At 39.1% G+C, this 144,179-nt stretch overlaps 2 pseudogenes; one reads left to right on the forward strand and one right to left on the reverse strand.

The window, feature by feature from the left end:
- Positions 1 to 45,304: 45,304 nt before the first annotated feature.
- On the reverse strand, positions 45,305 to 83,942 carry LOC127673760 (ATP-binding cassette sub-family F member 2-like; annotated as a pseudogene).
- A 2,949-nt stretch (positions 83,943 to 86,891) lies between these two features.
- LOC127673761 (inositol hexakisphosphate kinase 1-like) lies at positions 86,892 to 87,536 on the forward strand (annotated as a pseudogene).
- Positions 87,537 to 144,179: the final 56,643 nt, after the last annotated feature.

A 144,179-nucleotide genomic window follows, 5' to 3' on the forward strand; every position in this document is an offset into this window, starting at 1 on the left:
TGTTGGTCCTCCTACAGGGTCACCCTCCTCCTCAGCTTGTTCAAAATTTTAACCATCTTTATAGAATTCTTTTCCTGAAGTTGTGCTCTAAAATATTCATAGATTTTTTTAAACACACACACATATATGCACATATGCATATATGTATATATGTAAATATATAGGACTGTTCAGCAGTATTTGTAATTGCCTCAAGCTACAGTCAATTCTAATATGTAATTATAATTGAATATATAACTAAATGGCATATATATATATACATGGATAAATTAATTTAAATAGCAATGACAATCAATATGCTATTGATACTCTCATATATTCATTATTATTGGACATGGAAAACTACCTGATATAAAATACACTATATTCCATATATATAATTTTTAAGTAAGCAAAAACAATTTATAATTTCAAATTCAAGACATATTTCTATGAAAATTATAACTAGAAAGAATCTAAAGTTTTCTGTTGAGTAGCAAGGTTCTGTTTATATATACATATGTATATGTGTATATGTGTATATCATGACAATCACAAGCTAGGTTAGGTTTCAGCAGTTGCAGTCCCTTGATCACAGCTGTATGAACATGTTAATTCAAGGAAAACAAGGAGGCTAGAAACATGACCAAAGGCGGCATCAAGCAGCCTATGCCATCACAGTGTAATTGTGAAGTTCTATGACCGTTTGGTAAAGCTGGTTTAGTTCTGTTCTGTATGCCAGAGATCTCACATGTGTGAACTTGGCTCATCAAGTAGTGGGTTCCAGTTCCTAGTTTGGATTCTCAGTGGCTTTACTCCCACCCTGGAAGGAACTCCCTGTGCTGGACAGTTTTATGTCTTCTTGACACAAGCTAATGTCATCTGAGAAGAAGGAACTTTGATTTTAAAAAATGCCTCAAGCTATACGTAAGCCTGTAGGGCATTTTCTTCATTAGTGCTTGATGGGGGAGGGCCCAGGCTCTTGTGGGTGGTGCCATCCTGGGGCAGGTGATTCTGGGTTCTGTAAGAGAGCTGGCAAAGCAAGACATAGGAAGCAAGCCCGTGAGCAGCACCCACCCATGGTCTCTGTACCGGCTTTTGCCTCCGCATCCCTGGCCTTTTTGAGTTCTCGCTGACTTCCTTCACTGATGAACCGCAATATGGACGTGTAAGCCAAATAAACTCTTTCCTCCCCGGCTTGCTTCTTGATCATGGTATTTCATCACAACTATAGAAACCCAAACTAAGCTTTTCCTCATCAAATTACTTGTATCCTACTATTCCCTTCTCTTTCATCATTATCACTATGAGAAAATTTAAAGTGCTGCTAGCATAACCTAACTTCAGACGTTAGATTTGGTAACTGCTTTCCAAATGTGTGTGTGTGTGTGTGTGTGTGTGTGTGTGTGTGTGTGTTCTGCTATCTGTAGACTACCAGAGGCTTTATATAGAAGAAATTTACCAAGATGTCAATAGCATAATAAATGGAATGTTAATATTAGGTTTAAATTAAAAGCTAACATAGAAAAAATATATTGGAGTCTACTTGAGGTATTAGACTGAAAATATGTTGTACAATTCTTTGAATTTTAGAGTAGAGAGTATGATCATTTCCACCAAGCACAAAATCTATTGTAATATTTTTAGCAGAAATTACCAAAGTCAGTTACTCACTGAATGAGAGACAGGACTGGATAGGCAAGAGAAGGTTAAGTTTTTGCACTGTTTATCTCAATATGAGAGAAAGTTCAATTGTATATGGAAGCAGAGTGAATAGAGAGAGTGAAATCTATACTGGGGAAATGAAAATAGACTGTGAAGTTGAGGATAGCAAAGCGCTCATTCGCTCCATTATCTTGCTGAGACCCAGACCCAGCAAGGGCGCTCTCTGAACCCCAAATTCTGTTTTCTTTTTTTCTTTTTCTTTCTTTCTTTTTTTTTTTTTGGATTTGTTTGTTTGTTTTTGTTTTTTTTTTTTCCCCCGAGACAGGGTTTCTCTGTATAGCCCTGGCTGTCCTGGAACTCACTCTGTAGACCAGGCCAGCCTCGAACTCAGAAATCCACCTGCCTCTGCCTCCCAGAGTGCTAGGATTACAGGCGTGCGCCACCACTGCCCGGTTCAAATTCTGTTTTCTATCCCATTACTAATCCTGCCTTTCATTTCTCTGGATGTTTATTATTGTTATTTTACTTATGAATTTAGCATTATCTAATACAGCTTGCCCTTACCAAGCAAAAATACTAATAATACCGATCATGAAATGTCTCTGATTCTTGACAGCATTCAGCTAAGAGCTGGCTTACACATCACTAATACCTCACAGAGTCAAACCATACCTACTAAGGAGATGCTCCTCAATTCTCTGATGGAAACACTTTTGCCAGTTTACTCAAGTGTGTTCTTTGATACTACAAAACAAACACGGATTTCACTAGGGGTGTGTTGTTAATGACTCTTTTATTCTTTTTTTTTTGTTCGATATATTTTTTATTTACATTTCAAATGATTTCCCCTTTTCTAGCCCCCCACTCCCCTAAAGTCCCGCAAGCCCCCCTCTCTCCCCCTGTCTTCCCATCCACCCCTTCCCACTTCCCCATTCTGGTTTTGCCAAATACTGCTTCACTGAGTTTTCAGCATAAAAATTTCTGCATAAAAATTTTCTGCAACCTTCTGTTTAAACAAAAGGTTAAAAATGACTAAGGTTTAAAAAGTAAAATAGTATTGTAAATAGAAAAATAGATGCATAATTATGGACTAAGCTGAAACTTGAACTTGGACGGGAAGTGTGACATTCAAGAGAAAGTGTAACATAGGAAATATATTTAGGGACATAAGCAGTACAGTGAACATCAAGTAATTCAGGGGATGAAGACTAGTGGCTGGAGATAAATGTGATGATAGGAATCTTGAGATTAAATTTCAAGTGGAAAAGTGAAAAATTATACTTTTGAAAAGATGGGCCAATATGTCTTAGACTGTAGGAACATGTATAGAGTTTATCCTTCATATGGACTCTCAATGTTACCAACCACCTTTAACATGTATGATTCACACTTTGTCCAGGCATGAAGGCACTCAAAAATCCTTATTAAAGTATTTTCAATGATTCATCAAGCAAGTTATTTGCACTGCATCACTAAATAGATCCAGCCATTATCTAGACTGAAAACAAATTAAAACAATAATCTATCCCACTGATTGCCCACAGTCATATCTAACATATTATATCGGCACTCACTAGACAGATTCCATGTGCAACATAGGAAAAGAACAGAATCCCCATGTGTTGATCCATTCAGTGCTGGTGCCTAGGGGCATTGTCATCCTCGACTTGGCTTTAAAATCAGTGCTCATATTTTCTTGTGTCAAAAAGAGAAAAAAAGGATAATTTCTAAAATTGTATAAGGAATAACATGGAAGCCCTAAACAAGTCAGGCTTATAGAGTCTGAAGAAGCAGTATCACTCAGCACACACAGCTCAGAGGCACAGAATTGACTCAAATCCCAGCCTTCATCTAATGTCCTAGGAAACTCAGTAAAATTCTCTGCAGCTCAGTTACCTCAACATTGAACCCATTGATAGAAAACACATAATATGTAGTTGAAGATTAATAAACAGTGGCTGAAACAAAGAAACAATAAAGCTAAACTTAAACATTTTAACACACTTTTGAGATGGCTATTCCTACTAAAAATGCTGGTGAAGATGTCAAAATATTGCAACCTTTTTATACTGTCAGTATGTGTATGCAATCTTATTGTTCCTATAGAAGATAGTATGGTGGCTCCTTAAAAGTTAAAAAATATAACCAGCACATGCTTTGTCAGCCTCTCAGCTTCCCAAACTTGAAGGCCGTGTCTCAAAAAGGCATTTGCACATCTGTGTCCACAGATTCATGAAGGTAGGAGCAGTCAAAAGCTCATGTATAGATAAATAGATTAACCAAATGTGTTAAGTGCACAAGATTCACAGCATTTGTTTTTTTAAAGGAAGAAAATATTGATGCCACCGTAACCCACATGAAACCAAGGATATTATGCTAAGTGAAATAAGCAACATGGGCAAACTCCACTCGGCTTACTTATAATTCACTATCTAGAACAGTCAGATGCATAGAGCAGGAAGGTGGAGATAGGAAAGCCAAGAGATAACACGGGAAGACAGAGAGTGGGGTTGTTACTGGGTATACATTTTTCCCAGGAAAATGAAAGCTTTATACAGACTTGATGCACAACAGTGCTTTTACAAAGCAGAATTGTACACTCAATAGAACACAGTGACAAACAAACACAACAGGAGCAATATTGCATGAGAAAAAAAAGAATGAAGTGTGTCCAGCAGAGGTCGCCCTCACGCAGGGTCACGCCAGCACCCACTTCTGCAGATAGCAAGTCTCGTCAGAACAATGTTCTACAGCTATGGCTTCTGACATGCTCTTAACTATGTCTGGAGTGAGGACAGATAGAAACCAAGGAACAGAGAGTCAGTGCAGTAGCTTCAGAGATGGCTGTTGTTCTCAGAACTATTTTCTTCAAATAAGGACTGCCTACTTTAGAAGCCAAAAACTTTCCTAGAAAAACAGAATTATGAAATAGAAGGACCATACACTGTTTATTAAAGTACTTGGAGAAATGGACAGTACAGACAACATTTGTTAAAAGCATTAATTAAGAACAAGTAAGTTTCAGGGAAAAAAAAGTGTGAAGTTAGAAAGTTTCAAACAGAAAAATAGTCTGAATGACCAGGAAAGCAAGACATTTCTAACGAGTCCAAGTGAATACCGGGGACAGGGGTCTGCGAGCCTGAGGCCTTTGAGGTACTTGTTTGATGCTTGTTGTGAGAATTTGTGACTGACATTAGTTTCTTGGGCATTTCTAACACAGAGAGGCAATAAATCCACAAGTTTGAAAATTAGGAGGTCAATGCCAGGCTTGGAGACAACACTGGTGGGGTTTGAAGTTGCATTAATTAAAAGAGATTGTGAAGATTGTAAAATGAGAAACTAGGAGAATGGACAGTGGTCGCTATTGGAAGAAAACTGGTTTGGAAGGAATGAGAAATAAGATTTAGAGGACTCCAGAGATAAACATGAAAAATAGAAGTTCTGTCTTTTCTTCTAAAACAGGACAAACAAGGCCATGTCTCCCACTAAGATAATTAGCCCTTAAGTTTTAGAACATGTGAATATCTTACCCTTTATAACAAAAGAGAATGAAAACTCCAACACAAGAAGGGAAACTACAATAAAAAAACACTAAGAAATTAATCTTCTCACAACAAACTCAAAAGAAGAGAACCACACAAACATAATTCCACCTCTAACAACAAAAATAACTGAAAGCAAGAATCATTGGGTTTTAATATCTCTCGACATGAATGGACTCAATTACCCAATAAAAAGACTGGCTAACTGACAGGATATATAAACACGAGTCAGCATTTTGCTGCATATAGGGAACTCACATCCGTGACAAAGACAGAAACTACCTCAGACTAAAAGACTGGAAAAAATGTCCAAGGAAATGATCCCAAGAAAGAAGCTGAAGTTGCCATTCTAATGTCCAATAAAACACACTTTCAACCAAAGGCTATCAATTGAGATGGGGAAGGACATACTCATTAAAGGAAAAATTCTCCAAGAGGAAGTCTCAACTCTGAATAGCTATGCCCCAAATGCAAGGGTACCCTCATTTGCAAAAGAATCTTTACTAAAGTTCAAAACATTGATCCTCCCACACCACTCTCAACAATCAACAGATCATGGAAACAGAAACTAAACAGAGACACAGTGAAACTAACAGAATGAACCAAATGGACTTAACAGATATCTATAGAACATTTCACCCTAAAACAAGAGAATATACCTTCTCAGCACCTCATGGCACCTTCTCCAAAACTGACCATATAATCGGGCAAAAAAGAAGCCTCAACAGATAAAAGAAGATGAAAATAATCCCATGCATTTTATCAGCCCAGCACTGACTAAGGCTGGTCTTCAAGAACAACAAAGAGAACAGAAAGCCCACATACTCATGGAAATGGAATAACTCTCTACTCAATGATAACTCTGTAAGGGAAGAAAGAAAGAAAGAAATGAAAGACTTTCTAGAATTTAATGAAAATTACATACCCAAACTTATGTGACACAATGAAAGTAGTGCTCAGAGGAAAACTCATAGCTCTGTGTACCTTCATAAAGAAACTGGAGAGAGCGTATACTAGCAGCTTAAGAGCACATCTGAAAGTTCTAGAACAAAAATAAGCAAATACACCTAGGGGAGTAGATGGCAGGAAATAATTGAACTCAGGGCAAAAATCAACCAAGAAGAAAAAAAGAGAACTGTACAAAAAAAAATCCTCAAAACCAGGTGCAGGTTCTTTGAGAAAATCAACAAGATAGACAAACCCTTAGCCAAACTAATCAGAGGGTACAGAGACAGTATCCTAATTACCAAAATTAAAAATGAAAAAGGAGACATAACAACAGAAAGTAAAGAAATTCAAAATATTATCAGATCCTACTACAAAAGTCTATACTCAACAAAACGAGAAAATCTAGATAAAATGGATAATTTTCTAGACAGATACCAAGTACCAAAGTTAAATCAGGATCAGATAAACCATCTAAACAGTCCTATAACCCCTAAGGAAATAGAAGCAGTCATTAAAAGTTTCCCAAACAAAAAACGCCCAGGACTGGATGGTTTTAGTGCAAAATTCATTAAAAGATACCAGAAGAACTGCTTGCTAGAAGGGTGTGGCAGGAGTGGGTGGGTAGGTGTGGGAGTACCCTCTTAGCGGCAAAGGGCAGGAGAGATGGGGTAGGAAGTTTGCGAAGGGGGGGACCAGAAGGGGGGACAACATTTGAAATGTAAATAAGTAAAATAATTAATAAAAAATAAAGAAAATGCTTTTACTCTCTGACTATATCTGTGAATGACTTTGCCAATGAGGTGTGGATTTTGGAGACAATAGATTCTATTTTTTTTTTATTATTTCATCAGTTAGTCTGTATCTTTTAAATGGTGACTTGAAGGGACACATAATTATGTTTCCATTTTAAAGGAAGTGTTATCAATTAAGAGTTTTGTTCATAATGAAAGACCTATTCTCTCCTATTCTCTCTCTCCCTCTCCCTCCCTTCCTTGCCCCATCTCTCTCTCTCTCTCTCTCTCTCTCTCTCTCTCTCTCTCTCTCTCTCTCAAACACACACACACAGTATTTGGCTATGAATCCAGTTATAAGTATACAAATGAAAATTTGGCCAATATGAAAATTCCTATTAATTGAACACTACATTGGCAACTTTAACTCTAAAATCAGAGATAGTATTTTAAAAAATAGAAAAAACATCAATAATTAAGTATTATAAAATTGGTTAACCAAGAGACTAAGTAAAATGGTTTGATAAAATATAACCTTTGCTCACACACACAATACAAACAGAATATTATAGGTATATCTGTTCACTTTCTTATACTTAAATACCACAAATCATGGTGTAATGTTTTCTGTAAGTAAAGTGGTAATGCATTTGTGTTATGAAAGTTTTAGTATGAATGATGCTAACCTCAAATCCCATTGTGACTGGAACAGTGATTCCTTGAAGTCAGAGATTATGGTGAAAATGACGTGTGGACTTTATGATTTTTAAGTATATATTATAAGCATATTTCTTTTCTGCTGCAAATAAAGTAACTGCACACTTTTCTAGTTGGTAGAGGACATTACTTTTCCTATTATCCCTAAAACTTTTTTAAATAAAGGGAAAAATTGAATTTTACAGAAGAGGATTTTCCTATAGTTAGTGTATTTCTGAGAGATGTATGCATTTTACATTCTTGTGTAGATAATTACAGACTTTCCTTACCACAATTTAAACTGGTAAATACTCAGTCTCTGTTGTTATCACCCAAAATGCATTACTCAATGGAGCTAATGCTCAATTATCAACAGGATTATGAAGTTCACATCTTATCTTCATTTCAGACAGAAGAAAAGATCATTTTCATTCTTTTCAAAATTAATAGAGCAGTCTTCCATTTCTCCTTTTCTATTCTGTCTCTGATCAAAAGAGGACTGGCAATATGGTATACCAATTATTTGTGGCAAAATGCCATAATCTCTCTGTATCTCCCTCCTCTTCCTCTTTCTTTCTTCCCTCTCATTCCATTATAGACAGTCATTTAGAAACTACTTACTCATTATTTCAAGTTACAAAACGAGCATCAGTTCCTTTTGTTATGTAAGTTATAATGCAAAGCTCTTCTCTATTAAATAATTATCAGGAAAGAGAGAAAGATCAGTCAAAATGTAACTAATGGTTTTCCATTTTCAAATTTCCTGCCTCTGTCTGTGTGAATTATCAGCAGTGAGAACCTGAGAAGAGTGTGTGTCTAAGTCTCATTCCTAGAGTCCACTTTGTGATCATGTCTGGTATTTACTGGATTTGTGCTACCCAGGTGATCTCGGTACATGTGCCCTAGATGCTTTAGACTGTTACCTTTGCAGCCAAGGGACAGTCAGATCAGGTGAATGATTGTGCTAAATAAGGCATAATAATTTTGTCAGAATTCTATAACAAGAATGTGCTGATGGTATTACCTATGTCACTAGCCTTTTTTGTCATTGGATATTTTCTTTATTTATATTTCAAATGTTATCCCCTTTCCTGGTTTCCCCTCCCCAAACACCCTATCCCTCCCCCCCCCCTGTGCTTACAACCCACTCACTCCTGCTACCCTGTCCTGGTATTCCCCTATACTAGGGCATTGAGCCTTCTCAAGGCCAAAGGCCTCTCCTCCCTTTGATTTCCAACAAGTCCTTCCTCTGCTACATATGCAGCTGGAGCCATGGGCCCTTCTGTGTGTACTCTTTGGTTGGTAGTTTAGTCTCTGGGAGCTCTAGGGGTACTGGTTGGTTCAAAGTATGGGGTAGAGACTGAAGGAAAGGCCATCCAGAGACTGCCCCACTTGGGGATCCATCCTATATACTGTCACCAAACCCAGACACTATGTGGATGCCAAAAAGCACTTGTTGACAGGAGCCTGATAAAGTTGTCTTCTGAGAGGCTCTGCCAGCACCTGACAAATACAGAGGTGGGTGCTCTCAGCCAAAAGTTGGACTGAGCACAGGGACCCCAGTGGAGGAGCTAGAGAAAGGACTCAAGGAGCTGAAGGGGTTTGCAGACCCATAGGAGGAACAACATTATGAAGTAACCGTTAGCCTTTGATTCACAAATCTTTTTTATTTTGGTACTTTTTTATTACTACCCCTGTTAAAGGCAATGAGAATTAGTTTTTATTTTCATTGTTAAGCTATAGTGTTTTTCTCAGTTTCCACTAGGATTATCATTTACAGATTGGTACATGATAAGCAGTAAAAAGGTTGAGTATTTAATAATTTGTGGAGACCACACAGAAGTACCATTTCTTAAGGGAGCTTACACTTTTATTCTGGTAATGATGAATCCTCATGGTAATAAACAACAACAATAGGAAGATGAAGTCATACTCTTGGGCTCAACTCTCAGGGAGCTCAGTGTAAAATCTGGGAAAAGGAAAAAACAGCCCTCTTCGAATTTAACCCCTTCCTTCTCTTAAAGGCATTTAGTGTTCCATAATTCATGCCTGTGAGTGATGGTGTGTGTCCTCTTTCACCATCTGCTGACATAACCACTTATTCAATAAAGCCTTCATGTCCTATACCTAGACAGAGATTAAGATGAATTCAGTGGGGATGGGGAGAAGTGGCTGGATTCAAGACCTATCTAGATAGTGCAGTTGACAGGAAGTGACCAGGAGAAACAATGAAGCGTGGCATTAAAATTCAACTTTCAAGAAAATGCAACTACATGGGTGATGGCTTACATCATCAAAACTAAAACGGGACCCAGAGCACCGGAGCAGGCTTTATACTAAATTACTCCAATTGAGATTCCGCTATTAAAAAAAACGATAAAGCCTACAGTTAGTATTTGCAGAGGGAGAGGTGTCATTTTCTTCAGCGAGTGGCCACTGACAAGCAGCGCTTGCTCCAGCAAATCTCCTCCCACCCACAGTAAGTCAAGAGACTTGAATTAACTCAGTAGGCCACACACAAAAGAAGAAATGAAAGTAAGAGGGATTTATCAGAAAGGTTTCCATTGGCGGAGGAGATGACAGGGGATTTAGGGAAAATGACTAAAAGCCATCATATAAAGGCATTAAACTGCCACTCGTAATAAAACACAAAAACATACAAAATGAAACGCTAGATTAGCAAATCAGGATATAAAAAAAGAGGGGGTTGAGAGCTCATTAGTAAGCAGACAAGAACAAAAGAGGCTCTAGGTAGAAAAATATACTTTCACTTAAAACTTAAGATGCCAGATTTACGGTTTCTTCTCTAGGACCATGGCTGGGTGAGCTTTTTTCCAAGGAAGAATGGGAGGGACACACTGACTGTTTATATGGGACTTCCAGATCACTTTCTTTTCTTTTTCCTTTTTTCTTAATTGACTATCGTCTTCATTTACATTACCAATGGTAAAACCTTTCCCGATTTCCCCCCCCCCCCCGAAAGGCCCTCACCCCCTCCTCCCAACCCCTGCCTCCACGTATATGCCCCTCCACCCAACATACTCCCACCTCCCCCGCCTCAGTTTCCCTTTGTTGGGGTCTCTATTGAGCCTTTACCTGAACAAGGACCACTCCTCCCACTGATGACCAACAAGGCCTTCCTCTGCCACATTTTTGGTTGGAACCATGTGTGCCCCTTGGTTGATGGTTCAGTCTCTGGGAGTCTTGGGGCATCGGCCACCCAGATCACTTTCAATTGAAACCATTCAACTTCCCTGTCTTTGTCCAGATTATCACAAGCCAGTCAGGCTGGAGGAAGAAAGGAGACCTGTCCTATTCCTCAAACATGTGAGAAACCAGAGTCTAGCCCAGCAGGAATACAGCTTGGGTTCCCATCCCCACAGAGGGAATCTGGTCTTGTACTGTGTGGTGTGATGTGCTTGTGCTTTCAGTAACAGTTGACCGAATGCCGTGGCTTGCACTTTTCATGCCTTTTATTTCTTTGAATTGGAGACGAAGAAGAAGAAGAAGAAGAAGAAGAAGAAGAAGAAGAAGAAGAAGAAGAAGAAGAAGAAGAAGAAGAAGAAGAAGAAACATCCAAACACCTTCCTGCAGTCCTAGACAACAGAAACAGGAACAAGTTATTAACAGCTGTCAGCTACCTTATCCGAGGCCTGATCATTTTGCCATGACTACTTCAACCTGCAACATAAATTAACAGGAATATCAGTGGAAAATAAGCGAGTGGATTCCATTTTGCATGTAGGTTTAATTCTATGATCATAAAATAACCACCAAGTGTCTTTCATTTCTCCCTCATTGGGTATGGCCATCACAAAGGTAAAAGGCAAGGAGTCTGACAGATGAAACACCATTCGGTGTTCCAACCATTCGGTCCAATCAGGATAGTCTGTTTTTTCAACTGGTTAACCATTCAATTCTGTCCTGAGGGGGTGAGGGATGTTACAAGGTATTGGAATTTTTTACCAATTTACCATAGATATAACATTTTCAAAATTTCTATTAAAAATCAATTTAATGATTCTGTATCTCTGTATTGACCTTAACTTCACCAAAGCAATAAAACAAGACTTGGACATTTATTCTCATCTATAGGATGTGGCAAAGTAAAGCACAGGATTTAAAACAGCACATAGAATATAGCAAATATTTATCAGAACTTGGTAGAAAATAAATTTTCCAAAATATGTGTAAATAATAACATGTTGTCCAAAATCACTTTTTTAAAAATCCTTTTGTACTGTCTAACTCCTTTATCTTTTAGGATAGAGTTCGTGGGAGGTCAGAATACCTAAGATCTATTTATTAGATGTTCTTACAAGGTTGCTAGGGTAACACTTTTTGTCCCTAACAGATGTGAATGATATTCTCAACTATGCTTTTCATGTGAAATTATCTGACATAGCTTTTGCCTATTATTTTTGCAAAATTTATTCAGGTCAAAGTCCAATTCTTAAAACTCATGTTGGATCCTTCTCAACACACAAATCTCTTGAAAGATCCTTAAAATATGTTCTTTTATACAACACCAGTAATGACTGCTAATTGTCCTAAATGATGCTATATAAGTCTGATTTACTTCTTTTTTTTAAAGATGTATTTGTTTATTATATGTAAGTACACTGTAGCTGTTTTCAGACACACCAGAAGAGGGCATTAGATCCCATTACAGATGGTAGTGAGCCACCATGTGGTTGCTGAGATCTGAACTCAGGACCTTTGGAAGAGCAGTCAGTGCTCTTAACCACTGAGCCATTTCTCCAGCCTGACTGATTTACTTCCTTCATTGCCTTCTGACCAATGTCACGATTGAAAAAATTGCATATTGAGTATATTTTTTAAAGATCACACCCCAAGACGGCAAAGAAAAGCACTTTTGGGAATCCCTAACTATGGGATTAAACAGGGGGCAACCAAAACAATGACAGGTATCATGCATATTCTAAGTCACCCAGGGAGCTGTATTATAATCTTGTTTCATGAACATTAAGATGAATATTTATTGTTAAGTTGGCAGCTCTTGAATGAATCAGCGTATGTGTTTATTAACTCTATTTGGAGGAGATTATCCAGAAACACATGATTAATTGTAATCTCAGCCTTCCACGAGTACTGAAAATATTTTCCCACATATAATTGTTTGTGTACAGAGATAGTTTTGTGCTTTAGAAATTAATAAGAGTAGCCCTTGGGGTATCTACTACCTGCCAGTAGCCAACACAGGAAGCTTACCCACATTTCATATTTTAGTTTTATACAAATGCTCTCCTCAAAATCCTAGGGTATAATATTCAAGAAAATATTTAATAAGGCCGTGGAGATAGGTAAAGTGCTTGATTTGCAAGCATGAAAGTCTGATTGAATCCTTTAGAACTCACGTTGGAAAGCCAGGCAGACACAGGGTCTCTGCAGCTCACTGGGAAGCCCGCCTGCCCTATCTGGCAAGCTCCTGACTTAAAAAGTAAAGTGAACGGCAGCACACAAGATTACGTTCAGTCCTATACATGTACACATAAACACATACCATCACTTGTGCACCATACCCACCAGCCTACACATACAGATAGAAAATGTCTATTATATAAAATGTTTTCAATCTTAATATTAATCATACGGTAAATAACAAGTGCTTTTTATTTCCCCCTTTTTTTTTTTTTTTTTTTTTTTTTATTATTTGATATAATTTATTTACATTTCAAATGATTTCCCCTTTTCTAGCCCCCCCCCCACTCCCCGAAAGTCCCGTAAGCCCCCTTCTCTTCCCCTGTCCTCCCTCCCACCCCTTCCCAGTTCCCCGTTCTGGTTTTGCCAAATACTGTTTCACTGAGTCTTTCCAGAACCAGGGACCACTCCTGCTTTCTTCTTGTATCTCATTTGATGTGTGGATTATGTTTTGGGTATTCCAGTTTTCTAGGTTAATAACCACTTATTAGTGAGTGCATACCATGATTCACCTTTTGAGTCTGGGTTACCTCACTTAGTATGATGTTCTCTAGCTCCATCCATTTGCCTAAGAATTTCATGAATTCATTGTTTCTAATGGCTGAATAGTACTCCATTGTGTAGATATACCACATTTTTTGTATCCACTCTTCTGTTGAGGGATACCTGGGTTCTTTCCAGCATCTGGCGATTATAAATAGGGCTGCTATGAACATAGTAGAGCATGTATCCTTATTACATGGTGGGGAATCCTCTGGGTATATGCCCAGGAGTGGTATAGCAGGATCTTCTGGAAGTGAGGTGCCCAGTTTTCGGAGGAACCGCCAGACTGCTTTCCAGAGTGGTTGTACCAATTTGCAACCCCACCAGCAGTGGAGGAGTGTTCCTCTTTCTCCGCACCCTCTCCAACACCTGCTGTCTCCTGAATTTTTAATCTTAGCCATTCTGACTGGTGTAAGATGAAATCTTAGGGTTGTTTTGATTTGCATTTCCCTAATGACTAATGAAGTGGAGCATTTTTTAAGATGCTTCTCCGCCATCCGAAGTTCTTCAGGTGAGAATTCTTTGTTTAACTCTGTACCCCATTTTTTAATAGGGTTGTTCGGTTTTCTGGAGTCTAACTTCTTGAGTTCTTTATATATATTGGATATTAGCCCTCTATCTGATGTAGGATTGGTGAAGATCTTTTCCCAATTTGTTGGTTGCCGATCTGTCCTCTTGATGGTGTCCTTTGCCTTACAGAAACTCTGTAACCTTATGAGGTCCCATTTGTCAATTCTTGCTCTTAGAGCATACGCTATTGGTGTTCTGTTCAGAAACTTTCTCCCTGTACCGATGTCCTCAAGGGTCTTCCCCAGTTTCTTTTCTATTAGCTTCAGAGTGTCTGGCTTTATGTGGAGGTCCTTGATCCATTTGGAGTTGAGCTTAGTACAAGGAGACAAGGATGGATCAATTCGCATTCTTCTGCATGCTGACCTCCAGTTGAACCAGCACCATTTGTTGAAAAGGCTATCTTTTTTCCATTGGATGTTTTCAGCCTCTTTGTCGAGGATCAAGTGGCCATAGGTGTGTGGGTTCATTTCTGGATCTTCAATCCTGTTCCATTGATCCTCCTGTCTGTCACTGTACCAATACCATGCAGTTTTTAACACTATTGCTCTGTAGTATTGCTTGAGGTCAGGGATACTGATTCCCCCAGATTTTCTTTTATTGCTGAGAATAGTTTTAGCTAACCTGGGTTTTTTGTTGTTCCAGATGAATTTGATAATTGCTCTTTCTAACTCTGTGAAGAATTGAGTTGGGATTTTGATGGGTATTGCATTGAATCTGTATAGTGCTTTAGGCAAAATGGCCATTTTAACTATATTGATTCTACCGATCCATGAGCATGGGAGGTTTTCCCATTTTTTGAGGTCTTAGCTGGAATTTTACTATGTTCTTAATTGTGCTGTTTAGTGCAAATCACTATGGAATTACATTCTTGAAAAAGCTTCATATTATATTATCTAGGTTATTCATTGGCTGATTTGGAAATAGCATCTATATAAAATTATGACTAAAGCTTAGTTTTGCTAAGTCTTCAACTTTGCAGAAGAGAGAATTTATGCACACAAATGTATGGTACATGTGTAAATATGCAAAGAGGCCAGACATTGGTGAAAGGAGCAGCTTGGAACCTGACACTCTTGCTCCTTTTTAAAATTAAGTAATTACCACCCACCGTGTGTGTGTGTGTGTGTGTGTGTGTGTGTGTGTGTGTGTGTCTGTGTGTGTGTGTGTGTGCCTGTGTGTGTCTGTGTGTGTGTCTGTGTGTCTGTGTGTGTGTGTCTGTGTGTCTGTGTATGTGTGTCTGTGTGTCTGTGTGTCTATGTGTGTCTGTGTGTGTGTGTCTCTGTGTGTGTGTGTGTCTGTGTGTGTGTCTGTGTGTCTCTGTGTGTGTCTGTGTCTGTGTGTGTCTGTGTGTCTATGTGTGTCTGTGTGTGTCTCTGTGTGTGTGTGTGTCTGTGTGTCTGTGTGTGTGTCTGTGTCTGTGTGTGTCTGTGTCTGTGTGTCTATGTGTGTCTGTGTGTGTGTGTCTCTGTGTGTGTGTCTGTATGTGTGTGTGTGTGTGTGTGTGAGTTCTGGAGATCAAACTCAGATCATCAAATGCCTTAACCTGCTAAGCCATCCCAATGGCTCTAGTATTCTTGTATCTGAGTATTCATTCCTTGTCTCTCCTGATAATCACACCATTATCAATATGTTGTCTTGTTGGAATTGTGACATGTGGCACCACCCAAAAGCAAGAATAAAGTCTACAGCACATGGCAGCAAATTGGCTTATTTTCTTTAGTGTCATTTAGCTAAGCTGAACATTTCTATGGTTGAGGAAGACCATAGAGTCTTGAATTCATCTTCAAAGAAAATATTAATATATTAAAGTTTTTTTACCATATACATGGATTTCTATTAGACTATTTTATGGCAAACTAATTGAACACACGTGCACAGTTTCTGTGCTTACAGAGTGGTACCAGGCTTCATCTCCCATTAGCACTGTCCCATCCATTCATGTCAGGAACAGGAGACAGTAGAAGTGCAATTTAGCCACCTTCCTATATAACTTAGCTAATAGGGAACCAGATAAGACAGTGCTAAGAGCATGGAAAGGCATAATGCCACAATAGGGGGGAAACAGTAAAAACTAAAACAAAATGTTCTGTAGAAACTGACAAGAAGAAATGTGCTATTAGCTAAAGGTATTTCATGCAGTTTGGCTTTGGAGTTTTAGGACGGTTCACTGAACAATCATCCTGTCCGCTCTAGTTGAATTAGGAGTGAAGGAAACTACTAAGAGGCAGGCGTCATAATACAGTGTACATAATCTGACTAGAGCTGAATGTGGGATTAGAGAAAATAAATGTTTTTTTTTTTTAAATGAAACCACTCTTCACAAGTGGAAAAAGAAAAACTAATTTCAGCCAAAAAGAGACCATCCTTTCTGACAGGAAGGCAGAACTTGGAGTAAGGAATGTTTGATCAACACAAGAAATAGTTTTGAAGGTGCTTCACAATGTCTTGATTTAATCTGCACAACATTTGTGGGCAGATATACAAGCACCTGAGAAGACAGATGGAAACATGAGCCCAAGAATGATTAAATACCTAAAGTCACGCCATAAATATGTGGAGAGCCTGAGATTAGAATTTCGGAATCCTGGTGGACCTAGTGAAATTTCTTGAGAACTACGTAATGCAGACTTCATATTTTGGGAATGTCTCATTGGCAAGACAGAATTCATGAAAGAAGCTTGCTTGAGTTTTAGAAACATGATGAGAAAGGTTTTGAAAAGAGAAGGTGACACGGTAAAAGCGTGTAACAGTTTTAGCCAATCAAATGGCATGGAGAAATGCAAGTAAATTAAAAATTATGTGGGAAAAATGGAAAACACTATGAACAGAGAGCTGCTGCCGCAGTCAAGGATACTGGCTGCTCTGGCAGAAGACGCGTTCAGCTGCTGGACCTACGCGGTGGCTCACAACTGCCTGTAACTGCAGGTCCAGGGGATCCAAGGTGCGCACACACACCTCTTTAATAAATTGTCGTGTGTGTGTGTGTGTGTGTGTGTGTGTGTGTGTGTGTGTGTGTGTGTGAAAGAGACAGACAGACAGACAGACAGAGACAAAGACAGAGAGACAGAGAGAGAAAGAGAGAGAGAGAAACATGCAGAAAGACAGGAGACACACAGATAAAGAGAATATAAAATCCTTGTTCTGTAATGAATAAACATAAATAATCAGAGCAACTTAATTCCCTTCTCTTCCTTTTATAAGGAAGATGCAGTGTTGGAAAATTCAGTAGAAACTGTCTTTTTTAAGGTGATGTGCAAAACATGATTTTGTGGAACTGAGAATAGTTGTAACAATAATAACAAGAGAATAGTTGTAACAAGTCTTCAGTATATGAAGTGACCTTTACCTTTTTTTTTTTTTTCTCTCGCTTATTGTTCTGGTGGAAGCTCTCTAGATCTCTGACATGAAACATTTTTTCCTGTCTAGGAGAGTATCCTTAATAGAATGTAAGTGCTTGAGTCTGCTCATACTCAGAGATGTTGAAGAGGAGCTCGGGCCAGGAGAACGAGCCCATAACCAGCTGTTTCATAGCCTGTAATTACCCCCTTCGTAAATGAATCACTTCCTTTGGCTGGTAGTAATGAGGATAAGCACAACATTCTCTCTGTTAGGAGCTATGGACGAAGTTCTCTATGGGGGCTGTAACATGGAGGTCTGAGAGACCAGGCACGGAACAGCAGTCACCCTGCCTGTCTATAAATGCAAGTTAGCAGCCTGGTGAGCTCATATGAGAAAAGTCATCAAGTCCTTGGTAATGTAATTGGTTTGACTTATTAGGCTGTAGTTTAGAATATAAAAATCCAACTATAAAACATAATCTGGTATACAGTGTGCTAATTAACCAGCTGGGTCAGATTTTATAGACTTAATTTTACAGATTTCCTTGAGGACCTAATATAGTTTGATGGCTCAGAGCTGTATCTTCTTCCTGCTAGAACCTATTAGTCATGCCCCCTGTTTTTCTTCTCTGGGATGTCACAGCCCTCATCTTTGTTTCTTTTGTTAGTTGATTTCCTTCATACCGAAAACCCTTTTCAGATATTGATATAAGAGATACTGCCTTCATGAAGTTCTGAGTTTTCTATTGCAATCCAGACAACTCCTTCCTTGCTCTGTTTAGTGGACATATTGCAGAAGAAGAAACTGGACTTCAGAACCACCACCACTTTGTGAAATAAAAGAACTGAAATAAAGTAACAAAAAAGATTTATTGAAGATAAAAAAAAAATGGGGTTGCTGTAAAGAAAGAGAGGGAGTGGGAAGTCAAGTAGCTTTAATCTTTATCAAATAAAAAAAGCAGTGTGGGTTTTAAGGAGAGGACAAACAACAATAAAACCTGTCCCCATTTTTTGACTGAAGTTATTCAGTTATGGAAGCAAGCAGAACAGTATACCAATGCAAGGTCTTTAATTAATGTTTAATAATGTAGTATTGCTTAATGTGCTAAAATCATAAGCTGTAAAACGAAAAGTTACCTACGTATCCCAGTTGTATATCCTGACTGTGAATATGGAAATGCATTTTCTTATCCTTCTCTCTGTTCAAAATCGTCTGTACTTACGCAAAGCTACTTTGTGCACATGATTTTATACTCTCCCTTCCTAATCATCTTGATCCCATAAACATTTTAGTCCATGTAAGTCTTCTGAAAACATTTACACATTTTCACTCATTTTCAATCTACAGAATTTACAGTTAAAAATACTAGAAAGCAAAGGAAACAGAGGTGATCACTGAGTTTTGATAGCTTCAATATTCATTCTTACATCGAATGGACCATGTACATCAAATCATAATAAGTTCTTAGGTATTTGTTTTGTTACATAACAAAATATGACTCATTTTTGCATTCATATGTATGTTTATGCATATACAGATGGATTTTATTAATTTATTTTTATTTGTTATTTTATTTATTTACATTTTAATTGTTGTCCTCCTTCCTGGTCTCCCCTCCACAAGCTTCCCACCAATTCCCCCCTCCTCTCTGCCTCTAAGACAGTTCTCCCCCACCCACCCACTCCTGCCTCAACCCTCTAGTATTCCCCTATGCTGGGTCATCAAGCCTCCACAGGACCAAGGGCCTCTCCTCCCATTGATGCCAGATAAGGTAATCCTCTGCTGCATATGTAGCTGGAACCATGGACCCATCCATGTGCACTCTTTGGTTGGTAGTTTAGTCCTTGGAAGCTCTGGGGGGAGGGGGGTCTGGTTAGTTGATATTGTTGTTCTACCTTTGGGGTTGCAATCCCCTTCAGTGCCTTTAGTTCTTCCCCTATCTTTTCCATTTGGGTCCCTGGACTCAGTCCAATGGTTGGCTGTGAGTATCTGCTTCTGTATTAATCAGGTGCTGGCAGAGCCTCTCAGAGGTCAAGCTCCTGTCAGCAAGCACTTCTTGACATTAGCAAGAGTGTCAGGGTTTGGTGTCTGCAGATGGATGGATCCCAAGGTGTGGCAATCTCTGAATGGTCTTTCCTTCAGTCTCTGCTTCATAGCTTTGTCCCTGCATTTCCTTGAGACATGAGCAGTTCTGGATTAAAAATTTTGTTGTATAATTGGTCTAATAGAATTTCAAGTACTATATGGAATTGATAGGGAGAGAATAGACAGACTTGTCTTTGATTTTAGTGGGATTGCTTGAAGTTTCTCCCCAAGAGTTGGCTATTGGTTTGCTGTATATTGCTTTTATTATTTTTAGGTTTTTGCCTTGAAATCCTGATCTTTCCAAGACTTTTAACAACAGCCTCTAAAGAAATGATCATGTGTTTTTTTCTTTGAATTTATGTAGTGAATTATGTTGATGGATTTCTCTATATTGAACTATCCCTACATCCCTGGCATGAAGTCTACTTGGCAAGAATTTTTTTTTTGAGTACTGAGTTTTCTTTAAATGCAAGAAATTTAAAGCAAAGCTATGAAAGGCAATATCCAATGGGGAAAATCGTATCCTCTCCTGTTTTTGAATAAGTTCAGTTGAAATGCCTTTGTTTCCATGTGTTTCTGAGCTTGATATCAAGGGTTTGCTTTGTAGGGAATACATTCTTCCTTCTCTGCCCTCTTCTTTGGGATTGAATTCCTTAAAAATAATTAGTAGCAAAAACATGTTCCAGGCTCTGAGCTTTCCAACAAACTTAATTATTTTAGACCTCTGCAAATCAGATTCTATGCTAAACATGGCATTGAACCAGTTCCTCCCACTTTCTTTTGATCCTAAGTTTCAAATCTGTCTCTTAAAAAACAAAGAAATGGCATGATAGTCTATCCCCTAATGGAAATATAATGAGAAGGTTTAAAAAGTAAAGAGTAAAAGTGGCCTTTAGGGATTGTGGAGAATAATTGCACGGTGAAATGGTTTGAGTTGGAAATATTTGTTACCAACTAATTTTTCTGTCTGAGGGTGTAGCTAAGTTGGTAGAGTACATGCCAGACATACATCAAATTCTGAAGTCAATTTTCAGGACAGTATACACTGGATATGGACAACAGCTCTGATCCCAGGAATCACGGGGTGCAGGGGGGTTGGGGGGAAAAGATTTGAAGATGCTACCAATATGTCCACACACACTCTCTCCTGGGGAGCAAGGGCACATAAAAGCCATAGGGAAACTTATCTAGAGCCCTCTGGTTTTGAGATTTTGGAGCCCAACGCCAAGACGACTGAGGTGCTGGTATACCACATATGACCTTGAAGGGATCCCTAACCCAGCTCTTCCACACCCCTTAACTCAGTGCCTTCTATACCAACAAATCTCCTGATATGCAATAACATATTGCTTCCTCTGTTTTGACCTAGAAATTTGAACAGATTCTGACTCTCATGTATGCTTCCTTGTAGACACAGTGAGGTCTCTAACCTTTCTCCCTGGGTGATTCAAATCCTAGTCAAGGCTTGGCTCTTGCCCACTACACTTATGGGATCGGTCTCCCAAGTATTCTACAGGAGGACCAGGCTGTCCAGGGATCTGCCAGGAGTTCTTGTAAGGAAAAGAAAAGAGAATCTATTCCTATGACAGCATTTCCCTTTTGTGGGTTTTTAGTCAGATTGATAAGGTAAATTTTAGATAGACCCAGAAGGAAACTCTTGAACCACTTTATTGGAGTTTGATAGAAAAAAATAACAGAGAAGTGTCCCTTCCCCCACAGCATTGAGCTGGGCTCTTCAGCCCATCCCATCAGCCTGCAACATTCCTGGCCGCCAGCCCCCAGCCTTCCACTTGTGTTATCCCTGGCCTTTGTTCTTCTGAGAACAATACAGCTGTTTTCTCCTGGAAATCAAGGTTGCCTCAGGGCAGTCTCACCTGGAAACATCCTGGGATGGGCAGGGTTTTACTTTAAAGGCTATATATTGACTAGAATATTAGTAAAGTTCAGTCTTGATCTGCAAATGTCGTCCTGACTCATTTCTCTTTTGTCGCCTCCCCATTTATCCCCAGAATTCTCTTCTAGGTCTCCAGTTCACCTGTGGTTGTGGGCAGCCACAGATAAGTTAAACAGTAAATTTTGTTAACTGCTGGAATGAAGGGGGAAAGAGTAAAAGAGCAAGACATGTCTTTTTGAGTTAGGGGCCAAATAGTCCGAAGGTTCAGTCGCAGAGTCAGCAAGCTGAGGATCTGTAAACAGCTGCATGATGGAGGGAGCTCTGGAGAGCACAAATACACTATCTCATTAAGTGGATACCTATTCCTCTCTTAGCATATGTTCAGGTGAACTGGCTTTCTTGAAGAATAGTCTTTTGACCAGGTGATTGACAGGCCTAGTCAGATTAAGGGATTAAGGGAGAAGACAATAATGTGTAGTGTATCCAGGGTTACAGAATGTTATCCAGGGTCAGAAGTGAAACTCAGATTCTATTCTTTTGATCGGGAAACAGCCACTTTCCTTTAACAGACTCAATAAGGTCCCTATGTCTCTTCCTTTTCCTAGTATTTCAAGTCTTACTCCTTGGTAGAAAGGAGTAAGAGATGATTTTTCTCTTTCCAGTGTTACCACAGAAGTATTCAAAGCTGATTATAAGGGAGGAGGCGACCCTGGTGACCTTCAAGTTTGCTAAGATCTGTCTAGTTACTTTTAACAGAGTCAGGAAGATCTAAAGTTCAAAGTCAACCTTGTCTGCATAAGACCCCTTCTGAAAAACACAGCATATGTGCATATACATGTGTGAGTGCACACATTCTTCCCATCTTCTCATACACACATGCATGTTAACAAAGGGGGAGCACAGGAGTGGGTCCTTAAACACAGCATATGTGCACATACATGTGTGAGTGCACACGTTCTCCCCATCTTCTCATACACACATGCATGTTAACAAAGGGAGAGCACAGGAGTGGGTCCTTAAATATGGATGCCACGGGACTGTCATCCTAGTGACCTCCCATGGGACTTAGGGTAGAAGCTACAATGAGTACAGAAGTGGAGATGTGCTGACAGTGCTCTTGGATGGTTCAAAATGGGCGGGTCCAGGTGCCTCTTGGCTAAACTTGTTTCTTACAAATAATTTTAGGCAGGGGTGGTCATTTTCGGGGGAAAAAATTAACAAACCAGGCCTGCTTTCAAACCACTTTGACTTCTAGCAACGGCGAAATTATTTACAGGACTGAGGACATTTCTGGCTTCTAGCTGAGAATGAGGAATCAAAACTGCTTTCTTTCTGAGTCCCCAGCCTAAAACTTCCTACCTAGTTTCTGTTTCCTGCTCTCACCATTCAGTGAGGAAGTCAAAACCGAATATCCTGACCTGAAGTGTCTGTTGCTAGGTGTCGATGCTCAGAAAACAGTGCTCCAAGATGGATTCCCAAAAGGTAGTTTTACTTCAAACTTCTAACCTCCTGTCTCCAACTTATCTTTTTGTTACCTAAAATGAGACATAAAAATCCAAACTCTTATTTCTCAAAGCAAAATATAAATATTAAAAATGGTAATCTGTTATGATTTTCTTTTGTTAATCTGTCCTTTGATTCTTTTAGGATGGACAGTAAATAGAAGATCAAGTTTTCTACTTCTATACAGAAAAAATATGAGATAGTTTTCATCTGGACACAAATAATTGAATTAAGACCTTCTTGACCTTCTTAGTGAGCTCTTGGGTTAATCAGCATGAAAATATTAATGAAGAAAATCATTGACTCAGAAATGATGGCAAAAGTTTGTTTTCAAGCCCCAGTCTGAAGATAATGATCTTTAAGTCGGGTTGGAACTTGCAAATTAAACATTTGGCAAGGCTCCTAGGTAAACTGCTTCATACCCTAAAGTTTTTAAAGATGGCTGATGTATTTCTTACAGCCTTACAGTCTTCTCACACACACACACACATACACACACACACACACACACACACACACACACACACACACATACACTTGCCTCTCTCATCTTCTATCAGTCATGAGACAAAAATTTGGTTCAGTATCTTCAGAAGCTGATATTTGGGGTATTGTACATAGGTAGTGGGAGGTAGTGGGTGACAGGCAACAGTTACAATGGATGCCCAACAGGCTTGTACCTTGCATCAAAAGAAATGGAGACTAGAGAATTTTTGGATCAGCTTCAGAAGATATTTTTCTCAAGCAAAAGCAAGACAGTATGTATTTTTCTTGTGTAAGAGATGCACTGTGCTGGAAGACTTAATATTTTCAAAGACAACAAGTCTCCTGTTAGTCATATTCATTTATTAACTGTTTCCTTAAGGTTTTTCTTTCAAAACAAACTGTTACTGTCTAGTCACATGTTTTCTATATAAAATTTAATTAAGTCATAAAGATTTCTAATCATATAAAGAAAACGCGTGCACACACAAATAGAAAATGAGGTAGAAGAAATTTTCTAAGGTCATTTTTCTCCCTGATTAAAATTCATAATAAAATTACAACAGCTATGTTTTTCATCAAGGAAGTATTTAAGCAGATAATTTTTGTATAAATAGATTCCATGCTCGTTCAATAAATTAGGAAAAGGAGACTAATCTTGTTAAGATACAATTCAGAGGGAACAGTGGGTGAACAGCCACTAACATCCGAAAGCAATGAATGACTGTAGCAAATAATTTCTATGAATTACTCTCTATTAGCCAACAAAATTTAGATTTTTTTGTAAATTATGTAATAATTACTTATGGAGTGATTAACCTCAAAATGTTTTAAAGTTGAAATACTTTTATGCATCTCTATGGCATCTCGGTTCCATAGCAGATTGAGAATTTTGGATTAGGCCATGTGTCTATCAGAAGTGTGGCAAGGCCTCTTGTATACCAGGACCTGATGTTCTAATAGACTTCCTTAACTCTTTCAGCAATTTCATGCAAAGGACTATGGGCTTCTGTCAATCATCAAAAGGCACATATGATGGAAGGCCCCACACTCCAACCTTGATTTTCTTTTTAAATTACAGTTCTGCTCCTCAAATTCTACCCAATTCAATTTTTGTAATAAAATATTTTATGTCTTCAAATTGTGTGGGAGATAAAAATACCTGAAAGTTAGATTGCTAGGCCTTCATATTTACCTCGATGCACTTTCAGTTTGACCAAGGGAGAAGGGAGACACGTGAGCCTAAGAAGGACTTGCTTGCTTTAATCTCTCACTTGTACAGTCCAGTCCTCATTAAGTTTGGCCTAAGTTGATAAAACAGCAACTCAGGAGAGGCAGCACTCATGATAGAATGCAGCTCCACGGATGCCCCATGCTTCTCCATGCTCAGTTCTGAGACTACTCACTCCCAACAAAGAAGCATGTGTTACTCTGATTCAAAACTGATTTTTACTTAACCAACAAGGAAGAAACTACTTCCCAGCAGAACCGTTTTCCTAAGTTTTATTTAGAAATCTCTGAATACGTATTTTAATATGCAAGTGCAAAGGGACAATTATATGTAAAAGAAGAGAAATGTCCTATTTGGGCAAGATTAAATGCATATATTGGCTGCTGGTGGAGAAGTACTAGTATTACCCTATTGTCCTGATGCCATAGGCAAACTCACTTCTAAACCTGGCAAGCCGTGGCACCTCGACATTAGAAAAAGAGCAGAGGCATTGAGTTTCTGCTCATGTGCCCACCATACTCTTCCATGTAGCAGGGCATAGACCCCATCCAAGAGAATAAGGGCCTTCGCTAAAGGTATAGGTAAATAAACATTTCCCTGTGACTGTCCAGTCTTAGGGACATCATTAAACATCATTAAACAACTCACTACTTTTCTCGATCTATTTAGATTTTTATTTCTGACAGCTGACTTGTTGCTTATAAACATGCTGTTAGTCTCTGCATTGCTATAAGGTCTAGGTCACGAATCTAGCTAAGAATCAGACATATAACAGGTTCATTATCAACTTCAAAACAACTGCTACATATAAGGTATACAATATCCGCAAATTTATAAAATTTAGTAGACTACAAATTTCCTAAAAGAATATTGATCAGAAATAGAAGTCTTAAAATAAACTCCAGTAAAGGTTAACATGTTTTTATTGTTTTGGAATGCTTTATGGTAACGTTTTTAGCCAGATATTTGAATTCTGGAATGAAGGTACACACGAACTTCTGTGTATGTGGTACTAGGTGTCAGATCTAAGACTTCACATACCAGCTACAACTGCAGCCCCAAAATAGTGATTTTTAATATTTAGAAGTTAAAATATCCATGTCTAGGTTGTCTTATTATCCTAGATATTACTAAAGTATTTTCCTTGGTTAATATTTCTTACAGGAAAACACCATATTTATACGACCACTAAAATGAGAAATATTTATGTGGCAATAAGAACCGCCTGTATCTGATTGCTGCCTTCCATGTCAATGTCCCTGTCTGAAGATAGATCAGAAAAGACAGTGGTATTATTGATACTCACGGTCACATATGGTGACCTTGAAGAAGGATGTCCATTTATTATTTCAGTTTCACTGAGTCAGAAGCTGAGCTTAGTGAGCCTAAAGTTTAAGGTATCATCCACAGTGATCTAAAAATCTTGACTTTTCTAATGCCTATTCTGTGCCAAGTTGGCTAGACATTAAAGTTAACAATGTAAGAAAATGGACATCAATTGCATAAACATGTTAGAATACTGCTGCCAGATGAAGCAACATCTGCCAGGGTTCCTCATGCACTCTTCAAAGTAGAAGAAAAGGATGTCAGACAACTTTCGATTTTGGATGGCTCCTTGCACATTTGCTCTGGTGAAGGTGGTTGTTCCTTAGTACAGGTATTATTAGCACTGGGCTTCCCCTATATCTCAGGAAAACATACTTGTCTTAGTCAGGGTCTCTATTCCTGCACAAACATCATGACCAAGAAGCAAGTTGGAAAGGAAAGGGTTTATTGAGCTTACACTTCCATGCTGCTGTTCATCACTAAAGGAAGTCAGGACTGGAACTCAAGCAGGTCAGGAAGCAGGAGCTGATGCAGAGGCCATGGAGGGATGTTTCTTACTGGCTTGCTTCCCCTGGCTTGCTCAGCTTGCTTTCTTATAGAATCCAAGAGCACCAGCCCAGGGATGGCACCACCCACCAGGGGCCCTCCCCCTTGATCACTGATTGAGAAAATGCTCCACAGTTGGATCTCATGGAGGCACTTCCTCAACTGAAGCTCCTTTCTCTGTGATAACTCCAGCCTGTGTCCAGTTGACACACAGAACCGGCCAGTGAAATGCGGATAGTTACTCACATTGTCTACCACAAACCCGTACACCATTGTTGGTGACTGACAAATGAAAAGATGAGAACTGGTAGCATGTGGGCCTTCAGCTCACACCCAGAGCTTATTCTTCTGCACCTGTTCTTCCTGAGTAAAAATGCGCTACTCCGTGAGGTGTTCAGAAGCAGACATGGTAAGGATCCCATTTAAGATTCATCTAGTATAGCTAATGGTAAACAAGATAACTGCAGCTCCCAGGAGACGCTACTGAAGTAATGGATGGTAATTGCCCTTCCTAACAGCCTATGTCCATATGTTTAGCTAAAATCAGATGTCTCTCCATACAGCAAACTAATCCAGATTTTAATAAAAACAAACAAACAAACAAAAAAAACCACTTTCATATGGGTGACCTAGAAGGACGCTGTCCATGTATTATTTCATAGTTTCCCTATGTCAGAAGCTGGGTCTAGTGAGTCTAAAGCTGACTTTCTGTGTAGAGTTCTACAAAATTTCAAGGTATCAGTTAGCCTGCATTTACACCGTCAGATGCAATTTTAAGACAGATATCTAAATCTTCTTTCTGGATATCAGTTGGAAACTATAGTAGCAAATTTTCTACACCCCTTTTGCTCCCTGCAGGTTGCATGCACACACCCACACAGGAGCTATCTGGATTTTCGAGTTTAATACACACACATGCCAGTTAATTTTTGATATGCCCATGACTAGCTCAAAGGATGGGCACTCCTAAACCTTCTCCTACTAGCAAACGCTCCCCTTCTGAGACTCTTAAACCTTCCCCTGCTACCCTGGGCCCAATCATGGCCGGTTGGCTTTCTTGTTGAGTGGTGGTGATTCCCCTCCTTTCTTCCAGTTCCCAGCCCACAAAGGCCCCACCTCGATCTACCTGCCCAGCCATTAGCCGGTGGCTCTTTACTGAGAGACTGAAAACCAATTGGGGACAGGGGACTTCAGCGTTTGGATACACGGATTCGCAATTTTGGGGGCCAGATTAATTCAAAGCATTAGAACCAGTCCCCAACAGGAGCTGGTTCCCAGCTTTGTTGTATTTTCCCTAATATGAGATTATCTTTAGTGAACAAGTGTGTGCCCTTTAGATATTATTTTTCACCTCAAAGAGGGGTATCTGATATCTTCTATCCTGAAACCCCAACTAGCACCTGACATGATTATAAGTATACAATTACCTTTATAAAACAAAGAAAACAGTTTTGGAAATATATGTATATGTATATGTGTATGCATATGTATATGTTTGAAATATGAAATATATGTAAAAATACTATATATACATATATTTATATACATTCATGTTATATGTGCTTAGTTTTTATTTCTGTTATTCCCATATGATCCAGAACAAAGCACTTATGCCCTATGAATTCCATGTTTCTTTTCTGTTTTATTCTTTTATTTTTGAGGTTATAATATAATTACACAACTTTTCTCTTACCTTTTCCCTCTTCAAACGCTCCCATATACTTTTCATTATTTTCTTTCCAATTAAGTGCCTCTTCTTTCATTAATTGTTTTACAAGAATGTGTGTGTGTTCCTAAATACAACCTAAGCAGTATGTATATGTTACTTTTTATAAATATTGTTTATAAAATGTATTTCAATGATATTTCATATATGTAGGTATTTGTCCAGAAGAATAGTCCTGCTATTTTGCTCTTTACTCCTGAATTTTTTTCTCATAACAATAACCAAAATATTCTATGGACAGTTTCATAGAAATATGAGATAGATATGAGGGGAGTATTTTTTTCAATAAGTTAGGTAAAACATTTAGAACACAGTTAGTTTGTGACTAGAAGTGGGGCCTAAAATAATTAGTAACTCATTGTCTAACTAGCATTTTGGCATTTATAAAATTAATAATTATCACAAAAGTTATATATTTGCATATTAACTATTGTTCAAATTAGGATAAATCTTAATTTGAAGTATACTAATAAAATTAAAGGTGTTTAAGCATTAAGGTTATTCTGAATTTTTTTTGTATGGTTTTTCCATTGAACCAATTGAGAAGTCCTTAGTGTTTTCTCATGACTCTGTTTCATTAGATGTTTCATCATGTTGACAGATTTATTTTTATAAAATGAATGTAGTGTTTCAAGGTTATGAATTAATCTCAAATTTTCTAGTAGAAAAGCATTATATATTTTATATCATACATTATTTATTGTTAAAAAAATACTTTCGACCTACCCTTAGGATATTTTCAATGTATCCTTCCCCCCCCAGTTAAAATAAAAGATCTAAATTTGCATTCTGATATTAGCATGACAAATTACAAGGTGATAGTGATCCTCCTTTGTCTTCTTTTCTCGCACTTCCTTGTGTAGTTGTTTGTGTACAGATACAAATACCCAGATATCCCTGGAATTTGAAAGTGGGCAGTCTGGCTTATTTAGTAAAGTCAAAGTCAATAGGATATACAGAGAAGCAACTAGAGCTTGCATTTCATATTGCTATCAGCTGAAAAATCTAGATTTTCAGTCTTGGATTTTGCTGGTTTCAATTTGTTCAAAAAATGAAAAAGTACCATGCATTTAAAAAAATGAGATATATTCAGGGAAGAATCCTTTCAGGATAGTTTGTACAAAAGTTTATTAAGGACAATCATAAAACTTGTGACCCAAGTATATTTGCTGTTGTTACTCCTAGACTTTTAGTGAGCTTTTGATTAAATGACCCATTCCTATTTCTCTCCTCCTACAGGATAATAGATGGCTTCCCACCATCTTCTAGTTCTTCTAACTCAGATGTGACGTAACCCAGACCCAGAAAGATAACCATGCTATGTATTCCCTTGTAAGTGGGCATTAGCGGTAAAGTCAAGGATAATCATATGCCAATACACAGACCCAAAAGAGACTAAGTAAAAAGGAGGGCTAAATAGGACAGATGACTCTTCCTGGGAAAGGGAAATGAACCAGGTATCACAGGTAGACGCAGGCAGGGTTGGGACTGAAACAGGAGGGATCAGTTTGAGGAGAATGGAGAGTAAGTATACTGAGAAAGGTGACTGGAAGTGTGGGGCGGCATTGGGGAGCAAGGTAGAAACCTAGAGCAATGGAAATCTCAATCGAATCTACAAGTGTGACCATATAAAAGACTCATAGTAATAGTCGACGAGGAGCCTGACACAGTCATCTGTAAACAGGCAAGACTTCCTTCCAATAGAGGGTTTGGGACACCAATCCTGCCACAGATACTTCAACCTACAATTTGTCATGACTGCAAGATGTGCTGGGGTAAAGGCGATACTTGTGGGAGTGGCCCACCAATAACTCATGCACCCTGAGACCCATGCCGTGAGAAGGAACCCAGCCCAGACGCTTCCTAGAGGGCCAGGAACCAGAGGCTGGATAGCCCAGAGACCTAGGATAGAACCAAACGACAGGGGAAAAAGTCAATGAGATGATTCCAAATGATAGTCTGCTGTACTTATAGGCTGAAGCCTAACATAATTGTTATCAGAGAAGCTTCATCCAGAAATGGATGGGAGAAGATTCAGAAACCCAGAGCCAAACATTCGATGGAGCTCAGGAAATCCTGCAGAAGACGTGGGAGAAAGGATTGTAGAATCCAGAGGGGTCAGCAGCAGCTTTACTTACGTATGACATTTAGGATAGGTAAGGGAGGCAGGGAAAGCCACATCAGGAGGGCTGAATGAATGGACTATAATGCTTAATCACTACACGTAGTCTGCGTACATCAGCTTTTTCCTGCTTTAATTATTTCAATTGCATCCTTTCTTAATGATTTATTTTATGTGAGTACTGTGGCTGTCTTCAGACACACCAGAAGAGGACATCAGATCCCATTACAGATGGTTGTGAGCCACCATGTGGGTGCTGAACTCAGTATCTCTGGAAGAGCAGTCCATGCTCTTAACCAACTAGCCTTCTCTCCTCTTTGAGCCCTCAATGGTACCTCCTAAGAAGAGTTTTAAATATTACAAAAACATGAAATATTATAGTTTATATCAAAACTAACAGAAAATACATCCGAGAAACAGCACAGACAAGTACCAGCAAAGGCAGGAAGAGTCTGTAAAAACCGACAGACACTCTTGCAAAAGCGTTCAACTTTGGCTGTGCCTAAAAGAACATAGATAAAAAAGCCAGCACGCTTGAGGTATGTCACTGATTTCTTCTAGTCCCTGAGATTTAACTAAACTAAATTCGTGCTGTGAGTAATCAGCCCTTATCTTCGATGAAATTTCTGATTTTGCATTAAAAGAACATCAGGCATTCACCATCTTTTGTCTACCCAGGAAAACAAAATTTCCTAATCAATCCAGCTACATCAAGTCTCTCCCCGAGACTGTCAAGTCCACCTTATTAACCTAAATGTGTGTTACTTTTTACTTGCTCGCCTACTTAAAAATTTTAGTGACTTCCTATTGTCAGAACAGTAGGTCCAAGACTGCTGGGATGCAGTGCTAAACCCTTTAAAAGTTGCCATCATTTAACTTAAGCCAGGTAGCTTCATATCCTTCTTCTCTTTGGTCTCATTTAACACTGCGTAATTTCTACATTCACTGCAAGAGGGTTCCGTGTATATCGTAATCTACCTTGCCTCCAAAGCATTGCTGAATGTATCCGGGTGGAACTTACTCTACTTCTTCCTTCTTATAAATGATTCGAACCCCACACCTATTTCCTTGGTAGGTTTGATTTTTCAAAGACCTACTTTTTTTTTTCCTTTTTTTTTTATTCGATATAATTTATTTACATTTCAAATGATTTCCCCTTTTCTAGCCCCCCCCACTCCCCGAAAGTCCCGTAAGCCCCCTTCTCTTCCCCTGTCCTCCCTCCCACCCCTTCCCAGTTCCCCGTTCTGGTTTTGCCAAATACTGTTTCACTGAGTCTTTCCAGAACCAGGGACCACTCCTGCTTTCTTCTTGTATCTCATTTGATGTGTGGATTATGTTTTGGGTATTCCAGTTTTCTAGGTTAATAACCACTTATTAGTGAGTGCATACCATGATTCACCTTTTGAGTCTGGGTTACCTCACTTAGTATGATGTTCTCCAGCTCCATCCATTTGCCTAAGAATTTCATGAATTCATTGTTTCTAATGGCTGAATAGTACTCCATTGTGTAGATATACCACATTTTTTGTATCCACTCTTCTGTTGAGGGATACCTGGGTTCTTTCCAGCATCTGGCAATTATAAATAGGGCTGCTATGAACATAGTAGAGCATGTATCCTTATTACATGGTGGGGAATCCTCTGGGTATATGCCCAGGAGTGGTATAGCAGGATCTTCTGGAAGTGAGGTGCCCAGTTTTCGGAGGAACCGCCAGACTGCTTCAAGACTCAAAGACCTACTTTTAATGGTGGTTCTTAAACACCCAACTACCCTTCAAGCCCACTACCCACCAGAGGTAGTGGAAAAGAAAAGTTAATAGGATAGGGGGGAAGCAGACCTGTTTAAAGATGCTTCTTTGCAGCAAATCCCTTCTGTGTTGTCAGGAAGTCAGAAGTTCGGTTCACAGGTCAGCAGCAGCAGCTCCATCAGCTTGCAAACACTTCACGGATAGAGTAGCAGTCTAGTTCAATCGTGTCGGGATACCAGCAGCAGCACCTCATGTCTTACCCCAGCACGTGAATCTGCCTTAGTAAAACTCCAGGTGAGTCGGTGGCAGCTGACATCACTCTGCCAATTATGCTCAGTCCGCTGAAGTGACAAGAAGCCACCAGCATTCCACCAGAAGTTTTTTGGTGCATTTCTCTCAATTGAGTCCTGACAAGTGGAGCTCAACTACCCAATACATGTGTGTCATTAGCAGAGAATCCTTTATCACACCTACCTTTGTGTGCTTGCTTTAGCAAAACATCCTTTCACCTCTGTCCACTTCAGCAAAAATGTTCCTTCCCGTGTTTATCCCAGCAAAACACTGACACAACTGACTTTCCAAAGAACCCATATGTTTCCCCTTTATTCATCATTTCTCCAAGGCTCTTTAACAAATCCTAAAAGATTTAAGCATCATTTCTCCATCAGACAGAAACTAGAAGCAATGAACACTACAGCTTTTATAATCCATAGAAATGCCTACATGCTGAAACCATAAGCCACATTTAACAATCACACATTTATAAAGTGTCCACCATTAGTTGGTTGCATACAAAGAAAAGAAGAATGAAATTCTTTTCTGAATTCTGATCTACTTTTCTCATCCTTGTTCCAGAAACCACTTGCGCATGTAAGCTACCTCCAAAAGCTGTTTTATACACGTTTATACAGAGTATTTAAGTACTCTGTCTGGGTGTTTGTTGTGATTGTGTGTGTGCATGTGTGTGTGTATATATAGGAGGTTGAGTGTCTACCACAATCTCTCTAGCTCTGTCCTGTTTTGGAAGAAAAGGTCTCTCACTCAACCTGGAGCTACTTGATATCAGCTAGACAGGCTTGACAGAAAACCCCAAGGACCCTCCTGTCTGTCTTCCCAGCACTAGGATTACAGGTGTGCATCATCAGCTCAGCCTTTACACAGGTGCTGGGGATGAACTTGAGATCTGCAGATTCTCAAGGCAAGCAACCTACTGATGGAGGCATCTCCTCATCCCCAAACTGCTTTCCCAAACCATTCCTATCTTTAGCTCAGTGTGTTATCTCAACCTTAAATCTTATTGTTAAATGAGTGCAGTAGGATTGGAAGTCTTTTAGTATCTGTAAGAATAGATAAATATTTGCTCAGGACACTTTATTTTTGATGATGAAGGAATCCTCTTTCCAGGGTTTTGTAAACTGCACGGTCATGATTTAATTTTTTAATAAGAAACACATTGTATAGGTGCAGATATCCACAGCTAGACATTTATGTGGAGAGTGTCTCAGGAAGATCCCCTCAAAGGCAGGAAGGAAAGATTGTAGGAGTCAGAGGGGATGGAGGACACCAGGAGAATATGGCCCACTGAATCAACTAAGTAGGGAATACATGGGCTCACAGAGACTGCCGCACAGGACCTGAAAGACTGCACCAGATCCTCTGCATATATGTTATGGCTGCTAGCCTCGTGTTTTAGGGGGACTCCTAACAGTGCTAGTGGGTATATCTCTGACTCCTGCCTGCTCTTGAGACTCTATTATTCCTATCAGGTGGCCTTGTCCAGCCTCAGTATGAGGGCGTTGGCCTTGCCTTATGGTATCTTGTTTTGTTGTGTTTGGCTGTTGTCTCTTGGATACCTACTCTTTTCTAAAGAGGAAATGGAGGGAGAATAGATATGGGGGGAGAGGACATGGAAGGAGTGGAGGGAGGGGAAACTGCTCAGGATGTACTGTAGGAAAGAAGAATCTATTTTCAATTTAAAAATTAAGAAACACTTCATATAAGTTTATAATATAAAACAGAGCTTTCTTCCTCACTTTCCATACTCACATCCAGGAGTATATGTCACATTTTATCACTGGTATTCTTTCAGTGATCTGGCACAACACACACACACACACACACACACACACACACACACACTTTCCTTTTAAAAAAATTTTTGTTTATTTATTTACATTTCAAATGTTATCCCCTTTCCAGTTTCCCCTCTGCAAACCCCCTATCCTACCCCTGTCCCCCATGCTTCTGTGAGCGTGCTCCCCCACTCCCCCACTCCTGCCTCATGGCTCTAGCAGTCCCCTAAGCTGGGGCATCGAGCTCTCACAGGACCAAGGGCCTCCCTTCCCACTGATGGCAGACAAGGCCTTCCTTTACTACATATGCATCTGGAGCCATGGGTCCACCCATGTGTATTCTTTGGTTGGTGGTTTAGTCCCTGGGAGCTCTAGGAATCTGGTAGGTTGATATTGTTATTCTTCCTATGGGGTTGCAAACACTTTCAGCTCCTCCAGTCCTTCCCCTAACTCCTCCATTGGGGTCCCTGTGCTCTGTTTGATGGTTGGCTGTGAGCGTCATCGTCTGTATTGGTCAGGATCTGGCAAAGCCTCTCAGGAGACAGCTCTATCAGGCTCCTGCCATCAAGTCTGTGCAGGGTCAGGTGCATCCTCTCCCACTGAGACCAGACAAGGCAACCTTTTTAGAGAACAGATCCCACAGAAAGATATATTTCCAGAAATTAAATAGTCAGGTGACAAAATGTGGATTAGAAACTTTCCTCAAGACCGAGCATTGATCTGTGACGCAGATCTTGAACTTCTGGACTCATGATTCTCCCATCTCAGACTGTAGATAGCATGTACTGGTATATGACACTGTGTTTAAGGTAGTCGTCACCTTGGTCGATAAACTCAGCCTCCATCTGTGGCAGGCACACCATCTTGTAATATTCCAACAATGGCTCAACTGATTGCTCCTTCACATGACCTTACCAAAATGCTATGATTTTGGCTATGATATCTGTGAAAAGGTGTTATTTCACTGCTGTAGAGTTATCTTTCGTGAGAAGGAATATCTTTATTTTATTTATTTATTTATTTATTTATGATGACACATATGCATGCTACAAAACACATAAGTGCATAAAAGGACTCCTACAGGAGTCAGTTCTCTCTTCCTACACTGTGGGACCCAGGAATCCAACTTAGTTAGAGTTGGCAGCAAGGATCTTTACCCACTGGCAAATGGTACTGACTCTTGAAATAGTACCTTTTGAGACAGGTTCTCATTCAAAAGCACAGACTGGACACAAACCTCAACAAACTTTCAACCTCAGCCACAGCTAGAGGCTATTTTCTTGTTTTAAGGCATTCATATTTCTTTTTTTTCTGGTGAATAGTCAGCATGTATGCTTTTACTTTTTTTTTTAATAGGTTGATTATTTTGCTCTCCTCAACCTTTTTCTAGTGGTATTGGTATCAAACCTTTTTATAATATGGCTTACAAATAATTCTTATTGATATAATTAGCCCTTTGGATCTATTTGAGCCAGCTTTGTCAAATGAACATTTTAATTTGGATATGCTTCAATTGAGCAACGATTTCTTTAGAGCTTTGAATTTTTAAGGAAGCCTTTCCAACAATAAATAAAGCATGCTTTCTCCATGGCTTAGTCTATTGTTTTGTATATTGTATGTTAGTTGTAATATAGGACTCATATTCCATGGTATATGTGTTCATATTCATTGGCAGGGAGAAAATGGGAATGGAGTGTGCAGTTCAGTGACATCTTGTCCATCTGTAAAGGAAGGAAGGATTTGTTTTTTCCAAACACTGTTGGAATATTAACAATTTAACAAAAACAAACATAGGTGAAAATAAACCAAAACCATCTTGGCACTGACCAGCTTCTGATCAGGTCTGCAAATTCTAGTTTGCTGTGTGTTCAGGGGTGGGGGATCTATTTACATAAACGCAAATAAAAGAGTAAATTATATCCAAATATCATTACTCCTGACTGTAGAGAGCGTGTAAGAGCCAGCCTCCATTAATAGTAAACTGTAAAATTAATCTTTTGATTTGTCTTTAGTGTCAGTTGTGTTTTTCCTGTAGTGGTCTCCGTGTGCTGCAATGAAGTGTTTCCTGTGTGAGGAGTGAGGACTACAAAGTGTGGGCACAAGGACAAATGGTTTTAATTTTCTGTTCAGGATTGTGTATTTTTAGTAAACTAGTGGTTGTAGATTCTCCTTCTATAACCATGATTTCATTATCATAACATATCATTCAGCATATAAATATACAAACATCATTTTGATGAACTTTTCTGATCCAGGACAGTGGTGTTACGACTGAAAGCCAAAGACTACTAAATACAAGCAAACCAACCCAGTACCAGGCATGAGATGTACTCTTCTGAATTTTTGGACAATTTTGTCTAAAAGACTCCTGAAGCATACAGCCTATTATTTATTGTACTTGGTTATTTCCTGGAGGTAGAAGATAAGTCCTTATTGCTGAAGACATATGTACTTCAGAAACAGGGCCCAGAAACACGTGCTCTGGAACCGACTTGAATGCTCCTTCACTGCTTTCATGCTAATTTCCAAAGAACACGGGCAGCCAACAGTCCTGGGAGGCTACGATGCCTATGAATCATCAAGAATCAGCACGGCCGATTTGTCCTCTTGATGGTGTCCTTTGCCTTACAGAAACTTTGTAATTTTATGAGGTCCCATTTGTCAATTCTTGCTCTTAGAGCATACGCTATTGGTGTTCTGTTCAGAAACTTTCTCCCTGTACTGATGTCCTCAAGGGTCTTCCCCAGTTTCTTTTCTATTAGCTTCAGAGTGTCTGGCTTTATGTGGAGGTCTCCTCCACTGCTGGTGGGGTTGCAAATTGGTACAACCACTCTGGCAATCAGTCTGGCGGTTCCTCCGAAAACTGGGCACCTCACTTCCAGAAGATCCTGCTATACCACTCCTGGTCATATACCCAGAGGATTCCCCATCATGTAATAAGGATACATGCTCTACTATGTTCATAGCAGCCCTATTTATAATTGCCAGATGCTGGAAAGAACCCAGGTATACCTCAACAGAAGAGTGGATGCAAAAAATGTGGTATATCTACACAATGGAGTACTATTCTGCCATTAGAAACAATGAATTCATGAAATTCTTAGGCAAATGGATGGAGCTGGAGAACATCATACTAAGTGAGGTAACCCAGACTTAAAAGTTGAATCATGGTATGCACTCACTAATAAGTGGATATTAACCTAGAAACCTGGAATACCCAAAACATAATCCACACATCAAATGAGGTACAAGAAGGAAGGAGGAGTGGCCCCTTGTTCTGGAAAGACTCAATGAAGCAGTATAGGGCAAAACCAGAACGGGGAAGTGGGAAGGGGTGGGTGGGAGGACAGGGGGAGAAAAGGGGGCTTATGGGACTTTCTGGGAAGGGGGGGCTAGGAAAGGGGAAATCATTTGAAATGTAAATAAAAAATATATGGAATAAAAAAAAAAGAATCAGCACGGCATAATAACCCTATTGATGCAGTATCGACACACATGCTTCGGCAGTCACCAGCAGCTCTCTGATTGGACATAAGAGAAACTCAACAAGCGGGATGCCTGGTACTGGGTTCCTTGGCAGCTCCTCAGTGCTAAGGAAGTGATGTTTGCACATCTGTTTACTTAGCAGTCTTTTCTCATTTGCTTTGATTTTTGTTTTTGTGGCTTTGTGTGGATTTGGTTTTTTTGTTTTGTTTTGTTTTGTTTTTTCATTTTGTTTTGTTTTGCTTTTTGAAAGAGATTGAGAACATAAAGCTGGCTAGGAAATGAAATAGGGAGGATCGAGGAGGCAGAAAACATGATCAAAATACATTGTATGAAAGCAATTTAACAAAAACAAACATATGAGAAAATCAACTGAAAATAAACCAAAACCATCTTGGCACTGAGCAGCTTCTGATCAGTTCTGCAAATTCTAGTTTGCTGTGTGTTCAGGGGTGGGGGATCTATTTACATAAACGCAAATAAAAGAGTAAATTATATCCAAATATCATTACTCCTGACTGTAGAGAGCCTGTAACAGCCAGCCTCCATTAGTGGTAAACTGTAAAATTAATCTTTAAGCAATAAATGCTCTAAAAAGTATTAAGACTTACAATTTGCTGACATAATTTTGAAAGTTAAGGTTTGAAAGAAAGTAAAAGTATTTTTGCAAAAAAGCTTTGGTAATGTTAACTGGCTAAAAATAATAGTTACGTTGACATTTAAAGAAGTTTTAATTCTCTGCAATAAATAGAAATAAAACTACAGTAACTAAGCTGTGCAAGCTATTTATCTGAATAGTAAGTAAGCAGTGTTTCCCATTTTATAAATCTTCCAAGGCAAATTTCAGAGACAGAGTGGTGAGACTTGAAGGGTAGTTATAGATTTCTTAGCTCTTTGAATCACTTTGCAATTCAGAAAACATGATATGCCAACCAGAATTAGAAATGTCCAGGGCACCGGGCAGTGGTGGCGCACGCCTGTAATCCCAGCACTCTGGGAGACAGAGGCAAAGAGATTTCTGAGGTCGAGGTCACCCTGGTTTACAGAGTGAGTTCCTGGACATCCAGGGCTACACAGAGAAACCCTGTCTCGAAAAACCAAATCCAGAAATGTTCGGGGCTAGTGAGAAGGTTCAATAGGTAAAGGCATGTACCACCAGGTCTGACAACCTGAACTTAATCCTCGAGCTCTACACAGCAAACAGAGAGAACCAACTCTAGAAAGCTGTCCTCTGCTTTCTACATGTGCTATAGCACACACACACATACATACACACAGGGACACACACACACACTCACTCACACACACACACACACACACACACACACACACACGAATGCAAAACATTTCTCTTAGAAGAAGTGGCCAATAAGCAGGAAGTGACCTGGTATCAGAAGATGCAAAAACACATCTTATTAAACAAAGAAAGAATAAGGTTTTAAGATCTGAGTAGGTCACTATGTGGTAAAATAAATACTATGTTTTCAAAACTGACCAGAAAGAATATAGACACATTGCTCACTGGCTCTTCCAATGCAGCCATTTGAGAGTGTTTTTTCTCACTGGAGAGAAAGGACAATAAAGTTGAATTTTGGTCATTGATCTCCAGAAATACACTGAAAAGTGATTGATTGCAGAAAAGAAATGTAATTCCTGAGACATCAGGTCATTACAAGAAGACAAACGGCTGTCCTATCTGATCATATTCACTGACTCGCAGCACAGTTGGGAAGATGGATTTCTATGTAGCATTCTCTCTGCTTAAACAAGTAAAACTGGTCCTTTTGTGCTTTTGATTCTCTGGCCAAGCCAAGGTTGCACCTAAGTGTTAAATCTGCACAGTACAGATTGATTTTTAATGCCAGGAGTATTCGTTCATACATTGCCCTCTCTGAAGCTTCCCTACGGAGGTTTACAGGAGAAAAATAACAACATCTACAGCTTTCAGGGAGTGGAGTGATCCTGTTGCTTGACAGGACAGTAGTCTTTAGTCTGTAGCTCACAGTACAAATTAAACCAAAGCTCAGAAACTGACTGCTTGATAAAGCTTCCTCTGGAAAAAAAGATTAGAAATGTATGTAGTTTTATGAATTAAGAAGCATAGACCTTTTGGGTTTGTCATCTTATAAAAAAAGAATTAAAAGTATACCATAAAAATGTCCAATCAGATGCTAAATAACTTATATTGTTTTCTAAAATAACAGTGCACTGCTAACATAGCACATGGTATCTCAGCATCCTCATCTGCCAACCTTGAGTGGGATGGCTGGTCCAAAATTGTCTCCTGAGTCTGTGATCCAAGGAAAAAACAATCACAGCAAAACCTTTTTTTTATTCTAAAAGTCTTATTTTCTCTCACTGTAAGCCGAAATAAAGGAATTGATAATTAACATTGTTCTGGTATGTTCTGTTTTAAATAACTCAGTATAGACTCTATGTATTTTCTATCATCAAAGACAGAGATAAAGGTTAAAATCTTGAGATCCCATAATAGCATGACTATTTTATAGAAGATTGTGAAACAAAACAAGATGCTAACATGCTTAGTTGTGGAAGGGTTGTCATGAACATCATGATCAAAAGACACATGGTGATAGCAAATCAGGCTGTCTCTTTGTTGTTGGTGATTTGGGTTGGGATTAGAGAGGCAAAACCAATGAGGGAAGGAAAGAAAATTCACAAAGTATGTGCTAAAACCATTGACTTTCAAATTAAGAAAAGAGATGGCATTTAAAGTGCATCATCAGTGTATCTGTCAGTAACTACTTCTTAACAAAAAAGATGGCACATAAAACCAGATACGCTGAAACTAACAGAGAAGAAAGTAGTAAAGAGGCTCAAGGGCGTGGGCAAAGGGGAAAGTTCCTGAACAGAACACCAATAGCTTATGCCCTAAGATCAAGAATTGACAACTGGGACCTCATAAAATTGCAAAGCTTCTGTAAGGCAAAGGAAACTGACAATAGGACAAAACGGCAACCAACAGATATACAAAGAAATCAAGAAGTTAGACTCTAGAGAACTAAAATAACCCTATTAAAAATGGGGTACAGAGCTAAACAAAGATTTCTCAACGGAGGAACACTGAATGGCTGAGAAGCACCTAAAGAAATGTTCAACACGTGTAATTATCAGGGAAATGAAAATCAAAACAACCCTGAGATTCCACCTCACACTATCCAGAATGGCTAAGATCAAAAACTCAGGGGACAGCAGATGCTGGTGAGGATGTGGAGAAAGAGGTTGCTGGTGTGATTACAAGCTGGTGGTACAACAACTCTGGAAATCAGTTTGGCGGTTCCTCAGAAAATTGGACATAGTACTACCTAAGGACCTAACTATACCACTCTTGGCCATATTCCCAGAATATGCTCTAACAGATAAAATAAGGACACATGCTCTACTATGTTCATAGTAGCCGTATTTATAATAGCCAGGAGCTGAAAAGAACCCACATTGTAACTGCCCGCAGTTACATCAAACGGGTTACCTGGAAGGGAAGCTGGGGATGTATGGGAAGGTGGCAAAAAAGAGATGAAGGCCAAAACAACACCTGCTATCCAAGGTCTCAAAGTTTAATGAAGAACTATACATATATATATATATATATATATATATATATATATATATATATGCATGCAGGGGGGAAAGTCTGGAAGCTTCTCAGCAGAATCAGTTCAGTTGCTCCACAGGTGGCTAGTGTTTCTCAGGAGACTGCAGGTCCTTGAAGAATAATAGGCTTCACCTTTGTCTGAGCACTCCACCCGAGGTGGAGGGGATTATGGCTAACACAGGAGTTCCCACTCAAAGGCTGGATGAGGAACTTAACCTTGGTCGATGTGAAGTTCCTGCCAGGTGGCATGGCCCCTCAATAAGGCTCTCTACACCACGTGTTCCTCAACAGAGGAATGGATACAGAAAATGTATCCATTTACACAATGGAGTACCACTCAGCTATTAAAAACAATGAATTCATGAAATTCTTTTTTTTTATATTATTCGATATAATTTATTTACATTTCAAATGATTTCCCCTTTTCTAGCCCCCCCACTCCCCGAAAGTCCCGCAAACCCCCTTCTCTTCCCCTGTCCTCCCACCCACCCCTTCCCACTTCCCCGTTCTGGTTTTGCTGAATACTGTTTCACTGAGTCTTTCCAGAACCAGGGGCCACTCCTCCCTTCTTCTTGTACCTCATTTGATGTGTGGATTATGTTTTGGGTATTCCAGTTTTCTAGGTTAATATCCACTTATTAGTGAGTGCATACCATGATTCACCTTTTGAGTCTGGGTTACCTCACTTAGGATGATATTCTCTAGCTCCATCCATTTGCCTAAGAATTTCATGGAATTCATGAAATTCTTAGGCAAATGGATGTAACTAGAAAATATCATCCTGAGTGAGGTAACCCAATCACAAAAGAACACACATGGTATGCACTCACTGATAAGTGGATATTAGCCCCAAAGCTTGGAATACCAAAAATACGATTCACAGACCACTTGAGCTTAAGAAGAAGGAAGACCAAAGTGTGGATACTTCGGTCCTTCTTAAAAGGGGAAAAAACTGGGCATGGTGTCCCCAATGGAGGAGCTGGAGGATGGTCCAGAGGAGTTGAAGGGGTTTACAGCCCCATGGGAAGAACAATGATTTCAGTCACCCAGATGTCCCAAGACTCCCAGGGACTGAACCATCAACCAAGGAGCACACATGGTTCCAGCCAAAAATGTGGCAGAGGAAGGCCTTGTTGGTCATCAGTGGGAGGAGTGGTCCTTGGTCAGGTAAAGGCTCAACAGAGGCCCCAACAAAGAGAAATGGGGGCAGGGGGAAGGAGTGTGTTGGGTGGAGAGGCATATATGGCATATACGTGGAGGCAGGGGGAAGGAAGAAGGGGAGGGCTTGGGGTGTCTTAGGGGAGGGGGGTATCAGGAAAGGTTTTACCATTGGCAATGTAAATGAAGATGATATTCAATAAAAAAAAATTTAAAAAAGAATGAAAAGGGGGGGGGAAACAAAATACCCATGGGAGGAAAAACAGAGCCAAAGTGTGGAGAAGAGACTAAAGGAAAGACCATCCAGTGACTGCCCCACCTTTGGGTACCTCCCTTATACAGTTACCAAATTCAGACACTTTTGTGGATGCCAACAAGTGCTTGCTGACAGGAGACTGATATAGTGGTCTCCTGAGAGGCCCTACCAGTGCCTGATAAATACAGAGGGGGATGCTCTCACCCAACCACTGAACTGAGCACAGGGTCCCCAGTGGAGGAGCTAGAGAAAGGACCCAAGGATCTGAAGGGGTTTGCAGACCCATAGGAGGAACAACAATATGAACCAACCAGTACCCCCAGAGCTCCCAGGGACTAAACCACTAGCCAAAGAGTTCACATGGAGGGACTCATGGCTCCAGCTACATATGTAGCAGAGGATGGCCTTGTTGGACATCGATGGGAGGAGAGACCCTTGGTCCTGTGAAGGCTAGTTGCCCAAGTGTAGGGGAATGTCAGGTCAGGATGGAACTAACAGTCAGCAGTGACTTCTTCCCATCCTTAGACTGTACAGACATAGATGCTTCTTTCCTAGAATATCAATGAAAAAGAAAACCAAACCCCTAAAAAATTTCATGACCGCAATATTTGGAGGTGTCCCTAACAATCTGCAAATCATGTTTCTAAGTGGTAAAAGACACAGCATACCCAATCTTATGGGACACAATGAAAGGAGTACAAAAAGGAAAATTCATAGCACTAAGTGCCCTCATAAAGATACTGGAGAGATAGCTCCTACACTAGCAACTTAATAGCACAACTGAAACCCCTAGAACAAAAAGAAGCAAACACACCCAAGAATTGGACTGCAGGAAATCAACTAATCAGAAACAAAGAGAAAAATACAAAGAATCAACAAAACCAAAAGTTGCTTTTTTGAGAAAATCAACAAGATAGATAAACCCTTAGCCAAACTAACTAAAGGACACAGAGACAATATCCAGATTATTCACAAAATCAGAAATGAAAAGGTAGATATAACAACAGAAACTGGGGAAATTCAAAAATTATTAGATCTTACTACAAAAGCTTTTACTAAACAAAACTTGAAAAGCTAGATGAAACTGATGATTTTATAGACAGACACCGCATACCAAAGTTAAATCAAGAGCAGGTAAACTATCTATACAGTCCCAAATCACCTAAAGAAATAGAAGTCATTAAAAACCTCCCAACCAAAAAAAAAAAAAAAAAGCCCCAGGATTCTATCAGACCTTCAAAGAATAACTAATAAATACCAATATTCCTCAAACTATTCATACAAGAGAAACAGAAGGAACACTACCTATTACATTCTATGAAGCCACAGTTACTCTCATACCTAAACCAAACAAGGACACAACAAAGAAAGAAAATTTCAGACCAATTTCATTAATGAATATCAATGCAAAAAATACTCAATAAAGTTCTAGCAAACTAAATTCAAGAACATAGCAAAACAATCATTCACCTTAATTAAGTGGGCTTCATCTCAGTGATGCAGAGATGGTTCAATATACAAAAATCCACTAACATAATCCACTATATAAACAAAAAAAATCACATGATCATCTCATTAGATGCTGAAAAAGCATTTGATAAAATACAACATCCCTTCATGTTCAAAGTATTGGAGAGATCAGAAATTCAAGGCTTATACCTAAATATGGTAAAGGCAATATACAGAAAATCATCAGTCAATATCAAATTAAATGGAGAGATACTTGAAGCAATCCCACTAAAATTAGGGACAAGAATCTTGAATGACCAAGAAGCACTAGAAAAAGAGAAAGAGCAACACATCTCCATTGCTGGTGGGATTGCAAACTGGTGCAACCACTCTGTAAATCAAGCTGCCAGTACCTCAGAAAATTGAAAATAAACCTACCTGAAGACCCAGCTATACCACTCTTGGGCACCATACCACAGGAACACATGCTCCATGATGTTCATAGTGGCCTTATTTTTAATAGCCAGAAGCTGAAAACAACCCAGATGTCCCTCAAATGAAGAATGGATACAGAACATGTAGTTAATTTACACAATGGAATATTATTCAGCTACTAAGAATGAAGACATGAGTTTTGCAGGCAAAAGGGTGGAACTAGAGAATATCCTCCTGAGTGAGGTGACCCAAAAGAACACACATGGTATGTACTCACTAATAAGTGGATATTAGCCAAAAAGTGCAGAATACTGAGGCTACAACCCACAGAATTTAAGAAGTTTAACAAGCAGAAAGGTCAAGTGAGGATGTGTCGATCCCACTTAGAGGGGGGAAGAAAATAATCATGAGAGGAAGAGGGAGGGACTTGGGTTGCAGAAGGGTGGGGAGGAAAAGGGGTAACAGAATCAGGTATGGGGAGGGGAACAGGAGAGAAGCCCCGAGGACCAGCAGAATGAATGGAAATATGCAGCCACAGAAGGTGGGAGGTGGGAAGTGGGAGGTGGGGAGACCCTCTAGAAAGTACCAGAGACCTGGGAGGTGAACGACTCTCAGGACTCAATGGGAGTTACCTTAGATGAAATGACTAGTGGTGGGGAGAGGGAACTGGAAGAGTCTACCTCTAGTAGATAGACGGGGCCTCAAGAGGAGGGATGGTGTTACCAACCCACAGTCAAAGTTTCTGACCAAGAAATGTTCCTGTCTAAAATAATTTCAGGAACAAAAACGAAGAAGAGATTGAGGGAAAGGCAATCCACTGACATGCACAACTGTGGATCCATCTCATGGGGAGACACCCAGGCCTGATACTATCACTGATGCTATGGTGTGCTTACAGTCAGGAGCCTAGGAGATCCCGAGAGGCCTCACCACCAGCTGACAGAGACAGACACAGATACTTAGTCAAGGTTTCTATTCCTGCACACACATCATGATCAAGAAGCAAGTTAGGGAGGAAAGGGTTTATTCAGCTTACACTTCCACACTACTGTTCATCACCAACAGGTTCATCACCAAGTCAGGACTGGAACTCAAGCAGGTCAGGAAGCAGGAGCTGATGCAGAGGCCATGGAGGGATGTTGCTTACAGGTTTGCTTCCCCTGGCTTGCTCAGCCTGCTCTCTTATAGAACCCAAGAGCACCAGCCCAGAGATGGCACCACCCACAAGGGGCACTCCCACCTTGATCACCAATTGAGAAAATGTCCCACAGCTGGATCTTATGGAGGCACTTCCCCAACTGAAGCTCCTTTCTCTGTGATAACTCCAGCCTGTGTCAAGTTGACACACACAAAAACCAGGCAGTACACTTACACCCAACCATTGGACTGAAGTCAGGACCCCTATTGGTTGAATTAGGGGAAGGATGGAAAAAGCAGAAGAGGAAGAAGAGCAGTCTCAACTAATCCTGACCCCTGGGAGCTCCCAGACACTGCGTCACCAATTAGGCAGGATCCAGGAGCTGGTGTGAGGCCCCCTACACATATACAGCAGAGGACTTCCTGATCTGGCCTCAGTGGAAGAAGATGTGCCTAAGACTTGAGGGAAAAATGCCTGACGTTGGGAGGAGGAATGGGACAGGGAACTGTGGGAGGTAGCAACAGGAGAGGGTAGCAGCTGGATTGTAAATAGATTAAATAAATAAATAAATAATAAATAAATAAATAAACAAACAAACAAAATTAATCTGTCCCCTCTGTTCAGCTGAGGTAAGACATATGCTTCACATAAATCCAGACTTACCATCATACCTTCCTAGATTCATCAAGTCCTTTAGAGGATCTAAAAAACAATCCTGACAAAATTCTCCAGACATCTCCTTTAGGCAGACCCATCAGCTGGGAATTTCTCCACCATAGAGATAGTTGGATAAAACAGTGACAATAACTTAAGAGTACTCAATTTTGTCATTCTTCAGAATAGATTAAATAGACCTTCCATGACAAAAAAAAATGGGATTTTTACTTTGGAAGCCTCAAAGCCTGTGCAGTATCAGACTGGCTCCTTCTCTCCATCCTTCTGTCTTAGCCGCTGTTATACTTACAGTACTATGTTACCACACTTGACTTAGCAGCTCTGTAAACTTGATTTCCCCTTTCTGAAGCAAAACACAATAAAAATAAATCTTAAGGAGAAAAGGGTTTGTTTGACCTACAATTATAGACTACAGCCTGTTGCATGTAATTTTAAAAACGCGCTTGTTCCAGCTAGACTCTGGGATCGACAGCCGCTTGCCTGCAATCCACTCAGCCCCCATGGCTAGCGAATGCTTTCCTGAGAGCGCCACCCATTCCGATCCGATCCTCCAGCTGCCTTGCTACGGGGCTCACCAACCATCCCTCCTGAAAACACCTGGAGCTACTGCTCGGTTCCACGGACAGGCCACCCAGGAGGCCGGCTTTCTCCTGCCCATCTGAGTCGCTGTGATTGGAATGCGCCAATCTTCATATTTTAAAATCAGCCACATTATACAACCACTGGGCCTGGAATCTATTGTCCTAAACTCATCAGCTATCCTGTGTTGGTGGTGGGAAATAAAATAACAACATCTTGTCACTCACACCTCTTTCTGTCAGTCCAGATGCCATCATTTTCTGTAGTATTTTCTCTTCACTTTGGGCCTGCTGGGCCAGCTTGGCACTGCCATGGCCAAACCTGGCAATGTAGTTCTCCATGTGTGCTCTCTGGTCCTGTTCCCAATAAAACCTCTTCATCTGGCTCTCTTCCATCTCCAGCCGTGTCTTCACATACTGATCATAATTACCCGCGTAATACTTCAGCTTCTTGTTGTGTATGTGGGTGATATTGGTAAAGACCCCATTCAGGAAGCCCTGGAAACGGGACACAAGGGCCAGAATGTGCTTGAAAGTCTTAAGTTCCTCTTCCAGCCATATGCAAGCATCCAGGTCCAGGTGGTTGGTAGACTCATCCAGAAGCAGCATGAAGAGCCAAATAAAGAGGGCTCGAACAAGAGCAAATCTCATCAGCCAGGCACCACTGAAGTCTCAGCTTCTGGCGCTGCACGGCAGGTGCTAAACCCAATCTATGTAAGATCGTTGAAGCCCTAGGCTCTGTCAGCATCCAGGCCTTCCAGCAAGTCGTAGAGTTCCATGAGCTTCTCACACTCCATATCCTCATGAGCAAATCGCTCAGCCTCTCTCCAGCACGACCCGCTGTGTGTGCACCTCCATCACACACTGCAAGGGTGTTTTTGTCCACTAGGAGGCATCTCACGATGACTAGGAGTCGGATGGTAGATGCCAATGTGCTCAGGGATGAGCATTTCACATTTCCCAGTAGCAGAGAGCAGCATGGATTTTTCAATTCCTTTTAAGCCAAGGTGGCCATAGCACTGTCCTGAGTTTAATTCCAGTTCGGTGTTGCTGAGCAGCTCTGGACCATGCAAGGTGAGGGAGAGGTTGATAGTGTGGACATCGGCACTGTTGGGGTGAGAAGCCAGGATGCTCGTGACAGCTCAGACAGCAGTCTTCGTCATCTCAAGGTCCTCCATCTCCTTGGTCAGCAAACCCACTTCTGTGGTGTCTCTCAATTGGCCTCTTCAATTTTCTCCTCTGCCACCTGAGGTTCTGTGACAGTGTCTCCATTTCCTTCTTTAGGGGTGACCTCTTGGCCAGGTCAGAAGGCATGGTGATGAGCCACAGGGGGTAGACACTGTTCTTTCAGGAGTGGGGTTTCGTGCCTCTCGGCCTCTTTTGCAGCAGAACAAAATTCTTTATTGTTATGGTTTTAAAAATATCTTTAAAAAAAAAGAAAAATAAGGAACACAGCATGCTGACATGGAGAAACAGAAAAGGCAGTCCTCATTCCCATGGTGCAAGTGCCAAGTGACCTTTCGAATCTAAACGAAAACAAATTAACAGTGACAGCCTCAGATTCTCACTGATCTATCTTGGAAAACATTATTGCAAATTGTATCTTACCAGAAGTGCTTTTTTGTAATAAAAATGAATTATTCATGAAAATCACTTCATTTCATAGGGCACCTACTGAGAAGGGTTTGCATCGCCTCCTGAAGTGTGTGTTCAAGCTGTGCAATTAAACCTTCACTATCAAATTTATTTTGCTTTGCTAATGCCTTATAATGCATTGTAGGAAGGACAGTGACAAACACCTATTTGTATTCATAGACCATTAAAATAACTAATTAGTATTTGAAAAGGTCACTGAAAAGATCAGAGGAAGGCTTTCTGTGGCATTTAGCCACAGACTCAAGTGGTAGGGACACTTTGTCTTCTTTTGATTGAATCTCTAATTCATAACATTCATATTCTCATAGTATCCCTTAGAATTAGTTTGTATTTTCTGCACAAGAATTTCATAGCACTTGCCCACAGAAACGGTCATGGAAGACAAATTCCCACATTATTTATTCCTAAGCTGTTTGGCTTGAACAGGAATTTCACACACACACACACACACACACACACACACACAAAACTGAACATTTTTGAGTAGAGGATTACAATACCATCAAAGGGAGCAAGGCATTCAAAATGCAGGTAAAGGTCACAGTAAAGCACATTTGAAAAACCATCCTCATTCATATTTTTCTTTTCTGCTGCATAGACACAAGTTGTACATGTTTCTGTTCTCCTCGAGGCCTGTGTAACAGAACCTTTTGTCTGTTGCTTTTTCATATATTAACTATAATTTTATGTGTTTGCTCTATAGAAATTCTACTCTGCGGAACAAAAGGGACACAGATGTGGAAAGGGGACTAGTTGGAATGAGTAGGTGAAGAATTAGGGTGGGAAGATGAATGGGAGGGTGACAGTAATCAGAACCCATTACATACATGTATGAAAATTCTCAAAGAACAAATTTAGTAAAAGATGACAGTACTTCTAATGTATTCTTTCTTTCATTGACTCGCTTACAATCATTTCTTCACCTGTTCAATTTCAGTTACTATGCTCTGTAGCTCTGCCTGAGGAGGTAGAGTTGAAAGTAGTCTCCTCTTGCTAGAAAGTTCAAGATTAGTTGGAGATAGGAGTGTAAATTTACATGTGTATTGCAGTTGGAAAACTGCCGTGATTGATCTGCACCCAAGGTGCTTTGAGAAATGAGAAGTGAGGCACCTCATTCCTTCAGGTGCTGGAGGAGCGCCAGAGAAAGTTTACCCAAGGGCATATGGAGAGGGGAGAGCCAGTTAGTCATGGGATCAGGGGGGTGGGGTGGGGGGAGAAAACTATTCCAAGGAAAGCTAACAAAAGAGACAAGAAAGTGTGTCCAGTTCTGGAACTGAGAGCTCCAAGAGCACGAAAGAGGGAACTAAGGTCAGGACCAGTCTGTAGTGTTGGACATCTAATCTAAGACAGTGATGAGCCCCTGGAGGCTCACAGTTTCAAATAATGATCAGAATGGTAGATTTAAAGAGTTTATTTATTTATTTATTTATTTATTTATTTACTCTCTGTGTGTGTGTGTGTGTGTGTGTGTGTGTGTGTGTGTGTGTCTGTGTCTGTGTGGTGTGTCCAACTGTAGAACCAGAGAACTAATTATTTATGTATTTATTTATTTATTTACTCTGTGTGTGTGTGTGTGTGTGTGTGTGTGTGTGTGTGTGTGTCTGTGTGGTGTGTCCACCTATAGAACCAGAGGACTAATTACAGGAGCTTGATATCTTTTTCCACTACATAGGATAGAATTCAGGGACTCAGGCTTGTGCACCAAGCACCTTTATCTGATAAACAAAGTCATGGACCCAAAACGTTAGTGTTCAAGGTTCATTCTAATGACAGTAGACAAGAAAGACTGAAAGAGGAAAGAACCCAAGATTAGGAGGATTCTAATAGTATCAAGGTAGGATATGCTGCTCAACTTAGGTCACAGTAAGGTAACGCAGTAATGAGGTGGCAGGCCTGGAACATATTTTTCAGAAGAAATAGTGTCACCTGTAACTACTCAGACACAAAATATAAAGGAATGTTGGCAACGTTTCCCACTAAAATCAGGGACAAAAAAAAAAGGCTGCCCACTCTCTCCCTACCTATTCAATATAGTACTCAAAGTTCTAGCCAGAGAAATTAGACAACAAAGGAGATCAAAGGGATACAAATTGAAAAGGAAGAAGTCAAAATACCACTATATGCAGATGATATGATAGTATACTCAAGTGTCTCCAAAAATTCCACCAGAGAACTCCTACAGCTGATAAACAACTTCAGCAAAGTGACTGGATATAAAATTAATTCAAATAAATCAGTAACTTCCTCTACTCAAAGGATAAACATGCTGAGAAAGAAATTAAGGAAACAACACCCTTCACAATAGTCATAAATAATATAAAATATCTTGGTGTGACTCTAACCAAGAAAGTGAAAGATCTATATGACAAGAACTTCAAGTCTCTGAGGAAAGAAATTGAAGATCTCAGAAGATGGAAAGATCTCCCATGCTCATAGACTGGTAGGATTAATATAGTAAAAATGGCCATCTTGCCGAAAGCAATTTACAGATTCAATGCAATCCCCATCAAAATTCCAACTCAATTCTTCACAGAGTTAGAAAGAATAATTTGCAAATTCATTGGTAATAACAAAAACACAGGATATCAAAAACTATTCTTAACAACAAAAGAACTTCTAGGGGAATCACCATCCCTGACCTCAAACTGTATTACAGAGCATTGGTAATAAAAAAAAAAAAAACTGCATAGTATTGGTACAGAGACAGGCAGAGAGATCAATGGACTGGAATTGAAGACCCAGAAATGAGCTCACACACCTCTGGTCACTTATCTTTGACAAAGGAGCTGAAACCATCCACTGGAAAAAAGACAGCATCTTCAACAAATAGTGCTGGTTCAACTGGTTGTTAGTATATAGAAGAATGCAAATCAATCTATTCATATCTCCTTGTACAGACAGAATCCAAGTGCATAAAAAGCTCTACATAAAACCAGATACACTAAAACTAATAGAGGAAAGTAGGGAAGAGCCTTGAATACATAGGCACAGGGAAATTTTCCTGAACAGAACACCAATAGCTTATGCTCTAAGGTCAATAATTGACAAATGGGACCTCATAAAATTACAAAGCTACTGTAAGACAAAGTACAGTGTTAATAGGACAAAACGGCAACCAACAGATTGGGAAAAGATCTTCTGATAGAGGGCTAATATCCAATATATACAAAGGATTCAAGAAGTTAGACTCCAGAGAACCAAATAACCCTATGAAAAATGGGGTACAGAGCTAAACAAAGAATTCTCAACTGAGGAATATCGAATGACCAAGACGCACCTAAAGAAAAGTTCAACATCCTTAGTTATCAGGGCAATGCAAATCAAAACAACCCTGAGATTCCACCTAACACCAGTCTGAATGGCTAAGATCAAAAACTCAGGGGACAGCAGATACTGGTGTAGATATGGAGAAAGGAACACCCCTCCATTTTTGGTGGGATTGCAAGCTTGTACAACCACTCTGGAACTCAATCTGATGGTTCCTCAGAAATTGGACATAGTATTACCCTGAGGACCCTACTATACCATTCCTGGGCATATACCCAAAAGATACTCCAACATCTAACAATGACACATGCTCCACTATGTTCAAAGCAGCCTTATTTATAATAGCCAGAAGCTGGAAATAACCCAGATGTCCTTCAACAGAGGAATGGATACAGAAAATGTGGTACATTTACACAATAGAGTACTGCCCATCTATTAAAAGCAATGACGTCATGAAATTTGCAGGCAAATGGATGGAACTAGAAAATATCATCCTGAGTGAGGTAACCCAGTCTCCAAAGAACACACATGGTATGCCAAAAAGTGCTTGCTGATAGGAGCCTGATATAGCTGCCTCCTGAGAGTCTCAGCCAGAGCTTGACCCTTGCAGAGGAGGATGCTGGCAGCCAACCATTGTAATGAGCTTGGGGTCCCCAATAGAGGAGTTAGAGAAAGGACTGAAGGAGCTGAAGGGTTTAGCAACCCCATAGGAAGAACAACAATATCAATAACCAGACCGCAGAGACTAAACCACCTCCCAAAGAGAACACATGGAGGGAACCATGTCTCCAGCAGAGGATGGCCTTGCTGGGCATCAATGGGAGAAGAGACTTTTGGTCCTGTGAGGGCTCGATGAATGCCTCAGTGTAGGGGAATGCCAGGATGGAGAGGCAGGAGTGGGTGGGTGCAAGGGGAGCACCCTCATAGAAGCCGAGGAAATGGGATGGAATAGGGGTTTTCAAGGGCAAAACCAGAAAGGGGATAACATTTGAAATTTAAATAATTATCCAATAAATAATAAAATAAAATAAAATAAAGACTGAGATATTTGTGTGGAGAAATATATATCCTCTAGGTAGACTTCATAGAGAAAATTATAAAACAGAATTAATAATTAGAAATTTGTACTGTGAAATATATTCAAAGAGTTTGCAATAGTTTGTAAACTATGACTCAACTTAGGAAAAAAAATGAAGAAATCATTTTCTTGATCCCAAACACTTAATGTCTAAAACAACTCTTCTACTATAGTCAAAGTCGGCATCTTTTAGAGACACAGAAACAGCAGGCATAATTTCTCACTCCCCCACACTTTTCTTTAGACTCACATATTTAGCTGTGGCCTTATGGAGTGTGTGGGGAGGTATTGGGAGAAATCACTTAGGGTGAACTTTGAGGTTTCAAATACTCAAGCCAAACCCAGGATCTCTATTGCTGCTTGCCGATCTGGATGGAAAACTCTTGCCTCCTTCTCTAGTACTATATCTGCCTGTGTGCTACCATACTTCCTGCCACAATGAGCTAATCTCTGAACTATCAGCCAGTCTAATTAAAGGTTTCCCTTATAAGAGTTGACATGGTCATGATCTCTTTTCACAACAACAAAATCCTAAGACACCATATTAAACTTTCTAAGAATATATTAAAATATTTTTAAAATTGGAGTAGAAGATGGAGTTTTGGGGACTTTAAACATGTAAAAATATTTTTTTGTCTAAAACATGTTAAAACAATAAATGGAACTATTTATAGCTTGATTATAAAAATCAGTAATAATTCATAAAAATAAGTGATCAAAACCATATAAGGTATTATAAAACCATATAGAACACTTCCAGTAAAGGCCTACAATAAATGATAAAAAAATAGACTCAAGTAAAAAGACCTTCGCTCCTTCTTACCAAACATCACGTAATAACCATGGGTCAAAGAAAAAACATTTTAGTATACTTGTCACAGTTGTGTTCTGGTGCTTATGTAATGGACAACAGCTATGAGGCTTTACTCTTCATTGCAAATGCCTTTCTTCCTTAATGACTCATTGCAGAACAGCATTCTAAGGCCTCAGGACAGTCATGACAGAGCCTGGCTATGGTACTCAACAAAAGATGGTACCTTGGGAAGAAAAATCCTGTTCTCTAATACTTAAAGCAAACCCCTTACAAAATATAGAGCCCGAAACTAGAGAAATTAATTTAAAACCACCAACCAAGGAGTACACATGGAGGAACCCATGGTTCTAACTGCAGATCTAGCAAAGGATGGCCTTGTTGGGCATCAATGGGAGAAGAGGCCCTTGGTCCTATGAAGGCTCTATGCCCCAGTGTAAGGGGAATGGAGGGCGGGGAGGTGAGAGTAGGTGGGTGGGTGGAGGCACACACTCATAGATGGAGGAGAAGGGATGGGATAGGGGGATTCTGGGGGGGGGAATCAGGAAAGGGGATAACACTGAAATGTAAATAAATAAAATATCTGCTAAAAATGACTAAGCATATATATGTATACATTATATGTGTATATATGTATATATACACACATACACACACACACACACATACACACACACACTCACACACACACACACACACACACATGGTTTGAAACATTGTTTTTCTGTCTGAACACAAACTGCTGCTCATTTTGAATCCTGAAACATTGTTTGGATTATAAGTGCTTTGTAATAAGTGCTTTCATATTGCTAGGAAGAAATTTATCGCTGGAAGAAAACTATCTCTGGAGGCTTTTAACTCACAGTTTTTAAATGAACCAAACACAAAATTAGTTTAAATACACTATTTTAATGTTCTGTTTGACATTAGGCAGGGAAAGGAACAGAAGGGGAATATAACTCTGTGGAGAGAAGCAGAGGTGGTCCTGAGGATTTCCGTGTCTCTAGCTTTGGTTCTGTACAAGACTTCTAGTCAGATTATTTAATATATTGTTTAAAGTTGCTTTCTAAGCAATGTGCCCCAGGGCAAACAGTCTTACTATAACTCAGTCATCTGCAAAATGAGAAGAATGATAGTAATTGCTTCACAGAAATATTATTAAACATAAAGTTCAAATACTTGTTTAGAGTAGTGCCTACTAGTTTTCACAAAGTGAATTCCTAATAAATAGTATTCGCCATATGGAATGTCTAGTTGGTCATTAGGCAGTATAATTGTAGGAAATCTGCTGCCATATAATGATAAAGATTGGTAGCTATCTGTATTGATGTACCAATTGATTTTCATGATATGAACAATAGAATAATAAAGTTAGAGCCACAGGGCACATACAGAGGTTTGGATGAATGAAATAGAACTTTAGAAAGACAATATTAAATAATAGTCTGAGAACAAAGGGTGCAACTCAGCAATAAAGCATTCGCCTAGCAGTCCTTAAAGTAAAAAGAACGGTCTGAGGAGAAAAATGGGAAATCACTACTTAATGGGTTTATGACTCATTTACATAAAAATGTAATAGTACAAAATTATGACTACCATTTTATGTTTTTACATATTGGCCAAAATCCATTTAGTTGAAAAACTAAAGGATGATGAAGAGATGAAATGTTAACTCAAAAATAAAAAGATGTGTGGCACCTACAAGTCAAAAGTCAGATGGTAGCGGTTTGAGCACAAGGTAGATTGGAAAAGTAGAAGATGGAGAAGGAGCCATGAATCACTGTCCTGGGAGGAGGGTGGATGTTTAGTTTTTAGCATATCTGATGAATTGAAGAGTGGATAAAGGAAATGGGTCATAAACTATGAGTATTAAAAAATATTAAATTTAAAGTTTTGAATATGGTCAGTGGTAAGAGTCCGACATTAGTGGACTCTGATACACTGTAGGATATTTGCAATAATCACAGGGAACTAAGAGAAGTATTTGACCCAGCTATGGAGTCTGCTGTCCTTGGATAATGACCAGGATGCTTTTAGAGGTACTGCCTTTGACACAAAACAAATCACAGCTGTGTGATTCTTACTCTATAGCAGTCAGGAACCTCACTGGGTTTTAGGACACAAATCACTGGATTTATTCAGAATTAGTACATAGTATAAGGCAGATAATCTGAAAAAAGTAGATAGACCTTAGACTGTTCTGTGGACAAAATAAAAAAATATGTACCATAACTGTGAAAAAGTAGATTAAGGGACTGGAAGATCTTGATGATATGGAATAATACTTCTGATGAAAATATAATGAAAGAGTGAAATGATAAAAAAAAAGATGACAAAGAGATAGTGGGTCTCATTATTCCACTAGTAGAATGTGTTCTTCACTATGGTAATATGAATTCAGTCAGGGGAAGAATAAGCCAAAAATTCAATATTGTCATGAATTTTAATTCTTCATGGAAAAAGGCCCATAAAAGGCGGCAGGCAGCTGGTCACAGTGCATCCACTGTCAGGACACACAGTCAGATGAGTGTGAGCACTCAGCTGTTTTTCCCTTTTTTTAAAAAAAATGCAATCTGAGCCCAGCCTGGAAATGGTGTTACTCATATTAAGAAGGGATCTTCCTACTTTAATTATCCTAATGTAGATAACTCTTCACTGACATTCCAAGAAATGTGTTTCTTTTGTGATTGTAAATCTTGGCAAGTTGACAATAGTAATGACCATCCTAGGATTGATTTTTTAAAAAGTTCCATGATAAAGTGAAATTTAAACAATATTTATTTAGAAATTTAACCCTACAGAAGAAAAACTCCAACTCAAGGATATTAGCTATATCCAGGGGAATAAATAATTTCACTCCAACAAAACCAAAAGAAGAGAAACACACACACTTGCTACTATCACCATTACCACCAAAATAGCAGTCATCAACAATCATTGGTCTTTGAAGCATCCCGATGTCAATCATCTCAGTTCTCAACTAAAAAGAGAGACTCACAGAACGGATATGAAAACAGGACCAATCCTTCTGCTGCGTTCAATAAATACACCTCAACATCAAAGACAGATAGAACCTCAGGTTAAAAGTTTGGAAAAAGATATTCCAAGTACATTGACGTAGAAAGCAAACTGGTGTAACTATTTAAATAGCTAACAAAATAGACTGAACACTACATACTCATCAAAAGAATAATCCACTAAGATGACATTTCATTTCATTGGATGCTGAAAAAGCATTTGACAAAATTCAGCATCCCTTCATGCTTAAAGTCTTGGAGAGAACAGGAATTCAAGGCCCATACCTAAACATAGTAAAAGCAATATACAGCAAACCGGTAGCCAGCATCAAACTAAATGGAGAGAAACTTGAAGCAATCCCACTGAAATCAGGGACCAGACAAGGCTGCCCCCTTTCTCCTTATCTTTTCAATATTGTACTTGAGGTACTAGCTCGGGCAATTCGACAACATAAGGAGGTCAAAGGGATACAAATTGGAAAGGAAGAAGTCAAACTATCATTATTTGCAGACGACATTTCAATTCTTAACATCTATGTCTCAAACACAAGGGCATCCATTTCGGTCAAAGAAATTGTACTAAAACTTAAATCATATATTGCCTCTTACACACTAATAGTAAGAGACTTCAATATCCCCCCCCCCCCCCCCCCCGATGAATAGATCATCCAGACAAAACTAAACAGAGAAATACTGGCATTAACAGATGTTATAAACCAAATGGACCTAACAGATAGTTACAAAACATTTCACACAAACACAAAATAACACATCTTCTTTTCAACACTTCATGGTACTTGATCCAAAATTGGCCACATAATTAACCACAAAGCAAATCTCAACAGATACAAAAAAAATGGGATTAAACCCCGTATCCTAGCATATGACCACAGATTGAAGCCCCATTCTCCCTTCCTTCTCTCTTCTATCCTTAATTTTCTTCTTTTTCTCCATCTTTTCCTTTGCTCTTTCCTTTATTTATTATTGAACAATATAAATGATTACATACACCAGGGTTTTGACTGAAACATTTTATTTGTGGCCTACATGATAATATTTTTTCCTATTGAAATTCTAAAAATTAGCTTTTCTTAGATATTTCTGTTTATGTAGAGTTTTCGCTCTGTCTTTTAAGAGGTAGATATCCTAAACTACTTGCCTACAAAGTATCTGGCTTGATTTAAACTGACTGAGTTCCTTTCCCTCCTCCTATCTTTCTACTCTGTATTTATGATTCCTGTATTTCGCAAATGAATTGTTTGCATATAAATCTTTTTCTCAAGGTGTGCCTCTGGGTAGAATTTAAACTAAGAGACTGTTAATGTAAATTAAATTCAGTGTGAATTATGCTAACTTCATAAATTCTATGTAATGTTAGATACAATCCAATGAATCTAAAGGTAAGTGAGACATGAATAATTAAATTTTAGTCAGGGTTTAGAAAATGGGAAAGTTCATGGCATACCAGGTAGATAAAACACCATAATGAATAAGAAGAGAAAAGGAATGATCTATTCGGAGAGTGGTATGTAGTCCAGTTTGTTAAAAGAAAAAGCTCAAAGACAGGAAGAGATGAAGGACTTTTGATGATGGTAAAAGAGACTGTCTATGCACAGGGAGGGAGGGACCTGAGTTGGTGAGAGGAGGGCTAGGGGAACAGAGAGGCAGGATCAGGCATGGGGAGAGACACGAGGCAGTCCCAGAGGGCCGGGAGAATAAATGGAAATACGCAGCTGCCAAGGATCAGGGATTGGAGGATTCTCTAGGAAATCCCAAAGACAAGATGAGGGAGGCACCCAGAAGTCAATGCAGGTGACCTTAGCAGAAATGCCCAACAGTTGAGATATGGAACCTGAAGAGACCACCTCCAGTAGCCATACAGTACCCCCAGAGGATGGATGAGGACACCAACCCACTTACAAAACTTTGACCCAAAATTGGTCCTGTCTAAAAGACATGTAAGAACAAGGATGGTGCAGAGACTGAAGGAATGGCTGGGCCAGGACCAGCCCATTTTCAGACCCACCCCCATGGCCAGGCACCAGTTCCTCACACTATTAATGACGCTACACTGCACTTGTAGCCAAGAGCCTCCCATGGCTGTCCTTTGAGAGGCTCCACCCAGCAGCTGTCTCAGATTGGTCCTATGTTCTTTGGGTGAAAATGACAGCACTTGGGCATGCTGCTTACATACTTATGCATGGCATGTTACTAGGTTAATTATAAAAGAAAGACTGGGTCATAGGATCGTAAGATAAAGAAAAGTAGTGAGTACTTGCTTGGTTATCCATTCTGTTGTAGAATTTCTGGAAAACCAAAAATTCTAAATTCAAACAGCTTTTGCAATTATTAAAGAAGTATATATTTCAAATTAAATATATAATTTAATTATATATTAGTTTATTAGCTTGATTCATATTCAGACATATAGGCAAAATAATATATCGATTTCTGTTGTATATTTGGTTCACATCTTACAAATATTAGGAGCTGATTTAGTGAAGACAAAAGATTTGGGTGGGGTGGGCAAGATAGAAGGAGAGAACTAACTACCACAAATTGTCCTCTAACACCCTCCTACTACTCTCCATACCATACACTGAGAAAAAAAAGAAAAAAGACTTAGATGAAGATGTACCTCAGTTGATAAAATACCTGCCTGGTATGCAGGAAACCCTAGGTTTGATCCTCAGCACCATGTAAATCCAAGTGTGTTGCTACATACATGTAAACCCAACACTTGGGACACAGAAGCAGAAGGGTCACAAGTTCAAAGTTATTCTCCTCTCAGTTGTAGAGAAGAATTAAAGTCAGTCTCGCATGCACAAGACTCTTTCTCAAAAGAAAGAAACAAAAAGATATAGTGAGAATATGTAAGTCCTTGTTTGATGGTGGTTAGGAAAGAATAGAGAAGTTGAAAGATAGTTTAAAAATACATTTGAATTTAAAAATGATACTGGGATCAAAAGCATCTTTTGTTTATGGCTACCAATAATATATGATTATAACGTTTTAAAATATGTTAAATTCTAAGACACACATTATGTTTTCTACTTCAGCCTTTTTTGTATTCATCAATATTAAAAACATGGAACACTGTGATGATATCGAACATTATCATTAATGCTTAAGGAACTGACTGCGTTAGTCACTTTGAGTTCATTTCTCTGCTCACTAAGGCAATTTTACAAAGTTCATATAGGATTGATGGAAAAGAGCTTTTATCAAGTAAGACTAATAAATTGGTAAGAGATATAGGATTACTCTCATGACTTTCTTGAGATTCCTTGCTCAAGGAATCATGCAGAAAAACTGGACAGTGGGTATTTTAATGTCTGACTGTAGAGACTTTCATCATGAGAAAAAAAATGTGTTTCCTCTGTTCTCTCCTGTATGCTCACAGGAGTCTGAGGAGCAAAAATGTCTTTAGAGTGAACTTTATCTTTTCAAAGACAGAACGTCCTTTATCAGCATAGAATCTCAAATGCTTCGAATGTTTTGTTGACTTCTGAAGTTTATTTTCATTGTACTGTATGTTGGGTTTTCATAGACTTACACATTTACACTCATGAGTTTTTTCCTTGGATTTTGCTATGTCAAAGGTACCCCCAGACTTTCAAAATAATCTCTTACTCTAAGCAAATTAAAGCAGGACGTCCACTGTAGTCTGTGCAACTGCCCAATGGCTTAAACAGAAAAAGGACACAAGAAAATTATGTGGTAGGTATAAGATAAACATGCTTTTGTTTATGTTTTTCTGATATTCTGGTTGCTTAGATGTTGGAGCTCTTTTCCTTGCTTTGGGCTGTTCTTTTAGGAAACCAATTACCCAGTTGTCCCTGGGACTTTGATCTCTGTTTTGTATTTCATTATGCAAGGCTCCATTTGTTGTGTTTTCTACATTGTCAGATCATCCACTCTCTGAACATATTACCCACAGATGGCTCCAGAAACAACAGGAGAAAAGGTGGTGTGTCTTACGTTGACATCTCCCACAAATCTCCAGAGACGGTTGCATAAATGCCCACATACTTTTGCAGGTGCTAAATCAGATTTCTGTGGCCTTTCCCCTGAAATAATTAGCTTCCCTTTCACTCCTACTGTTTACCATATCTCTTCTTAACCTTTGTTTTTCACAAGAGTGCCTTTGGGATCAAATCAAGCAGTACAGACGACACCTGCATGCCAGAAGGAAAACACCAAAACTCACTTTAGCCCCAGGACAGCCATGCTACAAGCCAAGGCTGCAAATGTCTTTGTTTCATACCAGGACAATCAATCATCCAATAATATGTAAGCAGACTCTTGAGGAATTCTACAGTGATTTGCTAATTTTGACATGAAAAGAAATAGTACTTTGAGTGACTAAAAGTTGCAAGAGTATGTTTTAAAGTTCACGTATAAATCTTTGCCTCTCTTCCCCATCCCCCCTCTGTAAGTGTGTGTGTGTGTGTGTGTGTGTGTGTGTGTGTGTGTGTGTGGTGTATGTGTATGGTGCATATGCTCATGCTCATAGGCATGTGTATTGCTAGCACAGATTTGAGTAGTTTCTAATATATGTTGAATTTCTAACATTATACATATTTTGAAGACTTTTTTATTAGGGAGACGGTATTTATGTTTTAAGCATGCAGATCCTGTAATAAACAGTCAATTTTATGAGCACATATATGTTTACAAACAGCATATTACACTTAGAGATAAATTACTTAGTATTAGGTACCACATTAAAAGTAAAAATAACATATATACTGCCTTCTCTTTCCATATATAGTTTGAAGACAGTGATAACAGAGAAAATTTTATGTACCAAATTTGGCATTAAAATATTTTCCATTCTGAGTAAAATATAAAAGACTGAGATTCAGACTTTCTAATATCTCCATAAATTTTCCTAATGAGATACGTGAATGAGAAGTCTACTAATGAAGAAGTCTGGGAGGTACTGTTTATAAATTAATATTGCTGAATGGAATAAAAACATGTAACTGTCATCTTTTCTGCAAGTAAAAGAAATTATAGATTCTCAATGGTCACACTGGAACACACTGATTAGGCTTACCTTGAACCAGATTTTTTTTTTCAGAAAGGGATATAGCTTTGTTTTAGAAAATCTTAGTGTTCATTTAACTTCTCCCTTCAGGATGATAAAATCTGTAGAGCACTTTTTATCTTTATTTTTAGCTTTTACCACTGGAAGTGCCACTAAATTTGCTTTGGCATATGACCCAAGTGGTGGACCAGCTTGTAAAGCACCCTAGATGTCACACAGCCTTCCTTCTTCTAAGCACACCAACATTCACTGGCTTTCTCAATTGTTTAGTTGATGGATTGGAGCACCACTCTGATTATATATTGTTTCAACATTAAATGAGAACAAATCCTAACGTCCATTTTTTTTTAAGCAACAGTCAGTGTAAGGCGTAACAACCGGTCTTTTTCCTTTGGAAGATTTTTCAGCGATGCTTTAAATCACTGGGTTCCTAGATACACCATGTTGCAAAGGTGCATTTTCAGGGGCATATTTTATGTTTTATGATACAAGCACATCTTCTAAAGATAGTCGCTGTGTTTTACTTATTTGGTCCAATCAACATGATGTCTTCCTTATGATGGACAAGATTTTCTGTAGGGTCACAGGGCAATGAGCTCCAAAGACTAAATTAGGAAAGCAGAAAATTGACATCGTTCAATGAAGAGAACATTCACGTATAGTTAGTCGTGTTCCTTCTGCATGAGAATGAGCTGCTCTGTCTAGCCACACTTTTAAAACATGTAGAGAGAAAAGATTTTTTTTTTTTTGTAGCTAAGCTGTGCAGCAGGTGCCAGTTCTGTTGATTTCTCCCCAGCAAGACACTAAAACAGAACAAACAGCTGCACTCGCCCTTACCACCTGGTTAAGTTTTGTTCTCTGAGGTCAGCCAACCATCTGTATAAGCCAAGGAGGCAGTTTAAATGAGAAAGCAGTGTAAATCAAAACATTGAATTTTTCAAGTCTTTGATGGTGACACTAATGGATTCAGCTTCCTTTGACAGAGGAAATTGTTTTAAGTTTTCCATCCTGTCGGGGAAAGGACATTCTGAAGCTTCCACATGGCTGCGTCAACATGTCTCGTGTGAATAGCCACGAGTGTGGCAAATTAAGCCAGACTGTGAGCATGTGAAATTCAAACCTGTATTCAGAAACCAAGAGGTTCTGATAAGCCAAACCAAGAACTACTGTACTGGCTAGTTTTGTGTGTCAACTTGACACAGGCTGGAGTTATCACACAGAAAGGAGTTTCAGTTGGGGAAGTGCCTCCATGAGATTCAGCTGTGGGGCATTTTCTCAATTAGTGATCAAGCAGGGAGGACCCCTTGTGGGTGGTACCATCTCTGGGCTGTATTCTTGGGCTCTATAAGAGAGCAGGCTGAGCAAGCCAGGGGAAGCAAGCCAGTAAGAAACATCCCCCCATGGCCTCTGCACCCTCTCTGTCAGTGTCTTGTAATTTGTGGGCAACTGAAACTGCAAGCCTGGGAATTGGATCCTCATTCCTAATGCATTTATAGTACTAGAACTTGCAAGCTCTTTCCTAGAACCATCTTTCCCCCCACCTGTAATTCATATAAGTGGGTGTTCCTAAGGGTTTGTTTAAACGTCAGCGTTATTTTATTTTTTAAAAACTCAGCCTTCCATTAATAGAGATACTTAGTTTTTGCCTTTGCAGTTCTCCTCCTCCACATCTCTTCCTTCCAAGATTACATTTGTCTGACTCTGAAATATTTTCCACATGCATTTTGAAGTTTTGAGTTGTGAGGCAGACCCTGCACTGGCTATGGGATAACTTTTGTCACTATGACTGATTCTTGAGGAGAGCCACAGGAAGACGAAGAATTAAATAAAGTCGAGTGGTTCCTTAGCTGCTTACATATAACAATAGCCTGACTAAAAGAGAAACAACATTTTGAAGGGATTTGGTGTCCTTACCACTACCACCATTGCTCATTTGAACCTAATCATCCATTACCTCATTGAGTTAATTTTATTCAAACTAATGTATGTATTTTTATAATCTGGACTCTTAAATTTTCTTTGGACAAGAATTATGTCCTCAGAAACAAATTAACATAGAATTAAAGGTTAATTGTAGAGATAAACTGCTTAGAGTTAATTCCTCTTTTTCCTAGTAACTACCTGGGTGACTTCAAACAAGTTACTTAACTGCTTTGTTGCTCCTCTGAGAGGGTAAGGTGGTTGGGAGAATTACAGAGATGAATGTGTACGGGCTCATCAACATGTTCTTGGCTAGTGATAAGTTATACGATTTTTTGCCATTCTTTCATGGATCTTTGTGACTTCTGAGTTCTGTATGCTACTTAATACTAAGGTACTGAGGAAAAAGTATACGCTGAGGGAAAATGAAATAAATTGGGAAACTAAAAAAAAAAAAAATTACAACCTGTGTGGAATCAGATGTTTGGGCCATCAAAAGACTCTCGCAAAGTTAGAGCTTTAAGGTTTCTTTATCTTCTGTCCTAGTTCCTCTTACTTCCTTTTACTTTAGAGACACACCTTTCCAGAACTCTGGTCTTAATCTAATGAATAGGATTTTTTGTACAACTAGTCCTAAATAAATGCGATCCTCCTGGACAGTCCCCTCCAAAGCATTTATGGTTGAAACGAACCAACTGTATTGGGTTGAAAAAGCTCTCACCAACACATTCCAAAATCTGCAATCAAGTGGAAGGGATGGGAAGGCTGATTTATAATAATGTCAATGTTGTGACTGTCAATGGTCTCTTGATACCTAGATCCATATTCCCGAAAAACAACTGGATCTTATACTTTATACTTAATCTGAATCCAGGTGAACCAATGTTCTTTACTGTTTGTTCAAGCAAAGCAATATTCGACACTCTCCATAATTCCTTTGAGTTTGTTTTATGTCGGTCATCTACTAATGGGTGTGGGTCCTTCCCTTCAGTGTGGTTTGTCTCAGTATATCCAGTGAGACTCCCTTGGAGACAACTAGTTTTTCCTTGGAGCTTGCCAATCGGAGATAGTGTGAGGTAGGAGATGGGAGTTGTGTCTACTTCCCTCTCAGCACGGAGACTCCACCTGGCTTAGAGCTGTGCAGGCCCTGTGCTGCTTCCGCAGTCTCTGCCAGTTTGTATGTGCCTCAGTCCTATTGTCTCTGAGAGACAGTGTCCTTGGTGTCCTCTGTCCCTCTGGATCTAACAGTCTTTCTCCCTCCTTTTCTGTAGAGTTTGATGAGCCCCTGGGTGAGGGATTTGATGGAGACATCCCATTGAGTGTTCCAAGGTCTCTCACTCTCTGCATATAAACAAAAAATTCAAAGGAAACTATAACCATCAGACTGGTGACACCACAGTCACTAGCACAGGGAGCAGGGGTGTGGGGCTGCCCATGTGTGTTTTTATATATCTCCTGTTGATTTCATCCCTGGCAGATCAGATTGTGAAAGGTCCTAAGTTCCTGCTTCTACCTTGACAATGTGTTACTGCCAGTATAATGGAAAAAAAAAATCCTAGTTGATATACAAATAAGTCTCAGGACAAATGATAAATATTCAATTCATTCTCATAGATTTTCAATAAATTGAATCTGAGATGGTGTATTTCCTCCAGAATGAAATATGACTGATTATAACAGTTTACATTTTTGAAGTCAATAATGCATTTTTAAATTTTTTTACTTTTTAAATATCAATTACAAGGAGCCAGAAAAGCTAAATTTAGATTAAGGGTTAATTTAAATTCATTCACAGATTAAATTTAGACTTAAAAAATGAAGCTATTTATCTTCTACAGCCAGTTATCGATTCTAAAGCTGAATAAATGTCAAGATATATTATATGAAAGTGATTTATGAGGCATAAATACAACTTAACTCTTATTTGAAATAAAACATTCTGTTTTAAAATGTCTAGATGGTGTTTTACACTGTTGTGGTTTATAAGACTTGTTTTGGTGGTTCAAATGATGACATAAAATCATCTCATTCATAATAATTTTAGTGTTTACACTGAGCCTAAAATTCCATATTGTTAATTACACAGTGTTTACATATTTCTTATTTTTATATTATTTTAACAAAATAATTGTTATTTAATGCATAATACATATGCAATAGTAATAGGCTACTGAATATAGTTGAATATTAGGGACTGTATAAGGATTGTATTGGAATTGTTTTTCCTTCCATTTGCACACATCTTTGAAAGCAATGAAGAGAGTCAAATATTCCTATATGAGTTTTAACAAATAAAACTTTCCCATTACACATTTCATCTCATAAAAAGTGAATTCAAAGATATGGCAATTTCAAAGATATGGATAAATACTAAATTTTATGAAACAATGACATACAAAGAAATGAGAAATTTCCATGATGTTACCTATCACCTTAGTTATTTATAGTATTTTGTTAAATTTATTTTTGATTCTTGGCTAGAAATTACTCAGATCTTTCCAGCTTAGGTTTGAACTGGCTAGCTTCAGAATCTACTATCAAAACCACCCTGCCAGTGAGGTCAGTGCATTTGAGATAGGTTCCTATGGTAGTTCCATTTTATTGTAATGAAATAGCCAAAGAATTCACTTTAATAATTCACTAAGTTTATTTAATTGACTAAATAAATTTATATTTTGTGAAATATAAATTTATTTAGCCTCATAATTTTTAGAATCTTAAATCTAAGGAATTTATCTGATGATAATGTTCTTTTTTTTAAATTTCTTCAAGCATCAGATTTAATTTATGGTTTTAAAACAAGAAATAAAAATGTTAATAGCTTTTCACTGCTTTATATACTAATTTAGAACTTATAAAGATTTGCTTGTTTGTTGGATACAAGGCACTTTTGGGGGTCGCATATTGAAGAAATAATGCTACATTGGTTTGGTCTACTTTGAACCATTTTGGAGAAAAGTTAGAAGAGCTAGGCAACTCTGAAAAGACCAAGTCTACATTTGGCTTAAACAGCAAAGAGAAAAAAAGTCAGGTGGAAAATATAACACTATCCTTTTTTTTTTTTTTTTTTTTTTGAGTATCTGGAAAGTTTTGGAAAGTAAGACCTCTTTCTTTGATCATTTCGACTTTTCTCATTTAGACAAATGGAGACAATTGGAAAGGAAGTATTAGCTGCATTAAATTAGTAAAGTAGGCTAGTTGGCTAAAGTCATGATTTAAAGATACAAGACCAATAAGTTAAAAAAAACCTGGTAATCAAGTTACTGAATTATACTCAAAAATGTGGATGAGTTCTACATTTTGTTAATGTTTCTATAAGAGGATCCATCATAGAACTGTAAAATTACTTTAAATGTAATATATATATATAAAACCCAAAATGAGTATTTAGGAAACATTAGGAAATTTGTTTGTTATAAATTATCCAAACTCTATAAACAAATGCCCCTAACTTGTATTTTGTTTAAAGTAATAACTTTATATCATACAAATACATTTCAAGTATAAAAAGTGCATTATTGCAATAATACCTCTTTACAAGTCCAAAATTCTTGGTTTATAATAAAACCATAAAAGTGTTTTCCCCCTCCCCCCCACCTTAAGTCAACCCATCACCCATCAGCACCATCTACTGCAGAAGTCCAACATCTTAAAGCGTTGCTCAACAAGTTTCAAAGAAACATGTCTGGAAGCAATGTACAATTGAAAAGAAAGTATTTCTCCACATCCTCACCAACATCTGCTGTCTCCTGAGTTTTTAACCTTAGCCATTCTGACTGTTGTGAGGTGAAATCTCAAGGTTGTTTTGATTTGCATTTCCCTAATGGCTAATGATGTTGAGCATTTCTTAAGGTACTTCTCGGCCATCCGAATTTCTTCAGGTGAAAATTCTTTGTTTAGGTCTGTACCCCATTTTTAATGGGTTATTTGGTTCCCTGGGGGGTCTAACGTCTTGAGTTATTTGTATATATTGGATATTAGCCCTCTATCGGATGTAGGATTGGTGAAGATCTTTTCCCAATTTGTTGGTTGCCATTTTGTCCTTTTGACAGTGTCCTTTGCCTTACAGAAACTTTGTAATTTTATGAGATCCCATTTGTCAATTCTTGATCTTAGAGCATAAGCTATTGGTGTTCTGTTCAGGAACTTTTCCCCTGTGCCTATGTCCTCAAGGGTTTTTCCCAGTTTCTTTTGTATTAGTTTCAGTGTGACTGGTTTTATGTGGAGGTCCTTGATCCACTTGGAGTTGAGCTTAGTACAAGGAGATAAGAATAGATCAATTCACATTCTCCTGCATGCTGACCTCCAGTTGAACCAGCACCATTTGTTGAAAAGGCTATATTTTTTCCACTGGATGTTTTCAGCTCCTTTGTCGAAGATCAAGTGACCATAGGTGTGTGGATTCATTTCTGGTGTTGGCGAGGATGTGGAGAAAGAGGAACACTCCTTCACTGCTGGTGGGATTGTAAGGTGGTACAACCACTATGGAAATCAGTCTGGTGGTCCCTAAGAAAACTGGACATGACACTTCCAGAGGACCCTGCTATACCTCTCATGGGCATATACCCAGAGGATTCCCCAGGATGCAATAAGGACACATGCTCCACTATGTTCATAGCAGCCTTATTTATAATAGCCAGAAGCTGGAAAGAACCCAGATATCCCTTAATGGAGGAATGGATACAGAAAATGTGGTATATATACACAATGGAGTACTATTCAGCAATTAAAAACAATAAATTCATGAATTTTTTAGGAAAATGGATGGAACTGGAAAAATATCATCCTAAGAGAGGTAACACAATCACAAAAGAATACACATGGAATGCAATCATTGGTAAGAGGATAATAATTAGCCCTGAAGCTCTGAATACTGAAGATACAATTAGCATATCAAATGATTCCCATGAAGAAGGAAGAAGAGGGCCCTAATCCTGGAAAGGCTTGATCCAGCATTGTAGGGGAGTACCAGGACAGAGAAAAGGGAGGGGGAAAGACAGGAGAATGGATGGAGAGAAGAGGACTTATGGGACATATGGGGAGGGGGGAACTGGGAAAGGGAAAAGCTTTTGGATTGTAAACAAAGAATATAGAAAATAAAAATATATATATATAAAAAGAAAAGAAAGTATTTGCGTGTTTGCCACTTCACATTATCATCGCTAGGATCCTCCGAGGTCCCAGGGCCCCAGCGAGTGGGTGCGGTGCACTGGCCGCCCTCTGGACTGGCAGAGGCTACAAGGGAAGCAGCGCAGGGCTGATGCGCAGCTGGCGCACAGCAAGCACCACAGGGTCCAAGCGGCTGCAACAGGAAGCTGAAGGCTGGATGGTGCACTGCAGGGCACCACACGGCTGCCTTCTCCCTCCCACAGGTCTCCACTGATTGCCACACCAACCCCAGTAGAATCTGTGTGACAAGTTCCACAGACTGAGGCATTGACTTGAAAGGAATGAAGTCTCCTGGAACCAGTTGTGGAACTCTTGGCCGGAGCAAACATGTTGAGCCGTAGTTCTCATGGCAATTTTTCTGTTTTGGTGTCTTTCATTTCTTTTCTAAGGTACAGGTTCCTGGTAGCCTAGGCCAAGATCTTAAGCAAGAATAATGGGTACAAAACCATGCCTTGAGATGGGTCACAAGCATGGCCTTATCCCCGGGGAAGCCAATGCTTTACTTTTTAAATCTTTTACAAAATTATTATGATAGATAAAAACTTTCCCAAAAATAAAATTTCATATGGCTACATGTGTGTCATCGGATGTGTGGTTTTGGTATATGGAAAAGAAAGCCTTAAGTAAAAAGAATTAAAATAGTTTAAATTTATGCATTGAAGATTTATAAAAATAAATCAGGCATTTGATGTTAAGCAATAATTGACCTGACCATAAAGATTTATTAACCTGTTCTTGGAAATATACCACTGGCCTTAGACAACTGCCCCACTGTATACATATTTTTAGAATTATTATATTTTGATGATTTATATTAATAATGATGTTACCTCTTCTGATTGTGATTCACTGAAAACACAGTTTCAGAGTTGTAATGCTTGGATGATTTTTGTGCTCTACTGTGCCAAATGATTTTTGTTGGTATTTGTGATTGTTTAGCTAGATACAGTTTCTAAGGGTTGTAGTGTTTGGATTTTTTAATGTATAAAATGCCCTGCTTGAGAGCCGCAAAATACACTCAGATTCAAGCCGCCCCGGTGTTGGTTTCTGTATGTCACTGCCAAATCCTTACCCACCTGGACTCCGAGGACCTGCATCCCGGGGACCCCCATACCTGACTGGGGTGGTCTGTGGCAGCTGATGATAGTGTTCTTGCTGGCAGAAAATGAAAGAATGTCAGACTATCATGTGGCCAGAGACAGTACAAGTGTGACTCTTTCCCTCTTCTTATGAAGCCACTAAGATGCAGTCAGAAGTGCTTTTCCTGCCCCAGTATCTCCATAGGATTCACCTTTAAACATAGGTGGATTAGGTTTCCAACCTCTTAATACTATTAGGAAATAACTTTGGGGTAAAATTCTTTTATGATTTCTGTGGAGAAATAAAGTTCAAAGCAAGCAAAACTTTAAAGTAGGCACACCATTTTGAAGCTCTTGTTGATGGTGTGAGACAAAACAGTTAAAATCTGAGGCTCGGGAGATGGCTAAGCAGGTGAAGTGACGGCTGCACAAGCGTAGGGACTTAATTTTCCATCATTAGCACCCACAAGGACCCACATAAGAGCTGGCTGTGGTGGCGTACACTTGTAATCCCATCGCTTGACGAGTGTAGCTAAGGCAGGCAAATCCGTATGCCCACTGGCTAGCTGGGTTAGAGGAAATAAAAAGCTTGGTATCAAGGAGAGATCTTGTCTCAAAAAGTGAGGTAGCAGAGTAGCAAAGAAAGATACCTGGAATTGAACTCTGACCTACACATATACATACAGAGGCAAATATAGCTGCACACATATGTGCAAACACATATACCAACACACACACACACAGTACAAGCTAAAGAGAAGCATAATTTAGTCCTCAACTATAGGACTTAATGACCCACACTTGTAATGCCAGTATTCATACACTACTTAAAGGCATAAGCAATCTAATCCAACTACGAAACATATGAACTATAATGCAAGACTTCCAGGCCAGACATGATCATGTGCAAGACATTTTATATCACTCCCTGTCAGCCGCAGGAGTGACATCACGGAAGTGAAGAATGTAAGAGCCAGAAGACAAGGAGAAGGGCATAAAATGCAACTCTTTTTCTGGCATAGCAAAGCCATTGCAATCACAAACTCAACGCAGCTGTGGCTATCTGAACTGGACTTACCTGTCACGGCTAGACTTGAGGCTCAGGGCCTACCTAGTCCCTGCACTTCATTGCCTACTTTATATTGGTTGCTGATAGGCTCTTGGAGTTGTCTTAAGTTGTGTCTCTGTTAGTGACCCTGCTACATTCTTGTGACTAGTTACAAACTCTTGATCTCACACAGGGCCTTGGTTAAACTCGGTGCGTCACAAACCAGACATTAATGTAAGAAAGAGATAATGGTAGGGAAGAAGGGTGTTGATATCCGGTGGGAGAAGAATAAAAGAGGTTATGGAGAAGAATCATTATGTACATGTGTGAAATTGTCTTGGAGCATGCTAACTATGTTTTCACAAAGAAAACAGTAGTCTTAATTAGCACTGTCCCAAAGTTGCTTATTTTTGAACAGATTCTATTCTGCATTATTCTGTTATAACATTTTTTTTTAGTTTTTTAAATTTTTTATTCGATATTTTCTTTATTTACACTTCAAATGTTATCCCCTTTTCTGGTCCCCTGAACCCCCCTATCTTATCCCCCTTCTCCTGCTTCTATGAGAGTGTCCCTCCACCCACCCACCCACTCCTGCCTCCCTTCCCTCTCCATTCCCCTATGCTGGGGCATCGAGCCTTTATAGGACCAAGGCCCTCTCCTCCCATTGATACCTGACAAGGCCATCCTCTGCTACATATGCAGCTGGAGTCGTGGGTCCCTCCATGTGTACTCCTTGGTTAGTGGTTTAGTCACTGGGAGCTCTAGGAGGTCTGGTTGGTTGATATTATTGTTTTTCCTATGCCATTGCAAACTCCTTCAGCTCCTTCAGTCCTTTCTCTAACTCCCCCATTGGGGACCCCACTGGGAACCCTGTGCTCAGTGTAATGGTTGGCTGCGAGTATCCCCCTCTGTATTTGTCAGGCTCTGGCAGAGCCTCTCAGGACATAGCTATACCAGGCTCCTGTCAGCACGCACTTCTTGGCATTCGCAACAGTGTCTGGGTTTGGCATCCACAACAGTGTCTTGGTTTGGAGACTGTATATGGGATGGTCCTTCTTAGGAGGGGGAACAAAACACTCACAGGAACAAATACTGAGGCAAAGTGCAGAGCAAGGACTGAAGGAAAAGCCATCCAAAGGCTGCCCTACCTGGGGATCCATCCCATACCATACATAGTCACCAAGCCCAGAGAGTACTGTGGATGCCAGGAAGTACATGCTGTTAAAACTCTTTAATATAAGGAACTCCCACTAAAGGTGGCACATTTAAGGCTTCAGAAAAGCAATTTTAGAGGGTAGGGCTAACTCCCATTATCTATATTGAAGTTCTGGATTCAACAGTAATGTTTGCTGTTGAACACCATTTAATTATGCCCACAAGAATTTTAATATATAAGATATATGACACATATCATATATCATATATCTTATGATATGGTTGAGGGATGGGGTCACCCATCCAGCTCAAAAATTTTAACCCAGAATGGTTCCGGTCTAAAGAAAATGCAGGGACAAAGAGTGGAGCAGAGACTGAAGGAAAGGCCGTCTAGAGACTGCCCCATCTAGGGATACATGCCATCTGCAGACACAAAACCCTCATACTGTCGCTGATGCCAAGAAGTGCTTGCTGACAGGAGCTTGGTATGGCTGCCCCCTGAGAGGCTCTGCTAGAGCCTGACCAATATAGTTGTGGACGCTCACAGCCAACCATCAGACTAAGCCCAGGACCCCAATGGAAGAGTTAGGGGAAGGAATGAAGGAGCTGAAGGGGTTGACAACCCCATAGGAAGAACAACAATATCAACCAACCAGAATTCCCAGGAACTAAACTACCAACCAAAGAATATACATGGGGGACCCATGGCTCCAGCTGCATATGTAGCAGAGGATGGCATTAATCGGCCTCAGGGGGAGGGGAAGACCTTGGTCATGTGCAGGCTCGATGCTCCAGCACAGGAGGATATTAGGGCAGAGAGACAGGAGTAGGTGGGTGGTTAGGTGAGCACCTCATAGAAGCAGGGAAGAGGGAGGATGGGATGGGGGTTTGCAGAGGGGAAACCAGGAATGGGAATAACATTTGAAATGTAAATAAATAAAATAACCATATATATACATATATATATATATACATATACATTTATATATATGTATATATGCATATCACTTGGCACCATTGTGCCATGCATCCATTGTTAATTGGGTTGATACTTTTTTACTTGCCAAAAATGTTATTTTAACTCTGCGATTTTGATGCTGCAGATTACATAATAAGAAACTTGACCCCTTTAAACTCTTAAGATTTTACATGTTAGTATGTATTCATTTTACTGTTTCTTATCTAAATACATTAGGTTTGTGTCTTCATCAGGGTTTCTATTCCTGCACAATCATGACCAAGAAGCAAGTTGGGGAGGAAAGGGTTTATTTAGCTTACACTTCCACACAGCTGTTCATCACCAAAGGAAGTCAGGACTGGAACTCAAGCAGCTCAGGAAGCAGGAGCTAGTGCAGAGACCATGGAGAGATGTTTCTTACTGATTTGCTTCCCCTGGCTTGCTCCGCTTACTTTCTTATAGAACCCAACACTACCAGCCTAGGGATGGCTCCACCCACAAGGGGCCCTTCCCCCTTGATCACTAATTGAGAAAATGCCCCACAGCTGGATATCACGGAGGCACTTTCTCAGCTTAAGCTCCTTTCTCTGTGATAACTCCATCTTGTGTCAAGTTGACACACAGAACTAGCCAGTGCAGTTTGTAAGTTAGAAGGAACTATTTCTTTTTTTAAAAAAAATTTCCCCTTTGGGACACCACTGAGGTCACACATGGAGATGAGAAGGTCTAGGTGTTAGACAATGACATGGCTTTTGTCTGTTTTAAAAATAATTTTTATTATTTGAGCATTTTAAATATATGTAAAATATATTTTGATTGCATCTACAACAAATTTCCTAGTTTAAGTTCCCATGTGACTCTATCAACTTGTCTCTATGAATCTTTATATTTGGGGTTTTGTCTTGTTAAATTATATACCTCCTTCCCTGCAAATAAAGCATTTTCAAGCATATTAAAAAATATTTTCCTTCTTATCTTAAATAAAGAAACTTTGAAATGGAAACCATTATTTCCTCCTTGTTTTGATGTAAATAAAATATAAGGAGTCTCTATATTTAAAGATTCATATATTTTACCTAAGAAATGAGTATTCCTAGAGAGGTGTTGGCCTAACCTGGCCTGGCCTGTCAGGGCTCAGGTGGTAGTGTCCAGCACAATGTCCCTGCAGTACAGCGCAGAGGAGATGGCCCTAGCCAACAGTTATGACACAGTCAACTCATTCCTCAAGGACTTTGGCTAAGGCACAGAGGAGAAGGAAGAGGAGGCAGTGGGTGGCAGCAGAGGCGCAGGGGCATTGACAGCTCCAAGCCAAGGATCCTGCTTATGGGGCTACAGCACATCACCAAGTCCTCCATTCAGAGGGGGTGTTTCATTAGATGTCACCCAATGAGACTCTCTTTTTGGAAATTACAAACAAGATTTATCAAGACGATATTTCCAACAGTTCCTTTGTGAACTTCCAGATTTGTGATTTTCCTGGGCAGATAGACTGCTTTGACTTAACCTTTGACTATGAAATGATCTTCAGGGGCACAGAAGCATTGATATATGTCTTTGATGCACAAGATGACTACAAGCCTCAACCAATACAAGAAGTTTGAAATAATCTCATGCATCCTATCAGACCACCATGGACTAAGGCTGGTCTTCACAAACAACAAAAACAATAGAAAGTCCACATACACATGGAAGGTAAACAAAATATCTGCTCAATGATAACCTGGTCAGGGAAGAAATAAAAAAAGAAATTAAGACTTCTTAGAATTTAATGAAGTTACAACATACCCAAACTTATGGGACACAATGAAAGCAGTGTTAGAGGAAAATTCATGGCTCTGAGTGCTTCCATAAAGAAATTGGAAAGAGCATACACTAGCAGCTTAACAGCATATCTGAAAGCTCTAGAACAAAAAGAAGCAAAAATACTCAAGAGGAGTAAATGTCCGGAAATAATCAAACTCAAGACAGAAATCAAACAAGTAGAAACAAAGTGATCTATACAAAGAATCAACAAAACCAGGAGCTGGTACTTTGAGCAAATCAACAAGATAGATTAACCCTTAAACATTCACAACAATAAAAGAACTTCTAGGGGAATCGCCATCCCTGACCTCAAACTATACTACAGAGCAATAGTGATAAAAACCACATGGCATTGGCCCAGAGACAGGCGAGTAGATCACTGGAATAGAACTGAAGACCCAGAAATGAACCCACACACCTATGGTCACTTGATCTTTGACAAAGGAGCTAAAACCATCCACTGGAAAAAGACAGCATTTTTCAACAAATGGTGCTCATTAAACTGGTGGTCTGTATGTAGAACAATATAAACTTACCCATTTTTATCTCCTTGTACAAAGCTCGAGTCCAAGTGAGTCAAGGACCTCCACATAAAACCAGATATGGTGAATCTAATAGAGGAGAAAGTGGGGAAAAAAAACCTTAAACACATGGGCACAAGGGAAATTTCCTGAAGAGAACACCACAAGAATTGACAAATGTGACCTCATAAAATTACAAAGCTTCTGTAAGGCAAAGGACACAGTCAATGGACAAAATGGCAACCAATAGATTGGGAAAAGATCTTCACCAACCCTACATCTGATAGAGGGCTAATATCCAATATATACAAGAACCAGAACCTATGAAAAATGTGGAACAGAGCTAAACAGAATTATCAACCGAGGAAACTCAAATGGCTGAGAAGCACCTAAAGAAACGTTCGACATACTTAATCATCAGGGAAATGCAAATCAAAACAACCCCAGAGATTCCACTTCACACCTGTCAGAATGGCTAAGATCAAAAACTCAGGTGACATCAGATGCTGGTGAGGATGTGGAGAAAGAGGAACACTGCTTCACTGCTGGTGGGATTGCAAGCTGGTACAACTACTCTGGAAATCAGTCTGGAGGTTCCTCAGAAAATTGGAAATAGTATTACCTGAGGACCAGGCTATTCCACTCCTAGGCATATACCCAGAAGATACTCCAACATATAACAAGGACACATGGTCCACTATGTTCATAGCAGCCTATTTTATAATAGCCAGAAGCTAGAAACAACACAAATGTTCCTCAGGAGAAGAATGGATACAGAAAATGTGGTACATTTATGCCATGGAGTACTACTCAGCTATTAAAAACAACAGCTTCATGAAATTCTTAGGCAAAGGAATGAAACTAGAAAATATCATTCTGAGTGGGCTCACTTAGTCACGAAAGAACACACATGGTATGCACTCACTGATAAGTGGATATCAGCTAAAAATAAGCTCAGAATATCCACAGTACAACTCACATACCATGTGAAGAAAGAAGATCAAGATTACACCAAAGTGGGGAAGCTGTAGTCATACTCCACAGGGGGAAGAGAATAATCTCTGAGAAGTAGAGGGAGAGGAAGATGGGAGGGAGAGAAGAGAGGGAGGGAAAAGAGGGACCAGTTCAGATGCCGGGGAAGATGGGGGAGAAGTACAGAGGGTCAGGAATTTGAAAATAGGTGTGTAGCAGTGGGGGAGGGTGAACTGGGGGTAGCCTTTAAAAACCTAAGAGGTTCTCAGGACCCAACAGAGAGGACGTTAGCTAAAATACCCAGCAAAGGGGAGACAGAACCTCTATAGATCATATCCAATGGATAGACACAGTCCCCAGTTGAGGGATGGGACCACTAATCAAAAATATTAATCCAGAATTCCTCCTGTCAAAAGGAAATGCATGGACAAAGAGTGGAGCAGAAATTGAAGGAAAGGCCATCCAGAAACTGCCCCACCTAGGGATCCATCCCATCTGTTGACCCCAAACCCAGACACTATTGGTGATGCCAAGAAGTGCTTACTGACCGGAGCCTGGTATAGCTGTCCCATGAGAGACTCTGCCAGAAGTAAACCAACACAGATGTGGATGTACACAACCACACATTGGACTGAGTATGGGGACCCCAATGGTGAAGTTGGGGCAAGGACTATAGGAGCTGAAGGGGTTTGCAACCTCATAGGAAGAATAACAATATCAACCAACCGGACCTCCCAAAGCTCCCAGGGACTAAACCACCAACCAGAGAGTACACAGGTGGTATGCGTAGCTCCATCTGGATATGTAGCAGAGGACTGCCTTATCTGACATAACTTGGAAGGAAGTCCCTTGGTCCTGTGGAGGTTTGATAACCCAGGATAGGGGAACGCTAGGGCGCTGAGGCAGGAGTGGGTGGGTGGATTGGAGAGCACCATCGTAGAGGCAGGTAGAGGGAGATATGAATAGGGGGCTTGTGGAGAGGAAATTGGGAATGGGGATAACATTTGAAATGTAAATTAATAAAATAACCAAAAAAATTAAAAAAATTAAAAAAGAAATGAGTACTTATTTACAGTTCGTGGTATTACACTCAAGACTTTACCCATGTTAGGAAAGTTCTCTACCACCAAGTGTGTTCAGGTCTTACTGCATTGCTCAGGCTAGTCAGAAACCAGTTATATCAACCAGGGTGACCTCAAGCTTAATAAATTTGCCTTAGCCTCCCAGCTCCTAGGATTATGTGTATGCATATGATGCCTAGCCAGTATTTATATTTTAAAGAGATATTTTGTTGGACACCAGGGCTCAAATTTCAGATATAAGAGGTTCACATAACTCCTGGGTTCTCAGCAAAGGAAGTTGGTAAGATTTCTTTTAGTTAATGTTCTCAGTGACATTATATAATCTCAGTCATAATTTTACTCCAACTTTTCTAGGGAAAATACAATGTGCCTGCTTTGGTAAGGGATCACCCTGCTCATGACTCAAAAGGCAGACTACGAACATGGCATATGGTAAAAAGACAGCTTTTCTCAAGGAAGGACATATGCTGGACCTCTTAAAGGGCATCTCCTAGTAGATGTTTGTGCAAATTGAAAGCTTGTCCCTTGTTCCTTATATTAAGTTGATGTGTGTACTTGAAATACAATTTTTTTAAATACAACTTTTAAATACATAACTAGAAGTCATGAGCTATCATTCTGTGCATTTAAACACAATAATGCATTTATAGCAGAAAGAAAAATTCACAAGTTATTCAAAATTCTTATATAAATACTTACATTACCTTTCAAACATATACTTTTTAGTTTTAGTGTTTTCTATTTTAGCAGTTCATACATACATACATATGATATGTTTTCATCACGTCTACTCCCTACATTCTCCATCTACTCCCTTACAACCATTCCCCCTAAACTTCATGTGCTCTGTCCTTTAAAAAATCCCTTGAGTCTATTAAGTTTTGTCACTATTACTTGCGAGTGTAGGAGATTCTACTAAAGCAAGACTGTTCTCCCAGAGTCTATATTACTAAAGAAAACTGGCTCTTCTTCTCACAACACCCAACTGCCAAATAGCTCCTCAGCTGGGTTGGAACTTCTTACTCTTCCAAGCTTGGATTTCTTCTGTTTAGCTTTTCGCGTCTTGCAGATACAATCAAAGGTATTACCGGTTCATATATGGAACTGCCCTGTTAGTCTGGAAAACTAATTGATGTAGTTACTTACTTCCTTTAGGTCAGATAATCTTTGGAAGGAGTGGGTGTGTCCTAGATATCTCACTGGGGTTGAGAACTCTATGACCTTTTATTCTTGGAACATTCAGCAATTGTGGGCTGTGTTAATTATCTATTACTGCTGAAAAAGCTATCACGCAGTTTGAAAAAATGCAGTAATCTAATAATACAGTGGTAAGCCTTTAGAGGTTGATTTAATACTATGACCATGTAGCAGAATAACAGTAAAGGATAGGCTCTGCCCTAGGGTCTATGACCTACCTACGTTCTTAGCCCCTTTAATGGTTCCAGGTATGGACTCCATCTTGTGGAGTGGGCCTTAAATTTAATCAAGAAGTTGTTGGATGGTCCTATGACATTAATGCCACAGTTTCTTCAGCTGCCATGCCTTGCCGTGTCAGTCACTGTGGCACAGAGTTCACAGGTGGATAGATAAATGATTACTTTTCTCCCCTAGTAGTGTTAGTACTTTCCAGACCCATTAGAGATAGCTGGTAGGAATGAAGTTTCTAGATCAGTACCAGATTGATCCTTCCATGATATATTTCTCAGAGATCTTTAGCAATAGGTCTTGTCAAGATCTGGAAGGGAATCCAGAGCATTGCCAATAGCTTGCAGTGTTAGGGGGTCTATGGAACTCCACTAGTCAACAATCCCAAAAGCGGTAACCTACATTCCTGATACTGGGATTTTTATTTGTTAGCCCACGGTGTCTGGAAGAGGCATCATTTCCCTATTATAGGTTAACTCTGAAGCCAATATCTGTGCCCCTTTCCTCACAGATTATTATGTGGACAGGAAAAACTGCTGTTTATGAGTACAGTCAGCAAAACATAAAAAGCTATATGATTTGTATGTCCACATTGATAAATTGCAAGTTCTTTAAGACTATGTACCACATTTTAAATTTCCTTATAATCCAATAATTCTCACAGTTCACAATCTATGACACTCTCTGTTCCTCATACCCACTACATTCTGAATTTCTTGATTTCGTTTTCTCTTTTCGAGATCTTTATACATTTTTCTACTAAATTAAATTCTTAAAGCGCAAAGTCAACTTCTAGAGTAAATATAAAATAAACTTATACTGAGATACCTTTCTATTTTACCATTTTCTAGACGTATGTGATTTTAGAAATTATCCCTTGCTCATGTTTAATGAATGTGCCTGTTACAGGCCAATATTAGAGTTTAACTTGGATTTATCCTGGAATTCAAATCCACCTGCTATTCAAATCATGTTTTTAATGAGCATACATTCTACAATGTTTACATCTATTGAAATATAACATTGTATCCCATAGATACATGAAATTATGGATTATTTAAAGGAAAAGAAACCAATGAACATTTGTTAAATTTGTTTGGCGTGTGGCAGTTGAATGTGTCTAAATTCACATTTCTGGTTTAGTGAATAGACAAGAATGCTCATCCTTGACCCTGGGGCATCTGGCAGTGGTAGGAGGTGTGCCAACAGTTATCATTACTGTTTATCTCCATATGATGTGCACCTGCCTCATTTCATGAATCAGGTTGTGTCAAAGAGGGAAATGCCTAGGGTAGCAGATGCTGTGATGTGCTATTTGAGTGATCCAGTGGTTAATTAATATTTTCTTCTTATTTGATGATGGAAGTAAATAAAAATCTAATCAATGTAATAGAAGTTGTCACCTGCTGGAAAATAGTCCAATTTGTTTCCTCTTTTATTACTCTCTGGAGGCATAGCTCCGATTGCTTGTCTCTGCGATGTGTTTAGCTACAACTAGATTAACATTTTCCCATTTGCCTTGTAAGATATTTTAGATATTTTGTATAATTCCATACTTAGCAGGAGTATATTTTGGAAGATATGTTTGTGGTGTTTGTAAGTAGAATATTATCAGGATAATGTTTGAAATTTGTCTGATCATTGTATGAAAAGCTTAATGGAACCATTTATTTTTTGTTGAAAGGGGCTTTATTAAGACTTAATTTATGCATTATAACTCACCATTTAAAGTTTTTAACTTAGCAGCTTTCAATTTATTCATTTTAACTAATTCTAATGTAAGAAGACCATTGTTTTCTGCTATTGTTTTCAAATAATAATTTCTGAAATACCTCGGTTAATGAGTTTAAAAAGTTATTGCTGCCCTTGAATGTCTTACTATTAAGGCACAGAGAAAAATTTGTATTCCATGAAATGCTAGTAATAAAATTCAGCCATAGAAAATCTTGGGCAAAAATAATATCTTAAACACCAAGCTTTTTAATTTTATAAGAAGTAACAAAATATTTTCTAGAGGTAATCTCTTATAAGCAAGACCTGTCAATAAAAAGGCCTATGCCCAATGAGCTGAGGCAGGAAATAGGAGGTGGGAAGGAAGCTGGCAGGAAGAGAGAGGATTCTGGGAAATAGTGAGCGGCATGGGAGATTCAGGATGAACACTAAGGAGACAGACATAAATCAGCAGGGAGCTGAACTCGGGATATAAAAAAAGAGGAAATTCGCACAGGACTTGGTTTGCATGAAGCTTAGGAGAGGTACTGGAAGACATAGAATAGTTTGATATGTTACAAGCGAATTGGTGAGTGAGCCAAAGCTTCTGCCCCAGGCATTTATTAATAAATAATTAGTCTCAGAGTTGTCTTTCCCAAAGCAGGGGCTGGGAGGAAAAAACTGATTTATTTTTTTTTACAATAGTTAGCTTCTAGCTACTTGAAATCTAAGTATTGTAGAACATCTTTCCTTTGTGCAAACTGAACACAAGTTTTTCCCTTTAATGAGTCAATACCTTTCCACTGTGAACGTTTTGTTCTCGGGTTCTGTTTATTCAGACTTTTTAATGATGTATTGATACATGCACACAGAGAGACAGACGCATACAGCTCTGGGTTCCTTAGTGGAACTCACCAGTTCCTAGTTATCTTGGAAGCTTCAACAAAGTACTATAGAATCAGGAGCTCACACAATAAGTATTTATTTTGGCACAATTCTAAGATCCCATTCTGGCTTCATTTTAGGAGATGGGAGCATAGTTTTTCTTGCCTGTTAAAGGCCCTGATTTCACTGTGACCACACATCACAGACAGGAAGAAGCAAGCTGAAGCCCCTTTTGTGAAGGAAAAGTGAAACTGAATCAGAAGCACTCTCAGGGTGTCTGTTAAACTTAATTCTTCCATGATTCCAAATAGTCACAATTGGAGTTGGGACTTTAAATATATACATTTCTTCTGAGAAGAGGCAGGGGTATAAATCAGTCTTTTGACAGAATTTTAAGGTTTTCTTTTCTGCTGTAAGTATTTTGAGCTTTAAATCATTTCCCCTCCCTTCCCTCTTTCTCTCTCTTTCCTCCTCATTCGCCCTTACATCTTTCTTCCATCTGTCTTCACCCCAATTCTCTTCTATTTATTCAGCAGACCCTTACTGTCTCCATATGCGCTGTATGCTGATTGGAATTGTGTACAAAGTGAAGAGGATGAAGACACTTCTAGAGTGTTTTAAATGGACAATGTTCTGTTTTTAGCTCATGAGACTTGTAACTTTTCTGAGCTAGTCTGCTATTTTTTATCTTCATCTGGCTTTGAAATGAACTGCACATTGGTGACCGATTGCAGCTTTTTGATGGTCTATGAGAGTAATTGTCAAAAAGAATTGGAAAAAGGAAAGCATTAAGTATGGATTTTATAAACTGGAGAAAAACTCAAATTTTCTCAAATTAACAAATTAAAATGATATAAACATATTCAAGAAGAAAATGCTGCATAGATGATTTTCTTATTTTTTTCAGCTGTGAAGGATTTAGAAAAGATAGCAAACACTTGCAACCAAATAAATTCATGTGTTATTTATCCTAATTAATGTGAAATCATTCTATAATACAAGCTACTGCAATGATTAGTATTCTCAACTTGACAGAATCTAGAATTAATACAGGGAATACTGGAGGTTCTGTCTTGGGGTTCTCAGTCTCAGTAATAAAATAATTGGAGAACAGACTCTAACCGAAGTTCAAGGATGATTTCAATAGCATTTCAAGGAGAAAAATCTCCGACCAGGCAATCTATACACTGCAAAACTTCCCAGAGGAGAAAAATGATAAGAGAAAGAAAAGAGGCCATGCCGTGTAAGTTGGTATGGAGGCTAGACACGTGGCTGATAAGTGGCTACATGACAGGGAAAGGCTTTAGAGACAGAGTGTGACAGAAATGTTTGGGGAAAGTCCGAAGTGTCAAAGCAAGCTTGCTTAGAAAGAAGGTAGAAGAAATATCAAACTTTTCTGAACAATTCAGGAAAGTGGGCTGACTTACAGCTAAATTCCCACACAGCACTGCAGTGGACTGACTTACAGGGTACACAGCCACACAGCACTGCAGTGGGCTGACTTACAGGGTACACAGCCACATAGCACTGCAGTGGACTGACTTACAGGGTACACAGCCACACAGCACTGCAGTGGGCTGACTTACAGGGTACACAGCCACACAGCACTGCAGTGGACTGACTTACAGGGTACACAGCCACACAGCACTGCAGTGGGCTGACTTACAGGGTACACAGCCACACAGCACTGCAGTGGGCTGACTTACAACTCCATAGCTACATAGCACTGTGGCCCTGTAAGCTACTGCAGTGCAGGAAAAGATGCTGAGAAGGAAATGGCATTTCTCATATCTCATTTAAGGACTAATTATTGTGCCCATCTCTTTACCTTAGCTTAACGTGAGCTGGCTTCCTTCGGGTGGTCGAGTGAATGACTCCAAACAACTGGAATGAAAGTCTCCACTCAGCTAAGGAATCTTTTTTCTTGACGAGAAGGCTTTTTTTTTTCTTTCTTCTTTTCTTTTTTTCTTTTTTTAACTGGGACATCTCTCACTCCAAGGAAGTATCCTAAAATTATTTTACAAACCAGATGTGAGATCAGATCCCCTGTACACTTTTTGGCATTTATGGCCTCTAGCAAAGAAGAGATTGCCGAGAGCCTCAAGGGCATTTTTGGCATTTTAGTTGAGAATGAAACTGTTTACTTTTCTAGGGGAATCTTTCCCCCCCCCCCACATAGTCTAGCCTACTTCTCATTTGAATGACCCAGAAGAAAAGCATGTGGACACACCTGTGAGTGATTAGCTAGTTTGGGCAAGCCTCTGGACAGCTGGTAGAGGATTGCCTTGATTACCTTCATTGACGTAGAAAGATTCATCTTGATTGTGGTTGGAACCATTTTTAGGGCAGGGCATCCTAGATCATATGAATGGAGGAAAGAAACCAAGCAGAAGCAAATATTAATTTCTCTGTTTCTTGGCCGTGGATGTAAGGTGGGCATCTGATTAGAGTATTCCCTGCCTTCACGTTCACACCATGATAGACTTTGTCTTAAAATGTGAGCCAGAATAACACCTTTTCCTCAAGTTGCCTTCATCAGGGATTTTTATCATGGCAAAGGGGAAGAAGCTCCTTTGAGTGGTCGAGTGTGAAGGAGTCATACCACCAGTTATGTAGGTGAGTATGTATACCCATCCCACACTTCACTAGTCTGGGTTAAAACCATCTGCCGTGCTGGTTCTGCACAGTGACTCAGAGCAGTGCTGAAACTAGCTTTGTGGGGCACTGCTGCATTCGCGTGCACACATGCTGGGAATTGAACTCAGGACCGCTGGAAGAGCAGTAGGTCCTCTTAACCACTGAACCGTCTCTCCAGCCCAGACCCATAAATTATTCTAATCGGTCAATATATTTTTGCTAAAAAGAATAGCATGGTGATATATTGCTGTGTTAGATTATCTTTGATTACTTTTTCAGCTTAGGAAACTTTATAAAAGTTACCATTATAGGGTGAGTAAGACAGCTCTATGAGACAGACACCTGTCACCAAGTCTGAAGATCTGAGTTGGATTACCAAAACCCACATGGCAAAAGGAACTTTCACAAATTGTCCTCTGACCTCCACAGCCACACAATGGCAGCACAAATGCATACTTCCATACATACATACATACATACATATAAAAATGTTACCATTCTGACATGTTAACGGTAGTGATTTATGTCTGATAGAGACTTAATTTTTTTTCTTTAAACAATTTTCATTCATTTAGTGTGGAGGGCATATCAGAGGACAACCTCTGGAAGCTGTCTCTCTCTCATACCATGTAGATCCCAGGGATTAAATTTGCACCATCAGGCTTGGCAGTAGACACTTTTCTATTTAAAAATATTTGTTTATGCTTTGGTTTTCTTATTGTCTTTCTGAACCACTTACAAAGAATAGGTAGCAATATCATAAAAACGGTTTCATCTACAATATTCACACTATACAAAACCAGAGGTGAAATATATTGATAGACATGGATAATGGAAATGACATTAGTCATAGCAATAAATGCTTTGGAACTCTTTAATACCATTTACCAAAACATCAGTTCATTTTATTGTTCATTATGATCAAAATGGAAGTTTCTATACATTTCTCAATGGTGCATTTAATCTACATACTAAAACCTGGTCTAACTCAACAAGACAAAGTGAAGACAACTGCATTAATTCAAAGAGCTGTTTACCCTATAAACACATACACACACACACACAAGAAATAAATATATCTTGGACCTTTATTCTTCAAATTATATTGTTAATTTCAGCTGGAAAATATGTATGTGGTATTTTTTAGATTATATCTGCCATGTAGTACATTTATATTAATTATTCTGCTTGCAATTTGCACTTTACCAGCCATTCCCTCTCCACCACTCAGAGGGCAGTGTAGAACTCAAGTGATGCCAACCAGTCTCTGTTAAATGGCTAAGCAGAGAATAGAACCCAAGTTCCAGGTTCTATCCTGGTTTATTACATGAGGTAATATCCAGGATTATTACATGAGGTGACTATATGATGCCAAACCAAAGCAAAATAAAAGTTATATACATTTGCTAGAATAAGCTCAGATAAAAACGATGGTCAGTGGATGCCCAGAAGCTGCAGAGCCATAACATGCAGAAAACAGACGATGATGTAACAGCCTGGTCATCCTGCTGTTGACACAGCATGTGAGATCAGCAGTCTGTGCAACTTCATCCCTCAGTCATTATACTGTTCTCTCTAGACTTAGAGTTCTAAGAGTTTAGTGAGCGCAGCTTTTGAGCATGCAATCGCTCCTTAGTTACGATTCTAAGAGGAAATAACTGCCTTTCAGGAATATTCAAAGTGGAAAAAGGGGCACAGCCCGGCAAAAATCTGATTCTTTAAAAAACCGAATGAAACGTTGGGTATCCAACAATGCAGGTTTAGCACAAATGGCTGAATTGAGTATTGGTCATGCCTTTCTTCTGAAACACTTTCACGAGTCATGCAATACATCTAAAGCACAACAGTGACCTAATAAAAGCAAAACTGAATGGAGAAGAAACATCAGAATACATTGTAGGCAAGATGTTTGTGGACCTTCTGTCCTATTTCTTTATATGCCGATGGGATGTTTGGCATGGTGGCTCACAAACATCTGTAATGGGATCTGATGCCATTTTACGGAGTGTCTGAAGAGGGCAATGATGTACTCATATATATAAAATAAATAAATAAATCTAAAAAACTATTAAAAAAAGAAAATGATGTCTGTGTTTAAAAAAGAATAATTCAGTATAATTGCTGTATGACGACGATATTGTTAAAAATTGGTGATTTTGATTTTGCAACAATGTAAACTCATTAGCCTAAAAATTTTCAGGAATATTCTAAACAATGAAATTATTTGTTAACATAAAATAAACAGATGGGCCTCGATAATTATAAGAATATTCACTGTTACTTATTATAGCAACAAATTTGGAAAGTAACATTCCAGTTTGTATACCCACACTAGAATATAACAAAACAAACTTTTCAGTCATTGCATGTACTTCTGTAGTCTTGTCAATGGTAAATGAACGTCATTAGTGACATAAAATATTATTCATTATCAATAAATCTTTCCTCTCCATTACCCCGGCAGCTTCTATGCCACTGGTACCCGATCTCACCTTGTCATATTAACAGCCTTCCTCAGGTCCTTTATCTTTTATAAACTCATATATTAATATACCACAGAATAGTTTATTCTATTTATTGTTGGATGATCAGTAGTAGCACTAGGAGGAAATCATGGCTATAACTGTATGATGGGCACCTATTTTCCTTGGTTGCTTTAACAATTATTGGACATTTTTCCGTATAAACATGGTACCCGGCAGCATGGGGACGATGCTTCTGCTGAGAAGGCAGCCCGGCAGATGAGGAAGTGTGAACAGAGCACGTCGGCCACGCGGGGGGTCAGGGTCTGTAGCATGCAGGTGTACCAGCTGGACACAGGTGATTAGCTCTGCAGGAATAAGTACTATGACCGTGCACTCTCCATCAAAGGCTTCCGCAGTGCCCTCTATCAGTACCTGCACAATGGCTTGGACCTGCGACGTGACCTTTTTGAGCCTGTCCCAAGCAAAGTGCCGAGCCTTAAAGCTGTGTTGGAGCAGCAGGTCTCCTACCGCTTCTACTCCAGCTCCCTGCTTGTCATCTGCTATGGCAAGGAGTGCTGCTCTGAGCTACGTCTCAAGCACGTGGCCATGGGGCTCCCTGAGGTGCCACCACCCTGTGGCCCCAGCACCAGCCCTAGCAACACCAGTCTTGAAGCTGGCCCCTCTTCTCCGCCCAAGGTGGATGTCCGCATGATTGACTTTGCACACAGCACATTCAAGGGCTTCCGGGATGACCCCACTGTTCACGATGGGCCAGACAGAGGCTATGTGTTTGGCTTGGAGAATCTTATCAGCATCATGGAGCAGATGTGGGGTGAGAACCAGTAATCCCAGGTCTGGGCCCTAGGTCGCTCTGAACTTGCTGTGAGGACACACAGACTTGCTTTTAAAGGGCTATATTTCTCTTTGGTGTAAACTAAAAGAAATGTTTTTAGCTGTAGCCTGGAAATCCATATATATAAAGTAGAGGAGGGCAGAACATTCGTTCTCTCAGCCAGGCTCCTTAGCTCTGTGGCTGTGACTGCTGTGTCCAGGCTGACTCAGGAAGGAAGAGGTGGCCCCGGTGGGCTTGACAGCAAAGAGAATGCCTTGAATTTTGGTATATATATATATATTGAAATGTCTACATAAATTAAATAAATAATAAAATTTAGATAAGATTATACCTTGAAATTCATAACTTATCACTTTTTATCTTACCTATAGCCTTTAGAGCCTTAGAATATTCTCAGTGCTTTGGGCACAGCTTAATGCTTTGCATGTACAAGGCCTTGAGTTTAATCTCTTAATACCAAACACACACACACACACACACACACACACACAGAACTGCTTAAGTTTCCCAATTTTGATGAATCATTAAAATTATTTACTCTACTACAGTATATTTTGATCATTACTATATATGTATATTGTAGAATCACAGTTTTGACAGAATAAAGCATGCAGAGATGACTGTATAGAAATTCTACAACCATTAGACAATGAAGGTCTTTCAAGTCATCAGAATGCGTACTGCACTGCATTTTCATTGGCTTATAAAAATATTTTATAGGTTCACAATAGCATTTTAAGTAGATAAATATGTTTGCCCTTTATGAAGTCATTTAGTTTATGTAGTTATTTTTTTCTCCCCTTAAATCATGAATTGAATTGAGGTATATTTTGCGATGTGGGGGAATTGTTAGCCATGTGACAAACTGTGGCACAAATGGTAAGAACCTCTGTCTATTCTTCTCCAAGATAAGGAATAATGCCCCCTTGTACAAGGGGTTGTATACTTTGAAGATGTGCTCAGAAGGCTTACTTTGGACATACTATGCATGTAAATATTGACAACAAAAGCATGTAGTAGTTTGTTTCTCCCAATAAGCAATATAGTTTTAACTATTGCTTAGAGGTTTGCATTCCCCTTTAGAATATGAATGTCACTCATTTGAATTTGCACTTCATGAATTTAGTTACAGATACAATGTTTAATTTATTTAACAGATCACTTCATATAGAGTCATCCTGAAGACTGTTACGGCTGTCTGGATAGTGATGAGTTTAATATTTATTTATTTTTGGATGTGGGGATAAAGTAACTAGATAAAAGATGATCTGAAATTGTCAGAGCTTAGAAAGTTAGACTGTTTGGTTTTGTTTTTGTCTTTGTTGTTGTTGTTTTGTTGTGGACTGAATAATTCTTCCTGGATGTTTTAGCAATAGTCAGACGATCCTTACATGATGGAGAACTAAATGCAGATAATACTAATTGGAGATGGAAAGAAGTGATGACTGCAGAGAGAAAACCACTTACAGCATCAGGTGATTCCGTGGCATGCAGATTGCATTTGATGTTCCCATTAATAATATGTTTACAGAAAACACCCAGTTGCTCTCGTTAAATGGAGGTACAGACAACACTTTTGTAGATGATTTGTGGGGCATGCAGGAGGTGTGCTGCTGTTCCTACTGAGCCAACACCACTTTAAGTATGTATTCAGCAAAATACTTAAATCACAAACACAAAGTGAACAAAATAGAGCAGCCAACATTTGCTTTAATTATGTAGTATTTATAGGGTTCTCTTGATATTTTTCTTGAGAAGCATCACAAAACAAAAACAAAAAAAACAAACAAAAAAACCCCACAATCCAGTACTTAAAAGTAAGTAGTTTGAGCGTTCAGTCTTGCTATGCTTGTAAAGTAATAAAATACGTGTATTGCATTTAATCTCATTTTATTCCTTTTGTGACTCTGTGTTTGGAAAGTCATCATCAGTTGACTTTGGGCTGTATTCTGCAGTGTCAGAAAAATTGATCATGTTTATTTCTGTGCGCTGTGCATTACTGTATTAATAATGCCAATGAAGGGGATGAAGGCTTTTAGCTCTCACCCTTTGCCCAATAAATCACACACAAGCATAGCTTGCACGTGGCTTCTCACTGAACTCTGCCACTTTATGTCTTTTATTCTGTAGATTTATCACTTCGTGTGGATTAAGGCAGTTCAGAGTCTGAACTACTCAATCTGGGTGTTTAGGTTTTAATGTCCCAGCCAGATTCTGTGAAAAAATCCGAGGCTCAAGATGCTTGCACGTGCGCAGAACCGGCCACGTGTGCATTTAAATGAGTCGTTCCCTGGCATGGGAGCTCTTTCTGCACGTGCCTTTGAACTTTGGTTCATTTCTAAACGATTGTCTTAATTATTGGCTTTTTATGTGTTGTTCTATCTTCTTCAAGTTCAAAACTTACGGTAGGTCATGACTTAGTTCTATTTTCAGATTTTTCTGTTGGTAAAACCAGGGGAAAAATTCCAGCTGTAGCTAAGAATTGAGTAAAGTCAACTAAATACTCTACGGCAATGACTATGCAGTAGAAAATGCTTACTTGGCTTAGGTTTCTACATCACAGTCCATCATCAAAGCAACTCAGGACTAGATCTCAGGACAGGAACAGTAGCAACAACTATGGAAGAACATTGCTTACTGACATGCTTCTAAAGGTTTCCTCATCCTGCTTTCTTAACTACCCCAGGACTTATATGCACAGGACTGGCATCACTCACAATAGGCTAGAATCTCCTACCTCAATCACTAATTAGGAAAATATCACACAGGCTTTCCTAAAGACCAATTTTTCTCAATTGTGGGTACAACTCCAATATATCTAGGTTTGTGTTGTCTTGATTAAAAAAAAAAAAACTAGCCAGCACCTTGTGCTAACACTCTTTATATATGCCTTGCACTTAAAATCTTGTTGATAGGATCTCAAGTGCAAACTCTGCAGCCAGTCTCACTAACACCCAGAGGAAGCTCCACTCCCAGGCAGTCTAACACAAGCAGGATCATAGGATCAAAAGTGAGGGGAACACAACATCTGTTCCAGCACTACCTGGAGTAACTGGGACCAGCAGGATCCAGAGACCCAGAAACTCCACCTAACCAGGGGCCTGGGTCCCTTCTGGTCTGAGCCAATGCCTTGAGCAGACCTTGGGTGCAAACTCCACAGCCAGTCCCACAGCACCCCGAGGAAGCTCCACTCCCAGGCACACTAACACACCCAGGATCCCCGGGAGCTTGGTCACCCCAGGATCTCAGGGTCCCAGAGGCAGCTTGACTCCCAAGAGCTCTGAAAGACCCAAGATCTCAGGATCACATGATGCCAAAATCACAGGATCACAGAGACAGCTGTACTCTGAGGAGGTCCAACACAACCCGCATTACATGAAGGACAGGCTCCAGTCAGGTATAGCAAAGGAAGGGAGCCCTAGAGATAATCAGATGGCAGGAGGTAAGGATAGGAACACAAGCAACAGAAACCAAGGTTACTTGGCATCATCAGAACCCAATTCTCCCACCATAGCAAGTTCTGGATGCACCATCACACAGGAAACGCAAGATTCAGATCTAAAATAACTTCTCATGATGATGATAGAGGACTTTAAGGACCTACAAGTAAGTCCCTTAAAGAAATACAAGGGAACACAGGTGAACATGTAGAAGCCCTTAAAGAGGAAACACAAAAATCCCTTAAAGAATTACAGGAAAATACAATCAAATAGGTGAAGGAAATGAACAAAACAACCCAGGATCTAAAAATGAAAATAGAAACAATTAAAAGAAAAATCACAAAGGGAGACAACCCTGGAGTTAGAAAACCTAGGAAAGATCAGGAGTCATAGATGCAAGCATCAACAACAGAATACAAGAGATAAAAAAGAGAATCTCACATGCAAAATATACCATAGAAAACACTGACACAACAGTCAAAGAAAAGGCAAAAGGCAAAAAGCTCCTAACACAAAACATGCAGGAAATCAAGGACACAATGCAAAGAAGAAACCTAAGGGTAATAAGTATAGAAGAGAGCAAAAATTCCCAACTTAAAGGACTAGGAAATACCTTCAACAAAATAAATTATACAAGAAAACTTCTCTAACCTAAAGAAAGAGATGCCTATGAACATATAAGAAGCCTATAGAACTCCAAATAAACTGGACCAGAAATGAAATTCCTCCTGTCACATAATAATCAAAACATCACGTACACTAAAGAAAGAATATTAAAAGCAGTAAGGGGAAAAGGTCAAGTAACATATAAAGGCAGACCTATCAGAATTAAACCAGACTTCTCACCAGAGACCATGAAAGCCATAAGATCCTGGGCAGATTTCATACAAACCCTAAAAGAACACAAATGCCAGCCCAGGCTACTACACCCAGCAAAACTCTCAATTACCATAGATGGAAAAAAACAAGATATTCCATGACAAAACCAAATTTACACACTATCTTTCCACAAATCCATCCCTACCAAGGATAATAGATGGAAAACACCAACACAAGGAGGTAAACTTCACCCTAGAAAAAGCAAGAAAGTAATCTTTCAATAAACCCAAACAAACATAATTCCACCTCTAACAACAAAAATAACAGGAAGTAACAATCACTTTTCCTTAATATCTCTTAATATGAAAATTAATATTACCAACATATCCTAATCAATTGAAATTCAAAAAAGGAGGAATTAGAAATTTGTTGTCTGTCATACAGTGGTCTCTAATTTGGTAATTGGAGAAATATGTCCAATATTGTACAATCCATATCCACTTTCTGCTTGTTTGTATATGACAGTGTCTTGTCGTGTATCAGAGAATGGTCTTGAAATCATGCTTCTTGTCTCAGCCTCTCTATCAGTAGGATTGTTTATTTGATGTTTTTACACTGAACTATGGTTTTCAGAACAGCTTACATATTTCAAAATTATTTAACACAGCCACAAGAAATATAGACAATTAATTTGAGAGGTGGCTTGTAAGAGAACAACAAAAAATGAGACTGAATGCTTTGCTTGATATTTATAATTGTTGAATCAATTTTGAAGAAGAGGACCTTATAAGTTACTCTTTTTCCGAGATGAATGCTTTTCAAAATTATCACAACCAGAATCATACCCTCACCTAATGTCTGTGCCACTCTCCAAGCAGAACCATTGTTTATTGAAATAGTTAATGAATGACTTCATAGATAGACCATCTTAATACACACACCATTTCTTAAATGAATGTAACCTGTTCCCTGTGGGCTGAGAATGATGACAATCACTCAAGTCAAATAGTTTTGACCATAGCAGGAAATCTGTATCTAAATAATCAATAATAGTGCCTACAATTCATTCCTTGGCACGGGAGTATTGTCAACTCTTAGCTTAGCTACTATGGAGGTAAAACCCTTTGGTGATGTGAGGAACATTGCAGTACAGCCTTATTACAATGAGCCGCAATGTCTAAAAGTTGTTCTTATTTTGGATTTGTACAACAGTAAGAGCCAAGATTTTAAGCTCTACTAAAACCAAAACCAACCAACAAACAAAAAGACTTCATCTATTTATGCTCATTTAATAACATGTCCATCATTTTTATGATTGGTATAAAGTATATATTGTGTTGAATATAATAAAAAATAAATTGTAGGTATCAAGCCTGCAATTTTATTAATCTTTTGTTTATATATTTTGGTTCCTTGGAGTTTCATGTAATTATGGTAGATCTTTATTATCTAAGAAAGACAGTGTTCACTGAAGTTCAATTTTAACCTACAATTTTAGGAACTCAACTTTTCTCCTACTCCTGCATTGTCTACACTCCTTCCTTCAGGTTCTGGCCAAGACCTTGAACTGGAGCTACCAGGAAAACAGTCTGGTCACCTACACTGCAGTCACAGCTCAGGATTTAAAGAGAAAATCATTGCACTAAGCATATGAAGTGGAAACATAAGGGTTCTTTGAAATTCAGTTGTGTTCGATGATGTTTTGCTGGGGCAAACACATGAAGGAGTGTTTTCATGTGTTTCCATGACATGGACACAAGTAAAAGACTAAGATAGACTAGTGACAAAACGTTTCACTGGAACAGATACAAGAGAAAAGATTTTCTGCTAAAGCAAGTATCACACACATTATCAACTATTCTTTGCTAATGAGACACATATGCCGTTCTGCCTTACACTGAGTCGTTGAGCTCCATTGGTCAGGAATCCACTGAGAGAAACACACCAAAAAACTTCTGGTGGTGTGCTACAGTTTTAGTTTCTTGCTGTTTTATTGGACTCGGGCTGATTGGCCAAATGATGTCAGCTGAGACAAGATGCATAATAAAGCAAGAACCATTGAGGGTATGTGATGTTTAGAGAAAATATAAATAAAACTCAGTGGGCAGTGATTGAGGCAAAGCTAGGCATGCATATAGAGGTAAGCTGTGCAACACTTGTTGCTCTTGAGTCTTGGCTGATCTTTGCTTCTCTGAGAGACACAGCTGAGAACTTTTTCTGGTGTTCCTCCCTGGTCTCTTCTGCTGACTTATGCTGAGGCTAAGGCCTGGCTCTCTCTGCTAGGTCATTTCATGACTATTTCTTACCTGACTTTGCTAAACTAGACTGCTGGTATATCTGTAAAGTATTTTGTGAATGTATCTAGCTGCCATTGCTGACATGTAAACTAAACTATAGATTTCTGGACAACATAGATGAGAGTTACTCCAAAGAACCATTTCTAAACAGTTCCATTTCCCCAGATCCTTTTTTTTCCACTGGAGGGTGATGGACTAAAGGGCAGGGGGTTAAAGCATTTAAGACCCATCATTAAAAATAGACTTCAAAAAAATCCTAAACTTGAAAAAAAATTATCTTCAAGGTACATAGTGCATAGCTTTAGTTAGTAAGTCTGACATCACCTATAATATTTCAAAGTGAATACATATTAGGAAAGCTTAATTAACAATTGTCATATCTATTTGTCAATCTTGCCAAATGTCTGTATCAAATGTTAATAAGAATCCAGAAGGCTGGAAGCAATGTGTAAAGCTGGCTGGTAAATCAACCTTGGGTGCTCAGTTACTTCTTAGTTCTTCGTTGTCCTGCTTTGGTACATTAATATAACATTTGTGAAATTTTTCAACTAATACCAGAAATGTCAAAAAAGACAAAACGTATAATGCCCTCTCAAGTAGTTGAAACTCAATTTATAAATGGCAGGAGTTCACATCAAACTGGAATGAAGGAAAAAGGAAATAACTGGCACCTGACCCTGGGCTAGAGCCGCAATCAGGTCCTGCTTGCTTTGTTTTTTTTTTTTTTTTTTTTTTTTTTTTTTTTTTTTTTTGTCTTTTTTTTTTATTTGATATAATTTATTTACATTTCAAATGATTTCCCCTTTTCTAGCCCCCCCCCACTCCCCGAAAGTCCCGTAAGCCCCCTTCTCTTCCCCTGTCCTCCCTCCCACCCCTTCCCAGTTCCCCGTTCTGGTTTTGCCAAATACTGTTTCACTGAGTCTTTCCAGAACCAGGGACCACTCCTGCTTTCTTCTTGTATCTCATTTGATGTGTGGATTATGTTTTGGGTATTCCAGTTTTCTAGGTTAATAACCACTTATTAGTGAGTGCATACCATGATTCACCTTTTGAGTCTGGGTTACCTCACTTAGTATGATGTTCTCTAGCTCCATCCATTTGCCTAAGAATTTCATGAATTCATTGTTTCTAATGGCTGAATAGTACTCCATTGTGTAGATATACCACATTTTTTGTATCCACTCTTCTGTTGAGGGATACCTGGGTTCTTTCCAGCATCTGGCAATTATAAATAGGGCTGCTATGAACATAGTAGAGCATGTATCCTTATTACATGGTGGGGAATCCTCTGGGTATATGCCCAGGAGTGGTATAGCAGGATCTTCTGGAAGTGAGGTGCCCAGTTTTCGGAGGAACCGCCAGACTGCTTTCCAGAGTGGTTGTACCAATTTGCAACCCCACCAGCAGTGGAGGAGTGTTCCTCTTTCTCCGCACCCTCTCCAACACCTGCTGTCTCCTGAATTTTTAATCTTAGCCATTCTGACTGGTGTAAGATGAAATCTTAGGGTTGTTTTGATTTGCATTTCCCTAATGACTAATGAAGTGGAGCATTTTTTAAGATGCTTCTCCGCCATCCGAAGTTCTTCAGGTGAGAATTCTTTGTTTAACTCTGTACCCCATTTTTTAATAGGGTTGTTCGGTTTTCTGGAGTCTAACTTCTTGAGTTCTTTATATATATTGGATATTAGCCCTCTATCTGATGTAGGATTGGTGAAGATCTTTTCCCAATTTGTTGGTTGCCGATCTGTCCTCTTGACGGTGTCCTTTGCGTTACAGAAACTCTGTAACCTTATGAGGTCCCATTTGTCAATTCTTGCTCTTAGAGCATACGCTATTGGTGTTCTGTTCAGAAACTTTCTCCCTGTACCGATGTCCTCAAGGGTCTTCCCCAGTTTCTTTTCTATTAGCTTCAGAGTGTCTGGCTTTATGTGGAGGTCCTTGATCCATTTGGATTTGAGCTTAGTACAAGGAGACAAGGATGGATCAATTCGCATTCTTCTGCATGCTGACCTCCAGTTGAACCAGCACCATTTGTTGAAAAGGCTATCTTTTTTCCATTGGATGTTTTCAGCCTCTTTGTCGAGGATCAAGTGGCCACAGGTGTGTGGGTTCATTTCTGGATCTTCAATCCTGTTCCATTGATCCTCCTGCCTGTCACTGTACCAATACCATGCAGTTTTTAACACTATTGCTCTGTAGTATTGCTTGAGGTCAGGGATACTGATTCCCCCAGATTTTCTTTTGTTGCTGAGAATAGTTTTAGCTATCCTGGGTTTTTTGTTGTTCCAGATGAATTTGATAATTGCTCTTTCTAACTCTGTGAAGAATTGAGTTGGGATTTTGATGGGTATTGCATTGAATCTGTATAGTGCTTTAGGCAAAATGGCCATTTTAACTATATTGATTCTACCGATCCATGAGCATGGGAGGTTTTCCCATTTTTTGAGGTCTTCTTCCATTTCCTTCTTCAGAGTCTTGAAGTTCTTGCCATACAGATCTCTCGCATGTTTGGTAAGAGTCACCCCAAGATACTTTATACTGTTTGTGGCTATTGTGAAGGGGGTCATTTCCCTAATTTCTTTCTCAGCCTGCTTATCCTTTGAGTATAGGAAGGCCACTGATTTGCTTGAGTTGATTTTGTAACCTGCCACTTTGCTGAAGTTGTTTATCAGCTGTAGGAGCTCTCTAGTGGAGTTCTTTGGGTCACTTAGGTAGACGATCATGTCGTCTGCAAATAATGATAGTTTGACTTCCTCCTTTCCAATTTGTATCCCTTTGACCTCCTTATGTTGTCGAATTGCCCGAGCTAGTACCTCAAGTACAATATTGAAAAGATAAGGAGAAAGGGGGCAGCCTTGTCTGGTCCCTGATTTCAGTGGGATTGCTTCAAGTTTCTCTCCGTTTAGTTTGATGCTGGCTACCGGTTTGCTGTATATTGCTTTTACTATGTTTAGGTATGGGCCTTGAATTCCTGTTCTCTCCAAGACTTTAAGCATGAAAGGATGCTGAATTTTGTCAAATGCTTTTTCAGCATCCAATGAAATGACCATATGATTTTGTTCTTTGAGTTTGTTTATGTAGTGGATTGTATTGATGGATTTCCGTATATTGAACCAACCCTGCATTCCCGGGATAAAGCCTACTTGATCATGGTGGATGATCGTTTTGATGTGTTCTTGGATTCGGTTGGCAAGAATTTTGTTGAGTATTTTTGCATCGATGTTCATAAGGGAAATTGGTCTGAAGTTCTCTTTCTTTGTTGGATCTTTGTGTGGCTTTGGTATCAGCGTAATTGTGGCTTCGTAGAAGGAATTGGGTAGTGTTCCTTCTGTTTCTATTTTGTGGAATAGTTTGAAGAGTATTGGTGTTAACTCTTCTTTGAAGGTCTGGTAGAATTCTGCACTGAAACCATCTGGTCCTGTGCTTTTTTTGGTTGGAAGACTTTCTATGACTCCTTCTATTTCTTTAGGCTTTATGGGACTGTTTAGATGGTCTAGTTGGTCCTGATTTAATTTTGGTATTTGGTATCTGTCAAGGAAATTGTCCATTTCCTCCAGATTCTCCAGTTGTGTTGAGTACAGGCTCTTGTAGTAGGATCTGATGATTTTTTGGATTTCCTCAGTTTCCGTTGTTATGTCTCCCTTTTCATTTCTAAGTTTGTTAATTTGGATACTTTCTCTGTGCCCTTTGGTCAGTCTGGCTAAGGGTTTATCTATCTTGTTGATTTTCTCAAAGAACCAGCTCCTAGTTTTGTTGATTTTTTGTATGGTTCTCTTTGTTTCTACTTGATTGATTTCGGCCCTGAGTTTGATGATTTCCTGCCTTCTACTCCTCCTGGGTGAAATAGCTTCTTTTTGTTCTAGGGCTTTCAGGTGTGTCATTAAGTTGGTAATGTATGCTCTCTCCATTTTCTTTTTGGAGGCACTCAGGGCTATGAGTTTTCCTCTTAGCACTGCTTTCATTGTGTCCCATAGATTTGGGTATGTTGTGTTTTCATTTTCATTGTGTTCTAAAAAGTCTTTAATTTCTTTCTTTATTTCTTCCTTGACCAAGGTGTCATTGAGTAGAGTATTGTTCAATCTCCACGTGTTTGTGGGTTTTCTGTTGTTTCTGTTGCTATTGAAGACCACTTTTATTCCATAGTGATCAGATAGGAGGCATGGGATTAGTTCTATCTTTTTATATTTGTTGAGGTCTGTCTTGTGACCAATTATATGGTCGATTTTGGAGAAGGTACCATGAGGTGCTGAAAAAAAGGTATATTCTTTTGTTTTAGGATAGAATGTTCTATATATATCAGTTAAATCTAATTGGTCCAAAGCTTCAATTAGTTTCATTGTGTCCTTGTTTAGTTTCTGTTTTCCTGATCGGTCCATTGAGGAAAGTGCAGTGTTGAAGTCACCAACAATTATTGTGTTAGGTGCAATGTGTGCTTTGAGTTTTAATAAAGTTTCTTTTATGAAAGAGGGTGCCCTTGCATTTGGAGCATAGATGTTCAGGATTGAGAGTTCTTCTTGTTGTATTTTTCCTTTGACCAGCAAGAAGTGTCCCTCAGAGTCTCTTTTGATGACTTTGGGTTGAAAGTCAATTTTATCTGATATTAAAATGGCTACTCCAGCTTGTTTCCTGAGACCATTTGCTTGTAAAATTGTCTTCCAGCCTTTTACTCTAAGGTAGTGTTTGTCTTTGACCCTTAGGTGTGTTTCCTGTAAGCAGCAAAATGTAGGGTCCTGTTTATGTATCCAGTCAGTTAGTCTGTGTCTTTTTATTGGGGCATTGAGTCCATTGATGTTAAGCGATATTAAGGAATAGTGATTGTTACTTCCTATCATTTTTGACGTTATTTTTTAAATTTGATTGCTTAACTTATTTGGGTTTGATGAAAGGTTACTATCTTGCTTTTTTCAGGGTGGAGTTTCCCTCCTTGTATTGGTGTTGTCCTCCTATTATCCTTTTTAGGGCTGGGTTTGTGGATAGATATTGGGTGAACTTGGTTTTGTCGTGAAATATCTTAGTTTCTCCATCTATGGTGATTGAGAGTTTTGCTGGATATAGTAGTTTTGGTTGGCATTTGTGTTCTCTTAGAGTCTGCATGAGATCTGCCCAGGACCTTCTAGCCTTCATAGTCTCAGGTGAAAAGTCTGCTGTGATTCTGATAGGTCTTCCTTTATATGTTACTTGGCCTTTTTCTCTTACTGCCTTTAGTATTCTTTCTTTGTTTAGAACATTTGGTGTTTTGATTATTATGTGACGGGAAGTATTTCTGTTCTGGTCCAGTCTGTTTGGAGTTCTGTAGGCTTCTTGTATATTCATGGGCATCTCTCTCTTTAGGTTAGGGAAGTTTTCTTCCATAATTTTATTGAAGATATTTGCTGGCCCTTTAAGTTGTAAATCTTCACTCTCATCTATGCCTATAATCCTTAGGTTTGGTCTTCTCATTGTGTCCTGGATTTCCTGGATATTTTGGGTTACAAGCTTTTTGCACTTTGCATTTTCTTTAACTGTTGAGTCCATGGTTTCTATGGAATCTTCAGCATCTGAGATTCTTTCTTCTATTTCTTGTATTCTGTTGTTGATATTTGCATCTCTGTCCCCTGATTTCTTCCCAAGGCTTTCTATCTCCAAAGTTGTCTCCCTTTGAGTTTTCTTAGTTGTTTCTACTTCTGATTTTAGATCCTGGATGGTTTTGCTTAGCTCCTTCCCTTGCATGTTTGTGTTTTCCTGTAATTCTTTAAGAGATTTTTGTGTTTCCTCTTTCATGAGCTCAGCCTGTTGACCAAAGTTCTCCTGTATTTCTTTAAGAGATTTTTGTGTTTCGTCTTTCATGACCTCAGCCTGTTGAGCAAAGTTCTCCTGTATTTCTTTAAGTGTTTTTTGCATTTCCTCCTTGTTGGCTTTTGTATTCTCCTGGATTTCTTTCAATGATTTTTGTGTTTCCCTTGCAAGGGCTTCTAACTTTTGATCCATTTTCTCCTCAATGACCTTCATGTGTTCCTGTACCAGCATCATGACCAGTGATTTTAAATCCAAATCTTGTTTTACTGGTGTGATGGGGTATCCAGGACTTGCTGGTAGAGGAGAATTTGGTTCAGATGTTGCCATATTGCCTTGATTTCTGTTAGTGACGTTTCTGCGTTTGCCTTTTGCCATCTAGCTCTCACTGGTGTTACTTGGTCTTGTCAGTGCTGGACTCACCAGTGCAAGCTGCCCCTTCCCCGTTGGCCTCTGGTGCACAGCTTACACTCTGCACTGCCTATAGACAGGGTGCTGTTTTCCAGGCTGTTCAGATCCCAAAGCAGGCACCTGAAGGCTCCCGCTGGGGCCCGCAGGATTTATCGGAGCACACCGACTTTTCCCAGCTGGCCGCCCGGAAGCCCCCACTAGCCTCTTGAGGGACCTGGAGATGTGGCGGCCACCCAGGCTGATCTGAAGCGGAGAGATTTGAGCTGGGGGCTTCTGCCTGAGGCCTTGCCCCAGATTGTGTCTGTGGACCAGGTGGAACCCGTGTGCACCCCCAGGGAGCTCCGAAGGTGAATGTTGCTGTGACCTCCCCTGTGCTCCGCTCACTCCGCTGGGCAGCCGATTTCCCCAACCGGGCTGGCGCACACTAGGTTAGCCTTGTCGCCTGGGCCCTGAGTCCAGGCAAACGCCTGGGAGGCCAAGGTCCGAGCAAAGTTCCCCTAGGGCTATGTCTGTTATTTGGGTCCGCCAGGTGACCCGGATGGCGGGCGTGCGCGTCCGCGCTCCGCGAAAGCACCGGGAGAGTCTGTTGTGCTAATAACCTCCTGGGCTGGTTGACACACAGATGGCCCACCAAGCCGCCCAGTTCTTGGGGTCAGTCCTGTGCCTTTTGGGGCCTAGACCCCCGTTTTGTTAGCCTCAGGTTACGCTTGTTAGCAGTCTCTGCCCTCCCGAGCACTCTGGCTCCTGTAGGCAAAATGGCGGCGCGTGCACCGGCCGGGGCAAAAAAAAAACTCCTGGCTGGGTTGGCGCCCCGATGGCCACTCGAACAGCCCAGGGCCTGGGTGCAGGCCAACGCCCGTCTGGCTCAGACCCCTGCGGTGTTGGGCCTAGGATTATGTTTGTGTACCTCAGTCTGACCGATCTCTGGAGCCCGGGATCAAGATGGCGGTGAGTCTCTCCTGACTGGCGGGCAGCCGAGTTCTGAAGTGGCTTCCGTGCAGTGAAAGGCTCCGCAGAACCGCAGTTGCTTGCCGCCCGGCTGGTCAGCGAAGGTCAGTGGTCGTGGGCGCAGGGCCTAACTGGACCCTGTGTCGCCTTGGTTCCACTGCTGATGGCCCTTCAGCTGGAGCAGCCACTGCTACCGCCGCCGCCGCCGCCGCCGCCCCCTCCCATGTCCGCTTGCTTTGTTATCATCTGACTTCAAAACTCCTTTCCTGTTGATGAAGCTCACTCGCTGGGTTCCCATCAACCCAATCACTTATCCAATACCAAATGTTCAATCCTGAAAACATATACCTATAAGTGACATTATATAGGCTGAACAGATTGTACGAGTGTGTGTATGTGTCTGTCTGTCTGTCTGTCCATATGTCTATGTGTGACAATTAAAGAAAAAGAGGACAACAATTTAAAAGAGTTGGAATACATACATATATATATATATATATATATATATATATAGAGAGAGAGAGAGAGAGAGAGAGAGAGAGATGAGAGTTTGGATGAAGGAAATGGAAGAGGAAATTATGTAATTATATTGTAAACTCAAAAAATGAAGTTAAAAGGGGGATAAGGTCATCACAAACTCACCAGACCTAGAATAAAGGGAGACAATTCTCAAATTCTCACCCCACCGCATCCAAAACAAAATTGGGAGTTGGAGGAAAGAAGGGAAAATGTAGACGGGGGGGGGGGGGGACCATACAGAGGGGAAACGTTTCACTGTGCTGTTCTAATTTTAAATAAAAATCAATTGTTAGATAAGTCACCTAAGCACGTATCAGCTGTAGAAGTCTGGAGGGATGGGGTTGCCATCCCACAAGCAAAAACTCTGACCCAGAATTGTTTCTGTCTAAAAGAACTAAAGGGACAAAATGGAGAAAAGACTGATGGAACAGAAATCCAAATTGGGATCTATTTCAAGGGGAGGCTCCAAGTTCTGACACTATTACTGATGTGCTTACAGACAGGATCCTAGCATGGCTGTCCTCTGAGAGGCCCAGCAAGCAGCTGATTGAGACAGAAGCAGATACTTACACCCAATCAATGGACTGAAGTCAGGAACTCCTGTCGTTGAATTAGAGAAAGGCTGGAAGAAGCTGAGGAGGATGAGTACCCCATAGGTAGACCAGCACTCTCAACTAACCCAGACCCCTGAGATCTCTTGAACACTGAGCCACCAATCAGGCAGCATGCAAGAGCTGGACGGAGACCCACAGCACATATGTAGCAGAAGACTGCCTGGTTTGGCCTCAGGGAGAGAAGATGCCCCTAACCCTAGAGACTTGAGGCTCCTGGGAGTGGGGAGGCCTGATGCGGGGAGAGTGTTGGGATGGGGGACCTCCTCTTGGAGACAGAGGGGAGAAAGAATGGGGTAAGGAACTGTTAAAATGCAGACCAGGGGGGGATTAAGGACTGGACTATAAAAAAATAAAAGTAATTTTTTAAAAAAGTTACAGAGACAAGAATAATTCAACTCACAACATTTTATCCGAGCCAAAACTTCCTCTGCCTTTGAAAAGGAATAATCTAATTGCACACATCTGCTTAAAAAATTAAATTTAAGAATTTAATTCATTTGTATTTGATTTTTAATACTTGGTTTAACAGAGCAATTGTATGTATTTGCTTTCCACCAGAGCACAAAAAAAAAAAAAAACCCAAAAAACAAACAAACAAACAAACAAAAAACCCTCATATTTGTTTGAGTCTGTTGTTATTGGAGATAAATCTTTAGTTCTTCTGGGTTATCAGTCAGATATGAAGTTCTCTGAGATAGCTTCTAAAGTGAAAACATGATACATGCGGGTGCATTGTCTACAGACTGCTGTGTGCAGTTTCCTTGCTTTGCATTGGTCATTCTGCTTGTTTGCTTTTTAGTAAAGCAAATACAAAAAAATAAAACAGAGTAAAAATGAATAATTTAATGAGCAATTTTTAAACATAATTAATTCCTAGTTATAAAATAAAACAAAAGCCGGGCGGTGGTGGCGCACGCCTGTAATCCCAGCACTCTGGGAGGCAGAGGCAGGCAGATTTCTGAGTTCGAGGCCAGCCTCGTCTACAGAGTGAGTTCCAGGACAGCCAGGGCTACACAGAGAAACCCTGTCTCGAAAAAACCAAATTCAAAAAATTGGAAAATAAATAAAACAAACCAAAGCAAAACCCCTGCTATAATTCATTAAATAAGAAGTCTCTTGTTCCCTAAAACTTAACCACTATCCTAATACTATATTAATGGTTTTGTGTTTTGGGTTTTGGATTTTGTTTTGGTTTTTCTGGGGTTTTGTTTGTTTGTTTGTTTGGTTTTTTTTTTTTTTTGAGAAATGGTTTTGTTTCATCATCTAGATATGTATCCCTATATGTTAGAGTTAAATACTTCCCTACTTTAAAATTTGGTTGTAGCTTTTCAGTCTGTCTTAGTCTAGGAGTTATTCCTTCAGCACTTTATTTTACATATGGCTTATTTGGCAAAGAATTCATTGCAGCTGGACATGGTGGCACACAGCATTGATCCCAATATTTGGTACAATATGGCAGGAGAACCAGAAATTGAATGCTAGCATGAACTATGTAGTTGTCTTAGCTACTTTTCTATAGCTGTTATAGAACAGCATGACGAAGGCAACTTATAAAAGAAAGAATTTAATTTGGCTTAAAGGATCAGAATGTAATAGTCCATGATGGTAGAGCAAAGAAAAAGCTGACAGCTCACATCTAGTTCTACAAACATGAGGGGTTTGTGTGTGTGTGTGTGTGTGTGTGTGTGTGTGTGAGTGAGAGACAGACAGACAGACAGACAGACATAGACACAGAGAGACAGAGAGAGAACACTGGGAATCAATCGCATGAATCTTTTAAAATCTCAAAGCCCTCAACCCCAGTGACACATCTCCTTCAACAAAACTAAACTTCTTAATCCTTCTCAAACAGTCTGGAGACTAAGTATTTAGTCTATGAGACTATGAGGGCCATTCTCATTCATAACACCACATAGTGAGACCCATCTCTCAAACCAGGAGTAGAGAGAGGCAAGGAGTCCAGTATATCTGAGCTGTGAAATATCCCACCAGGTTCCCATTTCATTTCAGTTTGTTGAATCTATTTGTTTCTCACAAGGTTTGTGTGGCCTACTAATGATTATTTTCTGTGTGGACTACCTAGAGTACATTCAAGTACATGAAATTAAAGATCTAGTTACAAAATATTAATTTCCAGAGTCCCTTTTTTAGAGTCCATTTTTAGACTTACGTATTCTACATATCTACTGAAATGATGAGAATGAAAGCTATCTATATGAGAATTCCCACTTAATTTTTTATTTACAAATAAATAAATATCATGAAGAATAATATCGCAGCTTAGATTCTCAATGTCAGAGAGGTAACAGGACCACAAATTTTTCTAAAAGTTTGTCATTTGTTAGAGATTCATATGGAAATATTTCTTGGGGGATATGTGTTGATATAGATGAAAATCTTCAGGGGGAAGAAAGAGGGTTTATGGGACTTTGGGGGGGGGAGGATCCAGGAAAGGGGAAATCATTTGAAATGTAAATAAATAATATATCTAATAAAAAATAATTCAGAAGAAAAGAAAAAAAAAAGAAAGAAAATCTTCATGTCCAGAAACTTTCTTGAAAGGATTTAGGAAAATAAAGGTTTGTTATATTCATGAAAAAAATCACTTGTGAAATTTGGCTTAATTTTGTGTGTATATAAACAATGTGCATAATATTAACACTACCAAAATATGGATGTAATCACTTATATTCATTTTAAAATGTCCATATAGATTCAATAAAGAGGAGTTTATCCTTAACAACAAGCAATTTATAAATACAAAGTGATTTTAAGACTATTACTTTAAGTTGAAGACAAACAAGAAACACGGTAAAATGCAGACAAGAGAAGCCCACCCTTCAGCCCAGTACCTTTACTGCCCACCAGTATTCCAGAAGTACAAAGGGAAAACCAAGAGGAGCCTAGGTACAAATCTAAGCTCACCCTACATTTTCTGCTTTCTATTTGATGAGACAATGGTCCATAAGAGTAATTAATGCTTTACCCAACTGTTCCCTGTACATTACACAGAACTCTGACAATTCTTCAATAAAGGTGCCTGATGAAATGAGAAGACTGTGATCCCATCAGAGTCATTCAAAGAGGCTCCTGAAATACTCTGTGCGAAATACTCAACACATCAAGTCTAGGATTTTGTGGAAATTTTTACACAAATGCTTAAAGTTGAAATAGTTTAATAATTAGTTTCAAAATGGTTCTCCGAGAGTGAGGCCAAATCTACTCCATCTTGGGACCAGTTTCTGTCTTAGGGAAAACTTGACCTATAGCTGAACCCAGACTACACCCAAATTCCAGGAAGGACTCCAATCTCTTGTCTTTGGCCCATACCCCAGGGTTACTCCCTAGCTGCTTCCTAGCAGCAATCAATCAACGATTATTCTGATTGTTTCAGATGTACTTTCAGAGCATTTGTGGTTGTAAATGGTTTTGCTTCGGAGCACCCACCTGTCAGCTTACAATTGTCATACAGTTAGATGCTTGCCAAGCTAAACCCCCTGGATCTCTAGCCATTTACTATAAAGCCTTATCCTGCTGAGAGCTCAGGGCTGCCTCCCTTTCTGGGGCTTCAGAGGTGTGGCCCAAGCTAGAGCTTAAATAAAGAGACCATGGGGAGACTGCATCTGAATGGGCTCCTTGGTGGTCTTCGGATTCCATTCCTGGCATAAGAGTATTGTAAAATAAGGTGTTGTTTTTGTTTTGTTTTGTTTGTTTTCACCATGGAAAATTTACCATATTTATTGATTTCTCCAAAACTAAAATGTTCACAAGATGTTGTCAACTATGTCAATCATGATAGGATGCCATATGATAAGGTGGTATTTTTTTTTTAAAGATTCTTTTTTATTTAGTTCACTGAGTCTTGCTCAGACAAAATGTAGATCTTGGGGATTTGCAGCAGAATGCTACTTGCTCTTTACATACAAATATGTTTTTCACCTGACAAATTAAATGTGGGATTTTAAATTTTTATTGTCAACTGTCATTTATGCACTTGAAAAACTCTCTTTATCCATAGGTTTCTATCTACTAAAATAAAACTAGATTAATATTTGCCTATGTCATTGTGACATTTCAAAGTTTAAATTCCTCATAATATGACAATGTAAGTGCATATAACATGCCTTCAAGAACACATTACCAAGCAACAGAGAACAATTTAAACTATAAATGGAAGTTTTAGGGTCAGATAAATTAAAATAATCAAATTCATTTTCCCCCAAAAGTACTTTTAGTGACTTGGTCAATTAGAGCTATCCCACATTGATAATTTGTTACTGAAATTGGTGTTTTGATCTGAAATATTCAGGTGCTAGAACTAAACTCAGCACCTAGTATACAGTAACTACAATCGAAGCACTTGTGTGGGCATTTGAATGTACAGTGCTTGGGAATGAATCCTAGTTGGGGCATATGCTAGGACAAGTTATCTATGGATGAGCTAGCTCTATTCTCAACCTAAAAGCAACAGTTTTGAATTAGAAAAGCATATCTCATTTCTGCAGCTTCTGCTGCTATAACTGCATTGTACCTTTGTAAGAGAAAGGTAATATCTAAAGATCAAATAATGATAGAAAAATCATTACAGAACAACCCGTAAGAATTATCCTGTTAGATCATGCCAAGTGAAGTAAACAAGACCCAGAAAGATAAGTGGACATTAGCCATAAAGTGCAGGATAACCACACTACATCCACAGATCCAAAAAATGTGGGTAACAAGGAGGGCTCAAGGGAGGATGTGAGAATCACACTCAGAAGGGGAAACAAAATAGTCATTAGAGGTAGATGGAAAGAGGGAACTGGATGGATAGGAGTGGAGGTAAGGAGTGGGAATGATGGTGGGCTTTGGGTGTTGGGGGAAGGGAGAGAGGGCTGGGAGAATAGAAATTAGTGGGGACGGGGCATCTCTGGGACTAGCTGGAGGCCTGGGACAGGAGAAGGAGTCTATGGGGAACAGGGAGGACCCTAGCTGAGATTTCTACCAGAGGTAGATATAGAGATTGAAATGGCTACCTACTGTAACCAGGCAGGACTTCCAGTGGAGGGAGGGAGACATCAACTTACCCACAAAAATTTCAACCCAAAATTTGTCCTGCCTCCAAGATATACGGGGATAAAGATGAAACAGAGACTGAGGAAAGCCAACCAATGATTATCCCAACTTGAGAACCATCCCACATAAAGCCAACCCCTGACACTACTAATGATACTCTGTTGTGCGAGCAGGAGGAACCTCATGTAACTGTCTCCTGAGAGGCTTCATCCAGCATCGGATAGAAATATATGCAGAGATCCACAGTCAAACATCAGGCAGACTGATGGACAGCCTAATTGGGTCTCAGTGGGAAAAGATGTGTCTAGTTCTGCTGGGACTAGATGACCCAAGGTGGGGTGGTACAAAAAGTGGGGCTTCCCCTTCTCCGTGGAGAAGGAGAGGCGGTAATTGGGGGAGGGGCTTGTAAGGGCAGGACTGGACAGAGAGAAAGGAGAAGGGGTTGTAACCTGGATGTAAAGTAAATAAAAAAAATTATTAATAAAAAATTATCCTGTTACTAAGAGTTAAACTATAATTGTATAAATTATACTCCTTACATTTCAATTTCACATAACAGAAAATATACAAAATCTTTAGAAGAAGAAAAGTGGCATATTTTAAATATTTCTAGGTAATAATAATAATAATCTTCTTTAACTGGAAACAGTCTGATGGCAAATTCAGAAATTCAGAATCCTGGCTCATCAGAAGCGTTGAGAGAGTTTTTACTCTCATTTCTAAAGAAAAATATGCTCTAGGTGGATTTAAAGTCCAGTTGGATAAAACATGGCTTAGACGCTGTGCGCAGATACATCTGATCTGGATTATATTTGTTCTGTACGTTCTTAGAGAACTCTATATTTATTTCAGCTTTTAAATCGTGAAATATTTGAAAATATAAGCCATATTAATATAGTTTATCACTGGACTTTTTAGCACACAGTCAAATGTGCTCTAAGCTCCTTGTAGATCCCTAGACACCCACATGCTTAACAGTCACTCCCTGGAAAGCTCGAGTTAATTCTTTTACTAGTTAAAATCTTACGTGGAATACAAGACTAGGGTTATTGGCTGAGCCAAGTGGCAACATGAATATAATCCCAGCACTCAAGACACTGAGCCATGGGTCAACAAGACAAGTAAAAGTATTAACTCTCAAGATGGATCATCTGAGTTCAATTTCTAGGACCATATGTCAAAAAAAGAGATCTAATTCCCCAAGTTTCCTCTAACCCATGACTTCCATACATACATACATATATGTAGGCATGAATAAATAGACATACATACATACTTACATACATGTGGGCATATCAAAAACGGCATAGATGAAACTGCAATGAATGAGAAATTTTAAAGGGATTAAACAAGATAAAAACAATAAGAGATGGAAACATAGCCCAGGAGAATCAAGATTACAATGATATTGCTGTTCCTAGCCTGGAGAAACAAAAATGTTTCCTAGTTCCTTATAGAATTTCAGCTGCTGGAGGAGACTTTTTAAGGATATCTGTATCCTGGAGTGGAACAAAGCAATAACTAAATTCCCAGTGACAAAATCCAACCTGAAATTATATGGTCAAAGAAGAGCATGTAGATCTCATATGAGGGGAAGACGTGAGAAAACAATGGAAATTGCCTTTCTTTCTCCATCATGTATATGACTTGCCAGAGCATTTAAAGAAAATAATGTAGAAATCAGTTTTCCAGCATAGTAATTTTATTCTAACTATACTATAAAGTTCATCAAAGTATTTATGATAATGATTCACAAAATGTACAGGACACAGTTTGTATGACCAAAATAGTAAAACTGTCCCATACTTATTTTTTTTTAGTGCTTTAATGCAATGACATTAAAACTCCAAAGTTAGAAATTTAATGTTTGTTTTAACAAAACATAAAACATGATTCGAGTTAAGAGAATTTTCCTATCCTGAATGAAGAATGAAATTATGTCATATGGAGAAAAATGAATGGAACCATTAGGTATAAATGGGGGGATGGGAGCAGAGAAGAAAATACTGATGACAGAAAAGTCTAAGCCAGGAGTAACGAGATGAGAATGGGAGATGAGAGGGCAAAGCAAGGTTAGCAAAAGTGACGTATGCATGAAGAAGGCATAGGGAAGCCACCCAACCATGTGGGAGGGTAGAACAGGTGATGCACAAGATGGTAAGAGAACACTGGGAGCTAAAACTCAAGCAGAGATCAGGATGGGGTTAGAAAAAGCAGGTAGAGTGTGGGTTAACCAAAAGTAAGATGTATGAAAAAGCATTATGTAGCTTGTAAGACAATTAAAATTATAACCAAAGGGGAAGAGGGCAATTTGAACAAGATCTCAACCTTGACGAATCAGAAAGCACTCTCTCTTTTGGCTAGCTTACATAGTGCTGAAAAGAGCTTAGCAGGACAGTGGGACAGAAAGACATCAATTGTCTTACCAGTGTTTGACTCTGCATGATATGAATCCAATCTGTCGGGCAAGATGAACTCAATTCTTAAAAGATGGCAACCTGTTCATGGCTCAAGGAGACCAACTGGTCTCTTGATTGGCCCTAAGACCTTCCCCACAGGAACAAACTCATGCCTACTGCTGCAGATACATCAGAATCAATGACTAGGGAAATCATAGACCCTAAAGAAGAAATCTTCTGGTATTTCCTAAATGGCCATATCAAAATTGAAAATATCTATACTTTTATCCGTTGATTTGTACTGCTTCCAACCTTGGTTAGAAAAGCTTCTTGCAGTGTCTAATTTAGAGAGCTGTAACTGTCTAAGATGCTGTGAATAAGAATCTGTGAGTTCTCATCCAGAGATAGGGTACATATATGGAAACCATGACATCATTCAAGGCTCAAGGAGCATCATGAGAGAGGGGATGGAAAGAATATAATAGCCAGCGGATGGAAAGGCATATTATGGAACGGTGTTCTCTGGACACTGCATAGATATTGCACCTGAAGTCGCAGCAACTGTGGTATCCTGCGCAAGACATAAAAAAATATTAAGCCAGATTTGAAAACATTCAGCACAGTGGTAGGGAGGGCTCCTTAGATCCCAGCCCTAGCTGGGGATCTACTGACAATTGATGGCTGATACCGTAGAGAGAGTCACTATTCTTTGTTGTATAATCATTAACAGTTAACTCCTTTGCCAGTGATGTCCCCCAAATCATGTACATATGGTCAGCACTAAATATATTCAGTGGGTTAAAAAATGTAAAGAGGACTTGAATCTGCGAGGAAAAGATACAAGGGAGATAGGGGAGGAAAACAGGAAGGAGGAAGTAGAAAGTAAGATATGATTGAGGGACATTATATACATTTCTAAAAGTTTCCAAAATTTAAAGAACAGTACCCTGAGATGCCATCTCACTCCACTCAGAAAGACAGTCATTAAGAAAACAATAACTAATTATCATTATGTCTACAAAGATGCAGACAAAGAGGAACCCCATATTCAGATACTGTAGAAATCTGTATAGAGGTTTCTATAAAACTAAAAATAAGTCTTCTATATGATCCTACTGTACCCTATATCTTGTACCACTTGACTACTAGTCAAGATCTCACAGAAATATTTCAGAAGAATGTTTGTTGCAGTGCAGTTCACAATAGCTAAGTTATAAAACTAACGTGTACCTAGCAGAGGAATGTAAATAGAAAATGTGTATTCCCAATGAAGCTTTTATTGATGATAAAGAAAAATATAGATCATTTATGGAACACTAAAATAATCATTGTATGTAAACTAAGACAGTCTTAGACAAATATTGTTTTTTCTTGTTTATAATTTATGGATTTTTATAGATACATAAAGTCATGAAAATATGCATGTAATATGACATTTTAAAAAGAGGAAAACTTTAGGTATAGAAAGTACAATGCGAAATAGAAAGGAACAAGAAAAAAGAAGATAGATATTGAGGGATATGCTCAACCTAAAGTATATTCTTATATGAAAACCTAAAATCAACATATATCTTGAAGTACAGTGATGTTGGAAATTCATATAGCCAATTTACTAGAGACAAATCACTATAAATATCTTAATGACAATTTATATCATTGGAAAATTTTCTACCGAGTTACCCCAGATGCTAAATTTTATTCGAAGTTAGAGACTCAATTATGTAATTTGATATATTAACTGAAATAAAAAGATTACAATCACATCAGTTATTTAAAGATGTAATTTACAATTGAATATTTGTTGGACAAATTAACAAATAAATGATCAAAAACCATTTATTCACCTTATAAATTCAAATTCTCAGTTCCTAATATTACTAATAACAAGATTTTCAGTGTCTTCTCTTTAGACAAGGTTAATACCCAGTGCCTTCCCTTTAGATATGGTAATATTCTGTCATGTAGTTCCTGGTTTATGCAACATATATTTTAAGAACTAGATGTTGATTAAAAGCTGAAAAGTTTTTAATTCAGAAGTTTTCATTCTGTACAAGTAAAATTCAACAGAATTACTACATAAAACATTATGATACAAGTTTGCCCAGATCAGCAAAACAATTGTAAAATTATTATGAAGCAAAACTAGTTCATTAGAAACTGTAATAGCAACTTATGGACATGTGGAAAGCCCCTGATACAGCAGTCATGGCCTCTGTTCTATGGCCTTAGTTAAAAGTGAGTAAAAGAGACACAACCTCTATGTTCTTGAAACTTGCATTCCAATGGAAGGGGGAACAAGGCAAATGATAATGAAAAAATATTTCTAGTACATTTTAGAAACAAAAATTGGAAAATATAGGCAGACTAAACAAAATGTGAAACTTTATTGATGGAAATTATGGAATGCTGTTAGAAACTGCAGCATCTAAATTAATAAGGAAACATGTTGTGATAGTTTGAAATTTAATAGTGAATTCAGTTAATCTAAAATGGAATATAACTCCAGCCAACATACAATAAAGTAGACAGTAGTAAAATTAGTACAGATATTTCAAAAGGGCCAGTATTAAAAATTGAAGAAAAAATGCATCTTAAGAAATCAAGACTCGGACTAGAGAGATGATGATGGCTCAGCTGTTAAGAGTGCTGGCTGCTCTTCCAGAGAACCCTGATCAATTCTCAACATCTGTATTGCAGCTCACACCTGGAGAGAGAGAGAGAGAGAGAGAGAGAGAGAGAGACAGAGAGAGACAGAGAGAGACAGAGAGAGACAGAGAGAGAGAGAGACAGAGAGGCAGAGAGACAGAGAGACAGAGAGACAGCGAGAACTATCATGCGCCCACTGCTCATCATCCTCAGTGGTGTAAATATTACAAACTAAGCTGTAAAGAAGAAGAAAAAGAAGTCAAGACTTTACTGATAAAGTAAGTCAGACACTGTGACTTGCCATGCTTTTCCCATCATGATGTGCTAAATCCTCTTGAACTGTAGTATAAAAACAAAACAGCAAAAAAAAAACAAAAAAAAAAAAACAAAAAAAAAAAAAACAAAAGAACAAAAATCCTCTTTTTTTAATTTGCTTCTTGTCAAGTATTTGGTTGTTTTTATCCAGGATAGAAAAATCAATGGAATAGACTACAAAATCCAAACTGTGTTTTAGTATATTTAGCAGAAGACTGGGGCAATATAAAACTAATCCAGGTCATGGACAAAGAGATGGTTCATCACATTCAAAGAGCTTGCCACTAAGCATGGCAATCTAAGTTTAATTCCCAGAATCAAAATAGCAGGAGAGAACATACTCACACAGTTGCCTTCCGACCCCAACACGTGACAAGGCATGCGCAGGTCCATATGTGCACACATAATAAACATAGATAGTAATCTATCATTAAAATTAAGGACAGAAGGAAGGATTTCCATTCTATAAACAGATGTTAGTGGAATACCCATTCACATGGGAAATAGGACTAGAAGTATCAAATGCCTGTGCTCTGAGGACATATTTTACTTACTTTGTTGTTGTTGTAGCTGCTGCTGCTGCTTGACAAGAAGCAAATTTAAAAAGAAGATTTTTGTTCTTTTGTTTCTTGTTGTTTGTTTGTTTGGGTTTTTGCTGTTGTTGTTTTGGTTTTTTACAGTTCAAGAGGATTTAGCACATCATGATGGGAAAGGCATGTCAACGAGGTTGTGAGGCAACAGATGCCATTATTATAGTCAGGAAGCAGAGAGACCCAGCCCTCTCAGAGTGGGGTCCCTCACATAGAGTGTGAGTCTTTCCCCAGTAGGTGAATGCTCTCTGAGAGACACCCTCATGGACACAGTCACAGATGTGTCTGTCTCCTTGAGTCTAAAGCTTTCAAATTGATGATAAAGAATATGAAAAGACTTCGTATACAAAATATCAAACACAGACAACAAAGGAAAGTATTTCCATACATTTTTCATTAAAATTACGAACCTAGGCATGACAACCACATTATAAAAAAGCAAAAGACTGCCTGCTAAAAAATATTTACAAGATAAAGAAGCTTCAGATCATTCCCATGCGGGATACACAAATCATGCACAGCTCCAGGCATCGCAGGAACTTGGGAAAACGGAGACAGAAGATTTAATTGAAGAACAATTTGTATTTTTCCCATTGCTGTGTACATATGGTCTATCTGATTCCTAGAGATTGCATTGCAAGCAGAGATCCAAATCTTTGACCCTCTGAGTCCTTTCTTCTATGCTTCCCTGCTATTGTGGCCATGTGCCCTGGAAGACATTTCTCTGGAAGACATTTCTCTGAGCCATTGTCTTGTGTCTGGGTCAGGGCTTGTGCCTGAGAAGGAACCACAAATCATCTGACTCCCCAACAGTGTTTGGTCCTGGGCTTTGTTCCATGAGTCTACATGTTTGTTTTTGTGCCCGTGCCCTGCTGTTTTTACCATCGTTGCTCTGTAATATATCTTGAGAACTGGAGAGGTAATTTCTACAGAATTTTGTTTTGTTGCTGTTTGTTTTGCTTAGCTTTATTTTTGTTCAGGATCATTTTGACTATCTAAGATCTTTTATAGTTCCTTCAAAATTTTAGAATAGCTATTTCTATTTCTGATAAAAAAAAATAAGGTGGGGATTTCCATTTGGATTGCATTGAATCTGTAAAAGGCTATTGGTAGAATGGTTCAAACCCCCCTCTATGAGTCCATGCATCGCAGATATGTGGATAGTGTTAGAAACCAACTTGTCTGAGGGCAGCCATCCAGATGTTTGAGTTTTTGTTTTGTGCTTGTTCACTTCAAATGAGTTACTGAACTTCTCGGAGCCTCAGTTGCTGCCTCTATAAAATGATGACAATAATAATCCTATTCAAGAGGGCTAGAGAGATGACTCAGTGATTAAGAGCATTGACTGCTCTTCCAAAGGCCTTGAGTTCAAATCCCAGCAACTACATGGTGTCTCACAATCATCAGTGCAGCTATAGTGTACTCATATACATAAAATTAATTAATTAAAAAATAATAATCATATTCAAAAAATAGTCAGGGGCGTCTTTGCCCATCATATTTCAACCAGGAAATGTGACCTACCTCTCCCCATTTCCAAAGTGTGTGTGTGTGTGTGTGTGTGTGTGTGTGTGTGTGTGTGTGTGTGAAGTGCCAGAAAGAGGCACTGGATCTCTTAAAGCTGCAGTTACAAGTAGGTGTGAGCTGTCTGGTACAGCGCTAGTAACCAAACCCCAATCCTTTTCAAGAAAGGCAAGCACTCAACCACTAAGCCCTCTCTCTAGCATTATAATTTAGTGTTTGAACACCATAGACTTACTGATGGTACCTATCAATATTGTTTTCAGTGCTGAGAATCAAACATAGTGCTTATCCATGCTGGGCAAGTACTGAGCTAAAAACTCAAACCTTGCTAACTTTTTAGTTCATTTGTACTCTGTTTTTTGAAGTGGGGTATTACTCTGCACCCCACACTGTCTTAGAATTCACTATCTATTCGCAGGCTGCACTGAGACTGACAGTGGCCCTTCAGTCCCCTGGTACCTGTAACACTAACAGTAACTTATATGGCAAATAGATAAAGCACCCATTAGAAGCATTAATGGCAGCTGAGGCACCTGAATGACCCTTAGAGGTCATCCAACATAGCAACTACATTCAGCAACGAGAAAACAGAAGCTAAAGTGGAAGAGACACACCTGTGCCTTAACCCAGTCAACGGCTCACTAGGTCCTCACTGGGCACAGGCTTTGTGTCAAATTTTAGGCTGGACGGAAGGCAAAAAGACACTCACTTTCAAGGAGGCTGTGGTCTGGTTCTGGAAGAGCACAGTGGTGCACAAAAGCTATGCATTCTAGTTGTGTATTATCAAATCTAAGAAAATTGTTAACCCCGATTACTGAGGAAAAGTGAGCAGTAAACCTTTAGCATTGTTCACTGAGATGACTCACTGAATAGAGCTGCCCAGAGAATTCGCAAAGGCAAAATAGTCCTACTTCTAAAATACCAACCTTTATCCTAAAGCATAGAAAGTAACTGGATTCTACATTTACTAATTCATGGATGAATTAGTAAAATTTTAAATTTCAGCTCTCACTTCTGTCTGTGTTTGAGTTCTTCATGGATAGTACATTCTTACACTATTTAAATTAGTAGCACAACTTGGCTAAAGTCACTGATTTTTTTTCAGCTCATTTCTAGAAATAAAATTCAACTACATAAAACTTTACTTACATCTTTGATTCTGGGTTTTCTAGAAGGTAAGATCTCTGTTTTTATGATCTTAATTATTTTTATTCTCAATAGATTATATTTTGATATAAAGTAGACATAGTTATTAAATATAAATCCCATCTTTATATTCTTTAGTGTTTTTTTGAAAAAGGAAAGACAACAGTATAAAATAACCTTTAAAAATATAATGCATAATTATGGGAAATATACCCGAAATCTGGGCTTGGCGACACATTCCTATGATCTCAACACTGGTGAAGCTGAAGTCCGAATCACAAATTTGAGGTCAGCCTGGAATACATTACAAGATCTTGGCTTGAAAAATATAGAAAACAAAAATAAAGGAAAGAGGGAGAAGGAGAAAGAAAAAGAGCAAGAGTGTGTGTGTGTGTGTGTGTGTGTGTGTGTGTGCATATACTTATGTATATATGTATATGTATGTATACATATACATATATGTATGTATATGCATGCATGTGTACACATATATACATATATACAGATACATACATATATGTATGTATATGTATGTGTATACATGTATACATAATACATGTGTACATATATACATATGTATATATTGTACAAACAGGGGATAATGTAAATGTGTCATATGCTGATGACGATTTGCAGAACTGTGAAACAAGTATTTTCCTTTGTACTGTGTCCAAGGGTAACGTTAGTCATGTTTAACCTGTAAGGGAAGGATTGGAGCGAGAGTAGGAGAAGAAGCCACAGCCATGGAAGGAGGAGGTGGACAGCTCATAAAGGGCTCCTAGACTTGAGACAAGGCACATTTATCAGTATTTAAAACGGAAATATACATTCTGTCCTGGTTTGCTGCTAGTTGGTGCTTTCTGACTATGACCGCTTCCTAGACTATAAGTTCAGTTCCTGCTCTGAGGGAGTTTCACCTTGCTGAGGAAAATCTCAGGGTAATACAACCCCTTAGTCTGATGCCCTCATTAATTTAATAAGAGCTAGACTGAGAAACTGTAGAATTTATATTTTATTAATACGATGCTTTCTCTTCAAAGCATATTTTCATAAAAAATGTTTTTGAGTCCCCTGTAGATACACACTTATTAAAAGTGATTAATAGATAATACAAGCTCTAGGCTCCTCAATGTCTTTATACATTTCCAAAGTCAAATCAGTAGGTTAAATATGTTTGTATTTTGTTCAAAGTCCTGGGTTTAAAATTTTAAAATAATTAACACAAAAATTTTAATTTTTCTATTTTTAGAAATTTAAATCATTCCAACTGTCTAGCTACATTAAAAAACTGTTAGAATATGTTAAAATTCAAAATGTATGAAGTCACTAAAATATCTCCCTAGAATATAAATAAACTACTTAATGCCACTATTTATAACATACTCAAACATAATATACTCAATATTATTGTAAAAATAATAGAAATTTTAACATGTTTCTAATAATGAAATGGTATCTTTAAATGAATGTTTTCAAAATAAAATTGATCAGAAATTTAATAACGGTTGCCACCACGTGGACAGTCCTGGTATTACATCTCAATTTCTACACCAGGACTGGCTTATTGTGGGTGTCATGAAAGGATGTGTCTGGGAGCTAAGAAAATAATATATCTTATGTAAGTAACAAATATACTGTCACTGCTAATAACTATCAATTTGTAACCCATCAAAATCCAGGACCTACATGAGTGAAATAAATAGCATTTTAAAATAAATACACTTTAAATCATTAGTTTGCAAACTGTGGGTCACAACCCCCTTGGCAAGCCTTTCCAAAACTATTTATATTATGATTCATAGCAATAGCAAAATTACAGCTATGAAGTAACAACAAAAACAATTTTATGGTTACGGTTCACCACAACATGAGGAACGATATGAGGGTCACAGCATTAGGAAGGCTGAGAACCACTGCTTTAAATCAATTGAATAAATATAAAGTCAATTTAAAGACAAACACAGGTAGATGTCAATCTTTAATCCTATAATAACTTCCAATATTCATAATTATTAAATTATCAAAAATAAACAGTAAAGCATACGGTCACAAATTCCATAAACACTGAAATACTGCACACGAAGGAGAATGCGTGTGCTACCTTTGCAGAGCATTAACCATAAGTATAGCACAAAATGATGTGACAACTGCATCCACCCAGATGGACCTCTTTAGAATCCTGTTCTTCAAGGGAGCAAGTCCTGTCTGCCTCAAGAAGTAGATCTCCATGGTCAAAAGAACAATCACACAACCAACAACAATATCCAACGTCTAAAAGTGTTTCTAAGGATTCCATTCAGAATAATCTATTAGTCTTCATCGTAATAAGCAACTGTGGTGGATTGAATAATGTCTCAAAAGTGATATTGGGTCCTAATTTCTAGACCTTGCAAATGTGACTTTAGGAAGATAGTCTTTGCAGATGTGACTAAAGCCCCTGATATGCTGAAGTTATCCCAGGTGGGTTTCCATGTAACCAAAAGAGTCTCTATAGGAGAGAGGCAGGAGGAGATTAGACACACAGAGAAGACAAGACACACAGAGAGGAAGGTGAGAGAGAGCTGAGGCAGAGTCTGGGCCTTGCTTCAATACATGCTCTAACTTATTTTGTTCTGAAAGTGGAATTCTAATCAGTACTGGCAGAATGAAATAATATTGTCAGTTAATAAAGATTCCCTTGAATTGCCAATAACTTGTTTTATGTTTATGCAATAGCCAGATTCATCCTTTGATTCTGGCCAAAATTTTTCATTAATTTCTTTAATAAAATGTAATTGTTATAAAACCTACTTTGCAGTAGACCAGAAGCTCAGAATACCCAAGACACAATGCACATATCAAACGATGCCCAAGAAGAAGGAAGGAGAGGCCCCTGGTCCTGGAAAGGCTCAGTGCAGCAGTGTAGGGGAATAGCAGGACAGGGAAGCGGAAGGGGGTTGATTGAGAAACAGGGGGAGGGGAGAGGGCTTATAAGACTTTCAGGAAGGGGGATCCAGGAAAGGGACAATCATTTGAAATGTAAATAAAGAATATATCTGCTGGGGACAGCAAACAATGACAGGAACTGCCTGCAATAGGCTGGGATGGAGACATCTCAAAAGCCCGCAGCAGGTCCTTGTAGAAAAGGATGGTATTTGGGAACCTGAGAAGCAGGAGACACATCTCTCCAGGGGATCCACCATCTGAAATAAGGGACTGTCTGCAGTAGGCCTGGATGGAGACATCTCAGTAGCCCGCAGCAGTTCTTTGTAACAACGGTTGTTCCCATTTCTCCTAACCTTAGCCCTCCACAACGGCTGTATGGGTTTCATTTGTGTGTGACTGTTTTTCAGTTGGCCTTGGTGTGCATAATTATTCTATCTGACTTTCTTACTTCTTTCTCCTTCTGCTCTGGTGAATTCTGTGAAACTAGATGTTCCCTGATGTAATGATTCTTAAACAATTAAAAATTGTGGCATTGGGCACAGCACAGCACAGCACAGCACAGCACAGTCCTAATGGCGCAGGTACATGCTGTGTGTCCTCATCTTAGAAACAATGCAATAACTGCACAGTGGTAGTTCCAGATTAATGCTTGACTTGCAATGAAAGTTTGATGAAATTATTAGAAAATGAATTAGAGCCAACATTGGGATCCCAAAGAAAGAAAAAACTATTAAAGTTATGAAATAAGTTCTGCATAACATTTGAGAGTGTCTCCTGGATAAGCAGGTATTAGAATAGTAAAACTAAGTCAAAGCACTGGGACTCTTAGAAGAGTTATTGTGTGCAATGTGTAGAAGTGGAAAGCTAGGGGAACTATGGAGTTAAGGGTTAACTTGATTCTTTCTGGCCACTGCCTGGCAGCTTTGCCCGTGTCATTTATCATTAGAGCTTTACAAGGAAATGCAAGTAGCTGGCCTCGGAGCTCTGAGCTCTGAAGTATAATAGTTAAAGTTAAAGTTTAAATAATGATAAGTTTGCAATTATTATTATTTTGGCTATAGGCCTGGGAATAGGGAAGCTTGAAACTTTGGGGAACAATTGTAATTCTTGATTCTTTGTGGGACTTGGTTATTCTTTTTCATTTGATTTGGCAACGATTATACAATGTCTTTTTATCTGTTTTTGGAGTATCAATAAAAGACTGGAACAAGAAGAAGGCAAGAGATCATGTAGAGAGCAGGTAGAGAGCATGTAGAAGAGCATGCAGAGAGCATGTAGAGAGCATGCAGAGAGCATGTAGAGAGAATGTAGAGAGCATGCAGAGAGCATGTAGAGAGCATGCAGAGAACATGTAGAGAGCATGTGAAGAGCAAGTGAGTGAATGCAGAGAACATGAGAAGAGCTTGTGACGAGTGAATGAAGAGAGAATGTCAGATGTGTGTGAAGAGTGTGTGTGTGTTTAAGAGGAAACTGCATGTGGTGTGTGTGTGAGGTGTGTGTGAAGTGTGTGTGTGAGTGAAAGGGGAACACACAGAAGTGTGTATGAGCGAGAGAGTGCAAGAAAAGAAAAGCGCACAGGAGAAAAGCAGAGGGCACAGGAGAATGCAGAGTGCGCAGGAGAATGCAGTGTGTGCAGGAGAATGCAGAGTGTGCAGGAGAATGCAGAGTGTGTGCAGGAGAATGCAGAGTGTACAGGAGAATGCAGTGTGTGCAGGAGAATGCAGAGTGTACAGGAGAATGCAGTGTGTGCAGGAGAATGCAGAGTGTGCAGGAAAATGCAGAGTGCGCAGGAGAATGCAGTGTGTGCAGGAGAATGCAGAGTGTGCAGGAGAATGCAGAGTGTGCAGGAGAATGCAGTGTGTGCAGGAGAATGCAGAGTGTGCAGGAGAATGCAGTGTGTGCAGGAGAATGCAGAGTGTGCAGGAGAATGCAGAGTGTGCAGGAGAATGCAGTGTGTGCAGGATAATGCAGAGTGTACAGGAGAATGCAGTGTGTGCAGGAGAATGCAGAGTGTGCAGGAAAATGCAGAGTGCGCAGGAGAATGCAGTGTGTGCAGGAGAATGCAGAGTGTGCAGGAGAATGCAGAGTGTGCAGGAGAATGCAGTGTGTGCAGGAGAATGCAGAGTGTGCAGGAGAATGCAGTGTGTGCAGGAGAATGCAGAGTGTGCAGGAGAATGCAGTGTGTGCAGGAGAATGCAGAGTGTGCAGGAGAATGCAGAGTGTGCAGGAGAATGCAGTGTGTGCAGGAGAATTCAGTGTGTGCAGGAGAATGCAGAGTGTGCAGGAGAATGCAGTGTGTGCAGGAGAATGCAGAGTGTGCAGGAGAATGCAGAGTGTGCAGGAGAATGCAGTGTGCACAGGAGAATGCAGAGTGTGCAGGAGAATGCAGTGTGCACAGGAGAATGCAGAGTGTGTGCAGGAGAATGCAGTGTGTGCAGGAGAATGCAGTGTGCACAGGAGAATGCAGAGTGTGTGCAGGAGAATGCAGTGTGTGCAGGAGAATGCAGAGTGTGCAGGAGAATGCAGAGTGTGCAGGAGAATGCAGAGTGCGCAGGAGAATGCAGAGTGCACAGGAGGATGCAGAGTGTGTGCAGGAGAATGCAGTGTGCGCAGGAGAATGCAGAGTGTGCAGCCTCAAATTGCAAGTGAGTGAACAAGAGAGAAAGAGAGCAGCGAATGAGAAAGAAGAGAAACTTTAAGCCTTGAAAACTTGCCTGTCAGCTTATACCCAAAAAGTAGTCTGTGTATATTTATTATGCGCCTTCCAGATATCCCTGCTTCCAGTTGAGAACTCCGATCCTGTGTCGAGGCTGGACCCCGGCATATATCTAAGGGGGTAAAAAGCCTAATTTGCTTCACATTGCAATCATTTCTGCAAATTAATGGTGTGTTTTTATGAGGGGGGTAATGTGTTTGTTTGAAAACATATATAGTTTCTGCCACCTACAATGGCTCATGTATTTAACCAGGATTATTAAAGTGGCAAAATCAAGAGAATGGCTAGACAGTTTATTCTTTATTTCAAATTTTCCTGCTTCTGAAGCTAACTACAACTCAGCCATTCTGAATTGCTTCTGGTAGGACCATCAAGGGAGTTAAGCTGTTGGCTCCGGAAGTGACCCAGACTACTGAGGGAGGCTACACTTCCCCACGACTGAATTCTTTCTCCACAGCTCTCCTGCTTGCTTGCTCCCTCACTTGCTTGTTGGCCTGGTTTTGAGTCAAGATCTTTCCACATAGTGCAGTCTAGTCTAACTCACTATATACCCCCATCAGACCTCAATTCTCCTGCCTTAGCCTGCCAAATGCTGGGATTTAGATGCTGAACAAGAAGAACTTAAGACCAAGTCCTTCATTACTAAAATCTTCACATCTGCCTGTTGTGTATAGCAGTGAATTAGTTAATCCACTCTGGCTCCTGGCGAGTTGCATGCTGCACCAGACCAAGAGCTCTCTGGATTCACAAATGAAAGACATACACACACACACACACACACACACACACACACACACACATGCAAGGCTCCAGCTAATTTTGTTATGTCTTCACTAGTTCAAAGGCTGGGCACTTCTAAACCTCCCTGCAGCCAGCACATTTACCCCTCCAGCATTCCTGACTTAACACTTAAATCTATATTTTATCTTGTTGCCTTGGCTCCTTCTGGGTGCCCCCCTTATCTTTGCTGCCCAGAACGCCCTGGCAGCCCTTCTGGGGGCAGCTTCCCTTCTTGTACCTACATTTTGGCCATTACTCCCTCCTGTTCCTTCCAGGCATGGGCCTTCCTACTCGCTTCTTCTGGTGGAGATCTTTTCTTTCTCCCCTCTGTGTTTCTTCTCCCAGGAACCTAGAAATCCCACCTCTCTCTCTCTCTACCCAACATTGGCTGATGGTTCTGTGTTGATCAATCAAAAGACCAGTTGGAGATAGAGACCTTCAGTGTCTGGACATGTAGATTTCCAATTTGGAGTCCCAATCAAGACAGCATTAGACCCAATTTCCAGTAGCTATGTGCTTCCCATCAAAGTGATTTATGATTTATTCTTTTCCCCTAGTACAATGGCTTAATGACGCCACACACAGTTCATATTAATTTCAGCTACACATCTTTGTACATTGTAAAGGCAAGCTCCAGCTTATATGCATTACAAACACAACATTGAATCAAGAGGGGTCATATTATTTTCCTATCAAAAACTCTAATTTCAAACGTTACCTCTTGCAGCAATATTGTTTGGCCCCTGTATTACATACAAATATATTATAGAAGGTACAACATGAAAGTACTGGCCAGATGTGATAACAAGTTACACCTTGATCTCAGCAGTCGTTCTGTTTTAGTTTTTTTTTTTATTGAAAATGTTAAGAACACCAAAGATTTTAATAAATATTACACCAAAGAAGAGGTTATTTTCTAAGAAGCAAATGATAAAGGGCTCAACAGAACAGTGAACTCTAATTTGAACTTCATGATCATGAAAATCTCCTTAATGATTGTCTTTGAAAAACTTTTGAGACATCTGAAATTAAAAGATACGTAGTATTTCTTGAGGAATGTAGCCTTTAATCCCCCAACCCTTTTTGTTATCTAGTTTACATAATTAATAGTATTTCAAAATAATGTACAATTTGGGAAAATTCATGATTTTTCATTGAGATACCAAGCTCACAGATATGATTTACTCTTTTAAGTAAAGTTAAAAAGATTTTAGAAAGTTGCCCTTAATATATATATATACATATATATATACACTTAATATGTGTGTGTGTTTTATGAGTATGTATATGTATATATGTATGTATGTATTATATATGAGATCTAGCACTATCAAAAGTATCCAGTTTTAGGACACTTTGAACTTTCTCACATAGCCTTTCAAGCTATTTGTAGTTGTGAATTTCCAGGCAACCTAGCCAAGACTCCAAATTTTAAAATAAAAAATAAAAAAGTGGAGAGGGGAATGGAAGGACATATTTGATTTATCTTTGTTATATCAAACTCAAAACATTGATCATATTGAAATTTATATGCATAACATGCACATGCACAGCATGCACACAAATACATGCTCACATAAACACACATATACAGACACATTTTTCTGTTTTTGAGATACCCTGAGATAGCCTAAGTGGCCCTTATATTTGCTGTGTTGCTGAGAGTGGTCTTGAACTAATTCTCCTATCTTTACCTACCAAGAGTTGGGATGAAATGTACGAGCCATCACACCTGGCCAAAAATTTAAGACATTTACACATGAGACAAACTCCTCCACCAACAAAATCATAGCAGCAGTTTGAGAAAATAAGGATATTCAAAAGTATTTCTATTTCCATTTTCAGTGTTGAACAGTTTTATTCATTTCTAAAAGCTATTAAACTTTATTTAAAAGAACAAGTCATATCTCTGGAAGCAGCAGTTTATAGAATTGATTAGTAGTGTGTGTGTGTGTGTGTGTGTGTGTGTGTAATTCAATTTTTGTGAAGTTAATATTATTATTGGGGCTTCATGATACACTCAGTAGTTTTGAAAAAGAGGATATTTTGAAAACAACATTTGATGGCCTGGTGAGATGGCTTGGATATTAAGAGCACTTGCTGTTCTTCCAAAAAATCAAAATTTGTTTCTCAGTACCCATATCAGGCAGCTCAACTGACTATCTGTAACTCCAGCTATGACCTCCATGGGTACCTGTTCTCAGGTGTACATACCCAAATGCAGATACACACACGCTGCTACACATCATTTAAAATATTAAAATAAACCTTTAAAAAATCCCATCTGAGTCTGGTGGTGGTGGCGCATGCCTGTAATCCCAGCACTTGGGAGGCAGAGGCAGGTGGATTTCTGAGTTCGAGGCCAGCCTGGTCTACAGAGTGAGTTCCAGGACAGCCAGGGCTATACAGAGAAACCCTGTCTTGAAAAAAACCAAATCCAAAAAACCAAAATAACCAACCAAACAAACAAACAAAAAGAATCCCATCTGAAAATAATGAATTTAACATACATAATTTACATCAAAAAAGTGGAGAGAAATTTTTCTTTTTTTTTAATTAGATATGTTCTTTATTTACATTTCAAATGATTTCCCCTTTCCTGTTCCACCCCCACCCCTGAAAATCCTATAAGCCACCCTCCTTCCCCCTGTTCCCCAATCAACCCCCTCCTGCTTCCCTTGTCCTGGTATTCCCCTGCACTGCTGCATCGAGCCCTTCCAGAACCAGAGGCCTCTCCTCCCTTTCATGTCCAACAAGGCCATCCTCTGCTGCCTATGCGTCTGGCCAGCCCAGGTTACTGTAGCCAGCAAAGCTTTCAATCACCATAGACAAAAAAAATAAGCTATTTAATGGTAAAGTCAAATTTACACAGTATCTACCACAAACCCCATCCTACAGAAGGTACTAGAAGGAAAATTCCAATCCAAGGAGGTAAACTACACCCATGAAAACTTAGGAAATAAATAATATCATATCAGCAAAACCAAAAGAAGAGATGTGTGTATACACACACACACATATACACACATACACACATGCAGGCACAAACATACACGCGTCCTACCACCACCATCAACAACAATATAATATTAGAAATTAACATCACTCATTAATATTACTCTATATTAATGGACTCAGTTCCCCAATAAAAAGACGCAGGCTAACAGAATGGATTGTGAAAACAGGGTCCATCTTTCTGCGGCATACAAGAAACACACCTCAACTAGATATTACCTCAGAGTAAAGGGTTGGAAAAGTTTTCCCAAGCAAATGGACCCAAAAATCAAGTTAATATAGCTATTCTAACATCTAACAAAATAGACTTCCAACAAAAATTAACCAAAAAACATGGAGAGGGACACTTTATCCTCACCACTGTGATGACACCTTAATGCTAAACATCTATGCCACAGACACCAAACTAGAGTTATCTAAAGAGACAGAACGTTGGGAAAAGGAATCCATAATATCTGGCTATAAGGCATTTTCTTAATTACTTATTGGCTGAAGAAGGCCTAGCCCATTGTGAGTGGTTCTACGCCTGGCTAGGGGTCTTAGGGTCTATAAAAAAGCAAGCCATGGGAGGGAAGCAAGCCAGGAAGCAGCGCCCTTCCATAGCCTCTGCTTCAGCCCTGCCTCCAGGTTCTTCTTGCCCTGTTTGAGTTCCTGTCCTGAGTTCCATCAGTGATGAAGATCATGGGGGAAGTGTAAGTCAAATAAACAATTATCTTCCCAACTTGCTTTTCATTCATGGTGTTTCATCTCAGCAATAGAAACCCTAACTAAGGTAGGCACACACATTTATTATTGTTATTATTGTTATTATTATTATTGTTATTATTATTTAATTTTTTTACAGTCCAGTTGTTATCCCCTACCCAGTCTGCCCTCTGACTGTTTCTCATCCCATTCCTCCCCACCCTCATCTCCAATAGACTGTCCCCACTCTCTCACCCGCACCCCACCAGGCCTCCTCACTCCCTAGAGCCTCAAGTCTCTTGAGGATTAGGAGGCACCCACATTTATAAAAGGAACATTGCTAACACAATCACACATTGAACTCCACACATTAATAGGTGGGAGACTTTAACACCCCACTCTCACTAATGGAAGGTCATCCAGAACAGAAACTAAACAGAGAAATAATGGAACTAACAGATTATATGTCTCAAATGGATATCTGCAGAACATTTCGTTCAAACACAAAAGAATATATCTTCATCTCGGCACCACATGGGACCGTCTCCAAAATGGATCATATACATGCTAACAAATCAAGTCTCAACAGAGACAAGAAAATTGAAATAAACCCCTGTATCTTACCAGACCAGAACAAAAGTGGATTAAAGCTGGATTTAAATAATGACAGTAACAACAGAAAGCCTACAAATTCATAAAAATTGAAGAACTCTCTAGTCATTGGCCACCAGGTCAAGGAAGAAATAAAGACAGAAATTAAAGACTTCCTAGAATTCAATGAAAGTGACTGCACATAAACTTTCAGGACACAATCAAAGTGATTCTAAGAGGATCATAGCATTAGGTGCCTTCGTAGAGGAAGAGTACAAATAGCATACTAGTGACTTAACTGTTCCTCTGTACTCTCTAGAACAAAGAGAAGCAAACACATCCAAAAGGAAGAGATGAAAAACAAAACAAAACAAAATAAAAAACTGAGGATTAAAACCAATAAAATAGAAATGAAGAGAAAAATACAAAGAATCAATGAAGCAAAGAGTTGGTCTTTTGAGGACGTCAACAAGATAGACAAGCCCTGATCCAAAGTTACTAAAAGGCAGAGAGAGTGTATCCAAATTAACAAAATCAGAAACGAAAAGGGGACAAAACCAGTCACCAAGGAAATACAATCACACTTCAAAACCCACACTTGGCAAAATTGAAATATCTAAAAGAAATGAACCACTTACCAAAGTTAAACCAAAATCAGATAAACAATTCTAATACACTGATAACCACTCAAGAAATAGAAGTCATTAAAAGTCGGAGAAAAAAAAAAAGCCCAGGTCAGACAGTTTTGGCAAAACAAAGCACCCCATACTGGCTGGTTTTGTGTGTCAACCTGACACAGACTGGAGTTATCACAGAGAAAGGAGCTTCAGGTGAGGAAGTGCCTCCATGAGATCCAGCTGTGGGGCGTTTTCTCAATTAGTGATTAAGGGAGGACCCCTTGTGGGTGGTGCCATCCCTGGGCTGGTAGTCTTGGGTTCTCTAAGAGAGCAGGCTGAGCAAGCCAGGGGAAGCAAGCCAGTAAGGAACATCCCTCCATGGCCTCTGCATCAGCTCCTGCTTCCTGACCTGCTTGAGTTCCAGTCCTGACTTCCTTTGGTGATGAACTGCAACATGGAAGTGTAAGCTCAATAAACTCTTTCCTCCCCAACTTGCTTCTTGGTCATGATGTTTGTGCAGGAATAGAAACCCTGACTAAGACATACCCTTTGAGTATATTCCTAAGAGTGGTATAGCTGGATCTTAAGGTAAATCTATTCCCAGATTCTCTCAGAAGGCCACACTGAGTTCTACAGAGACTTACAAGTTTACACCCCCACAAGCAATGTATGGGTGATCTCCTTCCCCCACATCCTTGGCAGCATGAGCTGTCTTTTGTTATACTGATCACTGCCATTCTAACTAGTATAAGATAAAATCTCAGTCTTGTGTTTCCTCTATTCAGTAATCTCTGTTTACTTCAGTGCCCAAATTTTAATTAAATTTTGGTTTGGTTTGTTTTGTTTTGTTTTTGTTTGGTTGTTTTTTTTTTTTTTAAACTCCTTTGTATAGTTTGGATCCTAGGCCTTTTTTGGATGTGTAGTTAGTTGGTAAAGATCTTTTTCAGTTCTGTAGCCTTCCATTTTGTCAGAATGATAGTGTCCTTGGCTTTGTAGAAACCTTCCAGTTTCATGAAGTCCCAGCTGTTAGTTGTTGTTCTTAGTGGCTGTGCTATTATTGTCCTGTTCAGAATTCTTTTCCTGTGACAATGAATCCAAGACTATTCCCCACTTTCCTTCTATCAGATTCAGGGTATCTGACCTTTTGTTAAGGTCCTTGATTCTTTCGGAGTTAAGTTTTGTGCAGGGTGATAATTATGGATCTATTTGCATTCTTCTACATGGGGCCAGCCAGTTTGAGCAGCACCATTTGTTGAAAATATTGTCTTTTTCCAGTTGTGTATTTCCGGCTTTGTCAAAATTCAGGTGTATATAAGTGTACACTTATGTCTGTCTCGTATTTCATTTCATTGATTAGTGTGTTTATTTTTATATCAAGTCATGCTCTTTTTATGACTATAGCTTTGTAGTACCATTTTAGATGGAAGATGGTGATACCTCCAACATATCTTTTCTCATTCATGATTGTTTAACTACCCTGGGTTTGTTGTGTTCCAATATAAAATTGAAAAATGTTGGGCTGGAGAGATAGCTCAGCAGGTGAAAGTGTTGACTGATCTACCAGAGGTCTTGCATTCAATTCCTGGCAATGACATGGTGGCTCACAACCATCTGTAATGGGGTCTGGTGGCCTGTACTAGTGTGTCAGAGAGAGCATACATAAAATAAATTAATTTTTAAAAAGAAAGAAAAATGTCTTTTAAATTTATGTGAATAATTTTGTTGAAATGTAGATGAAAGTTGTGTTGACTCTGGAGATTGCTTTTGGGAGGGTGGCCATTTTCACTACATTAATCCTACCAATCTATGAAAATTGGAGGGTTTTTTTTTAATCTTATGTTTCTTCACTTTCTTTCTTCAATATCTTAATTTTTCTATTATACAAGTCTTGGATATACTCACTGGCTTGGGTAGAATTACTAATACATTTGTGAGGTTACTGTGAAAACTATTGTTTCCTTGATATTTTTTCTCAGTCTGTCATTTTTATATATGCATCAATTCTGTATTCTGCTACTTTGGTGAAAGTGTTTATTTTATCAGCTGTAAAACTTTTCTGGTAAAGTTTTTAGTATCATTGCACTCATGAGGCTAAGGTAAGAAGATCATGAGTTTGAGGCCAGCATGAGCTATAGAGTAAGGCCTTGTAAAACGAACAAATAAATGTGAATACTTTGGGCTTTAAAGTCAAACACAGATGCTAGAGAGATGGTTCAGTGCTTAAGGATACATGGTAATATTGCAGAAAACCTGAATTCTATTCCTACCTTATAACTCACAGCTTAAAAATGCATAACTCTTTCCCTAGAAAAACCTGATCCACTCACTTGAACACAGACACACACACACACACACATACCCACACACCCACCCACACACACACACATAATTGAAATAAAAATAAATCTTTAAAGTTCAGCATACATTGTTTGATTTGTGTCTATTAACAACATGAACTTAGGTAAATTGCCTGGTTTCTAAGTTAGGTCTATTTTTTTCTGCTAAATTAAAATAATAACAATAATTCTGCTTGGTTTATTGTGAAAATTACAGACTCACTTAAGGTCTCAGTGCAATTACTAGTGGACAGTTAGTGCTCAATTAATGTATACTAATTTTCCTCCTCCAGTTTGAACATGAAGTTCATAAGGAGGACTCTGAAAATCCTCTGGATTCCTCATTTATGATGGTGGTATATATGAGATAAAACCTATGTCATATATGAGTGTGTGTTGGGGACGACAGCATGCAGCTCAGGCTTTTACAAACACATGCACACACATGTACTTATATTACTTTATCCCACTCACAAACATATTCACACACACAAGCCCTGAAAATCTAAGAAGTCTTCAAGTTTGCTTAAATAGGTTTCCTGGCCAAAAGTAGTATAAGTTGCCAATTGGCAATGAAATGATTTTCCATTCAAATCTGGCAGCAAAGGATTTAAAAAGAAAGTTCTGAAAACAGCAGGGGAAGTAATATGCTTCCTTCCTCAAGGGCAGTTTTTAGATTCTTTGGCACCATGGCGGAGTGTGTGTGTGTGTGTGTGTGTGTGTGTGTGTGTGTGTGTGTGTGTATTCATGTATAAGAGTAAATTCTGTTTGAGAACTTCAAGATTTATTTTTATCAAAAAATAAAATGAGAATTTTCGAGTTAAGATCAGAAAAAAATATGTCCTTTCTCTCCTTTTTCACATTCTGTGAAGTCCCTTTCGAAGACAAATTTCAAATTTCTCCATTTGGGCTCTCTCCTGCAGAGAGAGTGAATCTGGCCTTCTGACTTGGGGTAGGGGGTCATTTGACTTCAGTAAAAGTATTAGAAATTGTCTCTTATACAAAATAGAAACAATCCTCAAAGAGACTCACTTGGTATTTTCATTGCTCTTGAGATTCTAAGAAGAGAAACTGAGGCAATTTTAATGGATACTTTTAAATCTTCCCTTTCAGAACCACAAATGAAAGTATTCATTTATTTCATGAATTAATTAATTCGTTTTCTTTAAATCTGAATGGCAGCTTCACCTCCCTCCTCTCCTTCCTCCCAGTCTCCCCTTCTTGGTTTTCCCTCTCTCTGTAGAGAAGGGGAGGCCTCCTGTGGATGTCATTACAGTAGGACTAGGTATATTGGTATATCGTCTCCTATTGAGGCTAGACAAGATAGCCCAGTTAGGAGGAAGGTATACAAAGGCAGAGAGCAAAGTCAGAGACAGTCCCTGCTTCTTCTGTTAGAGAATCAACATGTCTGTTACATATGTATAGGGGGCCTAGATCTGTCCTAGGCATGACCTGTGGTTAGCTGTTCAGTTTCTGTGAACCCCTACAGGTCCAAGTTAGTTGATTCTGTAGGTTTTCTTGTAATATCCTTGACCTCTCTGGCTTCTTCAAATCCTTCCTCTCTTCCACAAGATTTCAAAGCTCTGCCTGATGGATGCCTGTGAGTCTTTGCATAAATTTCCATTAGGTGTTGGGTGAAGCCTCACAGATAACAGTTATGCTAGGCTCCTATCTGCAAATATTCTAGAATATCATTAATAGTGTCAGAGGTAGTATCTTAGTGTTGTACTGCTGTGAGATCATATCATGACCAAGAGTGACAAAAGCATGGTCAGGCCTATCACAGTGATACCCCACTCCTGGTACCAATTTCTCTCTTAATTAGGGTTTTACTACTGTGAGCAGATACCATGATCAAGGTAAGTCATATAAAGGACAACATTTAATTGGGACTGGCTTACAGGCTCAGTAGTTCAGTCCATTATCATCAAGGTGGGAGCATGGCAGTGCCCAGGCAGGCATGGTGCAGGAGGAGCTGAGAAGGCTACTAGTGGAAGACTGACTTCCAGGCAGCTAGGATGAAGGTCTTAAACCCATGCTCACATTGACACACCTACTCTAACAAAGCCACACCTCCTAATCGTGCCACTCCCTGGGCCAAACATACACAAACCATCACAGGTGGGCTATCTCTCATAGCATGGGTCTCAAGTTGGGCCAGTAATTGGTTGGCCATTTCCTCAATTACCACTCCATCTTTATCTCTGCACATCTTGTAGTCAGGATAAAATTGTGGGTCAAAAGTTTTGTGACTGGCTTAGTGTCCCTTTCCTTTCATTGGAGTTCTTGCCTGCTTACAGAAGGTAGCCACTTCAGATTCCATACACCCTATTGCTAATAGTCTTAGCTAAGATCACCCCCCATAGTTTCCTGGGAGTTTCCATTGTCCTAAAGTTCTACCTGGTCCCAGAGATGCCCCACCCCTGGTTCCAGTTTTCTCTCCCTCCATCCTCCCTAGAGCTGAACCCTTCTGCTGTTTCCTCCCCATTTCTCTCCCACCCTGTTCCTTCCTTACATCTACCACTAATGTCTAATCTATTTCTCCTTCTCAGCGAGATTCAAGGGTCCTCCTATGGGCCCTCCTTGTTACTTAGCTTCTTTGGGTCTGTGGATTGTAGCATAGTTATCCTGGTATTTTATGGCTAATATCCACTTGTAAGTGAATACATACCATGTTTGTCTTTCTGAGTCAGGGTTACCTTACTCAAGATGATATTTTTTAGTTCCATACATTTGCCTTCAAACTTCATGGTGTCACTGATTTTACTAGCTGAAATAATCCATTCTGTAAATGTACATTTTCTTTATCTCTTCTTAAGTGAGGAGCGTCTAGGTTGTTTTAAGTTTCTCACTATTACAAATAAAGCTGCTGTGAACATAGTAGAGCACATGACCTTGAGATAAAAGTGGAGCATCTTTTGAGTATATGCCCAGGGGTAGTATAGCTGGGTCTTGGAGTAGAACTATTCCTAATTTTCTGAAAAGACACCAGATTTATGTCCAAAATGGTTGTTTAGTTTGCACTCCCATCTGCAATGTTGGCATTTTCCCCTTGCTCCACATCCTTGCAGCACAAGCTTCACTTGAGGTTTTTGTTTTAGTCATTCTGGCAGGTGTAAGATGAAATCTCAATGTCAGCTTGATTTGCATTTCCATGATGACTAAGAACACCAAACATTGCTTTAAGTGCTTCTCAGACATTGGAGATTTCCCTGTTGAGAATTCTCTGCTCAATGTTTTAATGAGGCCACAATTACCCAAGTACTTGAACTACATAAAGGCTAACAAAGAACAAAAATTGCAAAGCAATTTCCCTTATGAATATAGATACAAAAATTCTCAATAAAATGCTTGCAAACTGAACTCAAGAACACATCAAAAAGATTATCTACCATGATCAAGTAGACTTCAACTCAGACAGTCAGGGATTCTTCAACATAGATAAATAAATAAATTTAATCCACCATATAAACACACTGTAAAACACAAGCCACATGGTGATACCATTAGATACAGAAAAGGCCTTTGACAAAATCTGGACAATGTGCATAGAATGAGAGACCTTTGAACACTCATTCCTAAATAGGATATCTTTAAAAAATCCTTTGAACTATGGAGAAGATGAGTCAGAAAGTTTGTAAGATCCAAAGGAAATAGATGACACAAACAAACAAACAAAACCAGTTTTCCAGATTCAATAGGACTGATGCACATAGACCTCACAGAGTCTGTGGCAGCATACACATGACCTGTACAAGTTCAAGCCAAACGAAATCCCAATTCTGAGAGGAGAAGTGAATACTAGTCCTCATCGATAACCTAGAAGATGTCTCCAATTGACAACTACTAGCAAAGAAAAAAATCACTTTCCTCCACTGGGGAAAACTGTTACACAAACCACACCCAAGGGAGTGACTAATGCCCAGCAGCAGATGGCCAACACAAACAGATTCAATCATATTTTTGGAGATGTTTTGTCTCCTAATGCTTTGTTTCAGTGTTTTGCATCATAGATCTTTTGCTTATAAATATATATGTTCAATTTTGTGGTGTGTGTGTGTGTCCCTCATAGTTTATCTTCAGTGGGTTTTTTCTGTTTTTTTTTTAACTCTATTGTGTTGTTGTTGCTGTTACTAGTAGTAGTAATAGTAGTAGTCAGTTTGCTGTCTAAAGAGACAAAGAAAGAAGTCATGGTGTGGAAGAGGAACTAGGTGGGAAAGATCAGAAAAAAATAAGGGAGGGGAAATCCTGATGAAACTACTGAATGGGAAAAAATACTTTCAATTAAAAAGGGGTATAATATACTCTCTTGGAAAGCAAAGTTGCAAGGTATCACATATACTTTTATCTCAGGTGAGATACTTGACTTTGATAATTAAGATGATAAAACTAATTTTCTAATAAGAGGTAGGTGCAACATACATATTCACAAAACCAACTAAATATAATCACAGTAACTACTATACCTTGTTACTAACATCTATTCACTTATTCAACAAATAATGAATGAAAGCATCAAGATAATAATGATGACTGTCTAATTCATAATTTCATGCTTTTAAAACCTTCATTCACAAACATAAAATTTATTGCATCAAAAAAGATTTATTTTATAGCTACATAATTAAGTCTCTGTAGATATTGTTAAGGAAAGATCCATTCCTAAAAGGGGCCTAGGAGGTAAGTCATAAATAAAGGCACTCACTACCAAACCTGACGGCCTTAGTCCAATACCAGAAACCCACACGGTGGAAAGAGAGAACCAACTCTTACAAGTGTCCCCTGACCTCCACATGCACAATGTGGCACTCAACATCCCCCTTCCTCTCTGACACACACAGAACCAGGAAGAGTCAGATGGCCTGAGAGAGAATAAATATATAAATAAATAAATAAATAAATAACCAAACGAAAAGAGAAAAAAGAGAAAAGATAGAAATTTTACATTTCTGAACTTAAACAGTTCCTTAAATTTCTATATTCTGGAAAGCTTACCATAATTCTAAGTAATTCCACACAATACTCTCATATATGACACTGAATTAATGTGTCCATCCCAAGTTTTATGGATAATACATGGTTTGGACAGGTATTTTGCCACCAAAGAAAAACAATCATAATTGTATGCTTTCTTAGAGTCCTAGTTTGCTTTCTGTTGCTTTGATGAAAACAGCGACTAAAACCAACTCGGGAAGGAAAGGCCTTCTTTGGCTTACAGGTCACAGTTCCTCGTCAAGGGAAACTGAGGACGAACCTGGAGCCGGTACTGAAGCTTGGACCACTGAAGAGCACTGCTTACAGGCTTGCTCCCAGGCTCATGCTCAGCCACCTCAGACATCCCAGGACCTCCTGCCCAGGGACCCTGCAGAGGGCACTGTCCCCTCCCTCAGTTAGCCATCCGGAAAAAGCCCACTTACATAGTTACATGCCAGTCTGATGGGGACACTTCTCCAATTGAAATTCCCTCTTCCCGTGTATCTCTAGTTGTATCAAGTTAACAAAAGCTAATGAGCGTAGTGTCTCATTTTAAAAGTTAGCTACCAGCTCTAAGTAAGTCTAACAAGTCAGACGAAGTCTACATAGATTTTGTTTTGCTTAAAAGCAGAAGTTTAGTTTCACATAGTATCATCATTTAATAAAATTTCCATTTCATAAAAGGCCTGAATAGAAACACTGACAACAAAAACATCCCTGCAAATGTAAATGATCTATACCGCAACCTGGAATAGTTTAAAATAAAATTACTTAAACAAAAGACATTTTGATACCTAGACAAGCAAGTGCGTTTGTGAAAAGAAAACTGTAGGAAATTAAATAAAAAGAGTGAACTCTATTACAATTGCAAATTACTTTCCCAAAAGTATTGTAGTCATGATGATGAAATGATGGTTATGGCTTTGATGAGAATACTGTAATGGTTAATTTAAGGGAACTATGCTTCTCACAACCAGTTTTGCTTTAATGTCACATCTTACATTGCATTAGTTATCTTAGTACACAAAGAGGAAGCACTGCAACTAATTATGGAGGCTGTTAAAACATAATATCATGTAATTTAAATATCATTTTCAAGAGAATATTAGCAATGAACACAGTTACTTCTCATTATATAATTGGCATTGTGTTAGAGATGGAAAAAAATAGTACCCCCTACTTCTGGATATCTTGAGTAACAAGAAGCTAAATAATGTTTCCAAACTTTGGTTATGATATATATATGATATATATATATATGATATATATCATATATATATATAAATATATATATATATATATGCTTGAAGAAAACTACCCTTTTTTTTTTTTTACATTTTAGGCCAACAAAATTACATTAATTTCAAAATTACTCCTTGGAAACAACTTGGAACATTAGGTACAAATTCCTCTAAAGTGAAGTTTTTGAAGAAATCACATCATCACTACCAATGTTCTGCTTCCAATGCGTTCTGTGAATAAGTTAAACCCTAAGGATGCATCCCATGAACCGTCCTGAGGTCCCTCCTCCTCTCAGCTGCTCTCTTAGAGGGAAGCCTCAGGTGCCACGCCAATCAAACCTTTCTTCAATGTTTTAAGGAGAAAATGTATTATATATCAAACTCTCTTTTGGGTGGCTTGCAACTCCAGCTACAAGATACCTGAAAATCACTTCCAGACTCTTATCTCACACACACACACATACAGACACACACACAGACACACACACACACACACACACAAATTTTTAAAATTTAAAATAAATTTTAAAGAAGAAGCCCTTCCTATCACTACCCATCCTCCCCCAAGCATGTCCATGTTTGTGTACCAAAGTTACATATTAATGTCAGAAAAATGTAGTATGGATACAATGATATAAATCCAGACATTATATAACTATGGATCGATGACTGACAAGAAGAAGCAGAGCTCGGTTTCCAGCACCCATGTTATGCAGCTCACAACTGCCTGTGACTCCAGCTACAAGGAATGGCATTTTAGTATAGCCTCCGTGAACATTCACACATATGCAAAGACACAAACTCACAACCCATATCTATACACATGCATAAATTATTGAAACAACAACTTAGGTGTGAAAGGGTGTGACTATAGTCCCAGCATTTGAAGGATGGAAGAAAAGGATCCCAAGGCAAGACACAGAGAAGTCGGGACTACATAGTTAGATTCTGACAAAGAATGGAAGAAATGAAGAAGGAAAAAAGGAAAGGAAAGAAAGACAGAAAGACAGAGACAGGAAGGAAGGAAGGAAGGAAGGAAGGAAGGAAGGAAGGAAGGAAGAAAGAAAGAAAGAAAGAAAGAAAGAAAGAAAGAAAGAAAGAAAGAAAGAAAGAAAGAAAGAAAGAAAGAAAGAAAGAAAGAAAGACTGGAGGGAAGGAGGGAGGGAGGGAGGGAGGGAGGGAGGGAGGGAGGGAGGGAGGGAGGGAGGGAAGATAGACAGGCCTCAAAGAAAAGTAAACGTAAATATAAAAACTCAAGCCCTAGTAAAGGAACAGCTTTAATAATCTGATAGTTTATCTTATGTTTGTTTTCCAGAAGATGATTAATTTTTAAAAACTATCAATATAAACTTTAAAATGTTTGTGTTAGTAAATGTATGGCTATTTTATTTCCCATAGTTTAATCCACCCCCCCATGTGTGTGTATGTGTGTATGTGTGTGTACATGTGTTTGCATGCACATGCACATTGGGAATAGGGGGTGCATGTATGTTTTCAGAAGGAAATATGCTAAAATCTTAAAAAAATAAACAAAATTGTTTTCCTCCGGAATTCAAAATTTATGGCATTTAATGTTACTCTTTTTTTTTAATTTTGAGACATCATCTACTTTACTTATGTTCAATCAATTAGTATTTGAGAATACAGGCCACTAAAACCAGAGATGTAATGAACTCCACAATTAAAATGTCAATCAACATGATACTACATCAGTATTATTTATTATGGTTGTGAAATGTGAAATCTCTTATGAAATATACTTCCCTCAGGAATATGAAAATGGTACATTTGTATGGGGCTGTGAAAGACAGCTTATGTTCTGGCTGAGCTAGGTTTAAACTCCGGAGACCTGGCAGGTAATTCTGCAAGGGATGGAAGGTCAATTTGCCATGTTCTCAGACACTAGGCTTCTGATGCGAGGCCTCAGTTCTCCATAATTCTGTGGCCATCAGTCAGGTACCACAACACCCCAAACCCCTGATATTCTGTCTGGACCCCACCCCCACAGTTACCTGGCAACAGCCAGGTATGCTCCTCCCCACAGTTACCTGGTAACAGCTAGCTAGTTCCAGACCACCATAAAAGGGGATACTTGTCCCCTCCTCTCTCTCTCTTATCCTCTTGTGTTCTCACTCTCTTACTCTTTCCTCTCTCTCTTGCCCTCTCGCTTCCCCTCTTTCCACATTTTCTTTCCCCCTCTCTCCACAAGGCCATGGCTGGCCTCCACTTCTCTACAATAAATTCTCTAAAACCATGGACTGCCTCTTCTCATGGGCAGGTCTTCCTTTAAAGAGTCATATCTAACCTCCCACAGGAAAACCTCTCAGCACTTACAACCATGGTCACCACTAAGCTAAACTGCCAAGGTAATCAAGCCAAAGACACCCCCCAGTGCCCCACCCCCGACCCAGTAGGAGCTCTCCTCCCTGCCCTTTCCCCTTTAGCCCAGGCTAGATCCAGCCGTGGGACCCAGCTCCCTTCTCAGCTCTTCCAGTATCCAGCAGTGTCTCTGGTGCCCACGACTGAGAACCTGTTGTCCCTGGACTCTGGCAGGACCACAGATTGCACTCTCCCACCCCCAGAGTGGGGTCCTGCGGCTTCCCACAGCCTGATACCAGCCCAGCTGGGGCATGGGGTGCATGCAAGTCAAACTTTCTCACCCAGAGGCCTGAGCCCTGGCCAGAAACTGGCCACCCACTTTTAACCCACACATTGGTTTAAAAGTTTTGCAATATACTTTTAAAGAGAAAGATGCAGCAAACTTACAGAGCAAGTCTTTGTCTAAAATTAACCTGTGAATAAGCCGACCAAATATATGAATATGGGAGATAGAAAGATAGATAGACAGATCAATAGCTCAATAGGTAGAAAGATGATAGATAAATAGATGATAGATAGATATCCATGATAGATCCTTAATTAATAAAACAAAACAAGCCCCTTGCATCATCCCTGCCAGACTCCGCTGTAAACGAAGAAGGCAGGGAGGAGACTACACCAAACTGAAGGCAGCGATGAGCTCTGTGGATAGGATGGGTGGAAAACACAAGGTCTGTCAACTGGCTCGACCTTTCTAACCTTACAGCTATGTAAGAGACTGTCACCTGGGAAAGGAGCTGTAAATATCCCTTAATCAACGAAGAGAAACTCACATGATGTGATGTCGGTTCATAGCTTAAGCCAACTTCGAGCTGCCTTCATTAACTAAATCAAAAGAAAAGAAAATTATTTTCTTAATTAAGGAGAATCAAGATTTCCTTACACAAACATGAGGTTAAATTATGTCGGCATTTTTTTTTGAGAGTTTGAAGTTTTACTAATTTTTTCATTATGTTTGTACATTGTGCTAATATAAACTATAAACTCCACTCAGACTAAAAGGTAAATGGGTAACTAGAAAGCTAAATATTTAAAAAGAAAAGAAAAGAGAAGAAAAGAAAAGAGAAAAAAAGAGTCATTGCTAAGTAACTCTCATCCAGTCCTGTTAAAGGCACGTTGGCTGACAGCGAGATAAAAGTTCACCACATGGAGAATAGTAGGCAGGACCCCTTGGACAGTGAGTGCTAGTGAACAGCATGCCTCAGATCACAGCAGGAAGGTTCTGGACAAGACATGGTTAGTCCTTCCTCAGGAAATAGATCCAGACAATGTTTAAAGCCTCCCTGGAAGGTGTCAAGCATAATGCGGTTGCTGAGAACTCCCTTACACCTGCAGACTGACAGACACAGGTGACCGAACAATGAACTGTAAAATGAATAAACTTGGCAGTGAGAAGAAAAAAAGCCATTTTATATATGCTAGCATCCTCTAAGGTAGCGTTTCTCTTTTGTCCCTGAGTTAAGAGGAAACAGTTTCACAGGCCATAATGTTTAGTTGAGATGCCTTAATTTTAAAAGGTCTAAAAAAAGGTTTCATTTTGTTTGTTTTGTTTTCTGAAAACTTCCTTACATATCCATTTTTGTGTTATGGCAACATCTGGGAACTTAAGTGTGTGTCAGAGACAAAGCACATGTTAAAGGCTAAATTCAACAGCAGACACGAACATTCAGTGGCGTGAATTATCTAAAAACTGTATCTGAAGCAAAAGTCGAAAAGTGAAACAAATGCGAACTGAGCCTTTTATCTTCTGAGGAAGAGAGTTCCCTGTGCGCCCAAGTTACTTGTTTTCATGCATAAGATTTCTTTCCTCCTTCTTTCTTTTTCTTGTTCTTTCTTTTAACACCACAAAATCTGAAGAGTAAGAAAGAAAATCCACTCTTTTTTATCAAATTCAACTGAATTTGGAAAAGTATTTTTGATTGTTCATCAAAACAATGTATATTCCTTGGTAAATAAAGTAGACAAATATTACAATAATAGTGCAGTTTGCCTGCTTCATCTCTTCAATATGTTTGTTACACTACAATAGCTATTTTTCAGGATATTTATAAATAAAATGGCATATACACTGTTTCTGAAAATACCAAAGCTTTTTTTTTTTACACATTCTGATGTGTTCAACATTTGTTTAGGAGCCATAAAAATTCTTGGCTCAGCAATAAAATACTAGTTTTTGCTGAAGTATCCACACTCAAAATTACAAACCTCAAGTAAAACAAGCTAATAGGTCACCCATATAACTGCAAGAGTTGGGGTTCAGATTTCAAATGAAGAATACTATAAAATGAACATCTGTTTGGGGTACATCAAGCCTCACCCACACAAAGGCTTAAAGAGGTTTGAATTATGAAATGTGTCTGTCCTCCAGGGTGTCATCTTAATACAAATGAGGGATTGTGAAATTGTATATTCATTTTGACAATTAGGACGCTAAGAATCAGTCTCATTATCTTCTCTAAAATAAGTATTTAAGGACAGTGTGCACTGCAAAAATATACTGTGTCATTTCCTTCCCCTATTCTAACCAACAGCACCCTCCTCCTGTGGTGGAACAGTGAAGCACTGTTTGATTCAACTCCAGAAAAAGCAAAGGCATTTTCTCTGCCATATCTCTTGCAAAGTGATAGGTAAATTACACCTTGGAATATGTTCATTAGTGCCCTGACTTACATTAGGAGGGCATGGTCAACATGGAGCATGAGGTCAGATTAAGCAAAGTGTTGGGTAAATAACCTGGGAATTTTTAAAAATAAGCTACATTATTAACAAAAAAATTACTGATTTTGAAAAACCAACTGCTCATTTATAGAAAATATAAAGATTGAGGAGCACCACCAAGTTTCAGGTTTTTGTGGTTATACAAATGGTTGCTATATCTTATTTCATGCACTTTATTTACTGACAGAGTCCTCTGGTGGTCAGGCGGGTGGGGACATCTTCTTAGAGATGGGGGAGGAGGTATGGAATGAGGAACAGTCAGAGGGAGGGCCGGTAAGAAATAATCACAGGATCGTAAAAGAAAATTAAAGAATATGATCAGTAATTTCCTTAAGTTTTGAGTATTCAGCATATGTATAACTATCTTTTCTTTATAAATCGCTTAAAATTTAGATTATAAGATAATAGATTCTTAATTCCCCCTATCCCTCCACATGCACACATCCCTACAGATTCTAATCCTGTGGAATTTCTTGAGATTGCCTATGACATCATCTTTTTATTTTTATTTTTTTAATATTTTTATTTTCTATATTCTTTGTTTACATTCCAAATGATTTCCCCTTTCCCCGGATCCCCCCTCCCCATATGTCCCATAAACCTTCTTCTCTCCATCCCTTCTCCAATCACCTCCCTCCTTTTTCTCTGTCCTTATATTCTCTTCCAATGCTAGATCAATCCTTTCCAGGATCAGGACCCTCTCCATACTTCTTCATGGGAGTCATTTGTTATGCAATTTGTGCCTTGGGTATTCAGGGCTTCTGGGCTAATTAATATCCACTTACCAGAGATTGCATTCCATGTGTATTCTTTTGTGACTGGGTTACCGCACTTAGGATGATATTTTCCAGATCAAACCATTTGCCTAAAAATTTTGTGAATTCATTGCTTCTAATTGCTGAGTAGTATTCCATTGTGTAAATATACCACATTTTCTGTATCCATTCCTCCTTTGAGGGGCATCTGGGTTCTTTCCAGCTTCTGGCTATTATAAATAAGGCTGCTATGAACATAATGGAGCATGTGTCTTTATTGCATGCCGGGAAATCCTTTGGGTATATGCCCAGGAGAGGCATAGCAGGGTCCTCCTGAAGTCTCATGTCCAGTTTTCTGAGGAACCTCCAGACTGATTTCCAAAGTGGTTGTACCATCTTACAGCCCCACCAGCAGTGGAGGAGTGTTCCTCTTTCTCCACATCCTTGCCAACACCTGCTGTCTCCTGAGTTTTTGACCTTAGCCATTCTGACTGGTGTAAGGTGAAATCTCAGGGTTGTTTTGATCTGCATTTCCCTAATGACTAATGATGTTGAGAACTTCTTAAGGTGCCTCTCGGTCATCCGAATTTCTTCAGGTGAGAATTCTTTGTTTAGATCTGTACCCCATTTTTTAATAGGGTTATTTGGTTCCCTGGGGTCTAACTTCTTGAGTTCTTTGTATATATTGGATATTAGCCCTCTATCAGATGTGGAGTTGGTGAATATCCTTTCCCAATTTGATGGTTGTCGTTTTGTCCTTTTAACAGTGTCCTTTGCCTTACAGAAACTTTGTAATTTTATGAGGTCCCATTTGTCAATTCTTGATCTTAAAGCATAAGCTATTAGTGATCTGTTCAGGAACTTTTCCCCTGTGCCCATGTCCTCAAGGGTCTTCCCCAGTTTCTTTTCTATTAGTTTCAGTGTGTCTGGTTTTACATGGAGGTCCTTGATCCACTTGGAGTGAAGTTTAGTACAAGGAGATAAGAATGGATCAATTCGCATTCTTCTGCATGCTGACCTCCAATTGAACCAGCACCATTTGTTGAAAAGGCTATCTTTTTTCCATTGGATGTTTTTGGCTCCTTTGTCGAGGATCAAGTGGCCATAGGTGTGTGGATTCATTTCTGGATCTTCAATTCTATTCCATTGGTCCACTTGTCTGTCACTGTGCCAATACCATGCAGTTTTTAACACTATTGCTCTGTAGTATTGTTTGAAGTCAGGGATACTGATTCCCCCAGAATTTCTTTTGTTGTTGAGAATAGTTTTAGCTATTGTGGGTTTCTTGTTATTCCAGATGAATTTGAGAATTGCTTTTTCTAACTCTGTGAAGAACTGAGTTGGGATTTTTATGGGGATTGCATTGAATCTGTAGATCGCTTTTGGCAAGATGGCCATTTTAGCTATATTAATCCTGCCAATCCACGAGCATGGCAGATTTTTCCATTTTCTGAGGTCTTCTTCGATTTCCTTCTTCAGAGACCTGAAGTTCTTGTCATATAGATCTTTCACTTGTTTGGTTAGAGTCACACCAAGATACTTTATATTGTTTGTGGCTATTTTGAAAGGGTGTCATTTCCCTAACTTCTTTCTCAGCCTGCGTACCCTTTGAGTATAGGAAGGCAACTGATTTGCTTGAGTTGATTTTATAACCAGCCACTTTGCTGAAGTTGTTTATCAGCTGTAGGAGTTCTCTGGTGGAGGTTTTCGGGTCACTTAAGTAGACTATCATGTCATCTGCAAATAGTGATAATTTGACTTCTTCCTTTCCAATTTGTATCCACTTGACCTCCTTATGTTGTCTAATTGTTCTAGCTAGAACTTCAAGTACTATATTGAAAAGATATGGAGAGAGCGGACAGCCTTGTCTAGTCCCTGGTTTTAGTGGGATTGCTTCAAGTTTCTCTCCATTTAGTTTGATGTTGGCTACTGGTTTGCTGTATATTGCTTTAATGTTTAGGTATGGGCCTTGAATTCCTGTTCTTTCCAAGACTTTTAGCATGAAAGGATGCTGGATTTTGTCAAATGCTTTTTCTGCATCTAATGAGATGATCATATGGTTTTTTTATTTGAGTTTGTTTATGTAGTGGATAGCATTGATGGATTTCCTTATATTGAACCATCCCTGCATCCCTGGGATGAAGCCTACTTGATCATGGTGGATGATCGTTTTGATGTGTTCTTGGATTCGGTTGGCAAGAATTTTATTAAGTATTTTTGCATCAATATTCATAAGAGAAATTGGCCAGAAGTTCTCTTTCTTTGTTGGATCTTTGTGTGGTTTTGGTATCAGCGTAATTGTGGCTTCATAAAACGAGTTGGGTAGAGTTCCTTCTGTTTCTATTTTGTGGAATAGCTTGAAGAGTATTGATGTTAGCTCTTCTATGAAGGTCTGATAGAATTCTGCACT

The sequence above is a fragment of the Apodemus sylvaticus genome, chromosome 23, assembly GCF_947179515.1.
Source record: "Apodemus sylvaticus chromosome 23, mApoSyl1.1, whole genome shotgun sequence".
In the NCBI taxonomy this organism is placed as follows: Eukaryota; Metazoa; Chordata; class Mammalia; order Rodentia; family Muridae; genus Apodemus; species Apodemus sylvaticus.